Source organism: Conger conger, chromosome 17 (genome assembly GCF_963514075.1).
Source record: "Conger conger chromosome 17, fConCon1.1, whole genome shotgun sequence".
NCBI lineage: Eukaryota > Metazoa > Chordata > Actinopteri > Anguilliformes > Congridae > Conger > Conger conger.
The window spans coordinates 21,401,340-21,545,518 of record NC_083776.1 but is presented as its reverse complement, the minus strand read 5'-3'; the positions used below and the strand labels follow the sequence as shown (position 1 = coordinate 21,545,518).

Here is a 144,179-nt window from a genome sequence, read left to right as displayed (position 1 = left end):
AACGCCCTCTCCGTAAATTAAAACCTCTTGCTGATGATACATTCCCGTTTGTCAAAATCAAGGGCTTAACGAGCTGCCACGGGGGGCGTGTGGCTGTCTCTCCGAGTCCAAAATCCAATAAAGCGGAATGTTTGGAATGGAAATTCACTGTGAAAATACCTGCATCCAACGCGCGGTCTCATTTAACACCAAATAACCCTGGAAATGGCTTTAAGGCGAAATGAGATGCAGCGGAGACGACTTACTTCATTGAGAAGTTATTATATCCGAGGTGCGCGGAGGGAGCTTGTGTAAATCTACACAAATTAACTGGAATACATTTTGTCGGGAAGCTGTACGTTTTCATTATTCATCATTCTTTCTAAAGGGCAGTAGATAAACAAAGAGTCCGGCCCACCCTGAGGCAGAAAACAATTGCAGCTAACTCGGGCCTTCGGGTGGAGGAAAAGAGCAACGGTTTGCTTGAAGGTCTGTTGACTCTGATATAACAGGGACATGGCCAACCTTACGTAATTCTTTATTCCAAAGCAAAACTATTTAGAGATAATGCAGCCATGACCTTTTCACCCAGAAGACCACTGGCTCTAAGTGCAAATATGGAGAAAAAAAAAAAAACTCATATAGGAGCTTAAGGATGCCCTAGTAACGGCCTAGTAAGGATGCCCCAAGGCTCACCAGTATGAATATTACACAAGAGTGCAGAAAAACAACAACCTGGGGGCTGCCTTTGGCAGAAGGGCATTTTGGAAGTCAAAGCCCCTGCTCCCATCCCCCTCCCTCCCCTAACACCAAAAAGAACAGTGAACAAATTTGGCTTCTACGAAAGGGGAGGGGCAGCCATGGTGCAGAGAACGTGAAGAAGCACATAAAAATGGCCGTTCTTAGGGGCAGGACTGGAAAGCCTGGAGAGGCACACAGAAGCAGAACAGCTCGGTAGTGATGTGCGGCATTAACGGTGATTATTAGGTAGCACTGCGCTTTCAAGCTCTGGGAGGGTCAGGGAGCAATATGCAGCCTTTTATTCCAGTCACATGGGTGTTAGTCACAATTACAGTGCACAGATGCACTTTTACTTACTCCTGCCAGCAAAAGACTGCATTTACCGCTTGCAGAAATAATGACCTAGCGAGATTTATTCAGGGCGATGCTTGTTTTTCCGCCTTTCTTTCACCTTATGAGCTCTTTTTCCTTCATATACAGTCCCCTTCAAAAGTATTGGAACAGCAAGGCCAATTCCTTTGTTTTTGCAATACACTGAATACATTTCAGTGTATTGCATAAAAATATGAACGCAAGAATTTCAGCTTTTATTTCCAAGTATTTACACCTAGATGTGTTAAACATCGCACCTTTGGTATCAGACCACCCAAACTTTAGGTGAGCAAAAGTATTGGAACAGAGAGTATTTAAGTAAAATAAAGAAAATGACACTTAACATTAGGTAGCATATCCCTTTCTTGCAATAACCGCATCAAGCCTGCGACCCACTAACATCACTATACTGTTGCATTCTTCTTTTGTAATGCTTTTCCATGTTTTTACTGAAGCCTGTTCCCGTTGGTGTTTGTTTTGGGGGATTTTCCCTTCAATCTCCTCATCAGGAGGTGAAATACATTGGGTTAAGGTCTGGTGATTGACAGGGCTAGTCTGAAAACGCTACTTTCTTCTCCCTAATTAAGTCCTTTATTGTATTGGCAAAGTATTTTGGGTCGTTGACTTGCTGCATGATGAAGTTTCTCCCAATTAGGAATTATTGGACATATCTCTCCATAGGTTGGCAGACAGAATGTTTTTGTAGACTTCTGAATTCATCCTGCTGCTACCATCATGAGTTACATCATCAATAAAGATTAGTGAGCCCACTCCAGAAGCGGCCATGCAAGCCCAAGTCATGATACTTCCTCCACTGTGCTTCACAGATGAGCTTGTATGTTTTGGATCATGAGCAGATTCCTTCTTTCTCCACAATTTGGCCTTTCCATTACTTGGGTAGAGGTTAATCTTGGTCTCTTCAGTCAATTTGTTCCAGAACTTTTGCAGCTCATTGCTGTACTGCTTATTGTAATCTCTCCTTCCGATTCTTACTACTGATGAGTGGTTTGCATATTGTGGTATAGCATCTATATTTCTGCATCCTAAGTCTACCTCAAACGGTTGATTGAGATACCTTCACCCCTGCCCTGTGGAAATTGTTTATGATGTCACCGACTGGTGTTTTGGAGTTTTTCTTCACAGCTCTAATGATGTTTCTGTCATCAACTGCTGTCTCCCTTGGTCGACCAGTTTGCTGAACACGCCAGCAGTTTTGTTCTTCTTCAGGACATTCCAAGTTATCTCCAATTTCCCCTCTTTTCTAAGCTTCCAAATGGCTTGCTTTTCTCCCAAAGAGAGCTCTCTGGCCTTCATGTTGTCTTTTCTAACACATGCAGTCACACAGGCAAAACATAAGGCTAAAACCAAGAGTAGACATTCACGTCTGGGCAATAAGAAACACCTGTTAGTCACATGTTATTACAAAAGGGGGGCTGTTCAGGCCTGCTTAATCCACTTTGTTCAGTTTTCCTTTACAAATCTCTCCAGCCTTCCCCCAGCAAGAGCAGCAGGCAAAGGAGGAAGAGAGGCCATTGTTCTCCATACCCTACCATCACGCTAGACCCATCGGGGCGACATGGCTCAGGCAGTAAGAGCAGTCGCCTGGCAGTCGGAGGGTTGCCGGTTCGATCCCCCGCCCGGGCTGTGTCGAAGTGTCCCTGAGCAAGACACCCAACCCCCAAATGCTCCTGACGAGCTGGTCGGGGCCTTGCATGTCAGCCAGTCGTCGTCGGTGTGTGAGTGTGTGTATGAATGGGTGAATGGAGAAGCATCAATTGTACAGCACTTTGGATAAAGGCGCTATATAAATGCCTGCCATTTACCATCACTGAGGTTCCTCAGCTGTTCTGTCCATAACCCCGCCAAAGAACAAGACCATTGGACAAAGTCTGCAATTCCTCAAGGAGGTCACAATATGGGGAAATATCCATTGGAGCATGGGGTGGAAAGGCTGGTAATTTGGGATTAGCTTTTGGCTGGAGCAGTGAGCAACCCGAGTAACCATTCCAGACATTACCCAGTTCTGTTTTCAATACCTTCATACAGCAAGCATCACTCTCCCCACATTTGCATAAACTCAGAGAAGCTGCTATATGAGCAGAAGTTTTATGAGCAACCTTAATAATCTTCAAATATGCTTTTGTTTTCGCCAAGACTCGTCTCCCTGATAGAATTCTTATTACATTTCTGTGACATCCAGTCTACCTTTACTTTACACCATGAGGCCAGCGGATGATGGGCTCATTTTCAATAGCCGGTTCCTCCTGAGATTTCTTCCCACGGGAGTTTTTTTTATTACCACTGTTTTGATTTTCTCCCCACTGGGGAGTTTGTTTTTCTCTCACGTACTTCCTATATGGGGGTTCAGGCCTAGTTTTTGCCCTTATTTGCCATTCTGCTACTCTGTAAAATGTCTTTGTGAGAGTTTTCTGCAAAAAGCACAATACAAATAAAACTGACTCGACCCCCGAGGAGTTGGAGGTGTAAATTTGGCCAGCAGAGATTGAAGCCAGTGGATATAAGGTTGGCTGTAACTGAATTCTAAATCACTGCCAACAGGACAGCGGGAAAGATTCCTCGTCAGTGCGTTGAGATCAGATGAATGCGGGGTGTGTGAGACGCTGCAGCGCTGAGGTGGAACGTGTCCTTTCATCAACTGCGAGTGCAGAAACGTACGCCCCGGGGACAGTGCGCCCCACAAATTAGAGAGCGACATCATGTTCCTCGGCCCACTCCCCTCCAGTGTATATCTACACAATCGCTTTGCTTCACATTACACACACACACATACACCTTGCTAAATTACATGACACGCAATGTAAAACGACAACAGTCCTTGACCTAAAAAGTTAGAAACCTTGTACAATGCCAGTTCAGTGCATTGCGCCGCGACCCCATTTAAACTTTTGTTGCTATAATAGCTAGGTCAACGCTTCAATAGAATGTCACGTCTTAAGTGTTTATATTTATATTTGACACTGCTCCATACAAGCAGGCCATTTAAGAACAGAGAACGTCATAAATACTCACCCTTGTGTGAGTCTTAAAGAAACTAAATATTTTCTTTGTATCAACAACTCCGAGCAGCCGTTTGTCAGAATTCGAACAGAGGATCTTTGGCCATATAAGTTCTTAGAGTAAAGCACACCAAGGCGGTGATACGAGCACTTTTCCTGCCAAAAACACACACTTAAAACAGAGAGTGTAAAACGAGAACTTTAACAAATCGACTGTTTGCCATCATAATACAGGACTGTTTGCATTGCGGCAACAGGAGTTGTACACGTTCCAAGTAAATTACAGTTTATTTGGGGTTCACTTGGCTCTATTAAAATTGTATCTCGCTTTTCCGCTCCGGGAATGTGTGGAGATAGGGGGAGAATTCCTGCGGAGGACGAAAAGCACTGAGGCATGGCCGCTGCTGTCAGTCTCATCCTGATGCAGAGGGACTGCGGTGTTCAGACATCTCCGAATGCTCGTGCATTCCTACAATCGCTTGCTCTCACAAGCTCACTCCGTGGCCATATATACTCGCCGAGTGAAGGTGGATTTTTGGAGTCCCGCCCTGAGCCCATTTCCTGATTTATGTGGGCTATATCTTTGTGTGGAAGGACATTTTCCCCACATAAAGCTGCTATTGGCTACAACGGTGCAGTGTGTGCCATGGTGAAATATGTATGCTTATTTACTCTGCAGAGGTAGGCTACTTCACAACGTTTTTACACTTCCCCTGCCCCTTTAAATTACACAAAAAACCTGGTCTGCAATGAGGCAATCTGAGTTACCTACCCTGTTTGATGGTAAATATCAGCACCCAGCCTACCAAAACATGCAGGGCACTGGCACTTGGCAAACAGCGATAAGCTATATCAAACCTTCTGGTCTTTGGAGTCAGGCCAACTTGAAATAAAAACATAGGTGGTCTTGGGATTCCTTTGTACCCATATCTAGGCCCGCAATTAGCTTACCGGCTCACTGAAACTGGAAAGCAAGTTTCAATCGCAAGCAACAGCCCTAATTACAGACCACACAAGGAATTTTCCTTTCTGAGCATGTGCGGAAAGAACTGTAATCCAAGCAAGCCTTAAAGAGCATGAGAAGTTAGGCTATCGCAAGCGTGCGCTGCATGTCTTAGGCCAAACTGAACTGAAAAAGGAAGGATTTGCATGCAGATAGCTCCAGGAGGAATATATTTAAAGAGGTTAGTTTAAAAGGTTCACTTCGTCAACTCATGTTAAGTTTCCCCTGGTGGTATTCCTTCTGTTTATATTAAGGTCTCAGAAGCAAGCATTTCACATGACCCAAAAAGTTGACTTCTAAAGAGATAATTATAAATAGTCTCTCAAGAAGGCCATTGTACACAGGAAACCTCTTCCATTATTTACATTATTATAAACTAATTAAGGCAATTAGTCACAAACAAAAATAATTATCAGTGTTATTTGAACACAAACCTACTGGTCAGAGGGATAAAACCAGTTAATTTAACAGTGCATAGAAGGGAACATGAGAGCAAAAAGCTTAAAAACTGTGTGGTCAGCAGTTTGTTTTTTTGTAGCAAGGAGATAGCACAATGTTGTGGGAAAAGGCTTGTATGTGACCCTGAACTGAAGTACAACAAAACGTCCATGTATTGTACCATATTATATCATATCATACATCATATCATGGCCGGCCTTCCGAGGCACTATTATCCAATCAAAGTGGAGGAATTATTTCACCTTCAAGTTTATCACCTCACCAGCCTCAAGGCCAGGTTCTGTTTTGATAGTCCCATCCTACCCATAACACTCTTACGTGGTTTTAAACAGCAATGATTTTCCCATAACTCTTATTGAAGTTAGTGTCTGATAACAATGGCTCCTCATATTCCGAAACACAGAGTTTAGAGTACACTGAACATAGGGTGATGTGATAGGACTTCTCAATTCATAACAATACAGAATGATATGATTTAATCGCGATACAATCAGCAGCGATGTGAATGTGACCATTAGGTCCCCACCTCCCCACCGACACTTATGAAGTCAATGAAATGACAAACAGCACTACTATCTAAGTGAGTTTAACTTCAGTGCCTCCATCAATACAATTTTGCCATGCACATGAACAATTCATCGCGATACAAATCGATTCACACGTGCGATATCGACGCAGTTGTAGTGTGAGTCCATGTTCATCGCAGCTCTAGTTTAAATGCACCTCTTCCTTTCATCAGCGCAGGGGCTAGCAGAACAGGCGGCGTGAATTTAGCTCTCTGTTTCCAGCCTGCCCAATTCACGCTCAGCATGACTGCACTAAGGAGGGCTGTTTACTGGACAAAAATCCATTGTGTGGCTAATCTTCCAAAGCGCTGACAGGCCTTTGTACTCAGTGTTATCTCCCGCTGCCCAGGACCTGACCATTGCACAGGAATGGGCTTCTACCAATCCACTGAAAATCAGCAATGAATTACCTCCCCAAAAGTGTCCCCCCAACCATCCGCCCTGTAACCATGGCAGCATATTTAAATAAATAAAGGACTAACCTATTTTCAAAAGCATGAATGCACCTCTCCTTAAATCCATGTTCCGGGATTAATCATGGTCAGCAGTTAACAGCCGTCAATAGGGTTCCGTTTCTGTAGTCATGCCATTATGAAATGATAATTTGAACCGTTTGAACGTTTTCAAAACCTATGTTTATGCAGCAATGTATGGTAATACTCTCCAACTCCCGACAAGACATTATATAAAACTGAAAATGTATGCAGATTTTCTTCGGATAACATGCCGGTTGGCCTATGTATGAACCATCCCAGCACTGAACTGGGAAAAGATAATGCTACACTTGAAATCTGGGTACTCCGCAAATTGCATTCATCCTGAGACCAAACCACCCAAACGTGGGACGCGGAATCGAACGTGATGGAAAGAGATCAGTCACCACGGATGACTCGAGTCTTTTCCAAGATGCGGAAAGACTTGGCTAATCATGCCGGAGGCGCTGCATCTGCGATCTCGCCTCTTCCTCTCAGTGTGTCGGACACAAAACGGCTGTACAAAGGCTCCTTTGTGTGCTTTACCTGAAACGTTTGGCCCTGCTGTGAACACAGAATACCTTCATTTCAGCACTCAGGCCTTCATTCTAAGCACAGAGGGGAGAATGGAGTTCTAACGACACCCTGGGGGATAATTGAAGGCAGTAATCGTGAAGAGGCTTATTACCCAACCCTGGTTCAGACTGCGAGAACAGAATACCTCCCAAGCTGAAAAGATGAGTACAAGTCTATCGTACACAACAACTGTCACAAATATCCAGCTACGGAGGGGTATTATCTTTATTTATTTATTTTTACAATGGCTTGTGTGGAAACCCATTACCTGTTATTGCTTTATTCTTTGCTAAGTCTAATATGCAGGAAAATAAATCTAACCACAGTTTGCAGTCAGATATCAAGTTTTGTTTGACGTAATAAACGGTCCTTTTCTGCAATAATTTCAATGCAAAGCATGCCATTTCCTCACCAAATGAGTGCAAGTGAGTAGTCATATTTATTTTCCCATACATCACTGGGTAAAATATGCTGCCAAAATGTGCAATACTGGAAACAGAACCTGCTTAGAGGAGATGTGGATGGCTGCTTAATGGCAGGTGCTCAGTGTACAGGACGAATACGGTAGCTGAACAGGGGATGATTCCAAACACCGTTTACACCATCTGTTTATGCTGAGAACCGGTCTTCCAATTTGACTTTCAAATTCATCTTGCACTGCAGGATTGAAGCAGAGAGAGATGATCAAGTGTAGCTTTTTGCAAGAAGCAGAGAAGCACTCTGGATCAATGACAATGGCTTGAAATATGGCCATTGATGGAAATAAAAATGGAAATTGAAGTTGTAATAGACGACCCCCCCCCACCAGGTATATTCCAACTTAAATTTCCATTTCTAATATTAGGGATAAGAAACTAAATTTTTCAATTATCACAGAACTCAGGCACCGCAGTTGGTTGCCACTGTTGGCTTGCTAGTACCTGGTTTTACCAGAGACCCTGTGAATCATTACAGATTAAATCAAAGTGAAAGTCACTACTGTCAACAAGGTTCCAGCATGGTTTTCCATCATCTGTTGCAAGCGCACCTCCATGTTCTGTGATGAAGAACACACACTTATCTACATTTTCTTCTTTCATTTTTAAATAAATCTGGTGCCTATCACAGGCCTGCGTATATCAGATTGCCAAAAAATTTGGAATGTCCAACCCGCAACCACAGTGGCGTTAATGCGTGAAACCAACGCCAATTCGGAAGGGTGTAGCCAATCACGCCTCTCCTCCAAAACACGTGGTGTCACCAGCTGCTTCTTTTCACACTGCAGCCAAACTTGCATAGTACAGAGGTGGAGGAGGACCTTTCATACGTGAGCCTGACTGACCAGCAGGAGTCACTAGAGAGTGACAAACACAGATCAGGGGTCACACGCACACTTTACAGTACAATGCTAATGCAGCAGGGAAGAATGGCTGAACAGATTCAGAGACAAATGCACCATATTAAGTAAACCATCGTTATTTAAATCTTGCCATTTAAACGTGCAGAAAGACTCAATGCATACGATTCAGATCTCAACATAAGGTCACACTCATCTCTCTTGTGCAGCCACCAGTGCGGACTTTGAGGAAAGGGCTTTGAAGAACTCCGGACCTGACCTGATCTGATGTCACATCCTGTTCGTTGAAACCAGAGTGTACAATATAGACTGTAAAAAAATATGGACAAAGGGACTGTGACATCACCCATTCACTTTCCCTGGGCTTGCGAAAAGCATTTTGAAGCCACGGAAGTGTAGCTTTTGTGCCGCCATGTTGTACAAACTGGAGCCAGAGACTGAGGTAGGGTAAAGGAGGGGCCCTTATATGGTCATGAAGTCTGGGCCGAGTCTGGCTCGTCCAGTAAGTGTGTGAGACACCACCCCCCCTCCCCAGACAGTGATGCAAACTCTTTGTCCACAAGTTATTAAAACATTGTCCAAATGACAAGAGTTTAACAAATTAGCACATGTGGAGAGATTTGAAGAAAAAACACCTATATGCAGCTACATGTTCTTGTGGGGAGAAATATTGCCTTTGTATTTTGAGCGCATTGGTACCATTAACTTAGTGAAACGAGTGGCTGAAAGACCGGCGTGGTGCCAGCGTCCTTTGAGCTTCAAAAACAAAGCCTGGTCTTGACCCCTTAGTGTAGAAACTAATAAACACAATAACAGAAGCCTGAAAAAGAAGAATAACACAATGCAGCTAAAAAGCCACATCTCTCCATTGAAAAAGCAATGAGTTCCTTCTGATCTGATAAAATATTTAATCTCACACAAGAGCAAATAATTCATTACTGGAAAGAAAATATTTTTTAAATGAAAGCACAAGGCTAATTCCGGTCGCGTATGAATAAAATAAATTTAAAGAAAAAAAACAACAGAACGACAGAGCGTTTGTTTGCCAGTACATTTCAAAACACAGAATTCTAGTCATGCATCGCTATAAAACCACAGAGCTTTATCTCAAACTCAGATTAAGGCCGTTTGTGCTTTCTGCTGCATGATGTGGTACCACACACACACACACACACACACACACACACACACACACACACACACACACATCTTTGCCATCCGTGAAAAGGCACAGTCCACAAAGAGGTGTTTGTGTTGGGGAATTCCACCTCAACCCAGGGCTGTTCCTCATGCCAAATCCGTGTGCTTTAAGTGAATTGCTTCAATAGATGTCAGCTGTTGTGGGCAGGCCGGCTGCGGGTGATGACTTTCACGAGGTGCATCCGCCGGAGACCGCGGAGATGCTCCGATCTCAACAGCGGGCAGAGCCGCTGGTTTTGTGCATCCTTTATTTTAGCAGTCAAACCCACTGAGACCTGGCCAGGAGGTAGCGATGGACAGGTAATCCATTGTGATGCACTGGAATGCAAAGCAAGTAAGCTTCAAATTCAAATGCTGTTTCCTTCCTAATCAAAGGGCTAAATACACATCTGTTTAAGCATGAACTACATGTGGCCTACATGTTTGTTTCTAGAATGTGTTATGGTGACGATTTCAGTAGTTACATATACAGTCAAATGCTTTTGAAACTACACTCAGTGATCACTTTATTAGGTAGACCCATACGGCAACTTGCTAATGCAAATATTTCATTAGCCAATCAGCATGCAGACGTGGCAAAGAGGTTAATCTGTTTTTCAGACCAAATGTCAGAATGGGCAAGAAATGTGATCCAAGTGACTTTCACCATGGAATGATTGTTGGTGCCAGACATGGTGGTTTGACTATCTCAGAAAACTGCTGATCTCCTGGAATTTTCATGCACAACAGTCTCTAGAGTTTGCATAGATTGGGGAAAAAACAAAAAACACCCAGTGAGCAGCAGTTCTCTGGGCAGAAACTCCTTGTTAATGACAGAGGTCAGAGGAGAATGGCCGGACTGGTCGAAGTGGACAGGAAGGCGACAGTAATGCAAATAACCACACAACAGTGGTATGCAGAACACAGAACGCGTCAAACCTCTAAGTGGGTAGGCCACAACAGCAGAAGACTTAATAAGCCTAAAAATAAATACCTGATAAACTGCTCAACTGTGTGTATATTGCCAATCATGTATAAGGGATTGTAAGCCGGGAGTGCAAAAGGTCAAACTCAGGATAAGGCCACCTCAGACTACAGTAGGTAAATATCCTAGACCTCACCACCACTCAAGAGGAAAAAAAGGTATGTACAAATGCCTATAAATGTACAAACCCTGTCATCGGGGTGGTAGCCTATATGTACATGAAACTGTACGCCCAGCAAAATATTATTAATTTTTCCCTTTTTTGCTTGTAGGCCATCATTATTAACACCCAAATAGGACATTATTGTACTTTCAGGGCACATCTGTCAAATTTGCTCCCTAGAGAGCAAAAATGTACCTCTACTGTACCTTAATTTCCAAACGTGATGGAACCATAGGTGATCAAGTCACGTGGGAGAAAAGCCACTTAGCAAAACAACCAAGAAAATCAGCAGAGGGGACCGTACAGCTTCATCCTGATCTTATAAGCTTCACAGTTACTTTACAGTGAGTAAAAATGCAGTACCCCATTCCAATGACAGACGGTTATGCAGACCTTAGCATGTGGCTACTCAAAGCAAAAACATAGCGGCTTGATTTTCAAAATGCATCATATAACCTAGACCAGTGTCAGTTGAGGAGCATTTCAATTGTTTCACTTTGGTTTGATTATCTATTGATGGGCATATCCAGAGGTTGTGACTCTCTAGATGTAGCCAACACCAACGTCATTGGCATTCAGTGCAGAGGCAGCCATCTTGGCCTCTTCATTGTGAAAAACAATGATCCCACCATTAAGATGGAGTGGTGGAACTTCACCGAATGACTGCCCGGAAATGATAATTAATTATAGGCCAGGATGGAGAGGGCCCTGTTGGAAAAGAAATCTTCATTAATGAAGCGGGGTGGCTGGAGGACACGCTCGGCGTATCACTACACCCCAGACCAGCCCGCAATCTGAGCAGGGAAACGCTCGCTGTGCCAGTTACTCCAGCTGTGAAAGGTTATGCAAAGTACATGCAAAACTGAATCAAATGCAAATGGGTCAGCAGATGATTTCACTGGCTGATGGTCAGGTTTTGAAAAACAAAAGGGAGTGACAGTGCCATTGTAGCGTCTGGAAACCGAAGATTCAGAAACCGTTTCTGCCTCAGGTGGTAAAAGGTTGAAAAAGGAACATACTCTTTGAACTAACTATGGTAGAATCAAACACTGGGTAGTTTTACCCAGAATGATTCAGCACTTAAGATTTAAATGGCAAGCTCCGCAAATATATTTAATTTTGCTTAATTTCGCTTTCATCTTCAAAAACTAAGTTAGAAAGTCTGAGCATTATCTGTGGAGCATGTTGCTGTTGAGTACAGTTCTCGATTCCAAAATTTTTGTATGTATGCAAGGCTTTCAGATATCTTTCAGAGCAACTCATAATACAAATTTGTGCCAAGGCAAAATATAATGTTGGATTTAGTAAAGAAGCTTCCTGAGTTGACAGCAAGTTTCTGCTCTGAGATTTAGGCTACCCTGCATGTGGACAAGGGAGTACTGCTGTGCAGTGAACATCAAACTAAACTCAAAACCAGAGCCATTACTGGACTTCTTACCACTGGCTTCATCAACTGAATACAGCCACACAGCCACCCAATCCCATCTCTGTGCAGTGCATACCTACAGCCAGCCACAGCTAAAACTAATCATCCAGCTCTTAACTGTTTTACATTGCACCATGTCAGTCTGCATCTGTTGTGTGGAATGTGGTGTGCGAAAGAGACTGAAGCACTGCAGATTAGTACCAGCAAGGAAAAAAAACTGCTCCACAATAACTCAGTGCAGAGGAACGATTCTCAGCTCAAAGGCTCGCCCCTTTGGCCAGAGTTGCCTTTTTGAAACAGTCAAATAGATTTAGAAGTCTTTTTACTGAAGGCTGTGTTCGAACAGTACGTCATACAACATGTCATTCACACAAGCCACAGAGAATTTGACATTTATTTCCCAGTATGAGGATGTGACCTATGCAGAACAAATAGCGCTTGGAAGACTAACCAGGGAAATTATTTGATTCTCATTTAATTTTAGCACATTCAATTAGGGTTACCACTAGGTAAACATGGTGTCTTACACAGTTGCACACATTCAAGCACATATAGTATCCATTTAAACTGTTAACGCTTCAAGCGTTATAAGCAGCTAAGTTGTAATTCAGACCCGAGTTAGTACTGACGTCTCTAAATACTGAGTGGAAGCACAAGAGGGCTGCAGAAACCAGAATGATAGTGTGTCCATTTTTCTTCTGCGTTGGAGGTAACGGGTCGAGTGAGTGCAGGGCGATTCTTCAAAAACTCCTCTAAGGTAAATGACGCGAGGAAGTCTCTGCTCAGACTTACTACGCGCCTGAAATCCCCCATTTATTTGGAGTGACTGGAGTCCTGCTGAGCGAGGCAGAACCGTTTCCGATGTAAATCGACACGCCTAGCACTCAACAGGCGTCTCCCCCAATCTGCCCAAACATGCGCTGTTTTCGTACCCTCGCCTCGGTCTAAAGAACAACGTCGAAACAAGACTGATTCTGTCGAGAATCAAAATAAGGCTACAAGAAGTCTGAAATGCTATAATTTGCACGATTATTTTGGTGCTCTTCTTCACACAACGGAACTTATGTTGCAAACTTTTGAGCAAATGCAGGACACTGATAACGAGAGACTACGAACAGAGATCAGGGTTGAATACTTCAAAGCAGAGTCTGCGATTAGGCTCCATTCCGTGGTATTTTCCAATCCTGCATTAGTCTAATCCAGAGACAGTTAGGCTATGTCGTATAACCCACACTCTGGGGATGTGTAATGCACAACAGAAGTTACACCACTAGTTTATGGCTATGTTGCAAATACCTAAAGGATGTTATATCCATGGTAGTCTATAGTGACCCTGACGAACTGAGAAATGAAAATTGCATGCGATTCTGAGGAAAAGATAAAAGCAGACCATTTTGGCATTGCGGACAGACGAGGGTCTGGTATTGATCTCCCTGCCCCAACAGGACGTAAAATTCTTGAAATTCCTAAACATAGCACACCTGTCTATATTCATTTACTTCGATATTGTTGCCAATTCCTGTGCGCCCTCGCTAAAATGTAACGGAACACAATATGCGAGCGCGTACTCCCAGCGCAAATCGAGCGTATTTTGATAAAAGTTAGCTAGCAAAGCAAGCAGCTCAAAATATCAAATGTCACGTTACAACGAAGGTCTTTCAAAGGTGTGCAGTAGGTCATTGTCACACGAGAATGATGACTCGTATTAGGATTCCGACTCATGCGTATAACGACAGTTCATACGCCTGGTTTCTTTAAATGTTCAGAAGAGACAATCAACTGGAAACTACCCGGGACATAATTGTTTGCAAGTAGCTACTAGACGCCGTCCTAGGCGCGCGTCCAACAAGCAAGGTAGATGCTAGAGTAGTTAATTGTAGGTTATTTAGGCTACCGAAACGTCTTCTATTCAAACGCGCCCTTACCGTAAGGAGGAATTTTATCGTAGTCTGTGCGTTTTGAGGATGCACTCCATCGGATGATATAGCTTTTCCATTCAGCAAGCAGTTCTCATGGAAACCCTGACCTTGTCCCACAAGTACATCAAGCTAACTCGTCTCCATGGTGGAGGCGAGGTCGCTTCTTTCCTCTGCGCTTCCACTCTGGAGTATGAGGCTGCATGACGTCACTTTACCGTGCTTTGCAGCTCCGGATTCCATTGGGCATTGGCAAGGAGAATGGGCCTGTCATTGGAGAGGCTTATTGTTAAATCGGCCAATGAGAGATAAAATATATGTTTCCTTGGTTACATTTTTTGTCAAACAACTGGGTCTATGTGAAAAAGGAAACCATACCATAATACTATAATTAAACAGCATTCCATTAGTAGACGATTGTGGTCTCATGCCAGATCCACACGTGCGACAATCCTATCCTTTGTTGCAGAATATCGTTGCACATCGTTTGTTGCACACTCCAGCCAAATGGATCCACGAACGGTGCAAACACTACTTTACCAAAATATCTGCATTTAAAGTGTTGATGGTCTTAAACAGTGGTTCATAACCACTTCACTTATTGGGAAGTGAATGGAAAACCAACATATTTTGCCTAATTTGATTCAAAAGCTACAGAAAGTGCGTGAATTTATCATAATTGCCCAATTGTCAATGAAAAAAGATTTTCTCCAATAGCCCACTTGCGCAAACAATTCATCCCTTTGTAACGGAAATGCATGGAATCCAGAAATCTTTTCAGGAAGATAGCAGTGAGGTAGGGGGCAGGGTTGTGTTGTTTTCCCAGTCTTCATCGGGGCAGGTATTCTTTAAAAGAAGTACGATAGGTATAGTTCACCCGAATGAGGCAAAGGTGAGGTAAAACCCAGCTCATTTCGATGAACAATAAAATAAAAAAAACCTCAAAGCGTTCGTTCTGCTCCTATAGATGTGCGTTCTTATTTTGACGTCTTACATTAATATACAGTAGGACTGAACGTGTAGTATACTGAAGTACACTATCGTGGTTGAGCTATGATGCGATGAAAGCCCTCGCTATATGATTGGTCATGGTGTAGATGGTGTATAATATCCAGTGCTTCAAAATAGGAATGACGTGTGCGTCCATTCTTATTCCACTCAGACATTTTACAGTAGGCTATTTTCATTCAGTTGCGCATTCCACGCACTGGCTTATCTTAACTGACATGCCTAAATAGAATCATTAATTCAGTGCTATGTGAGGAAACTGCAAGGCCATACCATTTTATGAGGAATCACTAAGTCAATGTGCAAGCAACAACGAGGTGCATAGAGAATTCATGAATTTTAATGTAAACTAGTGTAGGGAAAATGTATGCTGATTCCTATATTAAAGCTGAAAATCTACAACTTAATCACATGTGAATTTTCATTTGATTATACATCTAAAATTGTCGATTACATTGCCAAATCAAGGAGAAAAAAAAGTCTTAAATCCCATTTTCAGCCAATGATTTTCAGGGTGGTGTGTTTAGTGTGGTGGCTGTGTATTTTTTCTGCCTCAGCTTTTTGTCATTAGCTAGAGAATGAATAACAGGGAGACAGACTACAATGAAACAACATGCTTAACATGTTAAGGCCCTTGTTTGTCCTAAAGAGTCCTGCTCCTGTTAACAGATGGGATAAAGATGACCCAAATAAATAAAGATGGCTGAGGAAAGCACAAAGTGCTGTCTCTTCAATGGCATAAGTCTTGCATCTGCATCCATTAGCCAAGGGTGAAGGCCACGTATATTTGGAATTGTGTGTGTTCATTTTAAACTGAAGAGTCCAATGATCCCTGAAAAATGTTGGTAAAATTCTGTGGAAGTCTGAAATGCCATGATTAGCATTAGTGTAGTGACTTTCATCACTGAGTTTAAAAACACATGAGAAAATTAACTTGCGAAAAAGTTCATTTCAAAGCAGAATAGAGAATGATAAGAAAATACCTCAAATGAAAGCACTCTGGCCAGCTATGTTAATATAAATTATGAAATATTCTTCCAATTTTTTATTATTTTATTTTATTTTTTATTATTTTTTGTGAACATATTGGTAGATATATATACATGGAGCTCAGAGGTATTTGATATGAGTCTCTGAAGTCCGTTGAAGGTAAATTCCAGATAGGGTTATGAGTCTGCTGAATCATACCAGAGAACTGTGTTCTTTTCCTACTCTGGCCATATCTCTTCGGAAGCTGAATGTCAGGTTATGCAGTTCAGTTAAAATATTGTTGCTTTTCTGTTTTTTTTTGTTCTGTGAAGCTTTCGGGGAAAAAAATCCTTTTGTTATGGACACTATATTAAAAGTACCAAAGCAGAAAGAAATACTGTCAGGTTACATCCCTATTATTATCCCTACCAGTTACATCCCTATTATGGGTGGGTACCATAAACCACACTGGCTTCATAGTCATATTATAATTAGACCAATTAGATAATTTTGTGTTTTCTTTTAATTCTTGTGTTACAAGCTCTCACAGGGGGAATTTTTGCAGTAAACATAGACATTCATCAGCTTTTGAGATGAAATAGCTTTTCTCTGGTTCCCTCAAACTAGTCATTGCTGAATGTTTAAAACCTTGATATCTGTGTAGAGTTGCGTTGCCGGTTTGTACCATTAAACCACTGCTTGTCCTTCAGAAGTATTTGTATGTGTAATCATAGTCTTTCCAAGCACCAACATGAGTCGCATATACGACGATCCAGCAATGACACTTATGCAACTTGTGCTGATTCTTCAAATAAAAAAGAATTAAAAATGTTAAAAAGAAAAGGTAAATAAATAAATATAGTGACAGTTTAATTTTTCACGGGTCTTCAAGTGGATCAACTATGAAGCTGTTTGAAGTTTGCCGTCTTTCACATTCCATTTGCGAGCGCTTTGAGACGTTAACCCCTGGGGCGATGGAGATTATGCTTGTAGACATGCAGTGTTCTAATTGGTAAATTGTCGTGGCAGCATTTCCGTGCCTTCCTACTGTTGCCTCCAGCTTCTCCAATTCAGCTCTCTGCTTGGACCAGATAAGGCAGCTTGTGTTTGCCTACACCCACCTTGGGATATGCCGGCTTGCCATTAGTCTAATGATTGTAATAATCAAAATGGAAACTCGCCATGAGACCTTGCAGAAGTCAATCAAATTCACAGTTGAGTGTCATGGCCAGTGACCCTTCAAATCTTAGCAGACTTCTTGATGAGATTCCAACAAGTAAATAAATAAGGAGAGCAACTAAATGAACATGAGCACAGTAAAATTAAACTGTAACAGGGGGAAATTACAGGATACTACAGGACCACTCACAAGAGCACTCAAGTTTTAAAGTGCTTCCTGTGAATTCTTGTTTTTATTTTGTCTATTGTATGCATTGTTGGTGACAGCAGTTGTATAAAGGGAATATAAATAAGGTATGGTTGTTATATTTATATTATTGTTCCTAATATAAGTATAATTCGGAAACAGGTCTTTTATACATTTGAACAAATGATGGCTTAAATCTGACCATGGCTATTTAAAAAATGTACCAAAATGTGTCCCCTTTATTTAACGTGTTACATGTTATTTTTTTGTAGGTTATCTGTTGTCAAATCAATAAGTACATTTGATCCATAATACCCAGTAAGTAATCTTAACACAATATTCTGGATTTAGCTATTCCAGAGTGAGATGCAAAATAAATGTGGAAATATTATACTTACAATTTAATTGTTACATCTTCAGGTTTTAAAAAATGTAACTCAATCAACAGTGACAGTGCAGAGCTACAGATAATGGCCATATATTCACTTTTTTTTTTTTACTTAAGTACTACTTCAATCGATGCTTTGGGTTATTGGGCCGAATTCATATTGTTAAAGCAAGCAGTGTTTCTTAGGAGGGGAAACTGAGCACTGCCTTATCACACCACACCCACGGTCTGAAGCATTGTTGAGTTTGGAATGGTAAATTCATGCTGTTCCTCTGTGTTATTGTTTCAGAAGTGTTATTCCTGTGAGCTGTGAGGGCATGTGTCCTGCTGAAGTGTTTGCGAAGCAGGGTCCCTCAAGGACACGACAGTGGAAATGGTAGGTTCAGTTCCTAGTGAATGTATAACCATACATTTAGCAATGGAGGCAAATGACAAATGTTTATAATCATGTATATTTATTCAGTGATTACTACTTGTATTTCACAGGTGTTTATTGTTTGGATAAGGCTAAAGACGGTGTTATTAACCTAAAGGCAACAGAAACTGAAGCTGCTATTACAATTAGAGCATATTATGTTTCTGGTAAATCATTGCACTGTGCAGTAAGATGAAAACACTGTTGATCGAAGATATCAGTAAATTTTTGGCAGCTGCATAAGCATTCCTGTTTCAGATAAGTAAGAGGCCTCTTTGCCAAAGAAATAATAAAATAATAAACACGGACCATATGATCCAGTTGTGTGGTGTATGAATGGACCAAGGATGAAGTGGTCGGCCATTTTGTCACCAATTTAGTATTCTGTCCTTGGAGGCAGAGCCCTGATGAATGGCAAAAGGTGGCGTGTTGCCTCCATGATTAACCTCCTGAGACCCTGCATCCTCAAACAATTACATTTTGGCTTTCCTGAGCTCTATACGGTATATCTCTTCACATGAGGCGCATTCAATTAAAATTCAATAAAATATATATTTACAAACTATTTTCACTGCAACATGTTTTTGTCATCCAAGACAAAAAAGTCAGAAAAGTAAAATAGTTAAAATCTTTTCTCCTGGGTCTCAGGAGGTTAACCCATCATGCATGTCAAACTGTGACCCTGCTGGAGGGCCAAACACAGAAGCTGTGTGAAGTGTCCTTTCCCACAAGTAATAACTCTACTTGTACACTTGCATTTTTAATGGGGTACACAAGCGTCCCATCTCATAATGCCTTTTCTCTGAAAATAAATTGCCTTGACCATAGACACATTAGGGAAAATAACTTGTTTCTATTGTAATATCTTCTTCTTCCTTCAAAAATATCCTAACAATCCAGCCTCCCAATTATACGACCACTTCACACTGCTATCCCAGTAATTCTTTTGAAATTCAAACAACAGTCAGGAGAGCTTTTATTTCCTCTGGTCATCTTAATATGCCTCAGTTTAATTGCAAGTATAAATCCTTCTGTCTCCACCTCATGTGATGTGTGGGTGGATAGTTCACATGGCTAGTGGCTAAAGAGATTTTTTCCCCCCTAAATTTATTGGGCGCTATATTAATACAATCCATTATAATTTTGGAGGCGACATACCGTACATTCATGAATAGGCTATGCTAGTGCTCCTGCCAAAGAGAGCTGTTCATGTCAGACTCCCGTCCTTACCTGCAGTATCTCCCTTAAGAATCAAACAATAACACCACTCCCTTTGGATGATACTATGTGCTGATATATTGATGTTTTGCAGTAATTCTTTTTTGATGGAGAAGAGCTTTAACATTTTACTATCTGGAATATATTACCCTTTCCTTCTTCAAAAACTCATGGTCCAAATTTCTGCTGTTGAAAGGTGCTATTGAAATAATTTATGCTCCCTTTGTGTACACTCTTTTTTCATGACAGAAAATCTCTTGGTCAAGCAAGGTTGTTGGTAACGTGTATTGAAGTTCTACCGTATTTTAACACCATGCCAGCTTGGCCCGTTGCCATCTGTTGTGTCGCTGAACTCTTAATTGTCCACAAATGGTTTAATGTCAGGGAACAGGTGTTCCCATGTTCAAATGTTATTAAAAATGTAACCCCTGAAGCAGGAATAGTGCATGTTACATAGTACTTCACAAAACCAAAAGCATTAGTATTCTGAAAACTCGTCAGAAAACAGGATAGATCATTCCCCAATAATGTACTGTAATGTACTGTACATTAAAAGTGTATAATTGTAAGACACATACACAGCTTATTACAATTGAGAGGTATTGCAATAATGGCTGGAACAAAAACAAGAAAAACGAGGAAGGACGGAACTCCAGCACCTGACCAAAGCATAAAACCGATTTCCCTACATCTGGTGCTCCTGCAATGGAGAAATCTTTGGAATGATATTTATGTATAGAAAACATATATATTCATGATTATTCTGCTATGGGGTGATGTATTGGAGCGGTCTTATCACAGATGAGATGACAGGGATTCACTCTACTGCTCACCAGACAGCTGACTTATCCCTTCTCTTGGCCAATCAAGGCACTCTGCTGCCAGTCTATAATTCTTTCTGACACACCAGACTCATCTCATTAGTTCCCCTTGTTATTCCAATTCAGTCCAAGAATCTGTCTGTTATGTTTTAATTGTTTAATTAAAACTAATAATAATAATAATAATAATAATAATAATAATAATAATAATAATACATTTTATGGTGCCTTTCTAGACACTCAAGGTCCCCTTACATTGGACAAAATACAAAATAAGCATGGTAAAAACATGATACAAAATATCCAATTAAAAATAATTTACAATGAACATAAAATTCATATCAAACAAACAGACAGCAGACATAGATAGACACAAGAACATGTAAGGAAACAGTCAGGGGTATGCAAGAGTAAACAGATGAGTTTTGAGAAGTTTTTTGAAAGATGACAGTGACTCTGTATGGCGGATGTGTATGGGTAGAGAGTTCCAGAGCCTGGGTGCTGTAGAGCTGAATGCTCGGGCACCCATAGTAGAGAGTCGGGTGGTGGGGATAGACAGGAGGCCAGCTGAGGAGGAGCGGAGAGTGCGAGTTGGGGTGTAGTCGTGAAGAAGGTCAGAGAGATAGGGGGGTGCAAGGGTGTTCAAAGCTTTGTATGTGAGTAGGAGGATCTTGAAATCAATGCGCTGTTGAGCTGGTAACCAGTGTAGCTGAGTGAGGATGGGTGTGATGTGGTCATGAGATTTTGTGCGGGTGAGGATTCGGGCAGCAGAATTTTGTATAATTTGAAGTTTGTTGGTGAGTTTGGTGGGGAGTCCTGAGAGGATGCTGTTGCAGTAATCCAGCCGGGAGGTGACAAAGGCATGGATTAGAGTTTCAGCACTGGTGTGGGAGAGTGAGGGGCGGAGTCAGGAGATATTGCGCAGGTGAAAAAAAGCAGTCCTTGAGATGTTTTTTATGTGGGGACCAAAGGATAAAGTATTGTCCAGGATGATGCCAAGGCTTTTGACTTGTGTTGACAGGGGGACAGGGAAACCATCAATGGTTGTCAGGAAGCTGGGTGTTTTGGACAATGTGGATTTTGAACCAATGAGCATGATTTCAGTTTTATTGCGGTTGAGTTGAAGGAGGTTTGTAGTCATCCAGGTTTTAATGTCATGAAGACAGCTGAGGAGGGACGGGGGGGGGGGGGGGGCAAGGGGACAGAGGGCCTGGTTGAGATATAGAGTTGCGTATCATCTGCATAACAGTGGAAGTTGATGTGATGGTAATGCATGATACGGCCAAGGGGGAGGAGGTAAATGATGAACAATAATGGACCAAGCACTGACCCCTGAGGGACACCACGGGTAACTGCTGCTGACCTGGACCTATGGTGTTTTAGCTTGACAAACTGTTGTCTCCCTGTCAGGTAGGATGTTAGCCAGGCTAGCACAGTACCGGTGACCCCCAGGGTTGCTAGGCGCTCCAGAAGGAGTGGGTGGGAGATGGTGTCAAAAGCAGCGCTGAGGTCGAGGAGGATGAGGATGGTGAGAAGTCCAGAGTCTGCAGCAGGAGGAGGTCGTTTGTGATCTTGACAAGGGCAGTCTCTGTACTATGTTTAGGTCGGAAGCCAGATTGGAAGGGTTCAAGGAGGTTATTTGAATCCAGGTGAGTTTGAAGTTGGGCTGCCACAACACGTTCAAGTACTTTTGACACAAATGGGAGGTTGGAAATGGGACGGAAATTGTTTAGATTGTTATAATCTACACCAGTTTTTTTGGGTTTTGGTGTAATGGCAGCCAATTCTAGTGAGGGAGGAACAGAGCCTGAAACCAGGGATGAGTTTATAATCTGGGTGAGCAGTGGGGAGAGGGCAGGGAGTGCAGCTTTAACCAGAGTGGGAGGGTCCAACTGGCAGGTTGGATAGCAGATTCCACCAAGAGTCTTGCTTAACATCAAAAATAGATAAATAAAGTGCTGTATAGTTTTTAATACAACAAATTCACCATAAAGATGTTACCAATAATCTACCATTTGGTTGTTAAAACTGAAAATGTTTCAATGAATTTGGAGAAAATCTAATTAAATTAGATTTTGATTTTGAGTAGATTGTAAGTGTGCTATTTGCATTTGGAGTCTATTGCTGTTGTCTCACAACATGAGGACCAAAGAAGTGTCAATGGCAGTAAAGCAGGCTATCTTGGGTCTGGAAAAGTCATAATAAACCAGTTATAGACATAGCCAAAACATTGGCTAAATCAACTGTTTGGTACATTGTTAAGAAGTAGGAACGCACTGGTGAGATCAGCAATAGAAACCTGGTAGGCCACGGAAGACCGCTGTAGATGACCAAATCATACTTTGAATTGTGGAGGAAAAAAACCCTTTTCAACTATTGAACAGATCAAGAACACCAGGATGTAGGGATAGAGGATTGAAAGACTAAAATAAAGAAAGGACTGCACCAGCTTAACCTCGGAAGGTTCAATGCAAGATGCTGGTAAGCCCTCCAAAAATGTACTTTAGCTAAAAACTGTAGAGATCTGGAACATAGTCTTATGGGCAGATGAAATTAGTATTATCTACTACCAAAGTGATGGAAAGAGGAGAGTATAGAAGAACAAAGGAACTACTCATGAACCAAAGCACTCTCCTCATCTTTGATGGTGGAGGTAGAGTTCTGGCTTGAGCACGTAGGGCGGGCTGGAACTGGCTCACTTGTCTTTATTGATTATATGACTGTTGATAGCAGTAGCAGGATGAATTCTGAAGTGTAGAGAAACATCTTATCTGCTCAGAATCAACCAAATGCCGGAAAATTCATTGGATGGTGTCCTTGTAGCAATAACCCAATAACCCTAAACATGCAATGAAAGCAATCAAGGAGTGTTCTTGTGAGTGGAGTGTTCTTAACCGGCCAAATCAATCATGCATCCTGAATCCAGCTGAACACATGTTTCCCTTGCTGAAGACAAGCCTGAAGGCGAAAAACCTGAAACAAGCAGGAGCTGAAGATGGCTACAGTACAGGCCCGGCAGATCATCACCAGGGAAGATACCCAGCGTCTGCTGGGTAAAGATAAGTGGATATAACAGAAATATAAGAAATCCAATATAAAAATTCAAATGGGTTGGATAGGTTACAATTAGATAATGTACTAGCTGGAAAGGTAGGAAGTCCAGACCAGGTGAAAAATACTAAACAGTTTAGAGAGGTGTAGTAATGCATCTGTACTGCCTGTAAATCATATATAGATCACTGGATATTGATGAAATACCCTTAAATTAAAGCTGACTGTATTTTAACCTCACATTCATTGTTTCATTTCAAATCCATTGTGCTGGAGTTCAGCAGAACAAAAAATGTGTCCAACTATCCAAATATGTATCGACTGCACTGTAATTATAATTCTGGAAATCAAACATTGTGGTGTTTGAAATATTACCTTTCGAAAGCCAGACTTTGTAATGGATAAGGGAGACTGGTAAGGTCAGGTGTTGGCAGTGTAGCAGTCTGTTGCAGGGGCATGTTTTTAGGTAAATAGAAATTATCAGAGGGTTTTAGCTCATGTGTGAGTCATTCACCACTGCATCCTAGTGCTCCCCCATCCATTCAGTCCTGAGCCGGGGCACCATACGAGCACCATTTTCCCCGCTGCTCGTATGCCGAGCTGCACAATGACTTTGTGAAAACACAGCTCATCTTTCTGCGTGACAGAGCGGTAATCCGTGTGGGAAATTATGTGAAGTCAAGATTCTTCCTTCTGCTACCAAAATCCCCCCGAACACACCCAGTGTCTCCTCGACACATTTTATAAAAATCTAAAGAGAATTGTCTCCACAATAGGTGATAGGATGCAAGAGAGAGTAAGAACTGAACAGATGAACAGCCCTCTCTGTTATGACAATTACTGTGTCCATATGTTTTCCTTTTTAAACATATGGATTCTGGACATATGGAAACATCGGGGGTTGGGGGGTTCTTGAGCAGTCCTGAACCTGATTTATTTTTGAACCAAATTATGTTGTGTTCCCATTTCTTGTACACGTTAACTTAATTTTTTTAATTTGATTTTTCTAGCAGGGAAAAGAAAACATAATCAGGCATTGTGAACACCCTCCCACCCACTCTCCCGCCCCCAGCCCAGACTGCATGATTAAACATTGGCCTGAAATTATATACAGTGCATCTCAAGGATATTAATAATGCACTTATTATGTATTTGGACATTTCATATTGGATGAGATATTCTGATGAAAGAATGAGCAAAACATATTTTGTAACAAAAACATTCAATGGTCTCAGTAAAATATACCATATGACATAGCTTCCTTTTTTTCTATTGATTGCATTACACTGTCACAAATCTTCAAACGAATATTCATCACTGTATTTCTGGTTAGTGAATTAACAATAAATATTCTCTTCATGTGACAGCGTTTCTTGGTTTGCTTTTAAATTGTCCTCTTTGATGCACTCCCCCCCTCTCTGCAGCTATGTTTGAAATATTCAACAAACATTATTTCAGTTATGCATGAGGTATGGGATTAAGAACTACAGTAGTTTGCAGTCACTCTGGGCCTTCTTGGATTTACACAACATAATTCTCATTTGGGAGTGGCGGTGTGACTGGGGGAGGGGGGGTTTATGGGGAGAAAACAATTTTCGGGATGTTGGGCATCTGTCTGTTTTCGCGAATGGCGGTTTCTCCTCCTATGAACTGCACAAATGACATACAGATGGCAAAGCAACATGATGACGGATTAACCGTTCAGACTCCGCTCTGCGACCGAGCAGGCATGAACAGGGTGTATGAGAACGGCTGTGGTCGAGTGCTGGGTTTTTACAGGGCGGTGGTATTTGAAGGGCTGTTCCAATAAGGCACGTTTCATTATTCATTCATATTTCTCCTGACAGAAAGGAAACACAGGCAGATGGAAAGCTGAGGAACCATGAACTGAAGACGGGAAAATGCGGGACTCTCCATCTCTCCAGTTTCTCCTTACTGAGTTTTTAAAGCTTTCATTTTTGTCTAGGTTCAGCCTTCTTTCAGGCTTTCATCTAATAAAATAGAATAAAATAAAATAAAAGTGCGGTATAATATAGCAGATTGGGAATGAGGGAAGGGAGAGGAGAGAGAGAGAAATTTGAATTTTAACCACTCCTTTTATTTCCACTCTCAACCCACCAATGCCATTACATATATGAAAAAAAACAAAGAAACAATAAAATAAAACCAAAATAGTTAGGAAAAAACACAAGTCTGTCACAAAGAAGGAAACTTATTCCATTCCCTCACCCTATTCCATGCACAAAGCATTGCTAACCTTCCTCCACTGAAATAAAGCACCCTCATAACACCACACAGTCTGAAACAGATTCAAACTCACCATAGCTCTGTTCCTAATCAGAGAGAGAGAGAGAGAGAGAACAGTAAAGAAAAGAACAATCCTGTAATTTCCACCGCAGACTGAACTCATGTACTTTTAACTCTCACAGTTTACTGCGTCTATAACTTACTAAACAGACAGGACACCACTGCGTTAAGATAACATTTTGCAGTTAGCTTTCAATGCAGGATAATATCTACAACAAAACTTTCACAGAAACACACCGGAGAGAGAGAGAGAGAGAGAGAGAGAGAGAGAGAGAGAGTTCACAGTCATATTAAAATGGATGAACTGAATCAGTGAAAGAGGGTGTGAGGACTGTAAGAATTGATAGCACGTCCATGTCGTTGCCTGGAGTGTGGCCGTGAGGAGAGTGGTTTTCTGCATGAGAGACCTGGGCTGCCCCATTAGAATGGAATATCAATCTGCCCTTTCCTCCCAGCACGGCTGAGAATGTGGAGTGTCAATCTGCCCATACCTGGTCTCCGTGAGAGGCTCTGGAAAAGTAGCTTCAGTCTGCCCATACCTGGTCTCCGTGAGAGGCCCTGGAAAAGGAGCTTCAGTCTGCCCATACCTGGTCTCCGTGAGAGGCTCTGGAAAAGGAGTATCAATCTGCTGTTACCTGTTCTGTGAACTTTCCTATTTTACGCTCAGATGCACTTTACCCATGGAACAGATGGAAGCAACTATAAAAAAGAAAATAAATTAAATAAGGATGTACAAGGGAGTGCGAGTGTGTGCGCATGTGTGTGCGCGCGTGTGCATGTGTGTGCCTGTCCATGTGTGTATGTGTGTGTGTTTGTGTGCACCTGTATGTGTATGTGTATGCAAGCCTGCCATTCATTTCAAATCCGGTTTTGATTTTGGAGAGGTCGAAGGTAAGGTTACACAGGGCGAAGTCTCCTACTTGGTCGGGTACTGTGTTTGTCATTGACCTTATCTGTGATGTACTGTATAAAAGCATCGTTACCTACTAAAATCCAATATACAATTAAAATATCAGGCTAATCAATATACAGCTATAAACCATCTTTATCAGATGCTATTGGCCCCATGTGGACCAAGACATTAAAAGCGATGTGTTGGCCAATTTTATCATTGGAATAATATATCAGTCTGGCTCGGAGTCTAGTCCCAGAGAGCCATCCTGCAGTCAAACTCTCCACGGGGAGACAGCCCATTAAGAGGTCAAACCAAAGACATCAGTCAGCTGATCGCATTGATACACTAATCTAGCTGTGCTTTGATATCCACTTCAATTAATGCTCCAAATAGCACAGGACCAATTACCAATTTGAACTCTCAGATCTTTCCTTCTCTGGTGTCCAAATCCTTTTTGATTTCCCTCTTAAGCTTAGAGAAAAATGAGTGATTTGCCCCATGATGAATCACTGTAATAAGAAACTAGCTATGTAGTCCAACCAAGTACAAATACCTTGGGCTTCTGCAACACCAGGACTTTAAAACTACAGATAAATGGATGTGTTTATTTTTCTCTCTCTCAGCGCCTGTGGGGAGCGGAGGAAGGATGACTGTGTATGCTGACTGACAGGGAGCCAGGAACCGCAGGAGCGACATGCCCAGTTTCCTCATGGACGGGCCTTTGAGCTTCTCCTTTTCCAGATGTCTGCAGAAGTGCCGGGAGTCGCTCACGGCTGGGAGACGGTCAGAGCTGATGTCTCGCTGTCTGCCTAGTGGGAAGGTAGAAAAGAAGGCACAACAAGAGATTAAAAGGTACAAAAGCTTGTGACTGGGGTGATACCCTATAGGTACATGAAATCGTACTATCGTAATAATTCATTTGTACCTTTTTTGTTTCTAAAAGGTAGTTATTTCTACCAAAAACACTATTGTACCTTTCAAGGTACATTTCTTGGAAATTCCTTCCTTGAAGACCATAAATGTACTTCCACTTATTTCCGAGAGTGTAGCTGTGGTGAATGATGCGGTCTGCAGGCTGGGGAACGCATTCCGTCGCCTGGGTCAGACACGGCATGGCCCTCACCGCCCGCACCCTCCCCGTCGCCATGGCGACCACCAGGGCCCCGCTCTCTGTCACCGCGACGCTCCGAGTGTCAGACCCGGCTGGCGCGGCTGCACCTTCCAGGGCTCTCATCTGTTCTCCACCCCAAGACGCTCCTTCACCTCTATCATCCCGCTTTACTGTCACCCTCTCTCCCTCCCATTAAAACAGCCAAACTGCTCCTGTTTACCGCTGACTTAGCTCTGCTGTGGTCTGTCAGTGCGACCTTTCACTGACTAGTATCTGATTAGTGCCATTTTTAATCCAACCTTCCAACCTTCTGTATTTCTCATAATGCTAAAGTCTCTGCAACCTTTATGTGCACAAGGAACTTGAGCCCCATAGTCAAGATTTATGAAACGTAACTATAGTTTTGTAAAGCTTGTCAAAAATGTAATGACCATTTTCAATACTGCAAAAATGATAGTCACTAAGAAAAACATCATTGGTTTTAACCCAGTATTTCATATTGAGCCCCCTGTAACAAGCAATGGTAAAACCATGGTCAGTCACCTCAGTGCGTCCACGCTGTCTCGTGAGTGTGCCAGGACCTTGGCAGATTGTATTCGCTCCATCACACACCAGCGACAGCAGGTCTATGTACCCCAGCATCACGGCTGAGGTCTCCGGGTGCATCTGCTCTGTGCACTGCCCCTGTACTCATGGTGCCATACATATCAACAGCAAACCCCCCCCAATAAAGATCTGGGGTCAGAGGCACATGACCTGTGTGTCAGACGTCCTTCATGTTGCCACGACTACATCTCACATTTTCCAGATCGATCCAGAACAGGTCGCCCCCTTTCGGAATACAACATGGACGCCGATGTGTCCTCCTGGAAAATCGAATAGCGCCTCTTACATAACTCACACAGCGCCCATTAATTATCAGACCCGGCTTAATGGGTCCTCTCAAGCGCTGTGACATTCCCTCCACGTTTAATCACCTTCGGGGAAATTTAGGATGATTATGCGCTTTTGTCCATTAGCAGCGGATTTAGACCCGAGTCATTTTTAAAGGGAAGTACCAGGCTCCCTCTGCTTTGCAGGGCCGAGAGGAATAGAGCAAAAGCACCCAGCAGCCAGCATGGTATAATAGCTTCGGTGACAGTTATAAAATCCTTGCTATTAAATCCTCTCTCTGACTTCAACTGTACCCTGTTTTTTCCTTTCCTGAGCCGTTTGGGACACTGTGAGATACTTCCTGCTCACGTTCGAAAAGAACATTTCTCAAAATGTCACCCACACATTCTAATTTTCCCAGCTTTTGACAATCTCGTGCCATTAAGTGAAACGCCGGAACAAAGCTTCAATGACAAATATCCCTCTGTTCCTTCTGTAATATTCTCCATTAAAAATCATCACACTCAGAGTCAAAATTGGTCAGTGATATAAGGCATATTATAAAAGTCACATGAAAGAAGAATTTGCAATGTTCTCTGTGTTTTGAAGAGTGAGGCTGATGGATTTTCCAGCATAGGGACATAGCCCTCTGTGTTTTTGATGCTGTATCAAAGGCAGTCAGTTTGAGTATAAACAAGGCATTTGTTACTGCAGCTTTGACCCCCTAAAAAGCTTATCAGCACCACTCAGATCTTAAGATGCATGTTATATTTCATTCAGATGGTAATGTGAATTTAATTCAAACAAACATGTATCTTTGCTGAGTATACAAATGAGCCCTTAACAAAGAACTTTAGCACATTAGCATGCAAAGGCCAGTTTAGGGATGCACACTGCCATCTGATGGAGATTTCTGGTGGGTGTTCTCTTTTATTTCAAACATGCAGTGACAAATTGTCACAGATGTTCATAAGTAGGCCTATTTATGCTTTTCTTCTATTTGTAATTATTCCATCTGGGGTCCAGCAGATTTGTTTTTGGTGCAGTGGTAACCAACACTGTTCCTGGAGATGTGCTGTCCTGTAGGATATCATTCCAACCCGAACAAAGCACACCTGATTCTACTAATTAGCAGTTCAGTGCAGATCTTTGGCTGCTGAGTGAGATGTGCTTTGTTCGGGTTGGAGTGAAAGCCTACAGGACGGTACATCTCCAGGAACAGGGTTGGTTTAAAGTGTGAGAGAGCGCTTGTGAGTCTGGGATGTGAGGGGTGTGACAGTAGAGCAGCTGAGCTAAGAGTGCTGTACTGCAGAACAAACACCCTCGGGTGAGGGACGGGCCCCTGCTGCCAGCTCAGCACAACACACACACACACACACACACAGCACAACACACACACACACACACACACACACAGCACAACACATACACACACACACACACACACGCACACACAGCACAACACACGGCACTCAGAGTGCGCGCACGCACACGCACACACACACACACAGCACAACACATGGCACCCAGAGTGCACGCACGCACACACACACACACACACACACACCGCATAACGCATGGCATCCAGAGTGCGCACACGCACATACACATACGGCACCCAGAATGTTCCTTTCAGACACAACAGCATTCATGCACGCACAAAGGCACAATCACACAGAAGCTGAAGAAGGATCTCCCTCAGCTTCTGACGAGCTCTAACAGAGACGGTATACTCAGCTGTCCCTAAAATGGCGGATCTGTAAAGCCCCACTCGTTTCCATTAAAAACCAGCAGCTGTCTACTCCTTTGCACCTTTGCTTAGTTGCCATTAGCCTACAGATGAATGTCATGCCTTTGTGTTCCACTAAGACGGCCAATTGAGACTGGAGCTGTGTCTGGATACTCAAAGTCTGAGGGGCACTGAGGTACAAGGTTCCCCAGTGAGAGAAACTTGCTCACAAATTGAGCTGGTCAGATTTATTTTGTTGTGATGTTGCATTGGTGCCCATACGATATGTGACATTTTAACCTTTCTTCCCTATATGGGGCCACCATTATTACATTTATGTTCCTCATAGTGTTTAATTAAGCATATATGAAGTTGAATTGGGATTAACAGTTACCAATCTATTCACTCCTACACAGCATATCACTATAAACATTATAATCCTCCCCATATTTGGTTCTCTATGACTCCTTTGCCCTCACTGTATGCACATAATGGGACACCATCGCTGGACATGCCTACTGTGTACATGACTGAGCATGAGATTTAAACAGACCTGGGCCAAATACGTAATTGTTTTGGATTCAAATACTTTTCTACAGTTTACTGAGCTTGTCTGGTGTTTTGGAACCAATGCAAACCTTCTGGTCCTCTTGGTTGGCTCAATTGCACCAGACAAGATCAATCGAGCGCAGAAATGTATTCGAATCCAAAACCATGACATATTTGACCCTGGTCTGGATTTAAGTACAACCCTAAAACTATTTTAAATGGTAAATAATGGTTGGCATTTATATAGCGCCTTTATCCAAAGCCCTGTACAATTGATGCTTCTCATTCACCCATTCATACACAGACTCACTCACCAATGGCGATTGGCTGCCATGCAAGGCACCAACCACCTCATCAGGAGCATTTGGGGGTTAAGTGTCTTGCTCAGGGACACTTCGACACAGCCCGAGCAGGAGATCGACCCGGCAACCCTCCGACTGCTAGACGACTGCTCTTACTGCCTGAGCCATGTCGCCCCGAGATTTTAACAACCATATTGCTAGTAGTATGTAGATTCCAGAATCCTGTACACAAGATGCCCTCCACTCTAATAAGCAAACATAATGACAACACTGAGACCCCTGAAGTAAGTATAGTACAGAATCAAGATTAACCAGGGCTGAAGTTAAATATTGACCCATTTGTCAATGCCTAATCCCTCAGCCAACAGTGACATTATTACTGAGCCACAGGGTCGTCCCCATGCTAAGGTTTCACGTGGATGTAAATCAGGCTTACACAATGGGCAGGTCAAAAGGAGAAGCTCTGTTTTGCTAATGTTGCTAGCACAGTCAAAGACAGTTGTCTCTTGTGTTCATTGTCTCATTTAAAAGATTTGTGTATGAATTGGTACTCCTCAAAATTTACAACTCATTTGCGACTGGTGTGACAGCCATGGTCTGAGCCATAATGTACAACCAGGCTAACGTTGTGCACATCATGAGATATTATATAGTCAGTGGGAACAATCGCTGCAACTCCAAAGGTTGTGTCCTAGAATCACTTGGTAGAAAGCTCCTGTAGTAATGGGAGACACACGCTAGAGGGCACAAGAGGGCAATGAGTTCAGTGAAACCGGCTTAGCTATGTAGCCATTAAAACGTTTTTTTGCTCTAGAATTTCAGGGCTCCACTGCGGACCAGTGAGATCCTTTACTTTCTAGCTTCTAGTTATCCTGAGCAACAGCCTGTGTCTGCTTTTGGTGACTGCTCGATAGTTCAGCTGGGGGCAGGGGCAGCCTGTAGCCTCGCAGCTAAGATACAAGACAGGAACCTGGAAGGTGGGTGGCTCAAGTCCCGGTGCTGCCACAATAAGATTTGCACAGTTGCTGGGCCCTTGAGCAAGCCCTTAACCCCGCATTGCTCTTGGGGAGATTGTCCCCTGCTTAGTCTAATCAACTGTAAGTCACTTTGGCTAAAAGTGTCAGCTAAATAACAAAAGGTATCTGAATCTACAGGTTCTTTACGAATTGTTAACATTTCACCCATTGCAATTATTTTACCCTTCAAGTTTTTGAGGACAATATTGTTTCATTTATATATTTATAATAAATTATATTTATTTTATTTGACCCAAGATGCCCGAGTTTGGGATTCAAACCAGAAAGCCCTCGGGTCAGACGCTTGAACCATTTCGTCACACAGCAGGCCAGAACATCCCCTTTGTTGTGGAGGACGTGTCTGCCAGCAGTGCTCTCTGGGCAGGGCGGACTCATTAAACACAGGAACGAGCGTGAGCTACGACTCGTGACCTGCCAAATTCTCCCTGGCACTGTTAGAACTGGCTGGGCCTTGGTGAAAAAGTTTTATCTGCTACATCATCCCTTCCCCCCGCCGGGCTAGGCCTGCTCAGAATAATGCTCCCTGCTCCACGCTCCACGCTTACTCGATTCATCTGAAATGCAGAAGCACTGGTCTCTCGCAGGCCCAACATCGCAACGAGTCAAAATGGCTGCTGGAGTTGATTAGGAGCTTGGTCAAACGGACATACGCTGTAAATGCACAGATGGTCAGGAAATTTGACTATCCTGTGTCAGCTGTATTTGAATACCATTCAGATGTAAATATCACAGTTCATGTGTGGCAGGGAGTTTTAGACTACTCTCAAATGGTTTTTATTTGGGCATATTTTAATATTTAGTGATACAGCCCTGGCCTTGTACAATACTTATACCCCGGTACACAAATGCTGCTATGTAGAATATTGATTACTGATTATTTGCAGAATAATGTATACACATCATGATATTTTTTGACTATTTAAGAAAGTTTTTTTTTAACGACCTCGTTAGAATGGCAAAAATCCCAATCATTGAATTTAATTATTTAATTATAATTAATAATGAGTGTGTATATCAGTGCTTGGGTATTATAATGTGTACTTATTTCATTTTGTATTTCTTAAGATGGAATACACAGTAATAGGGATCAATGTGACCAAGATATGCATGGTGTTACAATGTATGTTTTTCTACCTGAGGGGTCATTGTGAGGGAAGGGCACAGGACAAGATAAGCATGTTGTAAGTGCTATTTGTCCTTTGAATTTGGTTGGCATTTATATAGCGCCTTAATCCAAAGTGCAAGTACAATTGATGCTTCTCATTCACCCATTCATACACACACTCACACACCAACGGCGATTGGCTGCCATGCAAGGTACCGACCGGCTCATCAGGAGCATTTGGAGGTTAGGTGTCTTGCTCAGGGACATTTCAACACAGCCCGGACGGGGGATCGAACCGGCAACCCTCCAACTGCCAGACAACTGCTCTTACTGCCTGAGCCATGTCGCCCCACGACAATTTGGGGGTGCAACACTTCTCTGTGCATTTAACGTTGTTCTTCGAATCTCTATCTTTCTCTGCAGTGAACCTCCATATTCCATCAACTTAAAAAATTACGTCTGCTAAGGGATTATTATGGTCTGTGTCTTTGAATCTCAGAAGAGCATGTAGCTATGAGAGGCACATTTCTCTCCCTCTTCATGTATTCTCCGCCTTGAGTCCTATTCAACATTCTTTCAGCGCATGCTTTTTGTTCTTTTAAACTTCAAGCCAAAATATCACCATGGTTACCTTGAATAAGGGTATTCAGCGTGCTCTGGGCAGCTGTGCTTTTCTCATTTCTCTTTGATGAGAGAAAGTTGAGATTCTGCGCGTTGCAGAGCAAGCCGCTCAATTGATTTGTAGAATAAGTGATGATGCGCGGTTCCTCCGCCAGCCGTGACGGGCGTGGTCTGATACTGCAAGAGCCCCGGTGAAGCACCCGGCAGAGGCGGTTAAACTGTAACAGATTAACTCCCGCTCAGGTGTTCCATTAAGCACTTACTGTAAACCCGTGTCACGCCGGCCCCTTGTTTCCGATAGGCTGTGACCCGCACGTGGGCGTTTTGCTCCGATGACGCAAAGTTTTGCAGACAGCAGCGGGAAACGCAGGTACTGCAGTCAGCTCGCTGTTGCGGTTACGGCTCTAAGTGGGCCACACAAGCTGCCGCAGCTGCCAATTCCGCGGGATTAACAGCTCGTGTGGGCACTATCACCCCGATGCAGGCTCATCCCCTACAGAACAGCAGGCCTGGCAAAGGGGCTGTTTAACTCCATGCACACAGGGACTGAATCCTTCCTGTTTGTACGTGGATCAAACTTTCCTCATGGGAAAGTCGCATAATAGCAGGTCGCTTGAAGGGAGCTCTTTTCTGGAAACAATTATATTTTAATTTCACTAAAATGATTAATTTAATTTCATGTCGATGGGCAGGATGGGCGGCATGGTGGTTTGAGAGCTCAGTTTACAACCTGACCGTTGTGGCTTCAAGTCCCTTCTGGGAAGTTGCTGTTGAACTCCTAAAACAGGATCCTGAACTGTCCTAAACAGTGGTGAACTGCATATATAAACTGAAAGTATTCATTATTGACAGTACATGTGAATAGGCCTGTTCTGTGAATGGGATTTTCTAAGCAAAAAGAATGTCATTTTCATTAATATAGGCCTCTCACTATGTGGGGCAGTAGTTTGCCCTTTGTTCAGCGTGTAATGAAAAGCATTAACAAAGCCCCTTTTGGACCCCCCAGTGAGCACAACAATACTCTATCAGAACAAAAGCAGATTACATTATAGCAATGGCTTCTGGGAAGACTCTGAATGGCAGCTGTTATTTTGTCTTCCTGGCACTTCCAGACACAGATTTCATGACTTGGCATCATTTTAAATCCCACTGTATATCAACAATAGTCATTCTGAATAGCCCCCCACAAAAAACAGCATGATACAATGTGATGGTTTTATGAAGAAAAGATGCCCTTCCATCAATCCTCTGAAAAACGGATTTCTTTTGCATATGTTATCATTATTTAATTTTACTGTCTAGAACCTGTGAGACAGGGATTCTAGAATAATCAACATAGATAGAAAGGAGAACTTTGATGCAAATGGCCTTTAGTTATGTTCTATATACCCCTTTCTTGATTAATTTTCTGGTTCATTCTCATGCAAAACTGTTATGTACTCTCATCAATAACAGAAGCGTATATTGTGCCAGTGGCCACCATTTGTGACAGGAAGATGTACCAAACATGCCTGAATGCAGGTATTTACATAACTGAATACATGCCTGCATGTACACACACACACATACACACACACCCACACACACACACACGTGCATGCTCACACGCACACGCGCACACACACACACACACACAGCTGTACTTTGAAATGATCTGTTTGGGTCAATGTGCAGCTTCTTTCATAATGATATAACTATAATGTGTCAATATAATGTTCATCACATCACATATTTTCTCTTGCAATACAATGAGGGGAAAAAAACTTTCTTGCATCTCAAACATATACTCTCCTCTCCTCTCACTTGTTCAAGTTCGTCCCGTGCTCTTACCCATACTCTGTATTCATGTTCAAACCTCCCTCTCCTTGCTTTTGGATTGTCATGCCAAAATACTCGAAACAGTCCTAAACCAATGAGAGGTTGTGGGTACCGTTGACACTGTAATCAAGGGACAACACTCTTTTAAACTTTTCCACACATTATTTACACCATACCCAAATGTGTAGCCAGTGAGAAAAGAGAATCCCACTGACAGTATCTCAATTTGACAGTAGTGAAACAAATCTTAATCAGTACTGATTTTGAGAGCCAATTTTTGCCCTTAAAAAGTTCAGCAATTAATAACTGTAGTACAATAATGAATCTCATTCTTTATCTGCACATGGCTACCCACTAATTTATATGATATACAACACATATTAATTTGCCATCAGACAAATGAATATCTCTGCTCTCTGCCTATCTGCCGCAAGGCTTTATCTCAAATCTTACCTAATCTTTCATATGTGCGAGTATGAAATATGAATATACACCCACAATAATATACATACACACCCACGATGTTAGTCTTTCTTGAAATTTCAAAGACTTGAAATTTCAATACTTTAATATTCAAAAATACTCTCAAATTGTGGCATGTAATAACTAAGCAGAGAAATAAATTAATAAAGAAATTTCTTTTACAAAAAAAAAGACCAAAATCAAAATTAGATTAATCAATATAACGACCTTTTGCCATATAGCCTCCTTTTGCCATAGTAACTGTTCGTGGATATTCGTTGTAGAATGTTATGGTAAACCTGTTAGTTCAGAATACAAGGCACTCATTGCAGGCCACCGTATTCAGAACCAGCCAAGCAGCCCCACGCCATCACAGTCCTTTTTCCACGACTGTTGGTGTTACACACTGAGGAGCCAGGATTTCACAGATACGGCAGTGTACAAAAACTCTTTGGGTGGAACCAAAGATCTGAAATTTGGATTTATCAAAATTTTTGGATGTTTCTTCTCTTCAGCAGTCAAATTAAGATGTTTCTTGGCAAGTACAAGCCTCTTTATCTTTGATTGCTGCCACTGCTACTCAATCTTCCAGACTTGTTTACGTTGGTTAGCATTCAGCAGTGCCTGAAGTTGTGGTGCTGTCAACCACCTGTCATGCAAGCGGTTGACCTTTAGAAACCTGTCCTTTGATTTTGCTGTGGCTTTGGGTCTGCCAGCCCTCTTCTGATCCAAATGTTTCAATATGCCTTTTAATGGTGCTTGACATTTCTAATGGTAAGAATGGCTTACCTTTTTTCTTTTGACAGCTAGCCTTTCTTGCCATTATGGTAGTAGTATGCTTTCACAAGTTATACAGTATATGTTGTATGTTGTAAGCCTATTGTTTGGCCCATGTTTTTTTCTTATTTCTCTGCCTCACAATGACATCCTTGACTTTAATTGCACAACTCTGATCCTCATGTTTACCAACACCTATAACAGAGTCTCGAGCTAATCATCAACTGACCTATGAGTGGTGTGAGTCATTTTACACTCTACTCCTCATGTTTATTTATTTAAGAATGTCTCAAGACAATTTGACTGACTTTGCTTTTCTTGAACCGATTCTGCAAGGATGTAACACAGTGACATGACCAGTTAATTTGAGCAGAACTTATGCTTTAAAAACGCCAGATCTAGGCTGGTGGACAAATAAATAATTGAATGCTGGGGAATGCAGATGCAAAATTCAATAACATTCTGTAATTTCTGACAATTTGCCTTTTTTATTTTTTATAAAACATAAAAACATATAAAGTGCTCTGAAGCAATTACAGTACTGTACATCTGACACAGATATGATTGTATTTCATTTGGGGTGGAAACTTGGCATTTAGGCAAATACAACTGTACACGCTGCCCCAAACAAAGCTCTCAGACAGCAGACAGAAGGCCTTTTATTCTCGGAGCAAACTGTTGGGATTTACTGCACTCCCGGTGCAAATGTGCGATAGACTCTGGTAATGTGACGGGTCCCTGGAGACCCCTGTGTTATGTGCTGACAGATCTGGGAATCTCTGTCTGTTCAGCAACACTGCGTCTCTGGGCTGGGCCTTCGGGATCGGCGTCTGAACCCAGCAACGAGCCCACCAATGCCTTCTCCTGCGCCACCGCTAATCCGCACACTGGCTTGGGTTCAATCAGCAGTTTAGTCCTTAATGTTTACATACAAGAAATGCAAGCGTTCACACTGCTGCAGTTCCACTAGCTCAGCAGTCGGTTTGTGTGTGCGTGTGTCTGTGTGTGTGTGTGTGTGTGTGTGTGTGTGTGGGTGTATAATGGCTTTTTTAAGCATTTCAATAGCCATTTTGCATTTTATAGACATACCAACGTTTAATCAGAATATGTTATCATGGTTTGATGGCTCAGATTGTCTTGACACCCGCATGGTGCATGTAGTACCCTGCTGAAAAAACAGCTCAAGATAAGTTTTGAAACAGCTGGTAGCTGGTAATTTCAAGCTGTTCATTGCTGGTTTTTACAGCAGGGTAAACTCAAAGTTTTGAGATTCCAACAGCACTCAAAATAAGCCTTTACAATTCAATCAAACAAAATCAAATGAGGAGCATAGCCAAATAAATAAACTAAATAAATATGTTATAATTGGTTCTGGAAAGAGGGTCACATCATATATTTTCTCAATATTTTGTTTGTTTGGGTGTGTGTGTGTGTGTGTGTGATAATACTGTTTATGTGAAACATAACTAAAAAGATCGCAAATTAATTAGAGCTGGCTGTGGAGTTTAGATCATAGCCTTCCCGTATAATCTGCAGCTATTACTAGCATGATTTGTCCCGGAACCCCATGTTCTGGAAAGCCTCACGAAATATCTGACTGAAATTGTAAACAGTTGCGCAACATGTCAGATGTGGCTTGTCAATATTTGTTGTTTCCTCATACAGTAACAGGAAGTCAAGAACTAACATGATGTATGTTTACATGGATGGTTAGGCTGTATTTAGCTATATGTTACTAAAGGCTCTAAAGTTTGCAGTCTTGAATCGTGTTTCCAAGAACTTATATATCTGTGAATCAACTTCTAACGTACAATATTATTTTTTTTCCTAAAATGACAAACTTAGATGAAGCCTTTTTTTAATATCAGAGAATATTTTCGACTTACATTAATATTAAAGCAGAAATGAAGGATGTACAAGCTTATCAGCAATTTGAAAATGTCATAAAATATCACACTGAAAGGATGCTACGTGTGTGCAGACAGGGAAATGAGTGAAAAAACTGTTACGATATACTGTTTCTGATTAAGATGGTTGTTTTTAAGCAATAGGCAAAAACGGCGAATAAATGCCGTGCACCGGCAGCCACATTAGCCTGAGGAATGGCTTGTTTTGCTGCATAAAGAAAGAGGCTGTTTATCTTGAGGAATGCAATTTCGGACCTTCCTCCCATGAATATGACTCCAGGACGGATCTGAGCTCTAGTCCTCGTTAATAAAGTCACTGCAGTGTATATGCCGCCGTGGAGAAGGCAGGGGAAAGATCGCTTCATGATTGCACTTCGTCTGCAGAGGCGCCTTGTGCCTAGTCCCAGACAGATTCATTTTCTTTCCTCTGATAAGTATTTATCTGATCTGGCACTGTCAGACATAATAGCATTGCTACTGTATGTGAAGGCTTTGTCGTGCATCTTCTTACTCATTTAATGTTACACAGACCCTTTTTCATCGAATTGGAAATGTAGACTCCTGTGCTAGCATACATAGGGGCAGCCTATAATGAGTGATGAAGGCATTCCCTGCTCTGTCTAATCAAGTATGACTCTGTGACTCTATAACTCTGTCTAATGGCTTTGGATAAAGGAGTCAGCAAAATCACTATAAAACAGTAAATGGATGGAAGCATTTGCTCTGTGCTTCCCCTTCGCATATATGAACACGTCCTTGTCAGACAATCTGATTCTAAGAGGGCAAAGTCAGCATTGGAAGGATCAATAAGAACTTAACCGAAACATACAAAGTGAAAGAAAATAGAAATCTCGAAAAAATAGTAATTTGCATAGTATTCTATTATGTCCTGAGTATATGCAATTTACTTGACTAATGTATATATTTTTTGTGTACTCATTCAGACGGGCATGTTTTCCTAACTCTGAGAGGGTAACAAGTGGAGTAGGTTGCTGCTATCTTGATTTTTATGGTCTGAGAGTGGCCACAGCCATGACATTCGACCTTATCACTGCAGTTATGAGAAAAATGTGAAGTAAGGTGATGAGACTGGCCTGTAACTGTGTGACTGAATTTTTGTTGTTGTTGTTGAATTAAACATAAGTGGTCAAAGGATTGAGGAGAGGCTTGGGAATAGTGGTCTTACCACAAACTGGATCTGCACATTTAACCACCAAACTGCAACAATGCCCAGAAAATTACAGTATACATTTTTGTGCCACAGTAATGTGTCCTTCAGGCAGAGATTAATTGACTGATTTCACTTTTAATAATGGAATCTTGTTCACATCGGGGCAGTATTTTTAAATTTCAAATGCTGTCTCCACCCTACATAGAAAATGGGGAAATATAGTTTCAGCATGAAAATGCACATGGTATCACAAACATCACAGCACCATTACCCCCCCCCCCCCTATAAGATCGTCTGTTAAATGACAACTTGGCCCAACACTTGGCAAATTTTTACTGTTATTTTGAAAGTGCATTGGCATCACTAAATGTACAAACGGCTGCATGGGAAGCACAAGATGAGGTCACACAGACCTCACATGTCACACTGTGGAAGAGACAGATCAGTGCCGGTGAATATATGGCGTGAATGCAGTCAAGGCCCACGGTGTAGTGCTGATTGCAGCAGAAAAGCTATGCCATTACTGCCACCTATTGCTGGAGAGTAGGTACGGCACGCTGTGTGCCTGTATAGTCCAGTCAAAGTTGAAAGTCCAGTGGTCAGAAAATGTAAATCCTGCCATGTGTTTCTTCCACCCGTGAAGTCAACTAACTGATTTCAGTCAGTACTTCTAGCTCCTAGCTGATGTATTGTGCCAATTAGCACATCCACGTGGTTGAAACAAAATACTGGGAAGGACTTTTACTTTCTGGACCTGAATTTTCCACCTCTGGTTGAGTGGCACTTCTGCCTTCTTGTCACGTTTCAGGTCTGTCTCACCATGTTTTATGTTAATTTATGTTTATTCTTGGTGTCTTAGTCACGTAGTGTTTTATCATGTATTATGTTGTCTAGGTTCGTCATGTTGTTTAGTTATGTTTCGTTACGATTTATTTTCTTGTCATGTCTAGTTATGTTATCGTACGATTTTATTACCTGGTTATGTTGAGTGATTATCGTCTTAGTTTCGCGTTGTGTTATGTTTCGATGCATGTTTATTGTTACGTTAACTGGTCGTTGTTATGCATACACTTTTACATGTTTTTCCGCAAACCTTGCGTTCCGCCTTTTCTCTCTCTCTCTCTCTCTCGTTCTGTCCTTCACTCCCCTAATGTTCTATTTGTCTATTTACTAAAACTACTAACGCTAGATCAGGATTGGGTAGAAACTAACAAGACTAATCAGGTGTTCATGTTACCTTACGTTTCTCGTGCATGTCATTTACTCATTTACTAATGCTAGGGCAGGATAGGTTTATTACTAACGATTACTAATCTCCTTGTTAAACTTGTCATCCATTGCACCTGTTTTCCATTTCCTTGCTACCCTCTAACTAATTGTCTACACCTGTCTACACCTGCATTTATAGCCCAGTCGCGCAACTGTTCACTGCGAAATTGTCTGCCTCTGTTTTTTCACGCAACTCTTGAGCATTATTTACTGTTTGATTACACGTTACGATCCACGCCTGTTTACTGACCATCGATTATTGATTTCTGTTTTGTGACCTTCGTTTTGTTCTTGACTACGTCCCCGCCTACCGTTTTTGTACTTTTGCCCCGCTGATTGTTTCATGGTTTCGACTCCCGCTTCGTCCACGACTACGCCTCTGCCTGCCGTCCGTCTGTTCATCTGCCCCGCTGACAGCTCTCCTGCTACCGGACCTCCCTGCACGCCTACCGACTACGAGATTGCCTCTTCCCTCGGCACCGTGCTTTTTGTTTGTTTTGTATTTGTTTGGCTGGATCTACGTGTATGGACTTTGCTTGTGTTGACTACTCTCCTGGGATTCGTCCCGAATAAAGCCCTGAGGGGTCTTTATATTACTATTGTTTCTGAGTCGTGCATTTTGGGTCCAACCCCCACGCACCCGTCTCAGAACAATTTCGCCAAAATGGACCCTGCTGACTCTACTGCCATGTTCTACGCCCTCCAGGAACAAGGAGCCATCGTCCGGCAGCATTCACAAGGAATCTCCGAACTTCACCTGGAGATTCGTGAACTGTGCGCGGAGATGAGGAGGCTTGCCGTCGCGGTCCTACCACAACCACGGGAGGAGCCTTCCCACCCACCCACATCCCCAGCGCTCAACCCCACGGGAACCTGCCAATTCCGAGAGCCCCAACAACCCCCTCCGGAGAGGTTTGGTGGAGAACCTGAGAGGTGCAAGGCTTTCCTTCTACAATGCGACTTCGTGTTCAGGCAACAGCCCCAGACCTACAACAGCGACGACCGTCGGATTGGCTACGTGATGGGGCTACTCAAGGGGAGGGCGTTGGACTGGGCTACGGCGGTGTGGTCCGGGGATTCATTCCCTCCTCTTTACCCAGTCTTCGCCGATGAGATTCGGAAGGTCTTCCAACACGCATCCAGCGACCAGGAGCCATCCCAGAGACTGATTGCTCTGCGCCAAGGACGGAAGACCGCGGCAGACCACTCCATCGACTTCCGCACCCTCGCGGCGGCTACTAGCTGGAACGATGCGGCATTGGCAAATCTCTTCCTGGCCAGCCTGAGTGAGACGCTCCAGGACGAGTTGGCGCGACTGGACCCCATCACCCAGTTCGACCAGCTCGTGCGCACCACGATCCGCCTGGACAACCGTGCCAGACAACGTCGGTTGGAGAGACCGATCCTTCCTGGCAACCATTACCCCAGGCAGGGGCCAAGTCCTCGACTGGAGGAGCAGCAGTCTGAGGGATCCGAACCCATGGACCTGTCCCGGGCTGGTACAAGGATCTCTACTGAGGAACGAGCACGCCGCAGAACCACGGGTTCGTGCTTCTACTGTGGGAGGCCGGGTCACACCCAGGCTCGGTGCTCCTTCAAGACCAGGAGACCAGTGGAGGTGAGAGCTGTCGACAGACATGAGGGGTCTGACAGAGACAACCATCGTCCCACGCTCACGACTCTCTTAATTCTGCCCGACAGAACGACCCGGATTAACGCGTTGGTGGATTCTGGAGCGGACGCCAATCTCATTGACGAAGTTTTGGTGTCTGAACTGAACATCCCCACCCTCCCTTTACCCCACCCTGAGAACGCGCGGTCGCTGGATGGAAGGACCTTTTGCCGCATGACACAAATCACCATTCCCTTACAACTGATCATTTCTGGGAACCATCGGGAGATGATCCAGTTCCGCGTCATCCAGTCCCCTAATGACCAACTCATCTTGGGATTACCCTGGCTCCAGAAACACAACCCCACGATCAACTGGAGTTCTAACCAAGTGCAAGCATGGGATCCGAAGTGCCATCTGTCCTGCTTGCGTTCCGCCCCACCACCAGCAGAGGGAGTGCCAGCTCTACCACAGACTCCCAAACCCTCCCTGGAGAGGGTCCCCTCTCCTTACCATGACCTGGGAACAGTGTTTTCCAAGACACAAGCTCAGTCTTTGCCGCCTCATCGACCCTATGACTGCGCCATCGAGCTCCTCCCTGGTTCGTCACTTCCCTCAAGTCGCCTATACAACGTCTCCAGACCAGAGAGGGAGGCGATGGAGAAATACATCCGTGACTGCCTGGCTAACGGACTAATTCGCCCTTCTTCCTCTCCCGTCGGTGCGGGATTCTTCTTTGTTCAGAAGAAAGATGGCTCCCTACGCCCGTGCATCGACTACAGGGAGCTGAACAACATCACGGTGAGGAACAAGTATCCTCTGCCCCTGATGGACTCCGCGTTCCACCCACTTCACGAGGCCACCATCTTCACCAAGCTGGATCTTCGCAACGCGTACCACCTGGTCCGGATCCGTGAGGGCGATGAATGGAAGACCGCCTTCAATACCTCTCTCGGACACTTCGAATACCTGGTCATGCCATTCGGCCTCACCAATGCTCCTGCTGTGTTCCAGGCCCTGGTGAATGATGTTCTTCGGGACTTGTTGGGTCGCCATGTGTTCGTCTACCTGGATGACATCTTAATCTACTCCACCAATGCCAAGGATCATGAATACCACGTCAGGCAAGTCCTACAGAGACTCCTGGAGAACAGACTATTCGTCAAGGCGGAGAAGTGCGTCTTCCACTCCGACACAGTTGAGTTCCTGGGGTTTATCCTTGAGAAGGGACGGATCAGGGCGGATCCCAAGAAGATTCTGGCAGTTACCAACTGGCCCACATCCACCTCACGTAAGCAGCTCCAACGCTTCTTGGGATTCGCCAACTTCTACCGGAGGTTCATTAGATCCTATAGTCAAGTGGTCTCTTCTCTAACCAAACTCACGTCCCCTGCGGTGCCATTCCGGTGGAGCTCCGAAGCTGAGACGGCCTTCACCAAGGTCAAGAGACTGTTCTCTTCCGCTCCCATCCTGGTACACCCCGACCCCACCCGCCAGTTTGTGGTCGAGACGGATGCTTCCGACACAGGGGTGGGAGCAGTGCTCTCTCAGGTGGCGGCCGCTGACAACCGACTACACCCCTGCGCCTTCTTCTCCAAGAAGCTGTCCCCGGCGGAGAGGAACTATGACGTTGGGAACCGAGAGCTGCTAGCAGTCAAACTGGCGTTGGAGGAGTGGAGACATTGGCTGGAGGGGTCCGAGAAGCCGTTCATCGTTTGGACCGACCACAAGAACCTGGCATACCTCCAGACAGCCAAGAGGCTGAACTCCCGACAGGCCAGATGGGCACTGTTCTTCGGGAGGTTCAATTTCTCACTCACCTACCGCCCGGGTTCTAAGAACGTTAAGCCTGACGCCCTTTCTCGCCAGTTTAACACCTGTCCTGAGCGTGAGGTTCCAGAGAACATCCTTCCGGCCTCCTGCACCGTTGGGTCCGTCACCTGGAGGATCGAGTCGGTGATCCAGAGGGCTCTACGGGATGAACTCGATCCTAGGCCCAACCCCGGATTACACCTATACGTTCCCGCAGCCGCTCGGACACAGGTGCTGCAATGGGCCCATTCATCCCTCCTTTCCTGCCACCCCGGCTTTACCCGCACCTTGGCGGTGCTGAAGAGGAGATTCTGGTGGAGCTCCATGATCCCTGACACCAGGCGCTTCATCAAGGCTTGTACCACCTGTGCCAGAAGCAAGGCCTCCCACCAAGCCCCTGCTGGTTTACTCCAACCTCTGCCTGTGCCCAGCCGACCCTGGAGCCACATCGGCGTGGACTTTGTTACCGGACTTCCCCCTTCCGAAGGTAACACCACCATCCTCACTGTGGTGGACCGATTCAGCAAAGCGGCACACTTCATCCCCCTGGCTGGATTGCCCACCGCCCAAGAGACCGCAGAGGTTCTGGTGAGAGAAGTATTCCGCATTCACGGACTTCCCTCGGACATTGTTTCTGACCGCGGCCCCCAATTCATCTCCCAAGTTTGGAAGGCATTCTGCGTGGCCCTCGGGGCCACAGCTAGCCTCTCTTCGGGCTACCACCCTCAGTCCAATGGCCAAACGGAGAGGGCCAATCAGGACCTGGGGGCCGCTCTACGCTGCGTATCGGCAAAAAATCCAGCCGGCTGGAGCAAGATGCTAACCTGGGTGGAATACGCACACAACACCTTACCCTGCGCCGCCACCGGGAAATCTCCGTTTGAGGTCTCCTTGGGCTACCAACCTCCACTGTTTCCTGACCAGGAAGCCGAGATCGCTGTTCCCTCCCTCGCCATCCACATGAAACGGTGCTCCAAGGTTTGGAGGGATGCCAAGGCCGCGCTGCTAAGCACGGCAGATCGTAATCGGCGTTTTGCTGATCGCCACCGCACTCCAGCTCCGGCCTACAAACCAGGTGACTCCGTCTGGCTGTCCACTAAGGACATTCCCCTCCAAGCCACTTCCCACAAACTGCAACCCCGCTTTATTGGTCCCTTTAAGATCCACAAAATCATCAATCCTTCCTCTGTTAAACTGTCACTCCCTGCTTCCCTTAAGATTCACCCCACATTCCATGTCTCATGTATTAAGCCCGTATCCTCTCACCCCATATGTCCCCCGGATCCCCCACCACCTCCCCCCCGCATTATTGACAACCACCCCGCATTCACGGTTAAGAAACTCTTGAACATTCGTAAGAGGGGCCGTGGGGTGCAATACTTGGTTGACTGGGAGGGCTATGGCCCTGAGGAGCGTTCCTGGGTCGCTCCCAGTCTCATTCTGGACAAATCGCTCATCAGAGACTTCCATCGTGACCACCCTGATAAATTCCAAGGACCGCCAGGAGTCGGTCGTTAAGGGGGGGGTCCTGTCACGTTTCAGGTCTGTCTCACCATGTTTTATGTTGATTTATGTTTATTCTTGGTGTCTTAGTCACGTAGTGTTTTATCATGTATTATGTTGTCTAGGTTCGTCATGTTGTTTAGTTATGTTTCGTTACGATTTATTTTCTTGTCATGTCTAGTTATGTTATCGTACGATTTTATTACCTGGTTATGTTGAGTGATTATCGTCTTAGTTTCGCGTTGTGTTATGTTTCGATGCATGTTTATTGTTACGTTAACTGGTCGTTGTTATGCATACACTTTTACATGTTTTTCCGCAAACCTTGCGTTCCGCCTTTTCTCACTCTCTCTCTCTCTCGTTCTGTCCTTCACTCCCCTAATGTTCTATTTGTCTATTTACTAAAACTACTAACGCTAGATCAGGATTGGGTAGAAACTAACAAGACTAATCATGTGTTCATGTTACCTTACGTTTCTCGTGCATGTCATTTACTAATTTACTAATGCTAGGGCAGGATAGGTTTATTACTAACGATTACTAATCTCCTTGTTAAACTTGTCATCCATTGCACCTGTTTTCCATTTCCTTGCTACCCTCTAACTAATTGTCTACACCTGTCTACACCTGCATTTATAGCCCAGTCGCGCAACTGTTCACTGCGAAATTGTCTGCCTCTGTTTTTTCACGCAACTCTTGAGCATTATTTACTGTTTGATTACACGTTACGATCCACGCCTGTTTACTGACCATCGATTATTGATTTCTGTTTTGTGACCTTCGTTTTGTTCTTGACTACGTCCCCGCCTACCGTTTTTGTACTTTTGCCCCGCTGATTGTTTCATGGTTTCGACTCCCGCTTCGTCCACGACTACGCCTCTGCCTGCCGTCCGTCTGTTCATCTGCCCCGCTGACAGCTCTCCTGCTACCGGACCTCCCTGCACGCCTACCGACTACGAGATTGCCTCTTCCCTCGGCACCGTGCTTTTTGTTTGTTTTGTATTTGTTTGGCTGGATCTACGTGTATGGACTTTGCTTGTGTTGACTACTCTCCTGGGATTCGTCCCGAATAAAGCCCTGAGGGGTCTTTATATTACTATTGTTTCTGAGTCGTGCATTTTGGGTCCAACCCCCACGCACCCGTCTCACTTCTCTCTATATTGATTTTTGTCATGCAACCACATGTGAGGTAACACTGGAATGAATCCTTGAAATACCTAGCTAGCCTAGATGTGGGTTGGTATGGAGAGGAGTGTATTTTGTTTGTGCCAACTCAAACATCCACATCAGACAGAGAAGAGGTTACTCTGTCCCAGTGTAACCTTAATGAAACATGTGTTACGTACACAATGTATCTGGCTGTTCAGCTCTGAGTTAAATAAATAAGTGAACCACCTCCTCTCTGAAATGATACAATGTCGTGAATAATAGACATTGTTGCACATTTGTCACACTGGATGGTTTCAGACCTGAAGACAAAATGTAATTTAAGACAAAGAGGACATGAGTAAAGTCATTTGTTTATTTATTTGATAAAAAATGAATGAAAACACCCATATCTCCTCCGTGTAAAAGATTAGTAACTGGTTGCACCAGAACCCAATAGCAAGACCACAGAAGTTCAAGTTAATTAACTTGAACTTAGTCTTTATTAACTTCAGACAGGCAGGGGTTGAGAACCAGCAAATTGGAATGGTGCAGAATAGGCAGTTCATAATCGTTATTCTAGGCAAAGGTTTGGTATCCAGGCAAACAGAAACAACACAGGGAATCCAGTAAATGGTCGCGGTCACAGGCCAAAAGCAGCGGGTCAAATCAGAACAGAAGGGTGATCCAAAAAACCAATTACACTTCTCTGCCTTGCTTCTCTCCCATGAATCCCCATTCTGCCCAGTTTCTTTCATATTGCGGAGTCATGAACCCTGACTTTAGCTGAGAGAGGCCTGCAGTTCTTTGGATGTTCTTCTGGGATTAATTGTCACTTTCTGGATGAGTTATCACTGTGTACTCTGAGAAGTTTTGGCAAACTGGCCACTACTGGAAAGAGCCACCACTGTTCCAAGACTTCTTTATTTGGAGATAATGGCTCTCATTGTGGTTTAGTTGAATCTCAGAGCATTAGAAATGGTTTTGGGCTGACCAAGTCAAAGTCTTTACCTGAACCCAACAGAGATCACAGGACCTGAAACAAGCATCATTCATGCTCAAAAACATACCAATTTGTCTGAATAAAAGCATCTCTGCAAGGTCGAGGGGTGTTTGATATTTATTTTTTATTGAATAAATGACAACCATTTTAAAATGTGTTTCGTGTTTACTCAAGTTCCCTTTGTCTAGTATTACATTTTGTCAAAAGATCTTAAACCATTCAGTGTGAAAAACATGCAATAATAGAAGAAATCAGAATACTTTAGTAAATTATCAGCTGCTTGTTATTATTGGCCTCCAGCAGAAGAGGGGAAGAGTGTTAGAATGTCTATTATACACAACGATCAGCAACAACATTAAAACCACCTGTTTAAAACAGTTTTTTTATGATTAAAAATGCATTAAGCAGGTGGTTTTAATGTTGTGGCTGATCGCTGTAAGTCTGAAAGGTTTACAGGAATATTTAATGCATTTAAACTTTACCCCTGTGAACAAAAACAGTGTTTCTAAGGTCGAACAGTGAATCAGCTTTGTAGGACCCATTTCATAACAGATGTGCAGGGTCTTGCTGCTGGACCATTATAGGCTATTGCATAATGAGGCAAGTGATAATTTCCAGACTTGATCATGAACTATTTTCCCTAGAATGTGTGAGAAAAGGCAGGGGATATTTTGAAAGAATGTGTGCAGGAACAACATAAAAATAAAGGATATTATCATAAATAAAACGTGTTTACCTCCCCTGGCAGGAATGTCTTAAAGTTATGGGAGCAAGTGCATTCCATAAACTTTTCCTTTGTAGTTTTCAGAAAGAAAAAGTCCAATGCCTTTATAACCTGATAAACAAAAAGAGCCCATTTACTGAGTAAAAATCTTGATATTTACTCATGTAGGCGGAAGGCCAGATCCCGTTCAGGCTCACAGTGGAGAGGTATTTCTCCACTGTGTCGACTTAATCTCCTTGTACTGGTTTTAAAATTCTGGTTTAAAGTTATGAAGTTTCATAAATGATGCATAGTCAAAACTCTTAGTCTATGTTTCAAGACCGATTCATGGAGGCCAGTGCAAACAACTAAGAGGTAGGGTAGTGTTAAAAATTGGGAAATACATAGATATATATGCGAAATACTTGATATGTATGATCACGTTCTGAGTAAAACAAGGTACAGACAAACAAGGACTTATGCATTGGGTCCACGTGACAGGCGTTTTTGACACCCGGTGAATTTCGCAGAGTTCTCTGGCCTTTGTACTCTTTGGAGGAATTACAGAGATCATTCTGAGTGACATTGAGACTTTGATTATGCTCTGAGAGCCAAGAGCAAACATAGACTGACCGTTGGATTAGACTTCATATGTAATCCGCCAACAGAGGTAAAGGGCATCCAGAGGTTTAGCTTGCTGTTGTTCTGCTAGATGTTATAGCCTTCTAACAGTCTAACAGATGCATGACAACAATTTTACCAATGGCTAAAATAGGCCACCTTAGAGTTGAAATGCAGAACGTGTCAACAATTTGTACACTAATAAAATTAAGGTTTATATCTTGGCTCACAGGGAATAGTGTTCCGGAGATTTCTGAGGAACTCACATGGCAAGATAAACAGTGATATTCTCTGAGACACTGAAGTTTTGCAGGTAAACTACATTCCCAATCTAAAGTTATTATTCAGCTCTGAGCAGATTATATGCAGACAAGAATTTAGAGAGACATCTGCCAGACTGCAGGAGATATGCACTCAGCTTAAAAATATTAAATATATAGCGATTCATTTTAGTCATATGCTTTCATTTCTAAATCTCCCTTCATTATTTCAGCTCTTTAAAAATGATGTTCCACAAAAAGAAAAACGGAACCAGGGGAACCAGTAGAGTGTAATACTCTAATATTTATTTTTAAGTAACATGACAACGTAAACATTTTGGCATAAGACATTATACAATTCACAATTTAGGAATGCCAAGTATCCTTCAGAGAAACTTCAACCATTAAACATTATAAACATTGTGAAACAAATAGATGATCAAGTTATACACATTTGTATGAAGATTACAGATTTGTGCAATACTTTATAGCTTATACAGTGATCAATGTACGGCTTGTGAAGACAGTTTTCAAGTAATATTACACAAGCAGTTCTACACTCTTTTGAAATAGGTGTGAAATGCACATATCAACACTATTTACAGAAGTGGTTGCAGTTATATACAAGGAAGAATGCAGGTAGGACATGGGGTGAGCGGGGCTAGGCAGACTGTGAGGTTATTGGATGAGTCCCAGACGTTTCTTGATAAGGTGAGAAACCAGAACCTGGGGCCTTTGTTGGTACTCCAGCAACAGTCTGTGAGGGGTGTTGATCTGGTCCCCCTCGAAGCGGTTCAACAGAGTCACACACACCACGGCAGCTGAAAAACACAATACAGATGCAAAACCCATGTCAAATGAGTGTGTTATTGTACATGCTCACGCTACAACTTATAATGTTTTATATTATTTCTTCCAAGACATTAAAGAATATTGAAAATTGAGCTGGTTAAGCTGGTCATAAGCTGGTCCAGCTGATCTTTTTCAAAAAATAGCTCGAACTGGTCAAACCATGTCAAGCTGGGAGCTGGTCTGAACTGGTCAACCAGCTAAACTATGCCAAGCTAGGAGCTTGTTTGAACTGGTCAACCATCTACCAACAGCTTCAAAACCTAGCCTGAACTGATTTTTTCAGCAGGGTACACAAAGTATTACTGGGGCTGCCCTTAACTATCTGGGGGGTGGGGGTAATAAAGGCAAATGTTAAATTTTCATAAATAATTTGAATTGGGTGATGCACTGTGCTGTGACACCACAAATGATGCTAAACTGCATACTGAGCTCTTTTTCAGCTCTGAGCTGGTCTGGTCTTGTCACCTTTGAGGCCACAGGTGAGACACATTGCGGCAAAGACGGTGGACTCCATTTCGATGTTCCTCACACCGGCATCGTAGGCTTTGTGCAGGTATTCCAGCTTCTCCTCAGTGGAGAAGGAGCACAGCGCCCCGTCCAGACGACCCTGGCCTGGAGGAACAGAAAACAAGTGGTCAGCTCTCTGCCAGAGCACAAGACCCCTTTTTAAATGGTAAATTCCTCTCATCAAACACTGCACAGTACATGGACAACTGTGACCTCAAAGTAAGAATGGGCATTGGGTCGTTTGCTATGCTTATTTTAGGCACGGTGACCTCTCTGTATTGGTGCATTAATTTCTGAGCATTAATCTGCTTCGGCTGTCTAGACCAGTGTTCCTCAACCCCAGTCCTCGGGACCCACTTGCCAGAATGTTTTTGTTGCTACTAGGAACTCACACACCAATTCAATGACTGAAGCAATCAAACCACCAAAAATGCACTTGATTTGTTAAATCAGGTGTGTGAGTTCCTGGTTACAACAAAAACATTCTGGCAAGTGGGAGGACTGGAGTTGAGAAACATTACATTACATGACACGACATACAACAAAGTGCAAAGTGCATACCCATCAAGAAAGACCTGAAAGACCCTAGAAGGAAGTACAATTTCAAGTGCTAAGAGTAAACAGAGATAAGGACTAGGGCCCATTTGATTAACCTGACAATGGATTATATCTAAAACAGTTTATATACAGCACAACGCAATAGAATAATATACACTTACATAGGAAACAATTATGTAGAAAAGTAACATTGGTCTAGACAGTGCTGTCAGGAGGCCAATTGAGAGGACAGGTAGTTGGTGAACATGGTGTGGACTTTGCTGTGCTCTGTGATTTGAGTTTCATATTTCATTGACCTGCCATCTCCTCTCTCTGAGCCCACAGCGCTCTGTAGGGAGGCTGGAACCTCGGCCAGATGTCTGCTCTGTGATATACCTTTCCCCTGGCTTCCCTTTCAGGCTCACACAGGACAGGTGCCAAGGTCTACTCTACCAAATTACCGCACATAAATGCCCCACTTAATGGCAATAAGCAATAAACATTATATTAATCATTATATTAATAATATATACAAATATTTATACATAATGTATTTGACTAAATATATTACAATAAGACCAATTCACACTGCTGTCCAGAAAACAGACATTCATTTACAATATCAAAAGGTAGGCTACGCCCCATACACAGTGGGTAGAATTTCTCTGGAGCAGTTCAGTGGGCAACAGCAGAATATTCCAAGAAGGATGCAAGAAACTGTAGCTAAAAGCTCCAGGCACATTCGAGGCATTCCGGCGGGAAGGTGATACCTTCGTAGAAGTCGTGGGTGCACATGGTGTTGCCGATGACGGTGGGCAGGTTGGGGATCTCCGCGGAGTTGGCCAGCAGCTCCTCAGCCAGCCCCTTGTCTAGCTCCGTGCTCCGAGTGATCACCTTCCCCAGCACCACCTGTTCAAACTGCGCCTGGAAGAAGCAGTCCACTGCCTGCTTCGTGACCACCACCGTCCCTGGAGCCAGGCCTGTAGGGGGCAGCACAGGCAGGTCAGCTGACCTGTACACACTCTGGGGCCATGTCCAAACCAGCCTTCTAGTTACTGTGACCTCAACGTATCTAATGCCTTCTAAGCATGCTGCATAATATTTAGCATGCCATGAGCTGTACGCAAAAAATATTCCCCATACTATATTCCAACCATACTGTGGAAATGGTATTTATAGGACTAAAATGGTTGTTTGCTTCCTGAAAAGCATGCCTCCAAATATAGGAAGCAAAACCTGGGAAATAACTGTCATCTTGGGATTTTAAATAAATAAAATTTTGCCAACTGAAAAGCTCTCATCTCTCATCCAGTATACACAACATGTGTACTCAATAGTAGACAAGTGTGATTGAGACACGGCGCAGGAATGACGTGAAAGAAGACAGGAATGGGGGAACGTACCCACTCCTCCGGACGTGCCGATTCGGATCAGGATGACATCACGGCAGCGGGCGTGGTGCAGGAGCTTGATCAGCTCGTGGAGCATGATTGACATGGAGGGCACGCCCATCCCATGCTGGAGGACCAGAGGAGAGACAGCCAATCAACACACCTGCACTGCTGACCAATCAAGACATGAGCATTGTTGACCAATAACTGCATCCATACTATTAGCCTATACAGTACATTGCCACTCTCCGAAATAAAGTGACAGAGAAGGTACATTTTTGATCCTCAAAGATCAAATTTCCCAAATGTACCCTGAAAGTACAGTAATGTTCTCAAAAAATATACTAATTAGTTATATATTGCTGGCTAGGAGTACAATTTCATGCACCTATAGGGTACCACCCCACTGCAAGTATTTTCACCTTTTTGGGTACTTTTCTTACCTTTATTTAGCCCATGAACACATATACAGTCAGAAATGTACGCAGTCTATATTGTTTCATTATTATTATTTGGCACATTGTGTTATACATCTGTAATGTCTGACAACAATAGAATAAATCTAAGTAATGAACAGTCATTACAACATATGCCTTCAGGGATATGCGTGATTCTGTTGTAAATTACTTATAAAATCAATCAACAAAGTAAAATATTTACATCTGTACTGTCAGCTAATCACTGCATCTTTATACCGTGTCCATACAGTCAACATCCATACAGCCATCCAAATTAAAACAGTAAAGTCAGCCAATACAGACTTTAGTCATCTGTAGTCTGCCAGCAGTCATTCATTCTGGAACCATTTTGATAATCCTCAAATAAATTTGAGTTAGAACCGGTGAGTGATCTTGGAAGGTATGTGAGCGGTGGAATAAACGGGTAAGCAGTTGGTGATGAGCAGTCTCTGTGGAGATCAGAGCAGACGCTGAAACACAGAACACAGCGCAGTGACACTCACGCTGATGGAGAGCACAGGTCCTGCTTTGAACATGGAGTAACGGTCCGTCCCGGCGCAGATATCCCGAATGTCATCGTTGTCCCCTGGCAGTCCCAGTTCCTGGTGGATGAACTGGGCAAAGGACTTCATCCGGTTGGCACTGCCACCGACACATACGAACTGGGAGGAGAAAAGAAAGGCTCCTTAGCCTACACCAGCGGCCAGGAGCATTGCTGGAGATCGGCCTTCGCTCTGACGGGCCTCGACCTACTTTTATGTCACCAAACATCTCCGGCAAGTTGTGAGTCTTGGTTCCCAGGTCGAGGTGATAGAGGATGTCCTCCTCCATGGAATCTAGATGGGGATTTTTCACATGAACCTCTTCCTCCCTGAGGGGTAAAATTAGGAATGGGAAATTTTGATCACTATCTATTTCTCCACAACAACTCTGAACGGTTTAAGTCAACTAATGCCACTTACAGTATGTATCTCTGGGTCAAATCAAAGGAAACCTACACATGAATGTAGGCTAATTCAATATTAGCTGTCTGAGCTACAGTACCTGTCCCTGCTCCCTGAGTGAAAACTCATGCTGAAATGGCATTTTTGGAAATTTATAGAAATATAATTAAGGAATGCTCATGGTAAGTCTTCCACTGTGCCTACTTAACTACTCCCCCATAAAGTCATCACATGTTTCCACCTGCGCGCTTAAATCAATCTGTACATTTAAAACAAGCTTACTCAATATACTCGCTGTGATCCGTCCCCATGGTGTTGAACAGAATAGGTGCCATGGTTTTCAGTACTCTGCACTTGCTATAAAATAAAAATAATTTCAAAAAGTGTGAACATGTAAACATCTATTTAGATACAAAAATGTTGCCACTAGAAATGTCCAATTACGAAGAGTTCATACCTTTCCGGGATAAAGTCTATTTGTGGTAGAGAATTCTCTTCAAATGCTTGTATTGCCTCCGTGAGTGAAAGAAATAAAAGCACTCATCTCTGGTCGTACAACATTTATAGCTCTGAATGGTTGCCCCGTGTCTGATAAATGATTGGCCTTAAAAGAAGGCGTAGATTCCAAACTCTCCCTCTCACATGTTTACTGACCCCTAACATAAACTTTCACTGACAAATTCATTGTGCAAATAGGTAACATTTTCAGGTTATGTCAAAACCTCTAAATGACGTACCTTTGTTGAGAAACACCATGCAGAACCAAAACAGGAACATGTGACAGCTCACCCATACTTGTACCAATGGGTTATATTATTTTATCTATAAGTACAGACTACTTCCTACAAAACAGTAAAGATAATGAAAACTGTTTATTTAATGCTAAACAACACCTGAGGAGGACATCGGACTACTGTTTATAACCCTGTTAATTAGTCACCAGCTTCAATGAGTGGATCCTGTTTTGGCAATATAAGAAAGGAGAATGATTAATCATTCTTTTTTTCTTTTCTAAATCATAATTCATCATTTGTAAATCGCTCATCTTTGTCTCCGTGATTAATTTAGAAAACACGAGCCGTGCCTGACGTAGGCCTTACTGGATATGTCATCACGACTGGGAAATTACTATATTCTATTTGGATAAGGCTTCAGAATGACAACTGTCTCTTCTCACAGAGCCTGCAGTGACAGACAAGCCAGAATCACATACAAACCCTAAGTGTGGGGTATATAGGGAACTAACAAAACATAGAAGCATAATGCTGGGTCTATTAGTCCCAGTGGCAATTAGTATTAAATTTGTCCTGCAAAGGAACCAAAACAAATATGACAAAAACAAAACAAAGGGCCTTTTATTTGTTTACATTACGTATTTAATCAATGTACTAACCTGTATATGTAAACATCTATTTAGATACAAAAATGTTGCCACTAGAAATGTCCAATTACGAAGGACTTTAACTGCATCTGATAAAAGTCTGTCTGTCTGGCTCTCTGGACTCCCTGTTCCCTGGGTCTTCACATCCATTTGAGTACGCTACACAGAGTGTCCCAGCTCACACACTCAGAGCACACACACACACACACACACACACACACACACACAGTGATGTTAAACACTGGGGAAGGAAATACAACATGCAATTGGAATCTTGAATACAGGGAGAGTTTCTGTGATCTATGTTCAGGGATTGCCCACAGGGAAAAATGTATTTATAAAATATGTGATGTAAAATTTAAAGTTCATGAAAGTCTATGGTATTGTTCATTATACAGTTACAGTACTATTTAAACTGAAGCAAGTAAATTGTAATGTTTTAGTGGTTGGAACAAGTGTCATTATGACAACACTCCCTGCACTAGAGATGGCAAACGTAATGTAAATTAGAAAATGTATTTGCGATTGTATTATATCATATTTACACATGCTGAAATGTAATTTCAATAATGCTGAAATTCAATATACGGTTTATTATGTACCACTTTATAAAAGGGCATATGGATGCCCAAATGTCCCTGGCTCTACTTTTAAATGTACACATTATATCTACCCTTGGATTTCCAGGTCAGAATAACAAAGCCTTATACATACTGTATTTTAATGGATTCAATTGGAAATATGTACAAGAAAACTAAATGAAATGCAATAATGAAAATCTGCTTCATTTACGAGCTGCACTTAACAGGAAATGCAATATTAATCAGGCAAAAACCTTGTACTTCTGCATTGTTTCAAGTATAGATACTGTATGGACAATCTGTTCAAGGAAACAAGAGAGGATGGCCTTAGGGCGCAAAGAATTTGATTTACAACGGTTCAAAAGCACTGACAACAAAAACTTAAAATCAACCTTTGAGCTAGTAATGTCATGGCAAGATATATTTTTATCAGTGAGTTTCAAAAGGAAAGGAGGCCTTCTGATACAGGTATGACAGAGCTAGACATGACCCAACTGTGTGCACGCGTGTGTGTGTGCGTGTGTGTGTGTGTGTGTGTGTATGCTATTATAGAGGTGTAGTTTTGTGAGCATAGTCACCAAAGGAAATATTCAAAGCAAGTGTGTGATCAATACTTGAATTTGAAAGTTTTGACATTTGGTACTGAAAAGTGTCTCATAATCTTGGACTATTTAAGTGCATTCACAATATCGGAAACCATAGATAACACAAATTTAAAACATTCGAGGAAGTGAAGGCATAAGAATGTATAGCTAAAATGGATATCTCTAAGAAAAACATTCTTAACACATGCAAAACTGAGCAGCACTACGGGCATATTTTCCCACAGTGGATTGCCATTTCACCTCCATGATGACATTCATTTTAATTCAACACAATTAATTCACACACTAGTAACATACTGAAAATAAAGCTATTTGTATTTACAGGACAATAAATTGAGTGCCTGCATCAGTATAGTGTGTTGTTGGTGACTACATAACATTTGAATATTTACGCAGGGATACGCAACAGCAAAATAAACATGTAAGTTCATCAACAACATTATTTAAATTAGATCGCCATCTACTGGAGAACCTTTGCCAGTGCGTGTCTCCAAACGAACTTCTTTAAAATCATTTTTTATTCCTCATTTCCATTAATCAAACAAGATCTTCTGCAGTTTTCAGTTAAATGTTAAGCACATTTTCCATCGTTAAGGCTGCTTTTTTATCATCCTAGAATTCCCCTGTATTTCTAATTTTCTCATTTGAAGAGGCCAGCTAATTGACTAGTATATGTACACTCAGTGACCACTTTATTATGTTAACTTTTATTTTGGAAATCTTGAGAAAACTTAGCAGCTTACTTATTTAAGTGAAGCATACTGTTGCGAATCCAAGGCATAGCAGTAGATCTGCTGGAAGCAGGTCAAGAGAAACTAGGGTTCAGTTATTGACGACTCTGAACATTTCCTGTCTGATTTCTCCTGGGGTAACAAAATTTGCATTATTTTGCAGCAGCCATTAGTTTTGCAACCCAGACAACTACTGTATCAACAACTGCATATTTTTTCAACTAAATTAGCTAAAAGCAAACACTTCATGCTCAGAATTCCAACTCCACAATAAATTGGGGAAATAAGATTTCAATATTATAATTAAAAGGTATCTCCAACGGATCCAATTTGTTGTAATTTAAGCACATTATTTCTGAAAGCGATAGGAGTCAAATTATTTGCACCTCTAACAATTTTTGTAAATTAAAGCAAGCAAAATTAAATTGGCAATTAAAGTTGACTTAATTTCGTTATTCTCAGACTGAAGGAACTATATTATGTCGTTACATCATTTCCTGTTTCACTAAAACCAGGTGTCTGGAGTTTGCCAAACATCATTTGAATGATGACTGGAACAGAGTGCTATGGTCAAATGAGACTGAAATTGAATGTTTGGCCCACAGACACCATTCACATGCATGGCAGCAAAAGAGGAATACCTCCTAGATAGAAACATTGCATACCTACTGTCATGGAGGAGAGGTCATTGATGTTTTCGATATATTTTGCTGCCAGTGGTCCTAGGGTATTTAAAAATCAATGGCACAATGAATTAGAGTACCATGAAATGTAGGCAGCTTCTGGTTGCTTCTGCTAGAAATGCTGAGGCTTTGTCATTGGTTGATTTTATAGCAGGACAATGACTCCGCACATACATCACATTCCACACAGGAATGGTGAAGTGAAAACAACAACCATGGAATCTCATAGCTAGCAGCCTTACCACCATGCGCCCTGCTCCTGCTGAACGGCTGAAGTAGGGGTGGGCTTGGTTACTACATGGATGGGAGACCTCCGGGGAAAATTAAGTTGCTGCTGGAAGTGGTGATGGTAAGCCAGTAGGGGGTGGTCTTCCCTCCAGTCAAATTACACCCAATCCCTAGTGCAGTGATGGAGATGCTGTCTTTTGGATGAGATGTTAAACTATGAATAAGTGGTGTTGGTGAGCCAGTAGAGGGTGGTCTTCCCTCTGGTCAAATTACCCCCCATGCCCCAGTGCAGTAATGGGGACACTGTGCAGTAGGAGATGCTATCTTTTGGATGAGATGTTATACCATGAAGAAATGGTCAAAAAGTGTGTTCTCTCACCTTATCAAAAATTACAGGAAATACTTGTGGCTCTCGACTTTGCCAGGGGTGGTTGCACAAAGAATTAACCCAGGGGTGCCAATAATTGTGAAAGCTGTTTTTTGGGGAAAAATTTTGGTTGAATTCGGTTGATTCCATTGAATCATTAATAAAGCACAGTAGATGTTGAAAAATAAAGTTTGTCAATCACTGTATTATTTTTTTGTGCATATTTATCAGTGGTGCCTATAATTCTGGACCATCCAAGGCATTACTGTTCTGTTGTTGTTATGTACAGAGCCAATAGCATCATCAATTAGTGGTGCAAGTGATCCCAAGATGTTTAATCTCAATGACCCTTTCAATGACTACCTCAATATAATAATTCAATGTTCTCACATTTATACAATGTCTTCTATTACAGTACATGAAAGTATTTATTAATGCTGATGTCTTTATATCAAGTTCTCGCCTTTATATAATGTCCTTATACGGTATATTATAACAGATATGGGGCGATGTAGTATAGTACAAAAAGTTTTATGTGCAATGACGTAGTTACAGTATTCATTGTCAGCACTACCACATTGCACAAGATATACTGTATCTTGCTTAAGATGTGACCAAAATGTAGCTTTTTGGGCAGGCACACCAGTGGTAGGTCATCAATAGGAGTTAGCGCACCGTAAAAGCAGTGCCATACGCATAGTGATAATACGGCAGCAGATGATAAATGCCAGGGGGTTGTTTGGCACCTATGGATACTGCCACTTTTAAAGTAAAGGGAATTATACACTCCAGCAAGCAAGACATTTGCATGGAGATGTCATGTGCCAAAAAGGTCGCGTCAGCTTTTGTTCCCTTCAAGAATAAGTGCTACACACTTTGACAATGAATATATTAACACACATTCTAAACTGGCTTATTTTTCATTTTCATTTATTTTCATTCAGGAATATGTTGAAAATGCTGCATGCAGGAAGATATCAGAACAGAAGCAATAAGCTTAAATGTCCACGCAGGAGATCATTGCTAAACTTTGACTGCTAAAACTGTTCGCAGTCAAACCGGGGCCATTGACTATGAGTTGGAGTAGCCTACTACCCTTATTATTAATAATGCAAATAGATAGAAATAGAATAGAAAGTTAATCTTCTATATGTGGTAGCTACATTAAGCTGATATGTTTAATTTGTATCTGAGGAAAGATTAATTTGCCAAGTAGAAACAACAAACAGTAGGCTCAGCGTGTGCAGCGTTGTATCTATTTGTTTCACTTGTACGGAGTATATTTACAACTTAATATGTAGGTCACTTAAGGGTTCTAATTTAAGCAAACGAAATTGAACACGATTGTATATATAGCCTAATAATGGATAATGGATTATCAAGTCACAAAACAGGCCTGCGTCGGCCTGATGTAATATTGTTATATGTTGACCCTTAGGTAGGCTAGTCTGTATTCGGCTATCGTCGCATTACAGCCAAGTTAAAAAAAATGAAAACGATTCATCGCACCCCCGGCGCATCGTGGCCTATTATTTTTATTATTTTATATTGTCAGTATAGCCAGGTTATGATCATACACGGTTACGATCCAACATTACGTGCTTTTCTATCAACAGTATTGCCACTATCGATATGACGGACTGGAATGTAATTATAAAACGCGACGCCTTGGTTATCTACTGAATTTCGCATCATTCTATCCAGCATTAACCGTGGCCCCAGGTGGCTGGTGTGGGAATAGGCTCAAAGGAAATGATGTGGTAATGGTCTTCTAATTACATTGAGGTGCAAGGCAACTTCCTTCTGCAGGGTATGCTGCACTACCGCTCCGGCATCGAGGAAAGTTTCCTAGCTCTTCTAACGTAGATGAAGTTAAAGAAGGGTATTCAACACAGTCCTTTGGATTATGATGGTCGTTTTAAGTTGTAAAAGTTTATGGAAGAAAACAACGACGGGCGATGTCGACTGAAATTGGAAGCTTGTGTTTCAAGAGATCGAGCAAAAATACAGTCTCCTGGTTCCAGACAGATGACTCGATAGCCTACCCTGGAAAGTAGCCTACATATTTGTCCGTCCGAAAGCACTTCATTAATTTGTTCTCGATAAAGGTAAGTTATGTGGTATTTTGCATGCATCTGTCTACTGTCGTACATCGCGTACGCCACGTAGCTAACTAGCGAGCTGCCAGACTTTTTTTGCTTGTTTTGTTTCGTATCCGATTAGAACATGTTGTTTCCCTATTCGTGAATCAAACGTCTTTTGGGAGTAATTGTGGGCGTTATGGGGTTGTATGTAGTTTCGGCATAGTTCATAAAATAAAAATAAGCCTGCGTTTAAGGTCTTTCTTTGGAGAATTTGGATTCATAGCTACAACGCAACAAAAGGGTGAAATTTGTTACGGGTGCACTGCTCCCCAGATCTCAGTTTTGCCTGTCAGCCATGTAGCTATACTTGCCTCTAAATGGTAAACAGTTTCTATTTTATAAATAGCCTATTGCATACACGCGCTTTAAATATCTGAGGAATGAAGATGTGTAAAGTGAAATATGAAATTGTAAAACACTCATTTCGTGGCGTTTTTCTGTTTGTCGCCACAGTCTGCAGACCCCTTGCCGCAAAATCGAGGGCAATTGACACTTTGTTAGGGCGTCTTTTGTTATGTAGAACTCGTTGAGAGCATGGCTCACACTTGACGGTGTTGGTTCCATCTATCCCATGCTGAGCTCTACACATAACAAAGGGCAACGTAGCAAACTGCCCCCAACTCATAAAAACCGTTAATGAAATTATCAGGAAAAATCAGATGCGTTCGAAGGGGCATTCAGTTTAATCAAGGTGTCTGATGCCTTTTGAGATTGGATGATTAGCTTGTTACAGTCGCACTGCAAAACATGCAAGTTATTTTGAACGAGTTTTTTTAGCCTATATTCTGAAGACTGCTTAAAAAATAAGTTTTCTGTGCTTGGTGCGTCTCTTGGCGTGTGTGGGAGATTACCTATGCAACACAATATTTGCTTCTATTTTAGATTACATCGTAAAATCCACGCTAGGCATTGAAATGCCTGAAGAAATGGTCACATTCTTGTGGGCTACCACCCACTTCACGGAGATTAGAGCATTGGCTGTCATGTGAATAAATCATAGTTTTAGAATCATTTATTCTAAATGTACTCTAGATTGTCTCCCTGATGATTGAACAGCCCTAAATTATAAACATTTAAAAATGGGTAAAGCAAATATCTACTTTAACAGTATACTCTTCACCATGGACAATGAATATGCATAAATATGAGAGTACATTTAGGTTATATACTGTATGTTAGGGTGTTAGAAAAGCATCAGGTTTTCAGGTCAACATCAGACATAGCCTAGCAGTTAAGGAATGGCACAATCAATTATTTGTCAATTGTGAGCCTATATCTTCTATTTTTCAAATAATGGAGTTTAGCATTGCATCTTTAACTTCTCTTATCCAGTACAAGTTAGTTTTTTTTAGTTTTTATTTGCTTCAGCATAGGATACTAGTTTGTTGCTTTCCCCCCCCCCCACTTATCCTTATCCAGGGAGACTTACATAGCTTGCGTTCCATAAATGAAGCTAGATCCTGTGATAATTAGGAGCCCTTTGGGCACAGTACATTACCAGTGGATTCACAATCAGTGTCAAACCTGGACACAACTCTTTCACAAGCAGAGAACGACTGACACAACACTTCAGCTGTTATGATTTGATGATGGCAGGCCTATTCATTTCAGAAACGTGATGCAAAAGACGGCAGGAGCGATGACACAGGATGGTTATAAGACTTTATTAACTGAAAATAGTACAGTGGTCAGGACAAAGGTATGGTGAGATCACCTTGGTGAGCTGAAGTAGGCATGCCTCACAAAGGCTGGGAGACGGCAAAGTTATGCAGACAACTATTTTATTGACCTAACAGTGCAGTCATGTGTATTGTAGGCTGAACCGTGTCCACAGTGTGGCCAGTTAGGAGTGATTAATGGTGATCACTGCATTGGTGGGCAGTAGACCCTGAATACCTGGGCAATGTTACTGCACCATCAATAAGGGAAATCCACTGAAATTCCTGCTGTATAAATCCACTTATGTAGATTATGGGCAATGTGTAATCTGTGCATGTTGCCCTGGGGCACTGTGAATGAGTTGGGGGATCTGCGGAGCATCTCTGGGGGGGAGCAGATGTCTGGTCCTGCGGTGAGGTCATCCTCATGTCTCACTGTGGAGGCCAGACAAGCTCACTGACTCATGTCCTGAAGTCCCCTGATAGCAGATAGCATTGTGTTTGTTAGTGCCAGTTGAGTTATGGTCCAGACTGCCCATCACTTGACATCATTGTCTAACAGTCCTCCACTTGACAACATGATATGGTTTCAAGAAAGATATGACTCAATCATCTCAGATAAATAACCTGGGGATTTTGGCCACTGTGTAGTAGATGGTTCTGACAGGAAAAGTGGACAGTGTGTGGAGGACTTCTTGAAGACATTGCTGTTGTACGGACTGGAATTATATCTGGGATGTCTTGTGATGTGGCAGAATTTAGGCTATGTGCTAATAGTCTAAAATTGACATGTCCATAGACGAGCCTGGTCTAGATGCGGTTCAGCAAAGCAGTATGTGTTCTTAAACTGCATATACTGTTTGCCTGTCTCAGAAGCCATGATGTTTGCATTTGTCCTGTGCATTACTCCCCAGCCTCCCATTCCAGATAGGCAGAATGAATGAAAAAGCTTTTGTCAATCAGTCGTTGCCTTCATTCAGCCGAAGCCATTTTAAAGAGCTGGTGCCAGACATTTGCTTTGAATGGGTGTTATCTACACTATGTACAGTCTCGTGACCTATGTAAATATTAGGCAATGCATGTTATAGCAGTGACATCAATGTCATTTTAGAAAGTTTAGTTATAAATGGAATATGTTCACTGTGGCATAAATAAAGTCCCTCTAGAATTCAGTTGTAATTAAAATGTATAAATATTAAATATCAGATAAAAATATATTATTTAATTTAATATTTTGCTGCATTTTTCCAATGGGAAAAACATGCCTTGAATGTTGTGGAGACACATCTGAGTGCTGGGATTTGTTAAAACAAGTCTGCCTAAAGCAGGGAATACATTAAGCTGATAGCTGCCGTTACAAACCAATAATGGCTCGTCAGCACTGGTCAGGAGTGATCTGTCCTAACTGACAAAGTATTCACACTGCCCCAATCCCCTCCTCATTTGCATCTATGTGCGTTCTTTGCCTCAGCGAGTGCAAGATGTCATGTATCCTATAGTGCATGTTTTGGGTTCGAAGGGAGTCCCACCTCTATTTAATCTCATTCTCAGGGAATTGAAAATATACATGTTAAGCCCAATTCAAAGGGACTGTTGATGTGGTTCTGTGGATAAGAGCGTCTGCCAAATACCAATAATGATGTGGTCCACAGGAAGCACAACACAAAAAGCTCTGCTTGAGATTTGTTTATCCTCACTTATCCTCCTGGACACATGCAAAACAGTAGGCCATCAGCAGTGCTCAAAGTGGAGGGGGGGGGGGGGGGGGATAAGTGTCGGTATTCATTTGAGCAAAATCCAGAAAGTGCCAGTACTTTCAATCTTTCAGCCAAACTAATGTTGCAAAGACTGTTCTGTTGCAGCTGCCAAAATTGACAGAAATATACTGTTGGGTCAAGGAAGTTGTTTAACAAGTCAGTTAACAAGAGGTAGCCCAAATATAGCTACAGTTTTACAAGCTGTTTGTAAATCACATATGTTTAGAATTCTGAATTTCACAGATGTAGCAGGAGGCTACAGAACAGCTTGATGTTGAAGTGAAATATCAGAAGTGAATTGTGAGACTCTGGACTGCATATATTTTTTCAAGTGAATACTAAAATGAGTGTCAACAGTGCCCTAAATCTACATGTCTGTTGACATGTTGCTGCAAGTCTCTGAACAGTCCTCAAATCCTTTACTGGACTAGATTTAATCTCTCACATGACTAGGTTTCCATGGAGAATAATGAAAGACTTCACCTGAGAATATATGACGAAACAATGCTGAAAGATGCATTTTGCATCTCTTTCATCAGGTTTCTTCTCTATAGGTGACAAGCCTTAAAAGTTTGGTCTTGTCCTGAGTCCTAGCCACACATCCTTGGAATTTGTTAATGTTGGTGATAATTGAGTGTTTTTCTTAGTTGAGGCAAATCCAAATAAAGAAAACATACAGAATCAACCAGGGTGCCAATAAGTCTGGACAACCGACTTGGCCTGACCCCAGGGGCAGAGGACGTTCTTTAGATCTAGTTTATTGCTTGCTTTGGTTAGGTTGCCAAAGGAAATGGCAGTGGACATAATGGAATAATAATAGTTAATAATTAATAATTTGCTAAACCTGTGCACTTCTGTATGTAGTTGCCTGTACACAATGAGACAGTTGATAGACGAGATGATAACAGTGCTAACAATTCCTTCCTGGTCTTAACCTGATGTACTTTTGTGAAAATGTGAATTTACGGTTCTCAGTGCTGTCAGCATGCTGTTGAGAAGTGGGGTATTTTGCTTAATACTGGGGAATAAGCCCACCTTGTCTGGGAATTTATACGTAAGCCCTTTCTTCCCTTCTGACGGCGAGTCTTCCTCTCCCATGCATTTCAGAATTTGGTGAAAAATGTCAGCAGTTGTGCTCAAATCTGCCCACCATGCTGCTGAGTTCTGGCCATCTGGTCCTGGTGCTTTCTGCCCTTGTTTATTTGTTGCCTTTTGGATTTCTGTCTTCCCGTTGGTTATGAGGTTTATTTTAAGATCTCCTTTGGACCCATTTACCGCTCCAAAACTGGCTGAGTCTGCACAGGATTTCAGTGAAGTGTTCATCTGCTGTCCACATTCAAGTACTAGTCATTCCTGTGTGCTTCTCATCGGCCCTTCATATCATGTTGCTGATTCCACTTCAGCTATAAAACGCTTAATAAAACACCATCTCTCCTTAGGTATCACAGACTACTTTATTCAGCATTTTACTTCATTCAGATTAAGTACTTCCTCAAAGCCACAGCCTCCCTGCTGGTTTACTTAATTGTCTAAATTAGGTCTTGAAGCTGCTCCACCTTAAGGTCTTGTTCTGTGGTCCAAAATTGAAGTGTCCAAATATAATGACTCTCGCGTACAAGGTTTAGATGTGATGGATGTCCTAAACCTGTTCCATGGTTAAAGTTTTAAAGTCATCTTTCACTTGGTTTTGGTTTTGGTTTTGGTATTGGTTTTGATGGTTTTCTCCTAACCGTGGTTTAGCAGCAGCCTTGTTTTACCTACCAGCAATTGGACCACTCCAGTGTGTGCATCTTTACTCTGATGTGGGGATGTGGCTCTGTTTTGTACCAGTTAGCCTATTTGGTGTGGGGTGGACAAGTCTTTGAGACAAGTGTTTCCAGTTTGCGTGGAAATGCTGGTGGGAGAATTAGTCTATTCTCGTCTTATTTAGTGGAATGATTTCAATAGAGGAAGCTAAGCATAGATGCATCCCACCCAATCTGCTTACACAAGGTCTTGCCTGGACTGAAAGCCTTGCAGGCTAGCATATATTCAAAACACAAATTCGTTTTTAGAAGTAAAACGTTTGAAATGTAAATGTTTTATTTATGTTTTTTTTTTGTTATGCAGAGGACATAAGGACAGATGTTTTCTTTACACACTTTCATCTGTGTACCAATGTGATCAGAACTGCACCCTATGTATGTCCAAATACTGAAGCAGCATACATAGCATACAGATGGGGTATGCATCCTCTTACAAAGATCATGTGACGAGACCTATATTATTTGGCAACCTGTATCACCAGGCCGGAACCACCACTGGGTGGTTTCTGACACTTGCTCCCATTCGCCTATACTGTAGTCTATACAGAACTGTGCACTCGCAGTCCAAGGCAGCTCTTTAAAGTGAACACAGTGCCACAGGCAGTGGAAAATAATATCACCTTAAAATCCCTGTGGGGCAGAAGTTTCACCCTGTTTTTCTGCACTTTCTCTTTCAAAAATGGAAATTGCATCAACACGGACTTCTGTGTAAATATTCATCAGCTAGTATGGGTGGGTGTGTGTTTGAAAGCTTGGAAGAAGTAAAAAGTCCCAGAAAAACAAGGTGGCATTCAGTTCACTTTTGACTTGAAGACTACATGCGCTTAGTCACCATCCCTTAACAAAGATAAAGGTGTTTTTTTACTTTTTTACTTGACTGTGTTCTGTTAAATTTGCTGCTAGCTTGGTCTATGCGGAAGGACGCATCTCTGAATGATAAGCATTTGAGGTAGCTTACTGTGCAAGTTAATATTACAATACAATATTAATTTGTATTTGTTATGTTTCTGTGAAGTTTTATTGTTCTATTACTATTTTGTACAGCTATTTAGAATAAATGTATTGGTTAATAAATGATCTTTATTGCTAACACATCAGAGAAATCTAGCACAGAATAGCACACTCCTCCATGCAGATGTAACCAGGGCTGTAACCATTTAAGCCCTTCCTGTAACAGCCAAAGATCCAGACTGGTTTTTGGGAAGGCGTCATGAAGAGTTGTTGGTAACAGACATGATGCTCAGTCATTTTGTAGGCTGTACAGCCCAGGCGGGAGGTGACTTTGTATGTGAACGTAGGCACTTAGCAATTCAGGTGGCTAGGAACTTAAATATCAATTAACATACTAGTAATACTAACTTACTAACTAATTTGTTGATTCCATATGCCTCAGAAGCTGTTTCAAATGTTATATTTTTGCAGCTTCCATTTGGTAGTGTGCAATGAGGTGTATAATATGCGTTTTTAAAAGACAGGAAGGCAAGTGGAGATATGAAGAGGGGAAGGAGGGGGGGGCACAAGACGGCAAGACAGCAATCATTTCCCCCAGCATGGTAATTTGGCTGTCAGAAAGCCCTGGCAGTATGGGCTGAACAATGGAGGAGCAGAGGGAGAGGGACTCTCTGGCTCAGAGCTCCCACTGGAGGATCAGATTACAGAGTGTGTCATTAAAGACAGACTGCGCCCAGCAGAGAGACCCGGGGCTGCAAGTCTGAGCAGGACTCTGGAGCTCAGACGGGTAGGTGCCTCACTGCACTGGGGAGGGAATACGAAGGGTGTGTGTGTGTCTGTTTGCGCATGCGTGTGTGTGCGTCTGCGTGCGTGTGTACGGGACTCGTCAGAGCCTTCAGCGACGGAGCAGAAGTGTCTTTAAGGATCCGTCAGTCTCCCAGCTTGGGGCCGCTGAATGCGTGTGTGGTGCCGTGAGCCGGGCTGGAGTAAGTTGTGCTTTTAGTCTCCCTGTGTGGACGGGCACTGCAGCAGGAGACTGCGGGCTGCTCAGGCCAGGCTGCATAGGATCACCGTGTGGGGGACACTTTGCTTCACTCTTCTCTTCTCCTTTGCTCTGTTATGGTTCCTCTTGCTGTAGTTCTGCCATTTTAATAGGCTTTAATAACTAGCAAAGTCTTGTTCAGGTAAAACACATTTTTCAATGGGGATGAAGTCCATTACCTGGGCTTGTTTGGCTCTTGCAGGCCAGCTCATTACATAGCATTACAGTTATTTAGCCGATACTTTTATCGAAAGCGACTTTACACGAACCAGGGGCAAATCGCCCCTGGAGCAATGTGGGGTTAAGGGCCTTGCTCAAGGGCCCAACAGCAGCACAGGTTTCATTACGGCTACACCAGGGCTTGAACCACCGACATTCCAGGTCCCAGTAAAGCACCTTAGGTTCAGTATTAGACAGGATGTGGGACACTGGGGACCCCGTGCTGACTGGTCTGTGCTACACTGCCGTCTCTGATCCTGGCCGCTGCTGGAGTGTATCGATTCTCTGTGCAGACGCGGGACGAAGACAGACGGTTTTAAACGCCCGAGTCGGCCGTCTGTGCTGCTGCAGGACTGCAGTGTGGCTGGCTCCACTCTCCCGTTCCTGACTCCGCTCTGGAGACCGTCTGCAATACAAATTTTATGAGCTCTTTACTGGCCTCTCTGCTCTTATCACCCGGCAGCAAGAGCAGAAGTTATTGCTGCTCTCACTGTCTGTCTGCACCGGCTGTTCCTTCAGTACTTTCCATTTTTTTTTTAAATGGGACGTGTGTGAGGACTGTGCCAGCTGGGGAGATTGCTTGTGTGGTGTAGTGCTCTCTGGTCTCTCAGGTCTGCTGGAGAAAATGGCCGCTTTAGTTTTTTGTCCCCACAACACTACAGTAATGTGAAAAGTTCCTTAGATTTTTGGTGATTTTTGGGCACATTTGCGGTCGGACACAGGTCTCTCCGGCTCTGTTCGGCGAAGGTTTGACATGTCTGACGTCAAAGCACACATCTGGAATCGACTTCGAACTTCCTCTCAGTCCATCAGCCACACTGATTTCAGCAGTGTCAATAGCAAATGACTGGCTTGTGAGCGTTGACATTTTACATACCGCAAAAAGTTTAATCAATACGCTATGGACTGCTGTCAATGTTATTGATTAAAGTTACTTGAAAGATAAATGTAGCTTGTAACTGGAGTAATGGCACAGTTGTGTAGATTAATTAGAATGAAAGATTGCATGCTGCAGAAGGCTTGTTAAAGATGCAACCGATTTAAATTGCAATCTCAACAGTATTTCAAAGCTGTTCAAATAACAACAATGTACATAGCAAGCTCACTCTAAACTACATTTCCCATCACACACCTCAACAGCTCACAATCCTGGTAGAACTTGCTTAGTACATACTCTATTACTGTGCTTTTACTTACGAGGCTCTAATGGCTGCTACATCTGTGTTTCCAACTAAATGTAATGCAAAAGAGTGATTTGTTCGGGAATATTAATACAGATATAGGCTAATCATCTGCTGGTGTTTTTACGAGCTGCGGTCAGCAATGGTTGCTCCTTCAAGAGAACTATATAGGGTCCGTTCAATCAAACTTTTGTTTTGCAGTTTTAGTGCAATGTGCAATTTTAGCTGTTGCTGTTGTATATTTTGATGGTGTTATTGAAAATGTTTTTAATGGACAGCTACCAGAACGGAACATATCAGAGCAGATTGTCTAGTTGCAAGAGACAAAACCTGACAGAGAGGTTTCTTTTTCTTTTCAGTAATCTTATGCATTTGTGTGTGCTTATTGTGAACATATTAGGGAAAAATACTGCATAACATGTTTTTTTTTCTATTGTTTTTCTATTGTTTGGAAATCAGTACAATCTAGGCTATCAGAAAATTAAAAAACCAACAGATGCAGATAATGAGCAGTGGAGTATGAGAAACGCCTTTGAAACTTGGAACAGCCCTGCAATGAGTGCTACTGTAAATGCTCACAGTTGTACACGATTTAGCCTTAGTATGCAATTACAAGTGTCCTTCTTTATTTCTGAGCACAGTGTTAAAAACCCATAGTATGCTAACAAGGATTCTACTGGCTGTCCATGGCTGATAATGTTAAAAGGCAATGCAGTTTCACTCTCATCAATCTTCATCTGGAATGGATAGTGAGTAATAGTTTAGTCCAACAATATCGTCAAAGACAAGATTGCTCTTATCAGAATGACAGAAAAAGAGCATTATGTAGTCTTCAGTAACAGGATATTCAACTGTAGGAGCCAGGGTAAAAGTGGACTGTGTGTGTGTGTGTGTGTGTGTGTGTGTGTGTGAATGAGTAAGCAAATGTGTCGGCTGACATGGGGGTGGTGGGGGTGTACTGTGTGAACAGATAATGCTGTTAAGTTCTCTCAAACCTGAAGCTGTTTCAGCTACAAGCAAGTGGTATCAAACTATGAGATGACTCAACTACAAGATCAACTATCAGTGAATTAGTAATATAATGTGCTTATCGCTTAATAAAAATCCATAACTTCAATTATTTTTCATCAGCATTTGTGTCTAAAAACATTTAATTCGTCATATAATGTTTCTTGCCCCAAGCTCAAGGAATACAGAATTGAAGGAGTTTTTGCACTAAAGTGCAGTGTGAGAGAGTTTGAGACGCAGTGAAATCCAGATCCCTGATAAAATTGCAGTTGTTTCAGAAAGGTAGTTGTGCGTAACCTCTTCCTGGGAGTGTACTTTAGGTACAGCTTAATCTCTCTGCATTCCACACTCTGCTGCGAGGAGTAGGGGGTGCAGCCTTCAAAGTCTTCTTTGTTTTGCGAGGACCCATGGTGGATGAATAGATTGGCTATTTACTTTCGCCGTGATGTATTTTGAATTTAAGAGGGCGAGGGGGTTGGGCGGGGGGAGTTCTGTCAACATAAGATCGCAGCGGCTGGATTCTAGATGAGAAAATATTTTGGTATTGTGCAACCGACTGTATTCTGCTAGCTTCCTGTTATTTTTCCTTTATTGTTCTCTGAACAGCTCATGTGGTCAGTTTTAATGTGAGTTGGGTCCAGACACAGTGACTGTTCCGACTTACCCCTGTGCTGCGGCACGGTGTCAGATGTTCGGGGCCCGCTGGCTGTAGACACTCTCGCTGGATCCCCAAAACAGCCCTGCTGCACCGGTACTGGAAAGAACATAGAACATTTAATCCTCACTTTAATCCAGCAGAATAAATATAGCTACTTATTGCCTTATAATTTCAGGCACTGAATGTAGCCAGTTGCCTTACCCATATAAAAGGATTCACATATGTAGCCTAAAGGATAGAGAAACTGCTCGTTCTGCCCCTGGGAGTGTTCCAGGCTTCATGTTGCACAGGCTGAGACGCCGGGCAGCATTTGCCTCACATTTATGACAGTAAAACCCATGAGCACTAGACCCAAGAGCTCTCCTATCTGCATACACCATCTTGTGATGCTGTCAGACATTTTGGGAAGATGCTGCGATTTAGCAAACAATTGAATTTTATATTTTGTTCAATAAAAATAATTATATGGAAGCATAATACGGCTAATATAGTGTTAGTTTCTTTCAGAATTATTAATTGCTCAGGGTCATTTCAGCTTTAACGTCAATTTAAAATGTAGCGTACACCTGCAAAGAGTTTTCTGTAGCGTCCAGAGCGTTTATATTTCGTGATTCTTTGCATTTAGATTTTGATCTGTCTCTCAGTAGTTGGTGCTGCCAATTATTGTGCGTATTCTTTGGGAATGACTGAATATGAAGGCACGCACCATGTGAGTTTGATTACAATATAGTCGATACGATTATTTTAAGCTAGCTAGTGAAATTTGGTGTGAATTACTGTTTCTACCTTCCCGTGGTCTACCTGCTATTTTAAATTTTCTGAATTGTTTTCTCTTTACACCTGTGAGAGCTACTGGTAGTTGAAAGAATCTTTTCTGATGAAACAGGAGGTGTGAGTGGATACAGGGACCTTTGGGATGATACTCTTTATCGTGAAGGATTCAGGATTGTAATGAAAATACCCACTGAATTTACATTTTAACAGGACTAGTCTGTTAATATGCCATCAATTTCTAGTACTCTATATGTGGCTTGCCATACAGCTGCACTTGATATACACCAACTGAGCACTTTCTTAGGAACACCAGCACACCTACTTATTCATACGATTACCTAATCAGTCAATTGTGTAGCAGCAGTGCAATGCATACAATAATGCAACGGGTCAGGAGCTTCAGTTGGTCAAAGCTGAAGGTGACAGTAACGCAAATAACCACGTTACAGCAATAGTAGAGCATCTCTGAACACACAATGCATCAAACCTCTTAAATGGATAGGCTACAGCAGCAGAAGACTTAAGTCAAAAAAATAAGTGAAATACATTATTAAGAGAGAGAGAGATAGATTGAATGCCTCGCATTGTGAAAGTGGGGGGCTGCAGAATGAAGTAAAGGTAATGACGCTCTGTCTCTGTAATCTGGCTGAATTGTTTGGGCCCAGTACAAGGGACCATAGATTTCAACTGGTTAATGTGTGTTTTCATAGACTTAAAAAATAAACCTGTGTGATTATGGCAGCCTCTAATTATTGTCTAGCATGCCATAATTAACGTGGCTGAGCCTGTGTGTCTTAAAGTTGTTTTTGTGTATCGGTCTACAGTATGTGGTGTTCTCTGTAATGTCTTGTGTGCTGTGTTTTGTGCAGTACGTTAGACTATCAGTTTTCATGCATAGAATTAAATGAACTTATGTTCAAGCAAAGCTTAAGGGGAAGTAGAAAAAATGAAAATAAAAATATGATTTTATACTTTATAGTTTGACTTCTCTGTGGTTGGACTGGGGTAAGACTTCAGGGCTGAAGCTGTAATCTAACTGTTAATGCACATACCAAGTTTCATAACTTTATACCGAACGGGTTGGGAATTATTAGCATTTTTGTAATTCAGTCCAATTTTGACATAACCAACAGAAAAGTAATAACTGTATAAAGGAATTTCGGTTAAGCTAAAATGCCAAATTCTGTGCCAATTTGGCAATTTTTGTTGAAGCATTTTCATAAAGTGTTTTCATAAAAATCCAATATGGTCGACTCAATGGGTACTTGAAGCAGATTTTTTTTCCTCATGAGGAGAGGGGCCTGTACACCAAATTCAGGGAGAAAAATATAATTGTATATTAATAATGCAAAAAAAAAAGGCGGCATGCCTGCTGACTTCATGGGAGACATTTGTGGGGAGAAGGTGGCGGGGGGGCTGTGACGTCAGGCACAGTTTGAACATTTAGGGCCAAGAGTGAGTCTGGAAGCTGGACATTTTTCAGGAGGAGGAGGGGGAGAGGGAGGGGGGGGGGGGGGGGTGGTACTGGCCGACTGCCCATTTTCTTTCTGTGGGTTGCCCAGCATCTCGGCTGCCTGCGCCATAGCAACCCTCAACCGCCAGCTCAGACAGAGATTACACCTCGCTGCCCGATGACTCAGCTTGGAGAGGATCTGGATGAAAGCTGAACGCACGCCTCCATCTGGGAGCTTCTGATCCGCAGCCTACTCACCGCTGCAGCTCTTGAGTGGGTTATGAGGGCCACGATGATTGCAAAATGGGTCAAGTTTGTTCATCGCAAGTAAATGTCTGAATTTTAACAGATACGCACCAATTGTGGCATTATTTAAATGTAGCGTGTGACGCCATTTAAATAATTGTGTAACCCGGCCACTGGAACATCAGAGAGCTGTCGTTAATCCACTCAGAATCGTCAGAACAAATGATGTTTTGTAAAGCAGCCAGCCTGGTATTTTGTTCTACAGACTCTATGCGGGTCTACGTCTGTGTCAGATGGCTTTGGGGCAGTCAGTCAGTTCCAAACTGTGATGGGTTGAGGGAGGGGCAATAGAAAGAAAATATGAAATTAAAGATTCTCTGGCATCTTCTGGCAAAATGTTTAATGTGTGGGTCTCCTCATTTCTATGTAAATGGAGCACATCCCTTTTAAAATGGAGATGTCGGTTTGTCCTGGACATGAAAGGAGGGGGATTTGCGCTCTGCGGTAAGATTCTGTCCTGAGGTGCTTTTGGAGTAGTGCCCCAGCGCCACGGGATCGTCTCTGGCGAGAACGGCGCCTAGCGCACAAAGCCACCTCCCTCGTCCTGCCCGACTCCTACGATTCGGCCACCTTTCGTCTGCGTCCAATTCAGCCGCTTTGGAAAGCACTTCGTCAAAGACGCGCCTCCGTCAAGCTCCCCGCTATGGTGCTTTGTCTGCGACTCTGCGTTTTATAAGGGTCGCTTTTTAAAATAGTTTTTATGTCCTCCTCCTTCTCCTTTGTCGATCTCCTCGTCTGGCTGACTTGTGCGAGGGCGATACCAGACGCAGCCGCCAGCATCCAGAGTGAGAATGGCGATCGGCGGGATGAACCTCCTGACCTTGGTGTGTGTGGAGGGGCAGCCCTGGCTGAATTTCAGGGCTGCACTTCAGTGCCAGAGAGTCCAGTGTGGGCAGAGAGGCTCCAGAACCTCGGTCCTCTGCGAACATGTTCACCACATATTCGCTGCCCTCGCTTGTCTCTTCCAAGCTATTTGTTTTGTTTGCTCTTTTGTCTGTTTGGCAGATGGCTCTTACAGGCTTATCGTGCACTCACTCAGCCGTTGAAAAGGGCACGTTTTGTTTCTGGCATCAATTATCAGACAAGGTATAAAATAATTGTGAAAATGTTGCTGCTACTGCACTATTACAGTGAGCATTCACGAGTAGAGGTTAATGTTGAACGGTGAATTGAATCCTGGTTTTAGGCCCATCAGATTGGATGTGCAGTTTTTAAATGTTTCTTTGTTTGTTACTAGGCGGTCACATTTCATATTCATTACTGCAGCGGAAACTCGAAGCCAAACCCACCCAGTGTCTTCTCGGGGGAGGGAGGATTACAGTCAGAATGGTGCCAGGGCTGTTTGTGTGTATTTCACATGAGAGTATCGGTTTACCGATAGATCCAATGTGGGATTAGGTCATGGTGGTTATTGAACTTGCTTTTAAGGACACAATTCTTTGTAATTGTTATTCTTCTCAAAAGCAAACACTGGCCCTGAGCTTTCATCCACGCTAAATAAACACTGAGACAAGTTCTGCAAATCCACCCACTCAAAACGGACAACCAGAATATAAAACTCTGAATAAATTTTCAGCTTGTGGTCTCTTCAAATCTCGGAATATCAGACCTTGGCATTCAGGAGTCGAAGAATGGTAGCTTGTGTGTAAAAGCGGGAGGTATAGGTGTGAATGGGTTTGACTCCGATCCCTTTTGTACAATTTTAGCATTTTAACTGGCGCTGGAATAATTGTTCTTGATCAATTTTATGTTGACTGTACTCCATCAACTGTGCTGAAAATTCCTTTCAGGGTAATCGCCAACAAGTATCTTCATGAATCCTTTTAACACCTGACTATAAATCTGTTAGCAAATTACAAGAGAACATAGTCACACATGCAAATGAGAAACTTCATTACTTGGTTAGAATTTCTTAATATTACATAATTTAATATTGCATTGATTGTTCAGATTCACAGAGTCAGGTCTAATTTTAGGTAATGGATAACCAAGTGGTTCTAGCCACTCTTGGAAACGCTTGTGTTGAAGCTTCTGTGAAACGGTTCACGGATTATTGAACTACGATGACATCCCAATTATGGCCTGTGGTGAAACGTGGAACTGTGGAAGATGTATTTAGCTTCTTTGAGGTCAGAGTGTAAAGGGTCACATATCCTTAGCTTCAGAGACGGGTGAGACGGGAACAGATACTAGGCAAGGACACTATATGGCTTTTGGAAACTGTTATGGCTCTGTTTTACTCCGGGTGACCTACCGCCCGTCTTGAGTTTGGTGTGTCCCTGTATGTATCGATGTCTTCTTTTCTGTGGTTCTCGCTGTTGTTCTTGAGGTGGTTCTTCAAGAAACATTTTCTGAAAAATATGCTGATCGCTGGCACATTTCTATTTATTTATCGGGGCTTAGCACTGGAGCAAATGTGATGTTGGGGAATTATTTCAGATGTTGCGGATCAAAACGACAGATCGGACTCATTCTGCCATCGGAGCGGTTAACCTGGCAGCAGTTGGGCACGAGTTTGCTCTGTAACCGCAGCGGCCTCCCGACAGCTGTTACGGGGGCTAAACTGTGGTTAGAACCATACTGTGCCCTGGATTTATTCCCCCCCTCAGTGCGAGAGAGTCTCTCACTGTCTGCCCCGTCGCCGGCCCCCCTCTCCCCCCCAGCTCTGGCTTGGAGACGGTGATTATCTCTGCGCTCCAGCCTGGGTTATGTGCTTATTGAAAGAGCAGCATGCAGTCTGCACACAAGCGGCCGGTGGCTATGCGTGGCGCTAATGCTAACAGGCTAACGCTTGGCAGTTAATCATTTATGTCTGGTGGCGGGCGCTAGAGCCCAGGGAGATGTCGGGCTCTCCTTCAGCAGGCTAGCCGCGCTGTCGGGATAGCGGTGAATGCTAAGCGTGTCGGGGAGCGTGTCGGGGAAATGCAGTCGCTGGGAGCGAGAGTGTCCGGCCGTGTTCCAGCCCGGCAGCCGAACCGTGTCAGATAGTGTCGGCGTCTGCGCGTGTTTTACAGGAGGCCTGAGTGTGTCGCTGCCATTAGTAAATGTTTCAGGCTCAGTGTTTTGGCTGAAGTGGTATGAAAGGGTAAGACTTCCCATTTTAATTCCTGTCTGGGCTCCGCATACCTCCGCCCTGCTGTGCTCCCTTCTCCTCCTCCTCCTCTGTCCCTCTCTCCTCCTGTGTCGATCCGCTCCCCTCTGCTGCCAATCGGGCCGTGTTTCTCAGACTCTCTGGCAGCCAATAGGATAGCGGCAGTCTCCCCACCGCTTGCCACTCAACTCCTTGTTGCCAGGACAACAGGAAGGCATGAGACCCACTTTGCTTCAGCGTTTTTAAACTTGATGTTGACTCTGCTGACAACAAGGAAAGCTCATTTTTTCCCCCTGTTTATGAAATTCCCTTTTGCTACACTTTCACCTCTGAATTAACGCTCCTTCTCTGTCTGCTTCTGCTTACCGAGGACTACTTGATAACATGGCTCAGTAGCTGCCGTTCTGCTTGGTGTATTCATAGCTAACCTGTAGTCTTATGTTCATCACTGCTGCACACAGTATGCTTGGTGTTTTTGGGTCTTCTACTCTGCACAATGGTTACAGCATTATCACCCGTGGCTCTCTTGTGTTCTGTGTTTCAGATCTACAGCATCAGATGGCATTATGATTCTCCCGGTCTTAATAGTGCTGGTCTCCCCCTCTTTTTGTATGCAAGGTAAGGTTGGCCTGACACCCCTCTGAAATAATCCCGGCTTTCACTTGCACGCTCCCCCAAGAGCGGGGCTGCCTGACCCTGTTCCTGGAGATTTATCGGCCTGTAGGTTTCCACCTCAACCATAATTTGACACACCTCATTCAGCTAATTCGCGATTTAGCTGGATGACGTGTGCTTTGTTTGGGTTGGAGTGAAAACCTATCGGACTTTAGGGAACAGGTTTGGGCAGCCCTTCTCAAGAGCCTCTCTTTCTCTCTCTAGGTCTCTCTCTCTCTCTCTCTCTCTCTCTCTCACACACACACACACACACACACACACTCTTACACACAGGCTGTTTGTTTAGAGAGAAGTCGTTTGACTGGCTGACATCCGCATGCTAAGTGCATACTTTGGCACTTTCCTGGTGGGTCTCTGGCAGCTGCACAGATTGCAGAGACAGCTCACAGTAGCTCAGCAACTGAGTGTTAGTTAGGAGCCCACCTCTCACTTTCCCACAGGCCAGACTAGGACAGGCATCTTAACCTGACTGCCAGCTTCTCCCGTTTAATACTGTTAGCAGCTAAGTGAACAACACACATTATCAATGCATCAAAGGCCAGTGGTATTTTGTGATAGTTTCTTAAAAGCTGTTGCTATAAGTTAGAGCATGTCTGGCACTCAGCCAGAATGCATCAGACCTCTTCCAAAAATACGCCAGTGGTGTGTAAATGGTGCGTTTGTGCGGCTGGTGAAGCTTGCAGGCTGTAGTCATGGTGTAGCACCATGGCCACCACTCCCACCACAAATACATCCAGCACCTCCCACCACAAATACATCCAGCACCTCCCACCACAAATACATCTAGCACCTCCCACCACAAATACATCCAGCACCTCCCACCACAAATACATCCAGCGCCTCCCACCACAAATACATCCAGCACCTCCCACCACAAATACATCCAGCACCTCCCACCACAAATACATCCAGCACCTCCCACCACAAATACATCCAGCACCTCCCACCACAAATACATCCAGCACCTCCCACCACAAACACATCCAGGACCTCCCACCACAAATACATCCAGCTGGTCCAGGGGTGGAGTGTCTGTCTTACCCTCCTGCAGTTTTGACAGTTATGATGTTCTGGTATGAAAATGACTTCTAATCAGATTTTAGGGACCATGTGTGTTTTACAGGGGGCAGGGGGCTGTTCTTCATCTTCATCCTCCAGTGTATTTTATACATGCATATACTGTATTTTATATCTTCTAGTCTACATAAATTGAAGTATTGAATAAACTGAGTGTGACAGAGAGCTACTATGGTCTATATTGTTTAAGTCCATTGGTGTAACTTTGCTATGTGGTCATGAGTGAAAGTATTAATGTGTGTGTCCCTACAGCAGATAAAGCAGCAGTGCTTGGCACGGAGGAATTTGAGTGCGTGTGTGAGGGTGGGTCTTGCGGTGACGGTCCGCGGTGCTCCGGGCTCCAGTGCTACGCCTCCCTGTCCGTCCAGAACGGGACCTCCCAGCTCCAGAAGGGCTGTGGAGGGGCTGACGCCTGCAGAGGACCCCCCCTGCCCAACCTGACCCTGCAGTGCTGCCAGGGGCCCCTGTGTAACATGAACATCACCATGGAGACGGTGGTCAGAGGTGAAGTCCGTTTCTGTTTGAGCCGTTTTGCCCCTTAGCGCATCGGGCTTCAGATGAACAGCTAACTCCAAGCACACAGTTAAACATCCACGTAGTCCTACTGGCCAACTGTCATGGAAAAATGTTCTTCTTTTACAGGGCTCAGCAGTAATGCCATTTTATGAGAATTTGCTCCAGAAAATTGATGTGTGCTAACTGGAAAGGTAATTCAGGATGCATTGGTGTGCTCCTAAATGATTCCACTTTGGAACATGTTAGCCTAGAGCAGCAATCATCAAGTCTGGCCCTGGTTTTCTTTTCTCCCAGATAATTAGCTGAAAAATCACTGCTACTGATAGGCCAGACTGTCTTCACACCTGATTCCCAGGTAAAGGGAGGGTGGAGAACCAGCAGTTCTTGGCCCTGGAGGACCGTGATTTGATGGTCCCTGGCCTAGAGCTCTTTTGTGTTCAGAAGGACTCCTGACAGTGCTGGCGTGCTCAGGTCTTCATCAGCATGTTGATGTATTTATTGTACAGTATTTTTGGGTGCGATGGGGTGAACATGCCCATCTGCAGGGTCTTCAGACTTCTCTTTCTGCTCACTCATTAGTGGGGTTTCCATCCACTGTTTTTATTTTCATTTTGAATTTGTGTTTAAGTAAACTTGGCCGAGGCGTATCGATAAAGAAGATGTAATGGAGGGTGATGGAAACGTATTATTATGACATGACAGGGACCTAAGTCACAAGCTTCTGCTCCAGAAATCCCAAAATAGGGCAGCTGGCACTCTTGATTATGTAATCTTGTTGTGCCCACTTCAGAATTAGTCAGTAGTTGATGGAGACACACACAGATTTGCATTTTCTTTAGCCGACTTTTCGGAAGTTAGCTCAACATTTGTGAAACATTTTTACAGTAACTTAACCGTTTGTCTCCCTCCCCCCCCAGACGAGGAGGCGAAGCCGGTCTCGCGGGACCACGAGTGCGTGTGTGAGGGGCGCTCGTGCGTGAGCGGGGGGCGCTGCATGGGGAGGCAGTGCTTCTCCTCGCTGACGCTGACAGACGGCACGCTGGACTACCAGAAGGGCTGCTTCAAGGTGTACGAGCAGGGCCGGCTCACCTGCAAGACCCCGCCCTCGCCCGACCAGATCGTAGAGTGCTGCCAGGGCCACCTCTGCAACCTCAACATCACCGTGGCGCTGCCCGCCAGAGGTACCCAACCGTGCTAGCCTCATGCTAACCTCAGCGCTGCGTGACAGTATGGAGTCACGCGTGTCCGCACCTCCAGTCCTGCAGGGGGCAGTGTGTGTCCTGCTTTGTGTGGAAACCGATTCCTCTGGCTTCATTCTCTGGCAATCGTGGTCCTGGAGAGGTCCTCTCCTGGTTTGTGTTTCCACCTTAAAATCAGGACCAAATTCATACCCAAGTAAGCAGGTGACATGAGTTAATTAGTCATGCAGTCATCTGCTATTCTAGCTTAAGTGCAACAAGGGAAACCAGCAGAGTCCTTGGCTCTCCAGGACCAGGGTGGCAGACCCCTGTCCTAGACCATTGTACTCACACAGCAAAAACTAAAACAAGTAAATCTTGACAAGCATTTATAGTCCTATATATTGACATAAAATGTTATTTCTATTACTTTTTCAGAGTGAGAAATGAGATTGATTTCAAGATCTGACAATGAGGCATGACATTTTCTCTTGTCAAGCAAAAAAAAAGTCATCATATTTCTTTCTCTCAAGTGGAAAATTAGCTTTAAGTAACTGGAGATTCTCTATTCTATGCAATCAAAATGATAATTATAAAACCAAAGAAAGAAAATGCTATGCCTTTTTAGAATTTGCTCTGAATGCAACAAGGTTCTTTTATGGCCCATTGGCTCCCTATGTGAACTTGGTCTTGGTCATTTATAGACCATTGTTCTGTGATTAACACGGTGTTTGTATTTTAACCAATCAATGGTGGAGCCAATAAGAAATCCGCTAATACTTCTAATCAGCGTTCATCATCTGCTGTTGTCTGCATGTGTTGTGTGACCCGCCTGAAGAAAAAGGCTGTTGGATTGGTCCACTCAGATATACGCTCAATGACCACTTTATTAGGTTGATCTGTACAGAGATTAGCTTGTCAATGCAAATATTTAATAGGCCAATCATGTGGTCAAGAGGTTCAGCTGTTTTTCAGACCAAATGTCAGGCCCATTGACTGGGTGGTTTGTGTATCTCAGAAACTGCTGATCTCCTGGAATTTTCACACACAACAGTCTCTAGAGTTTGCAGAGAATGGTGCAAAAAAACTAAACGGTCAGAGGAAAAGGGCCAGACTGGTCAAAGCTGACAGGAAGGTGACAGTAATACAAATAATCATTCATTACAACAGCGGTATGCAGAAGAGCATCTCTGAACACACGTGTCAAACCCCTGAGTGGATAGGCTACTGCAGTAGAAGACCAATAAGCCTGATAAAGTGAAATACCTAATGAAGTGCTTACGGGGTGTGTATTCTGTTCTTCCCTCACGCAGAGCGGTCCGGAGACGGGCAGACCTACAGTGTGACCACTCTGGCCATCGTCATCGTCGCCCCCGTCATCGTGCTCATCGTGCTGTCGGGAATCGCCATCCTGGCGTTCCGGCGGATCCACCAGAACAAGATGGAGCGTCTGACGGCGCGGGACGCAGAGTACGGCACCATCGACGGCCTCATCGCGTCCAACGTGGGCGACAGCACTCTGGCGGTGAGCGGACTGGGGAAGGCGGGCTAACACAGCCTCCCTCAAATCAGCAGCTCTTACAGTAGTGCTGGGGCAACAGTCGTTTGGAGGCTATAGTGGTAGTGGCTGTGGTGCTTGACTGGGACCTGGAAAGTTGAAGGCCCTTAACCCCACATTGCTCCAGGAGCGATTTGCTCCTGCTTAGTCAAATCGACTATGTCGCTTTGGATAAAATCATCAGCTAAATAACTGTAGAGTAATGTAATGTTGTGGGTGTTCCTTGTCATGCCTGTGCAAAATAAACTTCTGGGAGCTCCTCTGGCTGTAGACCAAACGAGCCCTTTCTTTATAGAAACATCAGCAAGTCAAATGAAAGAGGCTGAACTAAAACCCTAATCATATCTGTTCTGTGTTTGCTGTGATTTGTTTTATTAAGTTCATCAAGTTAAGTATTCAGCTTTTAAATCACAGAGAGCCTGTTTAAAGTGTGACTGCTGTATAGAATTTCACGTATTTTAAAAAACTTGTCAGGCTAATTTAAAAGCACACCAAAACACTTGGCGACCGGATGCCGAAATAGCACTGCAGAATGTTTTCACCAAAATAATTTAAAAGCGCTTGGCCGTGCCCCCAGACGAGCTATTAGGAGCCTCCGTGACAGAAGCAGTGACTTTCAGAAAACGAAGCGCGGGAGAGCCGCCTCCTTATTGGCTGTCTCTGTGCAGCGCGGCGACGTCGCTCCGCTGTCTAGACCAATGACCTGACCAATGACTGCTGCAGTGACCTGATTTCATTTTGGCACAGACCCACTCCACTGTCGCACAGCCCAGCTCAGCCACCGTCTCCGACTCAGGTTTAAAAAGATAACACCGTCATTCTCACCCTCCGTAGGTCCTTTTCATGCTCATTGTATAAGATGCTCCATCTTTAGTGTGCGGTGTCTTTTTATATTGTTTTGTTTTTTTGGGGGGCAAATTGTACGTTCTGTCTCCTTTCTGGAGTTGCTAAACATCGCCCTCTTGTGTCCACTACAGCGTTTTGCAGGACCCCAGATCAGATTCCTGACTGAGGAGATAAAAATAAAAGGCTTAGCACTGAGCCTTTTTGGAGTCTGGGGCTGGGATTAGATCAGATCTTCCACCCGCCCACTAATCACAGACTACAGACACACTGCTGAGGGTGGGGTATTTCCACATGCATGTACCTCCGAGCGGGCAGCCAGGACCAGGGGGTAATCACAGAGGTCCTCGCGATTAAGGAATAGGGCGGAGAATCGCACCGCAGCCCCCAGCCGAACGAGTCATAGGTTAGGGAGCTGCTGTTTGGTGGACTCACGGTTCTCCTCTCCCTCTCTCTCTCGCAGGATTTGCTGGATCACTCCTGCACTTCAGGAAGCGGCTCGGGGCTCCCCTTCCTGGTGCAGCGGACGGTCGCTCGACAGATCACGCTCAACGAGTGTGTGGGTCAGTATCCAATGAGATCACTCTCTCCTTCTTAAACCCTGGCCAGCCAGCAGATTAAGGAGCTCTGCATTTAGACTGGAAATGAACATGAACAGGGGGATAACCGAACGGAGTAGGCAGTCACGTATTCTTCCTTTTCCACTGGCAACACGAGTCGTCCTTCAGGGTGGAACAATGTCCCTTTATACTGTATATAAAAGCAGTTGGGGGGGATTTGTGTTGCTGTGCGGTTGAAGGTCTCTTCACTATCACTATAAAAAAATTTTTAACAGTCCTTGTGCTCCGCTTGCTTTACCCCTGTCCTTTACCTCGATTAGTGTTTTTAATGGATATCATGCTCCTGCGTGTGTATCCCTATGTGTGTGTGTGTGTGCTTGTTGGCCTGTGTGTCTGTCTGTGAGCACGTGTATTTGTGAGCCTGTGTGTGTGTGTATCCCTATGCCTGTGTGTGTCCATGTGCATGTGAGTGCGTGTGTGTGTGTGTGTGTGTGTGTGTGTGTGTGTGTGTGTGTGTGTCTGCATGCGCGCATATGTGTGTAAAGGATGTTTGAGTGCACAAGTGTGTGTGAACGTGCATCATTGTGAGTGTGTGTGTGTGTGTGTGTGTGTGTGTGTGTGTGTGTGTGCGCGCGCGTGCGGGCATATGTGTGTAAAGGATGTTTGAGTGCACAAGTGTGTGTGAACGTGCATCATTGTGAGTGTGCCTGGTACAGGCCAGGGTTCAGGGTGCGTTGCGACATGGACTCCCTCCTGCCCCGGCCCCCCGGCCGGCTCAGACCCCCTTCTCAGATGTCGCAATGGGCCTCAAGTGGCTGGAGGCCAAGTCCACAAACAGACCCCGCCGAGATTGGAGACATTTTCTAGGCATTAGCAAGGAGATCTCTTCTATTACTGGCTTATTGGGGCATGGCAAATGAGGCAAAAGGTTAACTGTTTTGGACAGTCAAGTCATAGACAGAAGTACTTGTCTTTATGGTTGCTATGATGTTGTTCTCGACCACAGCTCTTCATAACCTCCTTCTTCCAAATTGTTTAACAAATTAAGAATATAGGCCAAACATTTTTCACATGGTCCTTATAAAGCAATATGAATTGCATGCCATGGAGATATGTGTATGTAAAGTAGCCGTCTTATTAAAATATGCAGAGCCGTCGCCTGTTTTCCTGTGACTCGGAGGTGGTATGCTGACACTGCAGCCGTGGATGCATCTGAATGATGCTTCTTCCTCCTTGATCAAAGGGCTGTCTGTGGCAAATGTACTAGCACAGTGGTCTTCATTCCTGGTCCTGGAGAGCCGCAGGGTGTGCTGGCTTTTGTTTTTGCCTTAATAGCAGCAACCAATCCAGACCCAAGAAACCAGGGGAGAGGAGTTCATTGATCAATGAAAGCAGTTGATTTCATAGTTAAGTGCTGAGTAACAACATTAGCCAGCACACCATGCAGCTCGCCAGGACCAGGAATGAAGACCACTGCATTAGCGAGTACAGTTGAATAACCCTCTTGTGGACCTTACATATGCACAACTGATCACTCAAGAGCCTCTCGATAACACCGCATAATCCTACTGACTTACTCAAATAAAATGGATAAGTTGATAAGAACCAAGTTTAAATACGCTCTTTTATTTTCAAATAATGTTTAGTTACTGGACTATCTTCTTTCAGACATCAGTTGTCACAGTCTCATTTGAAGCTGTAAATTCACCGGCCCCTCGCTCTCGCCCGTCTGACAGGAAAGGGGCGCTATGGAGAGGTGTGGAGGGGGCAGTGGCAGGGCGAGAACGTGGCCGTCAAAATCTTCTCCTCCCGAGACGAGAAGTCCTGGTTCCGGGAGACGGAGATCTACAACACTGTGCTTCTTCGACACGAGAACATCCTGGGTAGGTTTGCAAGGCTGACGGGCCCTACCATACACGATTACGGAAAGGACATTATGCTCTACTTTTTTCCTTGATTGTTATTTTTCATGTTTAATGAAATTGCTGCTAATCCCCCCACCCCCCCCCCAAATAGTAGTATGTAGTAAGCACACATAATAATGCTAAGAGTGCTAGGCTAACAAAATTAAGGGCAGCAATCAATTCTGCATACTTGTGGTGTTTTTAATGTATGAATCATATTGACATATTACATTTACCACATTAGGAGTATTGGAAGTGAAGGAGCTCTTATTGAATTATCTCTTCCCTGGCTGCACAGTCCATGCACAGTCAGATTGGATAGTGGTAATGTTGTTCATACGGACTGTGTATTGGTGAAGTGTTTTAAAATGGGAAAACAGACAGCGTTTTCTTCACAGGGGAGAATTACAGTATACAGTATATCAAACATCAGTATTTTGTAGTGATTACGCGTTTCTCCTGACTACGGTGTCACCTGCTGTTGGCTAACCCTACGGCACTGGGCGGTATGCGGATACTGAAAAAACAAGCCCATCTGATGAATGCCACTGATTGAGAAGGAATGTTCCGGCTCTGGTACGGTGACATCAGACACCTTTTCACGTGGGAAGAACAGCGTTATCGCCATAACACAGCTGTGTGCATTCTTTGTCATCCAGAAATGAATTTAGTCAAACTGGAATGCCGAGGTAATGGCTTGCACGGATTCATGCAGTGTTGCCCTGGAATTTTATTGTGCAGCCTTATAACTGCAGAAAGCTTTTTTTAGTGGATGAAGAGACATTAAAGTTGAGATTATTGGTTGATTTTCAGTCAGTTATCGGGTAGTTTTTGTTTTTGAGTAGAACGACGACACCGGAACATTCTGAGCGCCCCCATAATTTTTTGTCATGTTTCTGAAGAGCTTTTTATATTCGTTTTCCATGCAGGTGTGGATGTTGCACAGTTATGTTATTGCAAGTTGGGCCTGTATTACGCATTGAGTAGGGGGCTGAGCTGTACGTAGTTTGGCTCATACTATCCTTCGGTTCAGAGATAGGAGAGAACCTCACACTGAACTTCTGCGGAGCGCTAAGCCTAATCACCAAGGCTGCGCTGATTAGTTATGAGCCCATACGTGCTCATAGGGCATGTAAAAATAAGACCTTGGACATCGAGGATATCTGAAGCTCAGGACGCCCCTGACAGCAGAGAGCTTTAGCGCCCCCTGTCGTGCGTTTCTGACAGCGAGTTCTCGGTCGCAGGGTTCATCGCCTCGGACATGACGTCGCGGAACTCGAGCACGCAGCTGTGGCTGATCACGCACTTCCACGAGATGGGCTCCCTGTACGACTACCTGCAACAGAGCACCCTGGACACAGCCGGCTGCCTGCGCATGGCCCTGTCCATCTCCAGCGGCCTGGCCCACCTCCACGTGGAAATCTTCGGCACGCAGGGCAAGCCCGCCATCGCCCACCGAGACCTCAAGAGCAAGAACGTCCTGGTCAACAAGAACGGCCAGTGCTGCATCGCCGATCTGGGTACGTCCTGAGCCACCGCTGGGGCATCCGTGTCCCAGACACCCATAACCTGCACAGGAACATAGACAGCATGGCAGACCTGGGTGGAATTGTTTTGGGTTCAAATATTTTTCTAAGCTTTACTGAGCTTGACATGTGTATTGGAACCTATGAAATACTCTCAAAAAGCACAAACCCTTGTCTTCTGGTCCTCTTTGTTTGCTCACTTGCACCAGGTATTTTAAAAGTATTTGAGTACAAAACAATTACATGTTTGATCCAGGTCTTTAGCATGTATCTCTTTAGCTACACATGTGAATGTTTCAAATGAGAATCATATTTCTGGGCAGCTCTTTATTCTCACAGGAATGTAACAACTGCACTCTTGTACAATTGTATGTTTTGGGTTTGGTATGAATGCTCTGGTTTCCATAACGTCTTGAAGTTGAGTATAGGATGCACCTCTCTATGGCTATATAATGACTACTTTTGATGCATTTGCATTGATCTGTTCGGTGGGGAGAATTTTGTGAATTTATGGTGGTTAAGTTGGGAAGAAATTGTCTTTCAGTCACTAGGTTTCCAGCTCAGATTCTCATGAGACACAAACATACACTATTTAAGTGTGCCAAAAGCCCATAGTCTGCTTCATCAGAAGAAATCTAGTGATGCTTAATCAGTTCAGCAGTCTGTATGTTTAATTTGAATGTGAAATGAATGGAAATAGAATAGAAAGCTCTTTGGTATTGTGGAGGGTCCTTTTAGCATGTGCTTATACCCTGTTATTGATATTAATGTGCCATTGTGGTTGTATGTTTCTAGAAGTGCATTGTCTCACATGGCTGCATGGAATTATAGATGGACTAGAACCAGTCACACACAAATAGGAGTGTAGGAGTGGTCTCCTACTTCATTGATGTCGAATGGCTCTCAAAACTGAGATGCAGTGGTAACCTGCCACTCAAAATATTACAATTCTTGTTCTCTGAGCTGTGACAAGCCATTAACCAAAAAATAGACCTTAACCAAAAATCCATTAAGGTGCACTCAGCACTTGAGCTACCTAAATGGAGAGCTGCGCTGATGCAAACAAACAATTAGTTTTGGTCTGTTCTCAGCTATACAATCATCACTTCCGCATCTAAACAAGTAGAAGGTAGCTGTAAAAACATTCCCTAATTAGGTTTTTAGAATTGTACAGAAACCAGGTAAATACTTGTATTGCAAGAAGCGTTTATGTGAAGTGGAACAATAATTATTCAATCTTTAAGATTTTTTTGAAGCAGCTGTTTTTGTAATGGGAGCATAGCATGTGTGTGTGGAGCAATGATTTTGCTGTCGATAAAATAAGAAAATGTTACTGTATTTTTTTTTTTCCCCCCCCTTCTCAAGTGCTGTTGCTGTAGTCAATTTCTCCAGTTTCTTTTCAAACCTTAGGGATGTTTTGTCTTACACAATTTTGTGTTGTCAGTTCCATTGAGGTAAAAGGGCAGACATTGCTCAAGATGGTTTACAGTGAATGCTCGCCTGAAAGTTCATTGCTTAGCTGAAGGAACAGCAGTTTTGTTTGTACTTTATTACTGTTTTGTTATGCCTGTGACAGTCAGACATATATTTTGTGAGAGATGAAAAATAGATTTATGTCTGTTTACCAGAGTGATTATAGCTTAAGTATTTTCCATGAAGGACACCCATTTCGTCCTTGTTTGCTGTCCCTTTCCACTCTTGTTGGTTTTTAAACTTCTCTTGCTGGTTTTATCCCAGGTCTAGCTGTGATGCATTTCCAGGACACCAATGAGTTAGACGTGGGGAACAACCCGAAGGTTGGCACCAAGCGATACATGGCCCCGGAGGTGCTGGACGACTCCATCCAGATGGACTGCTTCGAGTCCTACAAGAGGGTGGACATCTGGGCCTTCGGGCTGGTCCTGTGGGAGGTCGCCCGGAGGACCGTCAGCAACGGTCAGTGTGGGATCGGCTGTCAATCATCCCCATGATACGCTATGCATGCATCTGCACCAGTGTTCTCTCCATAGATGTCTGTACAATGAGTCCTATGATATCAGCAGTTATGCATCAATACACTAATGGTAGAGTGAAATTTGATATTTTTCTATGTGTGTAAGGCATGTGCAGTTAGAAATGGGGGGGGGGACATTCATCTTGTGATCTCAAATCTAGATTCCTCATATATAGCAAAACGTACAGCAGAAATTTCACTCTGCCATTACCATAATTTGAGGGCAGTATACTTGTTGCTGGAGAACTTTGGACTTTGATGGGCAGCAGTGATTGGTGCTTTTTGTTCAGCCTGTCATCATCCAGGATCCAGACAACCCGTATTTGTAATTGTATGTAGTTCAATGTTATTGGTCAGAGGTCTAAGTTGGAGTGGGATTGTCATTGGTATTGTGAATATTCTGGATGGGAGTGGGCAGCCAACCACAGGGGTTTTTTGTAGGAGTTTGCATGACGTGCTTTCCTGGATGCCAGGGGCTACTGATCTGTTGTTGTTTTTCCTGACTCCCAGTACTGTTAGTTAACCTCCTGCTGGAGGAGCTAAAGGCGAACCCATGGTGCTTTCATTAGCTTAATGTTTTCTAGTGCCCTGTTTATCTCCATGATATTGGAGACCACTTAAAACTGATAAGCTGTGATTGGCTTCTCAAAATCCATCCGTCAAACCAACTTGCTGTTCTGAGTGTTGTCAGTCAGGAACATATAGCCTGCTCATGTCAAATCTGAACAATATATGTCAGCAAATTGTGAGTCATTTGTTCCCCATTTTGCTTCATTTGTTGTGTAGGCATTGTGGAAGACTACAAACCACCCTTCCACGATGCAGTTCCCAGTGACCCCAGTTTTGAGGACATGAGGAAGGTCGTGTGTACGGACCAGCAGAGACCCAATATCCCGAACAGATGGTTCTCCGATGCGGTGAGCACACAGCCCGTCCCTCAGACCGCTTATGCTGTACATCCAGTATGCTCAGCAAAAGAGTAAAACCGTGCTGCAAGCTGTACGCGTTCAAAGTTTTGTCTCTTTCTGCTGTGTTTACTGATGGAGTGAGAGCTATGCGCATGCTTTTCCTCAGCCTGAGCATCATTGTCGAAATTTGTGTTGATGGTGGGCCAGAAAAATTAAGCTCTTGGTTAAATTTGGACAGTGAGCAGAGTTTTGTTCTCGGTAAATTTTAGGACTGAAATGCACTGTGACTGAGAAATGGAAGAAAATGAATAATTTATGAATATTTCCAATTTGCTCTCTTTTCGGTAAGGTGCAGGAAACCGAACGCTGTTGGTGCCTCTGCCAGTGCAGTTCACCATGCCACCAGTCCATTTAGCGTTACTGAATTATTCACAGTGGTGCACAAATCATCAATTTGTATGGCTGCAACCAATATCCAGGTTGACCCTTTGGTTGCCCTGATTATTTATAATTTTTTTATAAAAAGATAAATATGGACAATTCCTGCCTCATTCCCACTATTCTGAAGTACTAGCATTAAACTGATAAAATAGAACCACAACTTGAATAATAAACTATTCATACAAGACCATTTTTAGACGGCAAATATTTACACAACTCATTTTCTGCTTATTCCGACAATAACATTGTGCAACAGTATGCGAAATTCGCATTCTCCTGGCTGCACAGTAACGGTACATTTCTGCTGCCCTGGCCTTGTCGACGCAGCTGGCAGCTTGTCAGGAGCAGTCGCCTGGGTAGGGCTTCCGCAAGTTGCAGCAGGACCTGGCGGCTCTCCCGTTATTCTAAATCCGTACCGCGACAGCGTGTTCATCAGTTTCTGCAGCCAGCCTTCTTCTCTTGGCTTAAAAGTTCCACAAATTAAGTGTTGGTTTAGGAATTCCTTAATTTACTTTGTCGACATAATCTTTTCATTTCAAACCATGGTCTAGCCAACAGGCTACCTTTGCTGGCTACCCCTATTAGCTGCATGCTGGCACCAAGTAGCTAATTAAACAAACCGGTATTATAGAAGCTCAACGGCTCCCTGTTTAATATTTGCCTCAGGAGAGTGAAGCATACAGTACACAGTTTGCTTATTACGCTGATGCCTCACCTCAAGGTTAATCCTTTGATATCTCGATCAGGCTCTGCCACCTGTCGGAGTCCCACTGAGGCGCTTGAGACATTCACCTTGGTACTGTTGGCACACGATGGTGAATGAGAGGGGGCAGCCAATAATAGTAACACACACATCTTGGTATATCTCCTACAGATAAAAAGATTCAGTAACAACAATTTTTGACAGGATGTGCAGATAGTGTAGGAGAGCATGAAGAAAGAGGAATGGGGAAAAATGGTAACCTCTAGGTGACGTTTGCTTGTTGCCCAGTGAGCAGCCAGCTGTCAGACTTTAGTTGCCTGGAGGCGGAAGGTGGTTGGGCAGTTTGTCCAGCCCTGTTTCTGGCTGGCTCCAGGCTCAGTGGTTGTGTGCTTAGATTTATAAGGAATCCATTTCATGGTGAAAGCCAGAACAGTGCATGGTCAGTTGGAAATTGATTCATATTTGCACTATAAACACAATTTCTCCCCAGTACCAGCCTTTGTACTTTGAACACATCTGCGCTCAATAGCATAACATGTTTCACATTCTATGGGACCAGTGCCAAGCAAATAGGGGAACAGGGGAGACATGGCTCAGGCAGTAAGAGCAGTTGTCTGGCAGTCGAATGGTTGCAGGTTCGATCCCCCGCCCGTGTCGAAGTGTCCCTGAGCAAGACACCTAACCCCTAAATGCTCCTGACGAGCTGGTCGGCACCTTGCATGGCAGCCAATCACCGTTGGTGTGTGAGTGTGTGTATGAATGGGTGAATGAGAAGCATTAATTGTACAGTGCTATATAAATGCCAACCATACTGTACTTGTTGACCAGTGTTTTTTTCCCCCCTCTCTTTTTCAGACTCTAACATCGATCTCTAAACTAATGAAGGAGTGCTGGTACCAGAACCCATCTGCCAGGCTGACTGCTTTACGTATCAAAAAGACGCTCACAAAGATCGACAACTCTCTGGACAAAATCAAGGCGGACTGTTGAACGTCTTCCAAAGAGGGAGGCTGAGAGACCTTTTATGCATCCAGCCCAGTTCTGCCGAGTCTGGATGGGCACAGTGCTCTTATAGTTGCACATAATATTTATTTCAAAAGCCTGGTGGGACACATTTTGGCATCCAAAGATGGCTTAGTGGAAATATGAAACCAGCAGTTGTCTGGGACCTTAAGTGACAATCCTTTTAAAGATATAGGAATTTTGGGAATGGTCACCCTTCAAGGAAGAACTTTCACCTGGGCATTGTAGGATTCTGCTTTTTAGGGCTGCAATTATCTTAAACTCTGCATCAGTTTGAGAAATTACTTAAGATGTTTCATTTATCCAATATAAAAAAAATCTGTTTTGTTGTATCCGTTTTTTTTTATTGCACTAGCAATCTTTGCATTCCTTACTTGCACTGTTACTGAGGCATTCAGAAAACAAAGACTTGCCAAAAATGGATTCATTTTATATCCCTTCTAACACTATAATCTTAACATTGGGCAAAAAGAACAAATATTTGTTTTTATTTTAGCTGCATCTATTGCACTGGAGTTTACGGTGTTATTGGAAATGTTACCTTAGTTTTTTTTAAAGCAGCAATTTATTTAACACACTGAGTTGTAAAGCTGTGCTGAAGTTAGTTCTACTCTCTTCTCCTTGTTAAAATGTTGTCCAGTGTACCTTATTGCAGTTTTGTATTTCACCGTTCACTTTTTGCATTATGTATCTGTTTATTATGATCTTTTTTTCAGAAGCTTTACTGAGTACAGATGCTAAATACATTGAAAAAACATTTACTAGAATAAGATAAACTACTACTTCTTACAGGTGTGACAGTTATTTCTGTAATATATTTTTTGAATGTGGAGGTGTTAAAACTGTCCAGCTAATTGAATTAATTCTATTGTCTTACTAAAATATGTGCATTGTAAAGTCAAATTATTTTGATTTAATCAGTATTTTATATTAAGTAGTGATTTCTATCATTTAAATAGAAAAATGCAACACTACAAACCGACTGCTTATTTTGTTGTCTCTTTTGTAAGGCGGAGACACCATTTTGTTGCATGTCCGTGCATTTTAAGAAAATCAGTTCATAGTACCAAGTATTTACCCACAGTGATTCTTGAACAATAATGAAATGTCATATCAATATCCATCTACCATCCATCCCTCCATCCATCCATCCATCCATTATCTTAACCCGCTTATCCTGAACAGGGTCGCAGGGGGGCTGGAGCCTATCCCAGCATACATTTGATCAATCAGTTCGTCCACGTAAACACGAGTGATCAGTTTGTCCACGTAAACATGTAAACACGAGCGATCAGTTCATCCACGTAAACACGAGCGATCAGTGCGTCCACGTAAACACGAGCGATCAGTGCGTCCACGTAAACACGAGCGATCAGTGCGTCCACGTAAACATGTAAACACGAGCGATCAGTTTGTCCATATAAACACGAGCGTTCAGTTTGTCCATATAAACACGAGTGATCAGTTCGTGCACAAAACATGTAAACACAAGTGATCAGTTTGTCCACGCAAACATGTAAACACAAGCGATCAGTTAATCCACGCAAACATGTAAACACAAGCAATCAATTCATCCATGTAAACACGAGCGATCAATTCGTTGACGTAAACACGAGTGATCAGTTCATCCACATAAACACGAGCGATCAGTTCGTCCACGTGAACACGAGCGATCGCTTCGTCCATGTGAACACGAGCAATCAGTTCATCCACGTTAGGGTTTATCAAAGACTGGGGACTTTATTCCAGGTGAGCCAATGCTGTGTGTATGTAGAATGTGTCACTTGACTAACGATTTTACAACCAGGATTTGTATCATTTGTACTGTAAGGATTTTAAGATGTCCACTTAAGATGTCCGCCTTGGTCCTGTGCTGTGTACAGTACAAAGGAACATCATGTGCATTTCCCTGGGAATGTAATGCAACAAAATATGTGAAGCATATGCTTATTGCAACCACTCCACAGCAAGAAAATGTAAGGAATTTGTTTTCCCCTGGTTTTGTTGACGGCAGTGCAAACAGCGGCAGATTGCTTTGTTCGTACTGTTGAACTTCCAGGTGAATGAATTTGCCCCGCAATGTTTTATATTCATGGAATGCCTTCTGGACACTAAAAGGGTGAGTTGTGGATGTCTGGCTGGCATAAATCTGTGTCTTAAGGTGTCTTTTTGAAGAAGACATCTTGATAAATTATTACTACGAACCGGAAAACTTTCCAATTCTACCAATGTGCCATTAGCCATTTACTATATCAATTGGTTTGGTTTATGTGCATTGACAAAATAAAATGCATACAAAAACTAGGAAGATGAAAATGTGGTCCTCTGCACTAGCAGTACAACAACCCACAGAAATTATGTACATTGTGACAGTGTTCATAATTGAACTTGAATGTGGTATTTCTGCTCGTTTCTATATGTATTAAGACGGTAGATATTTATAAGGTTGATACAATTCAAATTAATTGAGTTTAGCTAGAAGAGGTGAGCAGGTCGGCCTGGTTTGGGATTGGGATATCGTAGAATGAAACTACAGCCAGCATATGCAAAGGTACGATTTCATTCTTGGAGATTATGATGATCAGTTTGTGGAGTGCTGTTGTGTGTTTCCACAGTGATTAAGGACACAAACTCAGCAGCTTACAGACAGTTGTTACATAACTTCATGGAAATAAAAGCTTACTCATTCATGACTTCACATGTACCTAGCCACTACAGCTGTCACTCATTGATTGTTTACATGTTTGGATGTGAATTAGAAAAATAATAAGGATAGACTGTTGTGCTTTTGCAACGAGCCCTCCTTTCAACCCCTCCTGCATCAAAAACGATATCCAGATTAGAGAACTAATAAAGAAAACTAATGGAACTGAAGACATGTAAAAGGCCCAGTGCAATATGTCAGTAGTCACCTGTCACTGAATATCTTTTTAGTATGAAAATCAATTTCATACAGTTTTAAGAGTAGCTAAACCGGTTTGCGGGAATTACGTTATTCAGTCTCCTAGACGCGTAAATGTCCTCTAATAATTATGGAATAATCCCGCTGGAATGCTTTTCCTGAGTATTATATAGCCAGGCTAGTTTTTAGTGTTGATCGGTAGTTTTATTGATGGGCTCATTTTAATTAAATACATCAAAGCAGTTTCGTGCGCATATGTTAAATGCAGCACACTCCTTCAAAGCACACGCATCAAAACTGAAAATGTGTTTGAAATGTATCAAATTAACTTTCGGCGCGAGGGCGGACGGGCATCTCCCACTGTCCACTGTGTTTATCAGCAAAGATAAGGCGTTTAATCCTCTTTGGCTGCAATCATTCAAGGGAGGCGGAGCGGCTTTCCGATTGCGTATTCGTTTCTCTGACTGGACCTAATGTGCACTGCGATGTGTCGTCGACTTGCTTGGAGAAAAACTGTCAAATGAATTTGGCCGTTAAAACCGTGTAGTGCAGCGTTTCCCCGGATCAAGCGGATGAGTCTCCGGCCATGACTCGTCCCAGGTATCCCAGTTTGGGCACGGCGCTGATATTTCTGTCGGTTGCACAGCTCAGCACAGGTAGCCATTCACTTTTTCTGCGTACTTTCTTTCGTGCTTTACTTGTGCATTTCTCATTTCAGCATATGTGGATAGACATTTTAATTAGGCTGTGTGTGTGTGTTTGTGTAGTCTGTGTTCACATGTTGATGGTACACGCGGTGCTTCCTGTTTATGGATATTAGATATGTTTTGTAGTCATGTCATTTATTCCACTCAGGTCAAAAAAATGTTCCGATGCGCCTTCAGTGTGGACACATTGCACATGCCCGCTAATTTCAATATTTCTTGGTATGGGCTAGTTTGGTTACTGGTCAGATTCCAAAGTGTAATTTAAGGCAACACATTTGAACCTTATATAACCGATTTAGTAGGGATTAGATGCCTAGCCTACCATCAGAACAATCTCTACAAAATACCCAGGGATGCCGGTACAAGTCCAACGTTTTCTTTGGGGTTGGCTACTGTGCAGGCTACTGAAACGGTGTGCTGATGTAAACCAATTCACATACAATAGGTTCATAAAAATGGGTCCTAAGCCACGTCTTTTATTAAACTCATTAGCTTTGACAACGCATATGTTTGACATGACGCCACATACACACGCACGGAGTAAGAAGTTACTATGATGAAATATAGGCCTAGATTAATGACAAAACGATCATCTTGCCAATGAAGTGACATTGCTGAAATATAATGTCACTGTTTAAATTCATGGGCTGGAATAAATTACATTACTATTTAATTGTTTAAAATCCATTGAACATAATGGTTTTATTTGCAAAGAAATTGAGCTTTTGGCAAATGTGCTTTTGGCATTTTAGGGAAATTATATCCACTATGCATGAGTTTTACTGTGTTTTGTGATTGTGCTTTAATTTCCTCCGCTTGTCTGTAAAACAATGATTTCAAAGTGTCCTGTGTAAATATGAATTTAACTTTAAAGACCCAAACTATCTTGCTGGCTTTTTTGCATCTATGTAAATCTGCAGAGTTGTCAGTCATGAAGTATCAATTCTGTGAGCACTATCTAGTAATATACTGTAGAAGTGAAAAAGCATGACTGAACTAAGACCCTATTCTTCACTGAGCAGGAAGGTATAAACGCAACAACAAAAAATATGAAACAGTGCTGTGTTTAAACTTTTCAGTTCTACCAATTAAATATATGTATAACACAGTATATAACCTTGGTGTGGATGATTGGTGCTTGAATGATATAATAAAGATCAGTTACCAATATAATCAGTAAACCGTCTGAAACTTAAAGCATAACATGGTGTCATACACCTTTCAATAAGAAATTCCTCCAGCGGAGTTCCTGTCGCTGTACATTGGCAATGCATGGATGGAAATAAGTTACAAGTGTCAGAGAAATAGGCTTGTCAAGCCCTTCTTGTTTCTGTCCATGTAAATATTTAACTTCAAAAGAGTAGAACTTTGGACTGCAGCACTAACACATGATTTGCTAGCATACTGCTGTGAATGGGTTTGTATATCTGTGTGTTTATGATTTGGTACTGTGAATGGTGTGTGTATTTTCCTCAAGCTGAGAACATGGCATGACTGTAGCAGTTATTTGGTGCCTCTTAGAACTCAACAATTTCCTAAAAATATTTTTGACACAGCGGTCTTCTTTCAGTGTTTGTACCATGTCCTCAGTTGGATGGGAACCTACTGTTCAAAACACATTGACATGTCTTGAGTTCTTTTATTCACATCTTTTGTATTGATTCATGCATTACCAGCAAAGCTCAGCAATGCTTTTTGGAAGTGTGGATTATACGTCATTCAGTAGTCCTGAACTTAAGGATTGGAGCCACTGCTATAGGAACAATGTGTGTTATAACGCAAACTAAATTGCCATAAAAATGTATGTGAACGTAGTATTAAATATCTGCATACATATGTTCTCATATTTGAATATATTTGTGTTTTTTGATTCCAGAAGAGCACCATTTCCATAAGGGTTGGATCACAGGAAAATGATTTAGGAGTATTTATATATATCCCTCCCACAGAGTAGCATATTTAACAGTTGAAAATGAATGTATTTATTCATGAGAGTATGAAAGGAATTCAAAAGGAAAAAAAATGGAGGCCATGGTAGAACTAACCTTGAGTATATTGTTCTGATGGTCAGAGTTTCCAGAATGTTCTCTGTTTCGAGATGTTCTCGAACATCCCCCCCCCCCTCCCCCCCCCCCAACACACACGCACATGCACACGCACACAATAGCAGTGGTAGCAATTTGTCAATATTTGAATGAACAGAACATGGACAGATTCTTGGGTTTTATTACATTTAGGCTTTTGACTTTGCAGCCTAAATCATTTGTGAGAATCAACACAGGGCTCAACCATAGCATTACTCACACCCAGATAATCTCTGGCAGAGATACATGGATTGGTGTACTAATCATAATGTATGGTATCATGGGCTGTATGTACAGTGCATCCGGAAAGTATTCACAGCGCTTCACTTTTCCCACATTTTGTTATGTTACAGCCTTATTCCAAAATGGAATAAATTCACTTTTTTCCTCAAAATTCTACACACAACACCCCATAATGACAACATGAAAGAAGTTTTTTTTGAAATTTTTGCAAATTTATTAAAAAGAAAAAACTAAGAAATCACATGTACATAAGTATTCACAGCCTTTGCCATGAAGCAAAGGGAGGTGACCAAGAACCCGATGGTCACTCTGTCAGAGCTCCAGCGTTCCTCTGTGGAGAGAGGAGAACCTTCCAGAAGGACGACCATCTGCAGCAATCCACCAATCAGGCCTGTATGGTAGAGTGGCCAGACGGAAGCCACTCCTTAGTAAAAGGCACATGGCAGCCCACCTGGAGTTTGCCAAAAGGCACCTGAAGGACTCTCAGACCATGAGAAACAAAATTCTCTGGTCTGATGAGACAAAGATTGAACTCTTTGGCGTGAATGCCAGGTGTCATGTTTGGAGAAAACCAGGCACCGCTCATCACCTGGCCAATACCATCACTACAGTGAAGCATGGTGGTGGCAGCATCATGCTGTGGGGATGTTTTTCAGCAGCAGGAACTGGGAGACTAGTCAGGATTAAGGGAAGGATGAATGCAACAATGTACAGAGACATCCTGGATGAAAACCTGCTCCAGAGCGCTCTTGACCTCAGACTGGGGCGACGGTTCATCTTTCAGCAGGACAACGACCCAAAGTACACAGCCAAGATATCAAAGGAGTGGCTTCAGGACAACTCTGTGAATGTCCTTGAGTGGCCCAGCCAGAGCCCAGACTTGAATCCAATTGAACATCTCTGGAGAGATCTGAAAATGGCTGTGCACCGACGCTCCCCATCCAACCTGATGGAGCTTGAGAGGTGCTGCAAAGAGGAATGGGTGAAACTGCCCAAAGATAGGTGTGCCAAGCTTGTGGCATCATATTCAAAAAGACTTGAGGCTGTAATTGCTGCCAAAGGTGCATCAACAAAGTATTGAGCAAAGGCTGTGAATACTTATGTACATGTGATTTCTTAGTTTTTTATTTTTAATAAATTTGCAAAAAAAAAAAAAAAAATGGATGGTGCAGTGGGTAGCACTGCCGCCTCACAGCAAGGAGGTCTTGGGTTGGAATCCCTGTCGGCCGGGGCCTCTCTGTGTGGAGTTTGCATGTTCTCCCCGTGTCTGCGTGGGTTTCCTCCGGGTACTCCGCTTTCCTCCCACAGTCCAAAGACATGCAGGTTAGGCTGATTGGAGAGTCTAAATTGCCCATACGTGTGAGTGTGTGAGTGAATGGTGTGTGTGCCCTGCGATGGACTGGCGACCTATCCAGGGTGTATTCCTGTGCCTGACACCAGTGTAGTGCACATTGTCTCCAGACAGAACAAAGCTTGCGATTTTCTGTATAACAATTCCATTCTCATCAGTTAAATGAAACACCGCAGCAGTCACTTGCAGACGTATAATTACAGAACAAAAGCAGTTGTTCATAGTCATGTTAAAAATGTGTATTCCACAGTTTACCTAGACTTCGGATCATTTTTGTTTGAACTCCGTCAACTCAGGAAATCCACTTAAAATTATTTCATGAAGTAAAAAAAAAAAAAAGATGTTCTATGAGGATTTGTCCTTACATGATTTTAATTTCCTGAATTCATTTAAATATAAAGGAATTGATCATTTGAAGTCTAGCTTGATTATAGTGTAATATGGGGTCAGTCAAAGATTAGGCCTACATTTTCTACTACATCTCTGCTCTTGTCCTCCAATGGTGCAGTGACCTTTTCAAATCAGTCAGGAAAGAAAAAGTTCTGGCAGTTTTCTGCAAAAGTATAAAACCCAATTTCCTTTTGAAGGACATCACAAAGTTTCTATTTTAAAAAAGCTAACATTTCTCACCCTTGACTTTGAAGGTCTTTAGAGATGCCCCTTCCAAGTTCCATTGTAACTTTTACAATCTCTAGCTGTGGTGCTATTTTATTTTTTATACATTTATTTTCGGATTTTTCCCCTTTTTTGGTAGCCAATTGTACCCCGTCTGATTCAATTAGAGCTAGTATTAGATACACCGCCCACACCCCGTCCCTCGGCGGCCCGAAGGAGAGCGACACGCCTTCTTCAAGCCGTCTCGTCTCATGCTCGTGATCGTGATTCCGATGCGCCCGAGGTGCTTTATTGTGCGGCGATCTACTGCTGTGGTGTTATTTGATGAAGTCGTGAATAGTAATTCACTTGTCATCTCAGGAATTTTAGAAAATCCTGGAGTAATGCTTTGGCCAGTACATTTCAGAAACATCACAGTGGTTCCTATGAGTTTATAGACAAACCCAGATCAGCATATTATTGCAAGTCAGCTATTCAGTCTTAATCTGTTATGAGGCAAGGGTCCATCGCTGGGAAGTATTAGCTTAGACTACTTGCCCGGGTTTAAAACAAGCAAGTAAAAAATAATGGTGTCATATTTTAGTGACAGTCTGCAGTAAGTCCCATCTCAGTCTCTTTGGGCACTTGTTCTTTGCTTGTTAGTCCTTTTCTAATATAGACCTGGAGGATATATGGACATCCCAGAAGCATGGCCTCAAAATAGTTTCTAATGGCTGTTGGTCCTCCAACCTATAACAAAACTCGCACTACAAGCACCGAGGCTCTGTGAGGTCTTTCCCAAACTGGAGCTCCTCGGAGTCATTTTCTATCATACCCTAGTGATTGGCCCATAGTCTACTGCAATTCACTAAAGAAAAGGTAAACTTGTTTTCAGATTTGAGGAACAGCTGGATCAGGATCCTTTTAATCCTGTTTTTGTCTGAGCGAAGTTGGCCAATGGGGGCCCATTTAATTAGGCTCAATGTCACGTCCTACTCTGTGGTACGCAGAGCCACAAATCAATAGAGGAGATTATAATATTCTCATCTTCGCCAATAGCCCTTTAGAGTTGGTGTGTCTCTGTGGAGTTGTCCTTCACTCTGTCTGATGGAGTCCCTGTAGGTTTATTAGTGCTAGCCAATGTGAGAGCTATCCCCAGGGACAGTCACTGGAGGAGTAGAATCGATCTGGTCTTCATCTCCACCTACTCTACCACTCCTGTGCTTGGGCCTGTTTAGAGTTGACCTTTATTATGGTATCGGTTACGAACATACAAACCTTTGTGGTATGTATCTGTAAATGGATCGGTGCGATCCACCACTAAATATGTGCATGTGTGCGTTTGAAATGGAGGTAGAAATGTGGGTGCGTGTGATCCTTTTTGTCTTCATTAGTATGGACAGCTACCAAAGTCTAATTACTTATCAGCTAATCATACAGCAACAGCAGATAATCATTTCTACCATTAAGCATTTATGACATACGAACAAGACCGTCGAGGTAGTACAGTTAAATAATCATTCTGGCTGTGATATTGTAAGAGACAGTCTTTGTCAGGACTTTGGGCAAGCTAACCAACATGCCTGTGGTTAGACAAAATACCGTCCCTAGGCGTGCCCCGGGTGTAGCAAGTTGGTGCAAAGATGGCAGATGCAGTTTGCTCTCACGGTATAAAGATGGCGGATGCGGTTTGCTCTCACGGTGCAGTCCGACAGGCAGCAGCCATGCCTCTGGTTCTGTCACTGTGGGACAGGAGCATCAAGAGCTACTCGAGATTATCTGGGAGTTAAACTAAACTGCCTTGTCTGGAATGCAGGCGCGGAGCTGGTGTTACGCAACTCAAAATCCGAGTTCTTCAAAAGAGAAAGTGGCCATCGCCAGTGAACAACTTGTGTCTTCTTCACCATGTCCAGTTCCAACCACCGGATTTTCATACCGAATGAATATTTTTTGGGGGAATGATAGCTATAACTACAATCATAAAACTGTAAATTCTTTGCTTAGATCATTTGAATCATTGTACACACCTGTCAGTCAATACATTGGAAAAGATTACATGAACAAGCTTTTAGTCTTGTAATAAGATATTATTAGATAGATCTTTTTTTCATCTTGTTTTAAATTAACTTAATGTTTGCTTGACAGGTGAAATTCTTATTCCATTGGCAAATGTTGAAATGAGTCAAACTCATACCTCATCGGCAATATTGTCATCTTTTTATTAAAAAAATTTTTTTTTAAGGGTGAAATAAATAAGCTTTTAAATCTCAGTATAAGACTAAAATACTTTTAATATTTTTGGGTTCTTGCGTACGCATGTAATTTAACAGACAAGAATGAGGGAAGTATGTGATGCTTTGACTTGTGGTAGAACCTATGCACTTGTAAGTCACTTTGGATGAAAAGCATCTGCCAAATGACTAAAATGTAAATGTAAAGTACATCACATATTAAGTTTGTAAGCTCTGAGCTTCCAGACAAACACGAGCCATGTTAATAATTTTCTTAGGAAGTGGTCAGTGGTGCCCTGCAGAGGTCATGTTACAGATGATAGAAGCTCCAGTGTGCTCATTAATACAGACAGGAGCATCATTAGTGCGCTGTCCTGCATGAAGACAGTGCCACAGAGAGAAGTGTCTTGAGGTGTGGCTGCCTGCTCTCACCTACGTCCATCACAGCACAGGGAGCATGTTTCTGTAGAGTAAAACCTGGCGTGTGTGTAGCTGTGGTGTGTCTGTGTGTCTGCTATATCTGTAGCCCTGGTATGTGTGTATATGTGTGTATAACTGTAGCCCTGGTATGTATGTATGTGTGTGTGTGTGTGTGTGTGTGTGTGTGTGTGTGTGGCACTCACAGTGGTGTTTGTGCTGTGTTCAGGGCTGAAGTGTGTGTATGTCTGGAATATCAGACAGTTAAGGGATCAGCCCCTGCATACTTTCACTTATCAGAACCTATACATCAGCCAGACCCCTCTGTTCCGCTACTTCAGGACGCCTGGCACCTCCCCTTCGCCACCCCTGAACTTCTTGGTCACGACTGCTGTCTGTTCTGGCCCCACGGTGGTGGAATGACCTTCCTGTGGATGTCAGAACATCTTTCAAGCATAGACTGACGATTAATCTCTTCAGGCTGCACCTTTCCCTCCCTACCTCACCACCATGATTAGCCTTGTACATGCCATAGATTATAATAGCGCTTACATATAGTTATTGTCGTACTCAGGGTATTCTAGCTGCCAACCGTGGTATGCTAGTTCATAAGGTTAGGGTTCTCATCGCACTTGTCCCTGGGTATGATTTGCACTTCATTGTACGTGGTTAGGAGCGTCTGCAAAATGCCTGTAATGTAATGTAATGTGTGTATAGCCCTCACAGGTGTGTCTGCGCTGTGTGTGTGTGTGTGTGTGTGTGTAGCACTCACAGTGGTGTTTGCGCTGTGTTCAGGGCTGAGGTGTGTGTGTGTGTGTGTGTGTGTGTGTGTGTGTGTATGTGTAACACTCACAGTGGTGTTTGCTGTGTTCAGGGTTAAGGTGTGTGTGTGTGTGTGTGTGTAGGACTCTCAGTGGTGTTTGCTGTGTTCAGGGCTGAGGTGTGTGTGTGTGTGTGTAGGACTCTCAGTGGTGTTTGCTGTGTTCAGGGCTGAGGTGTGTGTGTGTGTGTGTGTGTATGTGTAACACTCACAGTGGTGTTTGCTGTGTTCAGGGTTAAGGTGTGTGTGTGTGTGTGTGTGTGTGTGTAGGACTCTCAGTGGTGTGTGCTGTGTTCAGGGCTGAGGTGTGTGTGTGTGTGTGTGTAGGACTCTCAGTGGTGTTTGCTGTGTTCAGGGATGAGGTGTGTGTGTGTGTGTGTGTGTGTGTATGTGTAACACTCACAGTGGTGTTTGCTGTGTTCAGGGTTAAGGTGTGTGTGTGTGTGTGTGTGTGTGTGTGTGTGTGTGTGTGTAGGACTCTCAGTGGTGTGTGCTGTGTTCAGGGCTGAGGTGTGTGTGTGTGTGTGTGTGTAGGACTCTCAGTGGTGTTTGCTGTGTTCAGGGCTGAGGTGTGTGTGCCAGCTGTGCGCCAATAACACCTGTGAGACTGGGCCGGACGGGGCCTGCTGGAACTCCGTCATGCTGATCGAGGGAAAGGAGGAGGTGGTCAAGTCCTGTCTGTCCCCCTCCGAGATGAAGGGTCAGTTATTCTGCTACAGCTCCTGGAACGTGTCCAAGAGGAACTGCTGCTTCACCGACTTCTGCAACAACGAGACGCTGCACCTGAACCCAGGTAAGAGAACCAACACCGCAGCAGGACAGCGAAGCCCCTACAGCCCGTTTTGGGATGTCCTCAAACTCCCCATTCCCAGGGGACTGGATGGCTTATCCGATTCATATCCTGTGACATAATAGTGTCAACTGAGGTTGTTTGCTGGTCAGCCAGTTATCTGGCAGTCAGGGTTTATAAATACCTCAGCCTGCTGTAGAGTGTGAGTGAAAGGCTTTTCGCAAATCTGCTTTGCGGAAGGTAGAGCTCATGGATCAAGCATGCTGAAGATGCCATTGCTCTGTTTTTTTTTTTCTTCTGTAGAGTTGATGATACTTTAAAACAATGTGTTACTGCAGTTACTTTAGTCGACTGCCTGATGTGAAAGCCTGTACAAAAATGCGGGAGGCTCATTTCCCTCAGCTGTATTTCAGCTTATACTGTACAGTATTAGGTCCATTGATTGACTGGCCATTTTGGCCAGGACTCCCTGCTCATATCCCTCTTTCAAATTCCCATAAAAATAATAAACAAACTCACTCCAGGAAGACGCATTTCAGTTAGACCAGGGGTTTAACTGCTGCTCTCTAGGATGAGGGTTGCTGAGCCATCCATGAGTTTTCACCTCTGTGTTGATTGTTATTAATTTAAGAAAACCCCAAGAAGCAAAATCTGTTACACTACTGTGCATATTGATAGTTTGAAAACTACAGCATTTCTCCATGAAACATGCAACTGCACACTATGGCACCATTGTTCATGGCAAATGTGGATTCATAGGCTCTTGTTGTTCAAAAGCAACAGTAATAGGTGGACACAGAGTGCAGTGTATTAGGCCACTAAGGAAATGATTTCATTCCTAGATAATGGCAGAAAACAACTGGTACATCATATCCATTTTGATAAATCTTTTTTTAACTGACTTATTTTTCTGTCTTACAAAAGCTCCTAGTGCGGAATATGAGTGGGTTTGGCCATCTCCTGTGATTTGGGGTAACATTGCGAAACTGATTGGTGAGATGGTCTTATGTGAGAGAAACAGGGACCTGAATCTGGACCACTAACAGGCAGCCTATGCAGGTTTAATGACCGTTTCCCTGGTTACAGCATTGATCAAGTGAAGTGAGGCAGAAATGATCCTGAACCACAAAATGCTGAATACTAGACCCTGTTAGGGCTGGAGGTATGTTGCATATGTGAACTGTTGGAGAATTACATACAGTGAAAAACAACGGTGACAGCAAAGCACCTTGAAATGTCAAAAGTGCTGTATACAGTGGTGTGAAAAAGTGTTTGCCCCCTTCCTGATTTCTTTTTTTTTTTTTTTTTTTTTTTTGCATGTTTGTCACACTTAAATATTTCAGATCATCAAACAAATTTAAATATTAGTCAAAGACAACACAAGTAAACACAAAATGCAGTTTTTAAATGAAGGTTTTTATTATTAAGGGAGAAAAAAAATCCAAACCTACATGGCCCTGTGTGAAAAAGTGATTGCCCCCCCGTTAAAACATAACTTAACTGTGGTTTATCAAACCTGAGTTCAATTTCTCTAGCCACACCCAGGCCTGATTACTGCCACACCTGTTCTCAATCAAGAAATCACTTAAATAGGACCTGCCTGACAAAGTGAAGTAGACCAAATGATCTAAAGAAATTCAGGAACAAATGAGAAAGAAAGTAATTGAGATCTATCAGTCTGGAAAAGGTTATGAAGCCATTTCTAAAGCTTTGGGACTCCAGCGAACCACAGTGAGAGCCATTATCCACAAATGCCGAAAACATGGAACAGTGGTGAACCTTCTCAGGAGTGGCCGGCCGACCAAAATTACCCCAAGAGCGCAGCGATGACTCATTCAAGAGGTCACAAAAGACCCCACAGCAACATCCAAAGAACTGCAGGCCTCACTTGCCTCAGTTACGGTCAGTGTTCATGACTCCACCATAAGAAAGAGACTGCATGGCAGAGTTCCAAGACAAAAACCACTGCTGAGCAAAAAGAACATTAAGGCTCGTCTCAATTTTGCCAGAAAACATCTTGATGTTTCCCAAGACTTATGGGAATGGGAAAATACTCTGTGGTCTGACGAGACAAAAGTTGAACTTTTTGGAAGGTGTGTGTCCCATTACATCTGGCGTAAAAGTAACACCGCATTTCAGAAAAAGAACATCATACCAACAGTAAAATATGGTGGTGGTAGTGTGATGGTCTGGGGCTGTTTTGCTGCTTCAGGACCTGGAAGACTTGCTGTGATAAATGGAACCATGAATTCTGCTGTCTACCAAAAACTCCTGAAGGAGAATGTCCGGCCATCTGTTCGTGACCTCAAGCTGAAACGAACTTGGGTTCTGCAGCATTACAATGATCCAAAACACACCAGCAAGTCCACCTCTGAATGGCTGAAGAAAAACAAAATTAAGACTTTGAAGTGGCCTAGTCAAAGTCCTGACCTGAATCCTATTGAGATGCTGTGGCATGACCTTAAAAAGGCGGTTCATGCTTGAAAACCCTCCAATGTGGCTGAATTACAACAATTCTCCAAAGATGAGTGGGCCAAAATTCCTCCACAGCGCTGTAAGAGACTCATTGCAAGTTATCGCAAACGCTTGATTGCAGTTGTTCCTGCTAAGGGTGGCCTAACCAGTTATTAGGTTTAGGGGGCAATCACTTTTTCACACAGGGCCATGTAGGTTTGGATTTTTTTCTCCCTTAATAATAAAAACCTTCATTTAAAAACTGCATTTTGTGTTTACTTGTGTTGTCTTTGACTAATATTTAAATTTGTTTGATGATCTGAAATATTTAAGTGTGACAAACATGCAAAAAAATAAGAAATCAGGAAGGGGGCAAACACTTTTTCACACCACTGTACCATTTTACCATTCATAATTTACAATGGCTGGTATAGTACTGGGATATTTAAAGTTTCTTAGTCTAAAGCATGAAAACACACCGACTAACGCCAAAGCAGTTTGCACTGCAACCTCATGAATTCAGAGGCTTACATGTGTATATTACCCTTAAAATAATTACATTTGATCTAAATTTTCAGTTGCTTTGGAGTTACTACGTGTATTTGCTTGCTTTAGACCATAAACCACTGAATGCCCCTAAACTATGTATTTTAACCCTGGCTGGTCACCAGAAACTTTTGTAAGAATCTAAAATAATATCCCAGCACAGGACAATCAAAAACATACACTAAAACTGAAATACTTTTTAAAAACCCTGAAAGCGATCTGTCCCTTTAACATTTGCCATTTATCATTCTTGAGGCAAGTTGGCTAGGCTAATGTTGCAATATCTCAGCAGTGCAGTGTTCTGCCTCCCCTTCAGTGCTTGGCAGTAATTGTGCCCTTTCACTGCTGAAATCCTGAGATAGTCTATCTGTCTTTGGTTACTCCCTTCTCCAAAAGAGAGCACTTCTACTATTCTCTCACTGGAGAACATGGCCAGCTTTCTTTTCACTGTACAGAGATCACAGGACGTTGTAGGGAGTTAATAAAAAATAAAAAAATAATAATATAAAAAAAAACCTGAGCACAGTTTTATCACAATACATGCCTGAATACATGAACGGTACCTGTTTATGCAGAGGAGGATTGTAAAGCATGTACTGTAATTTAGAAAAAAAAATACAATAATTGCACTTCATTATTTGAACCTGTATTTTGTTGTAGGGAGAATACACTGACATCCAAATGATGTTTAACAATTTGATGTGCCAGATGTATGAGAGTTGAAATTATACTGTGCATTGAAATTGAATTTTTTTTAATAACACCACACTCTTAAAAAAACTCTTTCTGAAAGGCTTCTTTGGCTTGATTCCACAGAGGAACCCTTTTTTGTTCTTTATGGAACCCTCTATCAAAGGTGTGAAGTGTGAAAGCTCCCAGACAAAGAGCCATTTTGCCTGACAAAGAACTCTAACTAGATAGGGTTCTTCCTTCCTTCCTTTTGGAAGCATGTCTTTCTGAGATGATAATGGTATTCATAGGCAGGGATCAGACAGTTGTGAATGATGGGAAACTGTAGAATCCCTGTGTTGATTTAAATATTGGCTAGTGACTTAGCCTCTTCAGCAGCCCAGTTGTAACACTGTGTCAAGGTGTTGCTGAAATCAATCTTCACCGGAATCAATCTTTCCTGTTAAACCAGTTGTACTGTGGATTTGGATGAGGGCATTGTTCTGTGATGTCTCTTGAGAAAGTAACAGAAGCTGCTATACATCTGTGGGCTCTGTCTTGGCCTGAGGTAGACATGAATTGACTTAGTGGAAAACTCATGATAGCACACACCTACGAAGGGAGTTTTGTAGTATGCTGCTGAAAATGCACGCAAGACGTTTGCATAAGTCAGGTGGAACATTACGATACAGTCCTCAGATGACCTGGATATTGCTTGTGGCATGTTGTGCATTGCCAAAATCCATGGATATCAGTAAATGAGGACACATCACAGGACTTAGAATGTGTGATGGTGAACTGCATGCCAATTCATGAATGTAAGTACTGCTCAGGCTATTGCCTGCTAAGCAGGTGGAAGCATTGTCCAGGGAGTATTGCTTTTATTTGGATATTTAAATCACCTTAATGCATTGCAGTGTTTTTCAAATAGCCAAGTCCTGAGGATTCCCTGTATGAGACAGGTTTTTTTATTTGAATACGATTTAAAAAAACAGGATTCATTCAAATTTCATCATTGTATTGTATGTTTTTATCCCTATGCTTAGTTATTCAAATTTTTTTCATGACAGTTTTCCATACTTTAAGCTATTAAAACCCTGGTGATTTCACATGTTACTCTGCAACTGACTGAAAAGATTCTAAAGAGAACTGAGCATCGAATTAAGGAAAATAAGAAACAACAAATTTGTACCACATTATACAATTTAGACAATTTCAGTGGACAATTTCAGGTGTGGATTGCTAATATAAATCCACCCATATATAAGCAATCTGCCAACGGGCAAACACAGTTGGTTTTAAAAAGTGGAACACAGCATTCCGATTGGTTTATTGCATGTTACGCCCAATACACACCTATTAGTTAAATAAACCACTAAGTTCAGCCCTTTTAGACATTGTGCCTTATTTTGCACTTGACCTGTCCACTTTGAACTAGGAAATGTCTGACCATGCCCTGTATGGGCTTGCATGCATGCTGTGCTTTAGGCTATGCTCTTAGACTATGAAGATAGAACCCCGATTTTCAGAGTGTTGCTTTAAAAGAAGCGACAGTGAAGTTTGAGAGAAGGGCTGTCTGCCCTTCTGTGAACTAGTATTCTGCCTTTTGATTGGTCCTGCTGGTTATTTGTCTTATCATTACCAGTTGCTGGGTGGAGTCAGCACGCTGGCATTGAAAAGTGACAAAGTGTTTTCAAATGTATTATATTTTAAATCTTTGGAAAATTGTGAGAGCAATGTAAAGTGCATGGTGAGAGAGCAAATGTTTGAGTTCACAGGACCCCTCTGTTATAGGTACAGGACAGGTGTTCTCTACCTAATCAGGTTAATGGAGGACAATCTCAGTGCCCAGCATGGTAGCTGGCAAGTCACAATATCTGCGTGTATTTAATTACATTCTTCTCATCACACAAGAGAACAGAATTCAGATGTGTCAGTTGAAACCAGTTGTTTTCATCTACTATCACATTGGCTAAAATGACCACAGGAAACTTTGCCAGTAATTTTAAAAAACTGAATGCTATTTCTCTCTCACCTAGATTAATTTCTACAGCAATCTCAAGCTGAAATCCACAGGCTGGATTTCAGGCTGCTGCTGAGTCTGCTATGCGCTGATGAAGCACAAGATTTGTCAAACACTGCAATCCCATTAATGCCTCCACATGATCTAAACCCAACTCCATGAAATAGGACATTGTGTTTGCAGGGTAGCCCACAAATAGACAGACAAAATGCAATTTTCCTTTTTATTCTTAGATTTTTTCACTGATTTTGTGTATTGTACACTATTACAGTAACTTAGCAATGGAATATAATGAGCAATGTCATTTGACATTTGTTACACAATCTTTCATGATGGTGTAGGTGACAATGTGTGGCTTTTGAGTAAAAAGCCCAAATGCAGTTTCAAAGAGCTATGGTAAAGTTGAAAGCTGTTTAGGGTATAAATTTGGGGAGCTTGTACTAGGTTTTGGTTTTGTCATCCTCAACTCAGTTACAGAAGCTGTGTAAACTGCTTTCTTCTGGCTGGACACAGAGGGTAAATATATTTTTATGTGAAAGAGCAAGAACTGGAACATGTTACGCAATGCTTGTGTTGATTGTTTTCCATCTTTGACACTGTGGCACCACACACTCATTTTGCAAGGTTACGGTTGCCATGGAAACAGAAAATAACCCCTAGGAAACTACACTAGCAAGGGTGGATTTTCCGACTGTGGCCTCTATGGTGAACCTGATAGCCAAGTGTCCTTGTCATCTCGCTACACTTGAAATAAATTGTAAATGTGCAAACAAAGGTTGCGATGTTCCAGAATTGTCTGGTGCAACTCTTATATGCTTTGCCATTCAAATAACTGTATCGAATGAAAGCTCTGTGGGAGAACTGCCATTACCATTTAATTATATTGAGGTGATAAACTCGTTGGATGAGGTTCTGCTGTTTGAGCTTGTGTGTGGGCATGTGCATCACCTTGATATTTTCCCCGCCACATTATATCATGTTTTATGGGAACCCAAGAGGATGGTGATTGTTTATGGATGACTTCTGTGTTCAAGTGTTGTGCTTTTTACAAAAAGAAATGCATAGCTACGTAAACATGCGTATAAGATGTGTTGAAGCAGAAGTCAGCAAAGAACACAGGACCTTTTCAGGAAGGACACTTCACAGAAGAGAAGACTGGGTTTAATCAGCCAGGTTGTTGGACCACTGCCTCAGCTAGAGCTCCTCTAAAACGAAACACTGTGGGTGCGTTCCATTACTTTTCACTCCCAGCCTCCTTTACTCCACTCCCCCACGACCACTCTTTTTTATTTTGTGGGGTGGGCTGTCATAGTATGCGGGAATGAGCACGAGGAAGTCACCCAGAAATGTGAGAAGACTTCCGCTGTAGCATACATCGTTGTACACTTCGGCAGGGAGTTAGAGGAGGGCCGAGTCGAAGCCACTTTGTTTATTCCGATACTGGGACAGTGGAGACAGTCCACAAAGATCTGTTTCCAGCGCATGGTGTAGAGGAGGGTGGCAGTGGAGTAAAGGAGACAGGATATCACCAGCCATCAGTTACGGATTGCCTTCTCCTGCAGTCAGTGCTGGGTGTATTAACTGGGGTGTAAAGTGAACACAAGTCGCTGTTAGCACTGCTGTAAAATCCAGCTATGCCAGCTCAACCATCTTAAAAATTGAACTAGTCCACCTGGCCATAATCTGGTCCAGCTGGGTATGAGCTGGTCAACCAGCACTGCTTCCAGCTGTTTGCCCACACACAGTCAAAACCTAGCTTGAGCTGTTTTTTCCAGTAGGGATTGTGCATTAGGTGTGCCCATCTGCCTCAGCTGTGAGTCATAACGGCTGATTCCACTATTTTCAGTGATTATGCAGATGGGCAAATACGAATGGCTGCCCAAACACGTTCAAAGCGGTGGTTGCTGTTCCTTCAGTCAAAACACAGTCCTACATCAATAGTATGTTTTCTCTGCACTAGCAATGTGGATGTGAGACGGGGGTGAAATATATTATCCTTCAGTGGGAGAAATTGGGATGTACAGCGACACAAAAACAGCTTGAGTCTTCAGGACTAATCAGTAAAAATATTTCATTGACATTGTGAATCTTTAACAGAAATGTGACTACATTTCAAAATAAGATATTTTGCAACACTGTTTGCTTTTTGGCTAAGAACTGCGGTTTCAAAATAATGATTGTTACTATTTATTGACTTGGCAGATGTATTCTCCTGGGCGAGTTAAAGTACAGTGAATTAGTTGGTGCAAGTTCAGAGTAAAGAGCAGGGTGTGAATTAAATTCAACCAGTGTTCCATTTTTCTCCCTGAAACACCCTGCTTGGCATATTTATTCAGGCTCTAACATCTGAAGAACCCATGTTTCCTTTTACTATGTAACAATGTACTTTACTGTTAAAAAGTTTGAAATCACCTTCTCTTTTTCTGCTTTTTCAGCTTTTATATTTTATGTTCTGTGTTTATTGTCAAACAACGAACACGAGGTCAAAGCACAGACTCAGAGCTTTTTATACATTTTCAAGAGTATTTTATACACCACGTAGTAATTACAGCACCTTTTATATGTAGTCCCCCCATTTCAATGTTTGAGACAAATTAACAATTTCAAATAAGAATCATGTTTTGCATTTGGTTGCATATCCTTTGCATGCCATGACTTCTCGTTGTCTTTGACCTGTCAACATCATCAGAGTCTGGATATCTTATTTTCAAGTCATCCTATAAGCGATGCTAAAACTCTTTGCATTTGAATAGATCTCTTTGGGAATTTTGGGGGGTGGGACTAGATTAATCTGTTAATTTGCTGATACAGTATGGAACACATTTCTTGGCTAAATGGCTTTGTCATCAAGGGTCCAATGTAATTCCTTTAAATTCATCCCTTTAAAAAGAAAATCACACAAAGTCAGTGAGCCCCTGGTTCATGTGAAAGATCTTTTGCACTGGACTCAATCACATCTAGAGCCTACTTACCAGGAACATTCTTTCTATCAGACCCTGTATTCACCCCAGGTGAAAAAGGTAATGAGATTTGGGATTAGATTTCAGGATTGTCAAAGCCTTGTGGCATCCATGCCAAGCCCGAGTCAGTCTATACTGTTCAGTGCTGGTCCAGTCTTTTTCTTAATTAAGAAGTTAGTCATTTTGCTGTGTGTGTTTATGTCCACAGTCATATAACATACTCATGTGCATGTTTACATAACAAATACTCAAATATTTGAGTGTGCTTATGTGTGATGCACATATGGTCTGGTAGTAGGACCTAGTTGCTTAATTACGCAATGGGTAATAATTCTGGGTTTGTTTCAGGATGTATAATTTCACAGAAGTACTAATGGCATACACTGGGTTTTAACTGCAGTTCTCCAGTGCCTATCCCCAGTTCATCATCATGTGAAAGGAGAAGCTGTTAGTGATTGAGTGAACATGGAGAAAATGATCAGCCACTAGAGGGTGCCAGGTTCATAGAGTGTGGCAGTAGTGGGTGACTACCACTGTGTATTATGTAGGGGGAAGAACTGAATTCCAGTGCAGGTACATTACAATACACGTTTATCCTTGGTCGCAGTTCTGCAGCAGTAAAGCAACTTAGCCGTCTGCTGTGTGTGTCCAGGCTGATGTGTGTGTATGTGTGTGTGTTCAGACTGATGTGTGTGTATGTGTGTGTCTGTGTGTGTGTTCAGGCTGGTTTGTGTCTGTGTGTGTGTGTTCAGGCTGATGTGTGTGTGTCTGTGTGTATGTGTGTGTCTGTGTGTGTGTCCAGGCTGATGTGTCTTGCCTGTACAGAGAGGCCTGCGGGAGAGGCCAGTTGGGGTCGTCTGGAGCTGGCTGCGGTGATCCTGGTGCCTTCATCCCTGCTGTGTGTGGGCATCATGCTAGGTGTCTGCACCGCTCATGGCCAACGCTGCATCTACAGCAAGGCCCGCAAATGTGATGCAGAGGAGCCCCTGGAAGACCAGACTCTCATGTCCCCCGACAAGCGTCTGAAGGACCTCATCTTCGACATGAGCACCTCCGGGTCTGGATCCGGTATGGCCTATGTACTATTCAGTTCAATTAAAACATTTTTGTATAGCGCTTTTCACAGAAGACTACCCCAAAGACGCTTCACAGAGTAACAGAAGAAGGTGACTGGGACCCGCAAGGTCAGTAGTTCGATCCCTAGTGTAGCCATGATAGGATCTGCACAGCTTTTGGGCCCTTGAGAAAGGCACTTAACAGTACATTGCTGTAATAAAAAGGGGAAATACCATCCCTAACCCCCAAAATTGTATATGAGGTAAACAGCTCCCTAGTGGGGAGAAAAACCCTCAAAGAGTGGTGAGAAAAGACTTGCCGATGGGATTAAATCTCGGAGGAACCCGGCTATTGGGGGATGCCCATTCTCTGCTGGCCTATAGCTTGAGATGGTAACAGTTGAAATATTAAATTAGCAGGTAAACTAGAAAGTCCACATGGAGGGTTTAAAGTATGCAGTACTATGAACCTTTACCTAAAATTACACTTGAGGTGTTACAAGCAACACATCAGCTGAAACACTGAACCAGGTCATATCTAAAGGAGTGAAGTTCGAACTTCAATTGACATTGATCAAATTAAACCGAGCGTTTAGCTTGAAGTGGAGTGTGCCGTGTTTTTTACTGACCGATGTCCCTAGCGTGCGATTTGTTGGTGCTTTTCCATCTGGCTGAAAGCGATTCCCTCCTCAGGGCTCCCTCTGCTGGTCCAGAGGACCATCGCCCGGACCATCGTGCTGCAGGAGATCATTGGGAAGGGTCGATTCGGGGAGGTGTGGAGGGGGAGGTGGCGGGGGGAGGACGTGGCGGTGAAGATCTTCTCGTCGCGGGACGAGAGGTCCTGGTTCCGAGAGGCAGAGATCTATCAGACCATCATGCTGAGGCATGAGAACATTCTGGGCTTCATCGCTGCCGACAACAAAGGTAGACACAGCTGCCTCACATCGGTTCATCTGGGTCTCTCCTTTTTATCCCGCTTTTATCACATGGCATAATGAGTCTAACTTAAGGGCAACTTCTCCTAAGTAAACCATATTATTAACTAGATAATAGAATGTATATACTGTTAAAGGCAAAGCTCAATCAAACTGGTGGCAATTTAAGTGGAGATTAAGACATGTTTTCCATATTAATACCCATGAATAATTCCTTCAGTGTTATAAGCGTATGTTTGCCATTTCTGCTTTTCTCACAAATGGCATTCCTTTTGGTAATGGGAAATTATTTAGGCCACAATATGACTGGTATGTGTCAGAATCTTGCCCCAGTGCTGGAGTAATAAACGGTCTCTCTCCTTGCAGATAACGGCTCCTGGACTCAGCTGTGGCTGGTGTCAGAATACCACGAGCATGGGTCCCTGTTTGACTACCTGAACAGATACTCTGTGTCCGTGGATGGGATGGTCGTCATGGCTCTCTCTATTGCTAGTGGATTGGCCCATCTCCACATGGAGATCATTGGCACTCAGGGTGAGCTGACGGATGTGTGTAGAACTGACTCATATGAAATTTAATATTACAGTATATTATAGGAGTACATATGTGAACCTTTTGGGGAATAGAATGACAGTATATTTCACAGCAATATATTTCAACATCTTAGTGACAATAATTAGAATATTATTTGGCAAAATATTTAAATGTTTCATCTCATTTGAAATAGAATGTGTTGGCTTGTTTTCTCATGAAAGGTAAAATAACCTATTATTGTACCATGCTTATGATTAATAGGTGTTAAGATTGCAGCCGTAGACATAGGGCCTTGTACTGACAAGTGATTGGCACAGTGAACGCCATAATGTTTGGGACAAAGACAGGTTTCTCTTTTCTTTTTTCTTGATTTGGCTCTGTACTCCACAATTTCTGCTTTTATTAAAGGATATTTATAAACATGTTGACTTAACCATGTAGACTATGTATACATAGTTCCTCCATTTCAGGGCACCATAATGTTTTGGTGAAATGACCTCTCAGCAGGGCTGTAGTACCTGAGTCTGGATTTGTCTAGCATCTCGTTGGCATTTAGACTCAACGAGACGGCTTTTCTTTGTCTAGCCATTGGTCTTGCCATTGATTGTGTTTTGTCTTGGCTGAGGCCAGCTGTCTTTTTAAATATTATTATTATTATTGTCATTTATACCTTTATTTTTATTATCTGCGTCCAGTATCATAATCTGTGTTAATCTAAGGGCCAGAGTTACGTCTGTGAAAGTCAAGGCTAAGACATATAAGACAATAAAAAAGGGCCTGGTAGACTAAGGCAGACAGTTGATGACCAAATAGTTCTCAACATAGTGAGGGAAAAAACCCCAATCCGACAGATCAGAAACACTCTTCAACAGGCAGTCGTAGGATGTGTCAGTGACTACTGTCCACAGAAGACATCCTGAACAGAATTACACTACACTGCAAGATGGAACCTTGATGGAACCTTGTTAGATGTAAAAACATAATGGCCAGATTACAGTTAGCTAATAAGTACCTACAACAGTCTGCAGAGTTCTAGAAAAAGGTATAATGTATAAAAAGTTCTGTAATTTCTACATGGTGAAACCAAAGTGTATAGAAATACCGTTAGATAAAACTGAGAATATGCACCCAGCCTCATGGAGCTCACTGTATCAGACAAATGTTTTGTTTTTAGCTATGATGTTCTTCACGCATCGCTATTTGTTACTGCCTATTTGTTTGATTTTGCCAGCTGAAGTGGCTTCACAGGCTCGGCTAAGTTTCTATACTTTGCAACAGGTTCAGAGAAAGTGGGTACCAATTGTAGGGGGGTTATTATCAGTATTTATCCTAGGATGACAGTTTCGGTTCTAGACAACGGAAGTATGAATAAAAATGGGGAAGCGCTATAAAATATGAAGGGTATATTCAAATATCTTGAATAGTGATGGGCATATAAAAATCTAACGTTTTTTGACAGGAAAGCCTGCGATTGCTCACAGAGATTTGAAGTCCAAGAACATCCTAGTAAAGAAGAACGCTACAGCTGTCATTGCTGATCTGGGATTGGCTGTGAAACATGAGTCCATCACCAACACCATCGACATACCGGCCAATTACAGAGTGGGAACAAAGAGGTGGGATCATAGCTTATCAGAGGTTATAAGCAGACCCTTATAATTTGTTCATGTGTATCCATAATGTTAGTACTCAATTCATTATCGCCATGCATATTTCTTATGTGCATTTTAGTTTTGTCATTTATGAGTCTCTAAGTTAAATAAACGAACTGTCTATCTGTAATTTTTCAGTTTTGGTGGATCTGTGCTCATTGGTAGCCAGAAGTTTGTTTTCACACTCCAAATACCAATACCAATATATAATTTTAATGCAACATTCTGTGTGTGTGATAGACCTTCTGTCATGAAATTTGTATACATGGTCGGAATGCCACACATGGTATGGACTAGTTTACAACAGCATATAAAGGAAAAATGTTTGAATGCACACACATCAAATTGATATTGCTGCAAAAATGTTATCGTTTAACATAGAAAAATTGCGGATTGACACCAAGTCTCCCATCTGACCACATGAAAAATTTAAAATTCATGTCTCTGCATTGCTTTCAATAGTGCGACCACATCACTGCACCTGTATTTCCAAGTTACTGCTAATAATAAAAGTGTTTGCTTGCAGTGCTCAAAACATTGTGTCCATTTGAAAGGATACATGCATCACTGTTTACCAGCTCACTGAAAGCACAATTAATTAGAAGCTAATGAGGTTGTTGACTGCAGGTACATGGCCCCAGAAATCCTGGATGACACACTCAATATGAACAGCTTTGAGTCATTCAAGCGGGCAGACATCTACTCCTTGGGCCTGGTATTTTGGGAACTAGCGCAAAGATGTTCTGTGAGAGGTACTGTAATTAAAATAACCTTTAAAGCAGAGGAAACCCAATTAAATGGCAGTGTTTGTTTAACTGAATTGCAGCAGTCCGCCCTCTTCTGGACCAATGTGATTAATGTGGTAAATGAGGGAGGAGATGGTGCAATCCAATGCACAATAAACCAACTGCATTATAATTTCCTTTTTTAAAACAATCTGCCATTCTCAGGGACGCAGGAGTTACTGCTTAGGAGTTAGGTTTGTCTAAAAAGTGCAATTGACAATAGAACTGCTAGAATTGAATGTTCATGGTAATTTTGGGATAAGGATAGCTGCTTGTAGGGTCTACTGAAATTTTGTAGAATACTCCAGTAAAGTGTTAGCAAAACGTAGCATGATCGTGAAAGGGATTTAGTTAACATTATATTACCTGATGATTAAGATCTAGGCAAAACCACATTCAGCAAACCAGATTGTCCGTATGCAGTAAGCATATATTAGGACCATGTGTCAAGTCCTATATGTGATTCTTTACCAAGGTAGTGCTTCTGCAAGTCTGCAATAATAAGGAACACATATCTTTACTTGTAGGGACGTGTGAAGACTACCAGCTGCCTTACTATGACATGGTGCCTTCAGACCCTTCTGTGGACGACATGAGGAAGGTCATCTGTGACCAGAAACTGAGACCCAACATTCCCAACCAGTGGCAAAGTTGTGAGGTAAGGAAGTTTGAATGGATTCCTCTGGACTGGAGTAGTGCTTAAGACGCTTAATTAGGATTATGACCATCACCAAGTTATTTTAGATGGATTTCTTAGTTATGAAAATGCAGCTATATACCGTAGATATGCAAGGTAAATAAATACATAAAAACAGCAACATAACATTTCTCATGGAAATGGAATTTACTGAAAATATTTTGAAATGAAATGAATAAGGTATCATCCCACAACGCAATGCATTCCTACGGTGTGATGCAGTGTATTCCATTCCATTGGATGTGAAGGGTTGGCTTGTGTGACGGTAGCGTAGCCTGCGGAGACTGAGCGTGCTGTGGGTCCCGCAGGCGCTGAGGGTGATGGGTAAAATCATGCGCGAGTGCTGGTACGCCGCTCCTGCCGCTCGTCTCACGGCACTGCGGGTCAAGAAAACCGTCTCTCAGGTGACCGTCATTAAAGACGTCAAAGACTAGCTGGCCCCTCAGGACCGGGTCACCCAACCCGACCACCACGACTGGGGGGGCAAACACTCAGCCATAAAGTTGAACTGTCTTGAAGGAAAATGGATGCTGAGGTCTCCATTATGGACTGGGAGACCTGTTAGATGATGGACAATTAAAGTGTACAGATTCCAAGCTACCTCAAATGTATTTAAGTGGCCAAAGCTTGAAGTTGTATGTACAGTGAAGCTGCTTTTTGCTGCCGGTGCGATGCAGGCCAATGCGTGTAATGATTGTAATGGATAATGTTACTGAGTAACACTCACACAGCTCTGCCTGAATGTAAAGGACATGCTGTAAGCCCTCTACCCATCCAGCCAGACCTGGCTCAAATGCATAATTGTTTTGAATTCAAATACTTTTCTGAGCTCGTCTGGTGTATTGGAACCAAGGAAATACTCTCAAAAAGTGCAAACCCCACCTTCTGGCTTTCTTGGTGGGCTGAGTTGCACCAGGAAAGATCAATCAAGCACAGAAAGGTATTTGAATCCAAAATAATTACGTATTTGACCCAAGTCTGCCGTCTACACGAGTATAGCTTCTGCAGGTGGACCAGACCCACTGCCCAAGCACCACATGTGGTGTGGGATATGACCTGTTATTGTTGCCATGGAGTAGCTGCACATTTTCTCCTGGTTAATAAGAGATTTTGCCATTTTGTCCCATGCGTGTGGTAATTTGCTATATTTATAGATTCCACCCCACTTCAAACACCACCAGTAGCAATGTTAATTAGCCTGGTCCTTTTTCCTCATCTGCAAAGTGATGTTCGGTTACAGATAAAATATTTGATATCAATCCAAGGGGATATTTTTGGGCATATTCCATTTAGATTTCAAATGAATGTTTCCTTCCACAGTACTCCACAGTGCATAATTTCCTATAGCAATGTGCACTCATGTTACTCATGTTGGAGGAGTAACATTATGTTAGTACACTCCAAATTACATTTTTGCATTATTCTAAAATTGTGAATATGTAAACCTTGAATGTGGTTGCAAGAGAAATATTCAGTCCGACCCAGGCCTTTAATCAAATGCTGCAGTAGAACCTACACAATGCCAATGTAATGTCTGATGTGTCAATAGCACAAATGTATATCTACTTTGACTTATATTTTGTACATAGTTTTTTGTTTTTGTTGCTTCTTGTTGCACTATTCTGTAGCGTTATGCTACTTGAAGGACTATACATTTTATTTTCCTGCATACTGTATTTCTGTACATATTATTGAAAGCAATTTGAAATAATTTCAACATTTATTTTTGTAAAATACATTTGCTCCATTGAATGTGAAGTACATATACAGTATATTGAAAAACTGATGGTAAGTATGTCCTACCAAATGATTGATCAGTTAGATCATGCCATGTTCCTGCTGCTTGTGTCTAAGAAAAGAACTGGCTGATGTGAATCTTTAATACCATAGTTTTATTCCCCAGTTTGTCCCTTAAAGCATCTGCCCCAACGGGATGTGCTGATTAAAAACTAAGTGGCCTTCATAAAAGGGAGTTGAACCAACATGCAAAGTCACATGGTATGATAGCCATATTGGTTATAACCGTGAGGTTTATGCATGAATGAAAAGTGCTCTAAACTTGAGTAGTTTCTGCTCCTGAATTGGAGTATGGTCCGTTTTCATTTTACAAACCGACACCGATTTTTTTAAACTCAACCAAGTCTGGATTAAGTTAATTTGAAAAGCATAGTCTATGTCAAAGGTTCTTTGACATGAAATAGAATGTGCATCATATGCTAAATGACCAATTGGTGACATGTCCATGGTGTATTCCTGCCTCTTGCCCAATGCATGCTGGGATCCAATGTTCCCCAAACTAAATTCACGTGGTGTTTTTCAGTGTGTAAAATAATATGTGAATCACATACCAGCTGCTGGTTGTTGCTGGTTCTGAAAAAAAAAAAGCACCGCTTAAGCATTCTGTCTGAGTGTTGGTCATATTCTATGTTTCGAGTTTAATGGAATGTACAATACTACAGTACAGCGTCTCAGTATTTGTTATATGATATCTAAATTCCTATTTTGAGTGTAAATGACACAATGTGCTGAAAGTGGTCAAAGTTACTATATGGCTTTGCAGCCTGTAATATGTAGCACTGGCTTATTTGTGAAACATTTTCTGTGAAGGTGCAAATGTAACTTTTTAAAATTCAAGTTGTTGCCTACTGTGAAAACAAAATGTGACGATTAGAGATAGCAGGGGTGGCCAGCCTTGGTCTTGGAGAGCAGGTTTCGGTTTTCCGTTTTAGACGTGAGAAAAGGGAGGAAATTAGCTAATTGTACAGTATGTCGTACTGTTTAAGCAAATAACACAATAATGTGCTGAATATCAACCAAAACCAACAGACCCTGTGGTTCTGCAGGACCAGTGGTGACCACTTCTGATAGAGGATTTTATAGTGAGTGTGGAGTAGCGTTACTGAGGTTGAGTAACATGGCCGTTTGCACAGACTTCTCAGTATTTCCACATTTTTGTTGTCAAGACTTTGTGAACTCGGTAGCTGGGCTGTGAACTTCTCTGATTGCATCATAATGTCTCCATTCAGTCAGCTCCTTCACGTGCTAGGGATACAGGGGTACAGGGATACAGGGGTACTGTTACTGAATATCGTTGCTGTTGACACAGCACTTATTTTCCTGCTTTTCAAAGTTACTCATTCCAAAGAGGAAACGTTGGGAAATGTTTTACTGTGATTGTAAATCCGATCATGTTGTGTAAGACAGGATTTAAAGTTTTGGCAATACTGTAAAATTTGATGACTTCCTTGGTTTTCCACTGAACTTTTCATTATATATAAGTGCCCTGAGTTTGTGAGAAGGAAAATCTTTTGGAACCACTTTACTCTGGGAGTAATGTGGAGCCAATGTTCTTTTGAATCACTACAGAAGAATAGCCTTTAAATTGCATGATATTGTGATGTATGAAAAACATTTTTTGGAGCTCAAAAATGTGTATTTGAGGAAAACAATGGGACTTCAATAGATTATCATATTGCGATTTGTGATATTTCCTCCTTTGCTTGACTGGAGTACTCAACTCAATTTCAAATACAAATTATAATTCCACCTCCTGTTATTCAGCTTACTACAAAAATATAAGGGCATGTTGGCTGTTCTGTGCTGACCACTTGACCTCTTTCTCTGTCCGTGATTATCTAAGTTATCCCTATTTTCAGATTTTTAATACTTTTTTGGAACCAACACAATCATGGTCAGCCCAATGCCGACCTGAAATCAGAGGAGAGATGAGCGCATGCTCTTAAATTCATTATAAACGTTTACTGATGGTAGTGAATATTCATTTTAGTGAACATGTATGGGGCCAGCTTTATGTCCATATAACACCATATTACCATCATTCTGCTATGCTTTATGTCATGTAAAATTCATTGTAAAAATATATGTGCACAGTGTATGAAATAAACTATTTTTTATTGAGATATGTTGTTGTATTGATTAATCCAGAGGATTTCAGTGTCTCATTACCCAACACTACCATTCTCATAAATACACAGTGACAAACTTAATACCACTGAACATATTACCATTGTTATTATAACAAGTAATTCATACAAATGTTTATCATTCTTTAAAAGTGTGACCCAAATGAATAACCTGGCTCCTAAGTCAGCAATATGTCCTCTCTGCAGTGGTGAATCTGTATCTTCTTGGAAGAGCTTACGTGAGCGAGAATGACATGGTAAAAGTCCGTTGGAGGACATCCGCCCTGCCACCTCTTCTCATCATTCTTCATGAATGACTCAGCTCCTAAAATGACTCTGCTCTGTGAACTACAGGCAGGCTGGGATGGGACAAGTGCTTTTTTGCTGAATGCACATTGCACAAGCAATTCAAGAAATGTCAACCTGAGCACTAATACAAGGGTTTAGAGCAGTTTGAGGAAGAAATGGGAGGCCTTCAAACTAACTTTTGAATGCTGTGATATGCAGTTGGGAAGTTGCAGCATTCGGATTTGGCATTTGATTTTCTTTAGCACTTTAATACTTAAACTTCAACTCAAGTCATTTTTTTGCCTGAGGAAATTGAACAACTTGAACAACATAAATATTTATCACACATAAATATTTATATATTTTAAATGTATTTAATGGAAGCATACATTCTCTACATCAGCTTTTTTGAAAAAATGAAAACATAACCTTCATTTTACCTATATTGAATTAATTCTCCACATCAGATAAAAATAAATAATAATGTAATATATCCTGATTATAAATATAGGTGCATCTCAAAAAATTTTAATATCGGGGAAAAGTTCATTATTTTCGGTAATTTAATAAAAAAAGTGAAACTCATGTATTCTAGATGAAATATGCACAAAGTGAAATATTTCAAGCTTTTTTTAATTTTAATTTTATTTTTATTTTTTTATATAAATAAATAAAATATATCCTGATTATAAATAAATGTAATGCAAGCATACATTCTCCACATCAGCCTTTTTTTTTTTCTTTCTTTCTAAACTTGACTGCTGACCTGTGGCTGATGTCCCATTTCAACAGGATTCAGCAGGACTGATTCCATCCACCCAATGACCCGTGCAGTTTATTTCTACAGGCAGGCCTGTGGCCGCAAGCTAAAGGTGGCCTTTGTTGTTCTTCAAAATAAAGTCTCCTCCCCAGGCAAATCGGGGAGTCCGACTGCCATATCAGAGGGGAAGGAAGCAGGTGAAGGTCTTTCACAGAAGTGTAGTCTCTGTGCATTTCTGCTGTCTGACAGACCAGAAACCAAATCGCACAGGGGCCTCCAAAGAATAGGGTATTAAAAAAAAAAGATCCGTTTTTTTCCCCTCAAGCAGATGAAACGTTCTAAAAAAAAGAACAAAGGACACAAAAGAAAGCAAAGCAAGGCTGTGTGATCTGCAAGTGCGCTTTCGCGCAATCACATGGTCTGCGTTTCCGCTTTGACGATCATTTAGCTCTGAAGCCGCTCTGAACTGCCGTGTTCTGAGGAGATGACAGCTGTGATCTCCACCATGAGTTTCAAGGGGCTCCACAGACAGAACAGCCATGACAATTACATTCTGGAAGGTTCTTTGAGGAACAAGAGGAGCCTGTGGCACAGGTGTTCTCTTAATGGGGAAAGAGACAGCAAGCACCGGCAGAATGCTGTGACAAGCTTCGCAACTCTGCCAAGAGGAGAGAAACAGGTGAGAGAGAGACCAACTTTACACTTTCACCAGAGACAAAAAAAAGAAAAACTATTCCTTATTAATTGAATTCATTGACAGTATTTGAAAACTATATGAAAATAATTACATATGCATTGTGTGACTAAATGTTTCTCTGGGCGGGTTGTATTCATTTCTTGCACAGTGTTGAAGTATGAATAAACCACAACCAAGAGCGCAGTTACCAAAGAGGCTATTGTTTTTTAATGCTTTCATTACGAACTTGCAAAGAAAGAAGGGACAAGTTGCATAATGTGCATATTCAGTATATTTTAGTACTATGTTGTACTACAGATATATTCCATCCACTGAAGTTTACAATTATAATTGTTATAGTGCTACAAATGTACTTGGTGTGGGCAAGTCCTATTTACATCATGGGCCAATAATTATTTTATTCCAGGTTGTACGTACTCGGTCAAATTCCCTGGTGGATTACACAGACCCACAAAGGTAAAGAAAAACTGCATTTTTAAATTTTGCCGTCTTAATTAAGTGTCCAAATGATTGAATAGTACAGAGGCATACACACTTGTGGTTAGGGTTTGAGTGCAAAGTGCTGTAAACAATCAGTCTCATGCATGCTCCTTTGTGTCATTCCATCTAAACCAGGACCACTGTCGTGCTGGAAAAGCAAGACAATGAAACATTTGGATTTGAAGTTCAGGTAAGCCATCCACATAGCCTTCATCTTGCATTCTCATCAGTCACATTGCGATGCGTTTGCATTTGCACAGTAGGCTGTGTTTGCATGTTTGTTTTTTTAGTGTTCACTGGAGCGTTTAGGATGAATGAAATTAGTTCTTGCGTGTGGCATGGACGGTTAATGGACGGTTTCAGTCTCACGTTGACATCTCGTGTGTCTGTGTGTTTGTAGACGTACGGCCTGCAGCAGAAGGAGAGCAGCACGGTGGAGATGTGCACGTTCGTGTGCAAGGTGCAGGAGCACAGCCCAGCTGAGGTCGCCGGGCTAACCACCGGTAAGCAGCGCCCTCCTCACTTCCTGTCTCTGGCCCAGGTTCCCATGCTGACCTTATTTAGATCTCACTCTCACAGGAAGTCATGGCCAACACTTCATTTATTTCTGTCTGCTTGTGTGTTAGGCGATGTCATCGTCAGCATCAACGGCAGATGCACAGATGGCTCTGCTCACCAGCACATTGTCAACCTGATTCGAGGGTGCACCAACGTTTTAACGTGAGTGGGCCGAGTATTTACACCAGGGCTGGGCAAGTTCCAGTCCTGGAGGGCCGGCGTGTATGCAGGTTTTTGCTTCCACCAATTACTCAGGCTAAATGAGCCAATTGACTGTATTCACCAACACTTGTTCAGTCAAGATCACAGTAAAACCATGTGATATAGGGACAGAACAGTCTTTGACTGTCATTCATGCATTTATCAAGAAATGTAGATCAAATTTCAGATGACGTTAATGTTAGGGCCAATTAAGTAATTGGGGTCAGAAGTTGGCATGAAAACCATTGACAGAAATGGCCCTCATTGCCAACTGCTTTAGATCCAAGCTGAAAGGAGTTAACTGGAGGAAGTGCAGTCTATGAGAGGGAAGCTGGAATAGACCTCCAGTTTCAAATGCTGCATTTATGAAAACCAATGAACATGCATTCTCCAATCTCAATCTGTGTATGTATAGTGTAGTTTGTGTCAACAGTGTACTTTGGTGCTCATAACCGTTTCCAATGTCACATTTTGTACTGCTAGAAGCAGGTTATCACTAGGCAAAATCAACAGGGCCTCACCCAGAAATAGAAACATGCAGCCTCTCAGTCCATTGCAGTCCCTTCAGCGCGGTGTGAGCTAACGCCCTCCTCCCCCTCTTCTCACCCACAGCATGGAAACAGTGAGCGGGGCGGTGGTGAAGAGGATCGAGCTAGAGAAGAAGCTGAGGTTACTGAAGGTGTGTCTCTCTTTCTCTTCTTCTTCTCGTTTACTGTTGACAAAAGGTCCTTTTACATTAAAGGCTTTCAGAAGCACGGGCTCAATGTCATGCTTGGGCGTTGGTCATTGGGTTTCCACAAAGGGCACAAAGGCCATGGCTTTAAAGACACAAAGACCTCCAGAGAATATTTCAGAATAAGTGGATTCCATTGGATTTTTAAGCAATTGAACATTTTTGGAATTTTCAATACCATACAATCTAAAAAGACTGGGAACAAAAATAAAAGCACATAAAAAATAATAGCACACACAAGATAGACATATCACGTACCCTGCACAATGTAATGCAAATTAATAAGGACCTTTTTGGGTGTGCCATCACTAATATGAGATTCGAATGTTCTTAACATTCTGTCAATACTTTTGGTGTCACTACAATGTTAAGGTAATCCTACACAGCCACTTAGAACTTCAATTAATTCTTCACCTCAGTTGAAGACATCATTTTGGTCTACTGCCCTGGCAAAATTACAGACAAAAGAATTTAAAATAGAGCAATCCTTCCCCTAACAAATCAGATCATTCTAAAACAGACCACTACAGGCTAGAACTAAAACCAGCAACACATCCTGGTCAGGAATTCCCTAGAGGGTGCTGAATCAGTTGAATATTGAATGAGCATGATGTATTTCACCTGAACTGGATTTTTGAGAAATTAGAAATTCTGGCAAAACATTGCCTGCCATGTACAATCTGTCAGTGCTAAACCCCTGAACTTCTTTTTTTCCCCACATAGCAAAGTCTGAAGTCAAAATGGGTGGAGCTAAATCGGCTAACATTACAGGAACAGCGCCTGGCTCATGGTAAGGGGACTTTTATGAAGCCACAACATCCTCTCTTATTATAAGCTAGACAAATTAAAAATGCGAATGTGAGCATTTACCAAAAAAACCCCAAAAACTGCATCCTTTCTGCATGGTCTCAATATTTTCTGCTGATGAAAAACCCCCCAAATAACTTGGTCAAATCGTAGCTTTAGTTTATAGTTCAACGCATTTCATACAGTTACATTGCAATTCTTCTTATTCTTCTTAACTGATATACAGTACATTCTTTTTTTTTTTTTAAGAATGAATGAATGGTTGAGAATGAAACGTATTTTCGTGGGAAAAACATTGTAGTGTGAATATTATCAATTGATTAAGCTACAAACATGTCACCACAGTCTTTGCATTATGGTGTATTTCTCTGTGGAATAAAATGCTGCTGTAAGTTAATTGATGAATATTGTGAATGAGCGTTTGTTTTACGAGGGGCCTTTGCTTTCCCAGGCGACGTGCCCATGAGTCCGGCCCACCCCTCCCTGGACTCCCCCGTGTCCCTGCCCTCCCCCGCAGCGAGGTGGGGCCTGCGTTACTCCAGCGACAGCAGCTGCAGGAGCATGGAGGTGGAGGAGGGGGGCCAGAGCCCCCTCCCGTGTGTGTTCGAGGACCTCAGCCCCATCAGCGCCTTCCCCTGGGACCTCCCGTCCGGCCACCCCCGGGCCCCCAGGGGCCGCAGCTCCAGCCTGGCCGGCAGCAGCGACTCCCTCTCGCCCTGCTGGGACTCCCTGGGCGCCAGCTCCCCGTTCGGCACCCTCCCCCGCAAGGGCCGCAAGGCCAGCGTCAGGAGGCGCATCCTGAAGTTCATCCCCGGACTCAACCACTCGCTGGAGGAGGAGGAGAACTGAGGACACGGGCTACGTGACTTTTGGACAAACCGCCCTGCTGATTCTGTGCCACAGAGTCATCCTTTCCGGCAGCAGAAATGTACAGTTTACATGGCAACGATGCTTTGAGTGCAGAGGAAGGCAAACTGCATGCTGTACTAGCCTTATCTTTACAATAATCATCAAGTATCATTCACTGTCAAACACATTTGTAGCACAACATTCGGACAGACAGAATTGATAAGATTATAGCATTAAGCCAATAAGCATTACAGGTGTCATTTATGTGAAGGTGTTTCATGATTGATGCAGCATACTACACGGACAAGACAAAAGTATGGAACTTTTTTCTTGTAACACCTTTCCCTGATTTGTAACTTCTTTCATAATGAACTACTGACCTCTTTATGAAGCATAGCTTTTAGTGTGTATGTACATATGCATGCGTGCACATACACACATATGGCATTTTCATATCAGAAGTATCAGTAAGCCAAGGATAGTTTATGAGATGTTCAAAACAGGATGTGGGTAAAGGTGCAACTGCAGTGTAACCTTTGGTTTCAGGTCCTCTACCGTCTCCACTGTGTTTCTTCAACGTTAGACTTGCAGTTCATGGAAAATCACATCTACTCATATTCCTGCTGCAAAAAACAGCCCAGTTAGGTTTTGAAAACAACTGATTACTGGTTGACCAGTTAAGACCAGCTTCATACTCAACGTGGTTTGACCAGCTCACGCGAGGTTTTGAAACAGCTGGTAGCTGGTATATCAAGCTGGTCAGTTGTATTTTACACCAGAGATGTCATATGTCTAATAACATACGTATCTATGTTTTCGGTAAGTCGTGCTCTTTATGTAAATTTGTTCATATGGCTGTTTATTGTGTTTTGGAAATGTTTTTTTGGGGCGGGGTTTTTTGCAAGCCATTTACACACTCAATTATAGACGGAGAGAGAGTTCATTAAAACAGTTCATTCTCGGTTCCCGAAGATTGCTTTTTCACATGGGAAAGGGGCTTTATTACAGCGAAAATTCTGCAGAAATGGTCTAAGGCAGTAGAACACAACTGCTGTGCTCTAATGTGTGAAACCACAACCTGCTGCATTTCCGCCCTCCACAGGATCTCACGGGCCTGGGCCTGCCGTCTGGCACGCACGCGACTTCCTGTGGACTTAGCGTCACAGAGGATGCCGATGTTTTGCTCTGCACATTAAAGTGGTTTTTAAAGACCGTATAAAGTCTACCAGCGTTGACCAGACTGGCTACTGCTATTGTGTTCATTTACCGATTAATATTTTCAGGAAAAGCATTTTTAAGTTTCCGGCAGTTTGCTGGGCCGGATGTTTATTTGCAGTTTAAATAATGTGTGCTTGGAGTTCTGAATACGACTGTTTTAATTTGGTAGTTGCAGACATTCACACATTGGGGTGTGTGGGACATATTTATCAAGATATTTCAGTATGCAGGAAGACAACTGGGAGACATCAGGTTTTTGGGCTGCAAACCTAAAATCATGTCCCACACCTGTACCTCAGGCTCTGTCACAAGTTCATAGCTAGTTCAACAAATCTCACTCAAGTGTTTCTTTTTGGGCACAAGCCTGGAGTAAGTACTCTGAATATGGTCAGTACTTCACAAAAAATAACATTTCTGCTCGTTGATATCTTTTGTTATAGTGTACACACACACACACACACCAAAATAAGGGGCAAGAGTCAGAAACAAAATTTTAAATGTTAATCCCTTTAAATATTTGGTATTAGCTCATTTAAAAAAATATTTCTTGCAGCTAGGAAAATAATGAAACATTTCAGTCAATGTAAATATCTTCATTCACTAGAATCTAATATTTTACCCTTTCCTCTATCTGACAAATGTAACATGATAAATCTTAACACATTAGAAAAAATAACTTGGTACTGATCAATAAGATCAATCCTCACAGTGCTAGAGTAGAATGCATGATTACATATGTAATGAGTATTATGCAGCTGCTGATATGTTACATGTTACTAGCACTAGAAATCCTCTTTATGGGGACACAGGTTCATCTGTGTATGTGCTGTAGCATGGTCTTGATGGGAATACTGAGCTAGTTTCAGTCCAAGCTTATACTGCTTTACACAAACGTGATCAGTAAACCTTCAGGAGAATGTTAATCTCACTGCAGAATGTCTCAGGGAGGAGGTGGTCACTCAGGGGGGGATTAAGGAATCTGGACAAACACTTCATTTTCTGAATCTAGTAGACAAAGAGCCATTCACATTCCCCCACACAAAACCTCTATTTTTTCAGCCACACATGCTTAAAGACTTACAGTGCACATGAATGCAGAAATCGCATTCGTTATTAACAGGCAAGATGGTAATTTCCCTCATCGCCGAACAAGACTAACTGACCAATGAAATGTTTCCATTTTCAATTGGCCGTCCTGACAAGCTAGGACAGACTGGCTCTGTGTTCTACCGGTCAATCCAGGACTCGGAACAAGCCAGGTTCTTTTTGAGGATACCAAGACACCCACAGTTGTGCCTTTTGGCAGGACAGCGAGGCAAAACGCAGAGGTCATTGTTTGGTGAGAGGAGAGCATTTCGTTTTGAGAGTCTCAGACATGGCTGAAATGGTGGATGGAAGCTTTTTGGACCTGGACAGGAATACACAAGGGCCAGGAGTGATGGAGATCATTGGGGGACTTGGGTTGCTTCAGTCCCTGGAAGATGCAGTGGAGGCAGCCACCGTGGCATTGGATAGACCCTGGGCGGACCTAGATGCTACTGTGGAGGACAAAAGCACCTCTGAGGAAAACATCTCACCAGAGTCAGGGACCAGCGAGTCTGAAGCAGAAGGCAGGGTTGATGGAGGGGGCTCCACAAAGACTGAAGCAGAAGGCAGGGTTGATGGAGGAGGCCCCACAAAGACTGAAGCAGAAGGCAGGGTTGATGGAGGAGGCCCCACAAAGACTGAAGCAGAAGGCAGGGTCGATGGAGGGGGCCCCACAAAGACTGAAGCAGAAGGCAGGGTCGATGTAGGGGGTCCCACAGGGTGTGAGGTTGAGAGCACGGTCGATGTAGGGGGTCCCACAGGGTGTGAGGTTATGAGCAGGGTCGATGTAGGGGGTCCCACAGGGTGTGAGGTTGAGAGCAGGGTCGATGTAGGGGGGCCCACAGGGTGTGAGGTTAAGAGCGGGGTCGATGTAGGGGGGCCCACAGGGTGTGAGGTTGAGAGCGGGGTCGATGTAGGGGGGCCCACAGGGTGTGAGGTTGAGAGCGGGGTCGATGGAGGGGGTCCCACAGGGTGTGAGGTTGAGAGCGGGGTCGATGGAGGGGACCCCCTCACTGCTCTGCCAGGAGAGAAGAGTGTGGTGGGGTCCTCAGAGGAGAACGGCACACCCCTAAATGAGGGGCTCCCTGAGATCCACAAAACTTCAGCCCAAGAGTCTGCAGAACCTTGGGGTGAAAGCCCAGCAGAGGAACTCACTGACCTCCCCACTGAATGTCTGACTGAGTCCCAAACACAGCCAGACCTGGGCATCTGCACACAGGAGGGTAAGGAACAGGTTTTACTGAGCATCACCACATGTTCTGAAAGAACATTGCAACAGTATTATATGATTTCATTTAAAGAGACATGATCTTACAGTATCAAAGAAATCCATGGTCCACTGAATCATATTCAATAATAATGTTAATTCTAAATATGAATATTCAATTAGTAATATTACCTATACATTAGTTTGACCAATTCACAATTAGAGGGTCACAATTTCTGAAATCTCCATCTAGTCAGGGGATCAGAGGATCTATGCAGAAACATAATGCATCATAATGGTTACGTGGGTCAATGGAAAATGTACAATCAATATAAGGTATGGGTGTAATTTTGACAAAAATATTCCTGTCAATCTCAATTTCATGACACATAACCATATCCTCGAAAATGAACCATATGCAGATTATTATGTACCAGTTTATTTTAGGAAATACATTACATTACATTACGTGGCATTTAGCAGACGCTCTTATCCAGAGCGACATACAACAAAGTGCAAATCAAACGCAACAAATCCCAGAACAAAATATTCAGGTCGTATTTAATGAATTATATTATATTTTATTGTATATTTAATGAAGTCCTCCATGTTGAATATTGTGTGAAAAATGAAGGCAGCTTTGCATGCTTTATTTACAGTATGTTACAATATGTTCTTGTTTTGATATTACTTTTTCAACAGAATGACTGACTTATTAGCTGTCTTGTGTTTAGGACATGGGGATGATTGATAACTCAACATGGTTATTTATTTGTCATTTTTTTCAGGACTGTAGTATACAAAATGGCAGTACCAATGATGAATTAAATGTACAAAATAATAATAAATAAATACTAAATAATATACACAGTTTTAAACTGTGATTTCACATAAAATAGTTTTTACACCAGTAAAAAAAAAAATGCCTCATCCTATGAACTAGTCAGGCTAAGGTGCTTGACTGGGACCTGGAAGGTTGGTGGTTCAAGCCCCAGTGTAACAGCAATAAGATAAGTTGGGCCCTTGAGCAAGGCCCTTAACCCCACTTTGCTCCATGGGGGACTGGCCCCAGCTTAATGTAATCAACTGTAATAATGTAATACATTGAAAATCAGGGAAAAGTTACTAAAGTGGCTTCCCGTGTCTGTTTATCCTCAGGGAACAATGGAGACTTGGTTACATCAGAGGAGCAGGTGATGATGTCAGAGGCCGAGGCCACACACATGCTAGGTGGAGAGGATACCCAGCTGAATGTGGCAGCAGATGCCATGGGGGAGGGTCCCCGTCAGGAGGGGCAGAGCGAGGAGGGGCAGCACAAGGAGGGGCAGAGGGAGGAGGCACAGAGTGATGGTCAGGAGGAGGTGGTCGAGGAGGAGTGCAGGAAAGTTGAAGAGGATGAGCAGCAGCAGGAGGAAAGCTCCCATGATCCTAGCTCTTCCAGCGGGAGCAGCTCCCAGTCGTCCGGGGAGACGCCTGATAGCGAGGGCGGGAAGAAGTCCGGTCGGCTCAACTACTCAAAGTACAACACCGTGTCCTACCGCACCATCCGAAGAGGAAACACCAGGCAAAGGATCGACGAGTTTGAGTCCATTATTCACTCCTAAAACCCCAGTCCAAAAAATAACGATGGAAATACTACCAGTGATGGTATGAACTTAAACTTAAATGGGAACTGACATACCCACACATTATCCCTCGACACCTACCATATTGCTGTATATTATTCACTGAAGAACTAGTAAAGTAGAACTTTAAAGTGCATGGTTCTCTTTTTACAATGAGTTTCTCACATAATGTTCCCAAAAATCTATGGTCATTTGTAGACTCTTTTTCTGTCTATAACCGGTTTTGAAATGTTTATATAAACATACAATCTTTTTGCTCTTGTGGTCAGTATACAATAAGTATAATTATGCCATAGGAATGTATGAACTTTAAGGACAATGATTTGATGAATATTGTTTTGTCAGCCATACAATCATCCATTGTGTTTCACAGATTTACCAGTTGAGCTTTTGAAGACTGTTGACTTTAGCATGGAAAATGTTCGCATAGCTAGTTCAATGGTTGAAAATTGCAGTGCAAGGGTACATTGTGAATAGGCCATGTTTTACCTTCAGAATGCTACTTTGCGTGTGCAATACACTAATTCTGGAAGAGTCATATTTAAATTCAAGTTCAATAACAACATCTTAGCAAATAGAAAGAACAATTCTTCATTGTTTGCATTAACAATACTTTATCAATGATAGAAGCTAGCAGGGAGTACATGAAAATGTAACGCCTGTAGTATGTCCTAGAAACAGAGGTTATTTAATGGTAAATGCTAATGAATTCAAAAAATGAATCAGTGTTAAGAAAATTAAATCAGGTTCTTCTGAATAACAATAATAATCTGATGCAACAAGAACATTTTCTGATGCTTTCAAATGAAATTTCAATCAACAGTGCCCTCTAGTGACACATAGTGACCTTGACACAAAGCAGCGCTTTATCCAAAATGCTTCCTCTGCTGGTGTATGTTACGGTATATGTGCTACACAATTCCCCATCTGTTTGTGTATATGGTCAACATCTCTTAGATGGCATATACCTTAAACATACTGAATGCCTGGCTCGGTATCTTCAGAGGTAACTACAGCAACGTCACATTGGCAGCTTTAATATTCAAAAATATATTTACCCAAATAAGACAAGTAATTAAATCAAATATTTTTTTAGAAGTGCCAGTGACGTGTGTGTTGTGTATGTGTGTGTGTGTGTGTGAGTGAGTGTATTTTAGCTTTCAAACAGACAAACTGGATCAACATTCCGGTCGAGGTTCATATTATATCATAAGATATTTTTTGTTCATGGAAAGTGTTTAAAATATTCAAGCCTAAAAAATATTATTCTTACCAAGAAATGTAAACAAACAAGATAATGGACCTTCCACTTGTCTTTTTTATTCAAAGTCAAAGGGACTTTAACAATACTCAGCAAACTCCACAGTTTCATGAAGCTTTTCATTAAGTCAAAAAGTTGTTTTGACAACTTTGACAAAATTTTATTATACAAGTTGTTTCTTCTCATACAACATGCAGGAACAACAGTGGCCTTGGGTCTATGTACCACAGCGACAATGCTGAATAAGGTCTGGAGGAAAAAATCTCTTCAGCTGATGACAATTTGCGTTTTAAAAATTGAAATGAAAGACCAGTGCATGGTAAACCCTTCTGTTTGTAGTCAGTTTGCAATGCCATCACAATATTTGCAGCCCATCATAACTCAATGCTTCTGCTGTCAGCGTTCTGCTCTTGGAAACACACACAAGATTAGCATTTGCACCCCATGATTCATTACTTTTACATTTTAAAGATTGCAGGACCAGTTACTACATGGCAGGCATGTTCCAGTACATATACAGGCAGAGCCCAGTGCATTCGTAAAAATATTAGGACACAGTCAGTAACATGTAGATATACAGTATGTGTGTATATCCACTTCCCCTCAAAAGTTTGGGGACAGTGAATCAATTTTTATTGTTTTTGCTGTGTACTCCAGTGGATCGGATTTCAAATTAACAATAAATATGAGGTTAAAGTGCAGGCCGTCACCTTTAATTTAAGGTATGTACATCCATATGGAGTGATCCGTGTAGGAATTACAATCCTTTTTATCCTTAGTCCCCCCATTTTTAGGGGAGCTCGGTAATTGGACAACTGGCTGCTCAGCTGGTTCTTGGCCAGATGTGTCATTGCATCATTAGTTCATGCACAAAAAAGTGAACAAAAGGTCTAGAGGTGATTCTAGGTGTGGGCTGTGGGGCATTTAGATTCTGTCGCTGTTGTGTCTTAACGTAAAGACCAAAGAAGTGTCAATGCCAGTAAAACCGGCCATCACGGGGCTAAAGAATCTGAATAAATCAGACAGTACAGTATAGCTAATACATTGGGTCTGTCAAAATCAATGGTTTGTTACATTAAGCAAGCAAGCATTTTTAATTTATTTTGACATAATTCTAGTCATTTTCCTTTCAATTTATTCTAATGAACAGTCGTTTGCCTTTCCAGATCATATCCCCACAGCAATACACAGTAAAATGTCCAGTGTTAATTCACCTCTTACAGGCCATAGTGGACTCATAATTCTGTTGGAGTCACTCTGAACATTTTACAGTGTATATCCATATAATACATAAATCCCATAGTTGTTTGCTGTGATTTTAAGGATCAAAAACAAAGTACTTATTTCTTTAGTACAATATAGACCCTGCAGCTTTACTGTTATCTGTGTTAAATTTAAGAAGGAAACAAAATGGAGGATACTATGTGGCTTGTGCTACACCATGGTGAACCAGAGTATACCTATTAACCCATTAGTATTGTCCATTAACCCCAAGAAAAACCGTGTGAAAACCGTCCCTAAAACCAGCTCATCTGAATTCTGACGCTGATACAGGAGGACCCAGCTATTCAAAACATAAACTGTATCCAACTCTTTACCAGTCTTAATGTTATATTGACTCTCAAGACTGTCTGAAAAGAGTTGAGCAGTTGAACAATAAAAAAAATTACATGAGTATATTACTATTAAAAATGACTTAATGATACACATAGGCTACAGTACAAATGATCTTCTGAAAAATATCACTCCTTGTTATGACCAAGTAAACTTTATAACTAGTAAATTTGAACATTTTACCTTGCAGAGCTGTTGGTAAAATTTCATGACACACTTCTTGCTGCACCAACGCAATGCGAGCTGGGCTAGATTCCACCACACTGTGCACCACTGCAACAGTAACAGCCTACTGGACGAAAGTTCACACACATTGCTAGGGAGCTTGCATAATATTAGTATACTTAATTTTCTGTCATTGGCTTGCTGCGATATTAACTTGTAATTAAGTTCCAACAAAGTATACACCGTTCACATTATCAGATGAAAACAGCATAGATTTCACCCACCGACTGGCAGCATCCAGTAAATTGTCCTTGTTACCCCGGCAGTTATAGCGCATAATTCAGACGCTTGCTGTGGGTATTATGTCATTAATAACTATATCAGCAGGGCTGATGAAACGGGACAGCAGGGCGGCTCGGAGCGAGTTGTTCCAGGATCCCGGCCTATAATCAGGCCTTCCCGAGGGGGCTGTTGGCTTCATCCAGTCCATCAAGTGTCAGTCAGACGGGAGGAGAGCAGCCGCAGAGAGACGGAGAGCCGCCTCCCCTGGTGACTGCCCTTAGCGTTTACGCGCTGCCTTCAGTCGGGCTGTTTGCTAAATAACTGGCCCCAGGACAGCCCCACAGCGCTGGACCAGTCCCCGTGTTTTTCAGCCCTCTGTATGTTTCACTTATCGGGCGGGGAGCCTTTTTAAAATCCGTTTAAAATACCGGAAATCCTCCCGTGCATAGAGTTCTCTCATCTGTAGCACTCCTGTGCTTTGGAGACGAGCTTAAGTGGGCATGTTTCTAAAGTGATTTTTTATGACAGAGTAACTGTTCACTCAGATAAAATGTTTTAAATGCCGTGTCCCCTTGACTAAAATGTAAGGTTAAATTACCGTTGTATAATGTCTCATTCCTTTTTGAGGAGTCTGTTTATTTTTCCCTCCTTTCATTGAATGATTTGGATAGCCTAATGATGACAATAGCAGCTCTGGTTAAATTGACATTGGCACATGTAAAATGTTACATTATAAATTGTCTGAAAGATATCCAAAGAACATGCTAATCAGGCCTTGGAATTAAAATTACAACAGTTGGTCTGTGTCATTTGCATAGAGGTCATGTTTTGCTAATATGTCTCTTGTTGAAACAGACAGCCAGCAAAAGACTATGGTAAAGCCTGACCCACTGACATTTCCAGCTTCATATTATGCACAATGTGTGAATTAAATTAATTAGAGAATTCATTAAGAAATATGGCTGGAGGAAGTGGGTGTAATATTTAGTTATGTGAAGTAATTTTCTTTCATTGTTAAAGCTAATTTGTTTCATAACATTTCCTGTGGTAATTTTTGCGCCGTGTTAACTATGATGTATGTAACGTGTTAGCAGTTTAATTAATTGCCATTAGGATTATTATTAAAGGTACTGAATTCAGCTTGTGTTTGGACAGATGGGACCCATCAGGAAGCCCTTTGCGCTATTCATTTAAAAATCATTTACGATCCTTTTTAGCCTTTTCTGACTCCTTTCAATGTGCACGAGAAACTATTCATACTACAAACAGCGATATGGCATTTATGGTCCTGTACTTAGTTCCTGACTGTTTATAGACTTAAGGATTGACTCCTATTGTGGTGGAATTTTGCTCCTTAACACTTCAAATAGTTGTCAGAGATTGTTGGTCTTGAGGGATTCTAAGCAGCATTGTGAGAAGAGAAGATCCATGGCTGATGTTATTAGTGTGGTTGCATCTTGGTTGTACTGATAAACAAATAAACTTGTTGGAGGTCCATAGATTTCTTGTCCATAAAAACCCCATAAATGACCGCATAATGAGGCAGTATTTGACTGAACTTTATGCATTGGTAGATCTCTACTATGGAAAGTGCAGCATGAGCATGAACACGGATGAGTCTGAAGGGGCTCTGTTTTTGCCAGAATTACATGCTCGATCCCGGAGGAGAACTGATAATTTGGCATTGACTGTACAGTATACAATATAACAATTATGTATTCCAAATGAGCAATTTGATTTCACCAAAGTAATTGCAAAGCCAGTACAAACACTAAGGAATTCACTGCATTTTCTAAATAAAAATTTCTTGATATATTGTTGAGATATTGAAAGGAACTGTAATGGTCAATCTCGAGAAAGCATATGCATAATATCTGATTTGCATACTTTAAGAAGCCACAAGATGGAGCTTTAGTTCTTTTGGTCTAAATATAAAATGTTCATATATTTCCATATTTGTGCATATTTCATTTTATAGTTATCATGTAATGAGCCTTTTATTACATTCATTTTCATTAGACATTCAAGAAATGTGCTCCTTAAAATTAGGCTTTGGGAAATAGGTGATATGACTGCATAAGAATTCCCTCAACAAAACAGTTATCAACATATACAATTACTACTCGTTTACAACGTCGAGTATGGTGAGATAGTATGATTGTTTCTCCATAAACTTCCAACTTGTATCACTACTGTGATTAAGTATGAAGTATAATTTGAATCTACATTGGGTTTTCAGTACCTTCACCGAAATGTGAATGCACTTTAATAAGACACAGGTCTGATCATATCAATGCCAGAAATTGTGATTTCAGTATATGAACTGTATTCAAAAAAAATTATAATAATTGGGAAATTTGCTATGTGAGTTCCAAGGAGCCACACACACAACAGGAGTCGTTCAGTACCACTCCTCAATGTGGAAAAATACAAACATGAACAAATACAGTATGAGCTTAAATATAAACATAAACAAGTACTGGTTCTGCCTGGTGATTTCAGCTCTCTGAGGCACGTGATTTACAGATTTACAGGCTTTCAGTGCGCTTTGGTGCTCATCTGCTGAAAAGTAAGTCAGAACTGAAAATAGGAAAAAGTCTGGTTTATGCTCTCTGAACAAATCCATTTGGAACAATGATATTGTATATATTTTAACATATATAGACATCCAATACATTACAATTCTTGTTTGGTCAATTTTGTATGACAAGAAAATACTTGATGCAGCATTTGCATACACACACATATCGATACTTGACACCAACATATTGCTTTATCAAACAAGCACTTTCATCTGTATTTACATGTATTAGAGGCTCTTTATAAATTATATTATTTGGAAAATTAAGAAAATATGTTAAAAAAAAGTAAATGATTGCAATATTGGTTTTAGTAGGATACATCTGAGTAGAACTAACCAAAACAAAAAATAATAATACATTGACATTACATTATACATTTGGAGTGCCTCCACATTTTCTAATTTTCTCCTCAGTTTTACAGCATTACTAATTACAGTATTTTTTTTCCAAATATGATGACATTTTTGTTATGGCTAAACCTGTCTGGTTCAAGGGACTATGTATTGTAGGGCAAGGGGAAGATTGAAATTTAGTTTTATTGAAGTTTAGTCTTACACCACAGAATCTTCAGTCACACTAATAGCCTCAACTGGAAGGCTAGCAATCTAAATTTGGATGCATTGCAATGCTCAGTGAACAGAGATTAGTAGGGTAAAATCTAGCGATTCTCCATTAGCCTGATCATTTGCATTGGCAGTGATAATGCCTATAATACAATGGACAACCTGTAACAATTACAGCTCAGAGTTTATTTGCACCTACTGCATGCTGTAAATAGTTCAGAGGGTGACATTAACAAAACTGATAAATGTCTGAAAACAGACAAGTTATCTTTATGCTGAAGGCAATGATGCGTATAACAGGAATCTTCCGGAAGCAAGACAAGTCTGTAACCTGTAGTCCCCCGTGCTTTCCCATCCCCTTCAGTGAACATAAAGGCAGGTGTGCAGGGACTCCTGCTGTCAATCCTAGATCCTGTTCAGTGTCAGGACAGTAATGATATTCAATGACATGGTTTATAACCGGAAGGTTGCAGGTTTATATTCCAGGCAGTCTGCTACAACTGCCCGCTTGCGGTACTGATTATGAATCTCTTCAGTAAATAGCCAGCACCATTGGGTAATATATAGGTTGTGTAAGTTGCCCTAGATATGGGTACTGTATGTTCTGAGCTCATTAATAACAAAGCGAGTTGTCCAAATTATTCCTGGTATATGATTGGAAGCAGCACAGTTTAGTGCAGGAATAAACCCACTCTTTCAAGATTCAGTTCATTTGTGAGATTGAGTCCCTTGCTTTGCATCTCTGTTTGTATTCATAAATAATTTAGTCCGAAGGTGTTTTCGTGAAATCACGGTGTATCGCCTGCAGTCCATCAATTTTAGATGATCCTGAATTTGACTGTCACAGGTGGGAACCGGGCAATAACCAGCAGATGCATTTCAAAGTTAAATATCACTTTTGACGGTTTATATTTACAATTCAGCCGGCTCTTGTTAACCTGGCAGTATACACAGAGGTAATTGATTCACAGACGCGGTATGAGTTGGGAAGTGAAGTTCCGTTTTATCATTGCTCTTTTATGTATTCACATCTTTATCATAAATAAGGAAAGACTCTGTGGCACCCCAGCTGCTGATCAAACAATGGTGAGAATACATCCTGATCCACACTGCCTTAGCCATGAAAGCGCAGAGACATCCCTGTTTTCACCAACTTGACACCTTTTGTTCAATTTGTATGAGCCACATAAGAAAACACACATTTTTATTATATCACAATGTCAAAAGGAAATGGAATATTGTATTCAAATTAACTTTTCCTATTTGCCGGCAAATGAAATCAATTCCGTTCCTTTATGTTACTTTTCGTCTGGCTTTTGTCTTGTTGCGGAATCTTTCTGGCTTCTCCCTCATTCATCTGTTTTGCCCTTTCCTTGATCTGATAGCATTAAACATATAATTAAGTCATAAAGGGGGAACTGATGACTGTAGCAGATGGTAATTGTCTCCTACATTTGAATGAAATGATATGCATTGCTACAATTTACAGCCTCTGCCTCATATTTTATTCAGCAACCTTTTATCTCTTCTCCTGCAGAATTATTCTGCAATAAATTTAGACATCTTATCAATAGCCGGAGTGATAGTGGCAGAAACAAGGTAAAAATGCATTTTCAACATTTTATGCATTTTGAAATAATTTTCCATAATAAAGAACTTGGGTTCTGTCATCATTGTAGACTGGATGGACTTGCTTCTCAGGAAGTTGTTTTTGGTTCATGGGAGAGTTTGCTTCTTTTCCTGTTACTCAGATGAAGGGGTAGATGAGACAGAATGATGGCAGAGCCCATGTTAGCTTTCAGTGGCACTATTCTCACTGGAGGGAGTACCATAGCTACCATTAATTAACACAGTTTATGTAACCAGCATGCATTGGCCTGTTTGCATACCGGGTAGATAACCATTAAATAAAGAGTTTCAGAGAAGCACTTTATATTACTGTACCTATACACCTTCCCAGTTATCACTAGGTGTGTAGTGTTGGAGTAACAGTAAAACCCAGTTGTTTCAATGTTACAGTACATATTAGAATTTGCAGGATTTTCAAGACCAGACTTGATTCTAAAGACTTGATACCATTTAGTTTGTAGGTAAATTCTGGTACAGTAGGTAGGAAAATGGCGAGTATTGTTTGGCTGAATGGCCTGTTCTGTTGGCCATTCAGCCAATCCGATGTTATGTTGTTACGCTACATTACGTGTGCTTGGCCACCACCAAACCTGCTGTAAGCAGCACGCTACCACAACTGTTGCCATGTAATTGATATACATTTTTTGTTAAGGAGAAAAATTGTATGTCCAAGACATCCAACCTAGTTATAACCAGTCCTCTGCTATTACAGTATCTGAGTGGTCATCACTGCAGGTTCATTCTGGCCAAGAAAGAAAGAAAAAAAAAAAAAACAGTTCAAATCTCATAAGTTATGTGTTCCTGCCGCATCTGCCTTCCTCAGTTCAAACTCACTGTAAACACTATATGCATTTATAAAAGAAAATAAATACATTTTCCCCTTTGGGTTTCAGTTTAGCAGTACACAGGAATTGTACCAATTTGCAAATCCAGTGTATCACCTGAAAACAGCTATTTGTATTTTTGACATGGTTCCCTCCTGTTGGTCTCCCGCGCGCTGCTGGTCTCAGCTGATATTTTTATACTGGTAATGGGGGCACCGCAGGTTGAATTCTCATGTTCCACCAAGCTGCCAAGCATACGGTCATGCCAGCTGGAAGGCTTACACCGAGGGGGGACTTGCTGAAGCGGGGGGGGGAGGGGGGTGGGGGTATTAACGGGGCAAAGGGAAGGAGAAATAACACGAGGAGCTGGTGACATGCCGCAGTATGTGCGCTACACGGTCGCACCGTTTACCCCAGGCTCTGTCTTTAGTCATGGTGTAGCTCCATTACCTTTAAGTACAAGTGCTTGTGTTCACTCGTTTCGCCGGCCCCTCCAGCAGTAAGGAAGGAATCTGCCCACTGTGACCCGGCCGCATTTATTGACGCGTGTTGAGCTACCACTCGCCGGTAATAGACTAGAACCAAAGGGGGAAAAAAAGAGGGTGAAAAAAAGAAAAGAAAAAGATAATGTGTTTGATCGATCAGCATGAACAAATTTCATTTGCGGGATCAATAACAGTTTATAGTCGACAGAGCCGGAGAAGGGCGTTTATTTCTTTCCTTTTTGATTGAATAAAGGTTTTTCGGAAGAGGACAGAGATATGAGTCTCTCCTGCCCGTGTCTGTGCGGCAGGCCCTGATCCTGCCTCGCTGCTCCCGCCAGCAATCTGTATTTAAAACTAATATCAGAGCCGCGCGCGGCCTGAGGCCAAACGCACCCAACCGATCTGTGTGCGTCTCCGGCCGCGCTCTGTGATGTGAATTAGAATGTATGAAATAACAATTCCCCCACACCTTTCGCTGGTAATATGTTTCTCTTTTAGGGCAAAATGATTGGATTTTGTGTGGAAAAAATGATTTGTGTTATGTTTTTGATGTGGCTGAAGTGTATTAGAAAAAAAAAAAAAAAAGGGCTGAGCGCACGTCGACCGCAACAAAAAAAGCTTCTCGGAAGCGATACTTTTCCGCGCTCAACCTTTTAAGATTTTCCTCATGCTCGTGCATTTCGTGATCATGTTTCCTGAAACCCCCCGAAGACACGAGAGGCCTTCGCCGTGACACGCAGTTATCAGCAGCCCCTGCACCTAAACCGGGGAGACCAAACGCCGAGAGACGGCAAGTCCACACGGATAAAGATTTCGAGTGGGGGGTAACGCTCGGGGCAAGCACATTTTAGCACAAAAACATCCTTCCATACACGTTACAGTACGCTGCTGCTCTGATACAGGCACACGTCACACCGCTTTCTGCTGGCTTCCTGTCTTCCTTTCACAATAAACAGGAAGAGTCCATAAAGATATGATAGGCCACGGGTCATTAAAGCTGCTGTGCTTACAGTCATGGTACATACACGAGGCACATCCAGCCCAAGCTCACAGGTACTGTTTACCATGTCACTGTGAGACGATCGTATGTGGTTTGATACTTTGAAAAGCGGGTTAAAAAATATGAAAGAATGTTTTAACTGTAGTGGACTTGTGTATGAACTACTTAAGGATGGGCGTTGATAAATGGGAAAGTTTCAGAAAAAAAACATAAATATATATACATTATACAAATACATTAAATATATACAGTACATACATACATTTCTGACTAAATAAAGCAAATATATAAATATATAGCTATTATGGTCCTATATATAATTTCACAATAACTATGGAGACCGTTACAATTTTGCCCATTTATACATTTCGATATTTTGAAGGCATAATAGATTATAATTTCAATTGTGCACATACTTTCAAAATAGTTTAAATTCACAATGCATCTTAGGCAGTACTGTGAAAACAAGTTTCTATTTATTTACATTTTTGAAATGTAATATTTGACTACATTACACATTTTAGTCACATATTTAAATGATATTCATTAATTAAATGATTTTGATGAAATTAACAAAACAATTGCCATGCTATAAACAGTCTCTTCGAAATGTCTTAACACATTTAGCTTTTTCAGATGCAATCAAATGAAAGAAC

The 144,179-nt window shown here is 42.3% G+C and overlaps 5 protein-coding genes across 10 annotated transcripts in view; 3 read left to right on the top strand and 2 right to left on the bottom strand.

The window, feature by feature from the left end:
• LOC133116410 (plakophilin-4-like) overlaps window positions 1-14,365 on the bottom strand; it is an 83,779-nt gene extending 69,414 nt beyond the window's left edge. For both annotated transcript variants that reach the window (XM_061225902.1, XM_061225903.1), the window contains exon 1: window positions 14,201-14,365. The gene's annotated coding sequence lies outside the window, so the exon portion shown is untranslated. The remainder of the gene's footprint in view (window positions 1-14,200) is intronic.
• A 35,934-nt stretch (window positions 14,366-50,299) lies between these two features.
• Window positions 50,300-55,303, bottom strand: upp2 (uridine phosphorylase 2). The gene is made up of 8 exons (XM_061226545.1): window positions 55,167-55,303; window positions 54,992-55,066; window positions 54,519-54,636; window positions 54,269-54,427; window positions 53,320-53,434; window positions 52,687-52,896; window positions 51,338-51,484; window positions 50,300-50,841 (listed from the first exon to the last, which is right to left on the bottom strand). The coding sequence occupies exons 2-8, from the start codon at window positions 55,042-55,044 to the stop codon at window positions 50,699-50,701; spliced, it is 945 nt and encodes a 314-aa protein (XP_061082529.1). The 5' UTR covers window positions 55,045-55,066; window positions 55,167-55,303; the 3' UTR covers window positions 50,300-50,698.
• Window positions 55,304-61,031: 5,728 nt separating this feature from the next.
• Window positions 61,032-93,219, top strand: LOC133116432 (activin receptor type-1-like). 4 transcript variants are annotated; one of them, XM_061225946.1, is made up of 11 exons: window positions 61,032-61,393; window positions 77,877-77,950; window positions 79,340-79,588; window positions 80,518-80,781; window positions 82,092-82,303; window positions 83,643-83,742; window positions 85,476-85,622; window positions 86,888-87,163; window positions 88,907-89,104; window positions 89,949-90,079; window positions 92,070-93,219. In XM_061225946.1, exons 2-11 carry the CDS (start codon window positions 77,899-77,901, stop codon window positions 92,202-92,204), a joined length of 1,764 nt encoding a protein of 587 aa, XP_061081930.1. In that variant the 5' UTR covers window positions 61,032-61,393; window positions 77,877-77,898; the 3' UTR covers window positions 92,205-93,219. The 4 variants fall into 4 exon arrangements, with proteins under 4 accessions (XP_061081930.1, XP_061081927.1, XP_061081928.1 ...); XM_061225943.1 differs by having other exon boundaries at window positions 79,337-79,588; XM_061225944.1 differs by lacking the exon at window positions 61,032-61,393 and adding an exon at window positions 68,354-68,387 and having other exon boundaries at window positions 79,337-79,588.
• Window positions 93,220-95,575: 2,356 nt separating this feature from the next.
• Window positions 95,576-122,604, top strand: LOC133116367 (activin receptor type-1C). Of its 2 annotated transcripts, XM_061225835.1 has the most exons (9): window positions 95,576-95,795; window positions 104,149-104,379; window positions 113,854-114,096; window positions 114,777-115,007; window positions 115,385-115,552; window positions 117,012-117,168; window positions 117,832-117,956; window positions 118,517-118,647; window positions 118,995-122,604. In XM_061225835.1, the coding sequence occupies exons 1-9, from the start codon at window positions 95,726-95,728 to the stop codon at window positions 119,118-119,120; spliced, it is 1,482 nt and encodes a 493-aa protein (XP_061081819.1). In that variant the 5' UTR covers window positions 95,576-95,725; the 3' UTR covers window positions 119,121-122,604. The 2 variants fall into 2 exon arrangements, with proteins under 2 accessions (XP_061081819.1, XP_061081820.1); XM_061225836.1 differs by lacking the exon at window positions 95,576-95,795 and having other exon boundaries at window positions 104,297-104,379; window positions 113,751-114,096.
• Window positions 122,605-123,846: 1,242 nt separating this feature from the next.
• Window positions 123,847-128,947, top strand: cytip (cytohesin 1 interacting protein). Its single transcript, XM_061226712.1, has 8 exons — window positions 123,847-124,336; window positions 124,761-124,810; window positions 124,970-125,024; window positions 125,235-125,337; window positions 125,461-125,554; window positions 126,206-126,272; window positions 127,050-127,116; window positions 127,585-128,947. The coding sequence occupies exons 1-8, from the start codon at window positions 124,142-124,144 to the stop codon at window positions 127,980-127,982; spliced, it is 1,029 nt and encodes a 342-aa protein (XP_061082696.1). The 5' UTR covers window positions 123,847-124,141; the 3' UTR covers window positions 127,983-128,947.
• Window positions 128,948-144,179: the final 15,232 nt, after the last annotated feature.

Excerpts from the sequence above, each read along its gene's own strand:
- upp2 (XM_061226545.1), bottom strand. The coding sequence starts at position 55,044 with ATGGCACCTATTCTGTTCAACACCATGGGGACGGATCACAGCGAGTAT. Across the intron at positions 52,897-53,319 it reads CGGCACGTCCGGAGGAGTGG|GCCTGGCTCCAGGGACGGTG; the intron begins GTACGTTCCCCC and ends TGCCCCCTACAG. Across the intron at positions 51,485-52,686 it reads CACCCACGACTTCTACGAAG|GCCAGGGTCGTCTGGACGGG; the intron begins GTATCACCTTCC and ends CTGTTCCTCCAG.
- LOC133116432 (XM_061225943.1), top strand. The coding sequence starts at position 77,899 with ATGATTCTCCCGGTCTTAATAGTGCTGGTCTCCCCCTCTTTTTGTATG. Across the intron at positions 77,951-79,336 it reads CCCCTCTTTTTGTATGCAAG|CAGATAAAGCAGCAGTGCTT; the intron begins GTAAGGTTGGCC and ends GTGTCCCTACAG. Across the intron at positions 90,080-92,069 it reads ACAGATGGTTCTCCGATGCG|ACTCTAACATCGATCTCTAA; the intron begins GTGAGCACACAG and ends TCTCTTTTTCAG.
- LOC133116367 (XM_061225835.1), top strand. The coding sequence starts at position 95,726 with ATGACTCGTCCCAGGTATCCCAGTTTGGGCACGGCGCTGATATTTCTG. Across the intron at positions 114,097-114,776 it reads CACCTCCGGGTCTGGATCCG|GGCTCCCTCTGCTGGTCCAG; the intron begins GTATGGCCTATG and ends TTCCCTCCTCAG. Across the intron at positions 115,008-115,384 it reads CATCGCTGCCGACAACAAAG|ATAACGGCTCCTGGACTCAG; the intron begins GTAGACACAGCT and ends CTCTCCTTGCAG.
- cytip (XM_061226712.1), top strand. The coding sequence starts at position 124,142 with ATGACAGCTGTGATCTCCACCATGAGTTTCAAGGGGCTCCACAGACAG. Across the intron at positions 124,811-124,969 it reads GATTACACAGACCCACAAAG|GACCACTGTCGTGCTGGAAA; the intron begins GTAAAGAAAAAC and ends CATCTAAACCAG. Across the intron at positions 125,338-125,460 it reads GGTCGCCGGGCTAACCACCG|GCGATGTCATCGTCAGCATC; the intron begins GTAAGCAGCGCC and ends CTTGTGTGTTAG.